General features: G+C 45.3%; 7 protein-coding genes across 7 annotated transcripts; 5 read left to right on the top strand and 2 right to left on the bottom strand.

The window, feature by feature from the left end:
* Window positions 1-8,881: 8,881 nt before the first annotated feature.
* ttc14 (tetratricopeptide repeat domain 14) lies at window positions 8,882-19,745 on the bottom strand. The gene is made up of 13 exons (XM_063013032.1): window positions 19,623-19,745; window positions 18,200-18,376; window positions 17,230-17,351; window positions 16,495-16,694; window positions 16,131-16,215; window positions 15,379-15,508; window positions 14,498-14,653; window positions 13,570-13,641; window positions 12,596-12,715; window positions 12,378-12,500; window positions 11,463-11,580; window positions 10,437-10,543; window positions 8,882-9,727 (listed from the first exon to the last, which is right to left on the bottom strand). Exons 2-13 carry the CDS (start codon window positions 18,331-18,333, stop codon window positions 9,058-9,060), a joined length of 2,037 nt encoding a protein of 678 aa, XP_062869102.1. The 5' UTR covers window positions 18,334-18,376; window positions 19,623-19,745; the 3' UTR covers window positions 8,882-9,057.
* Window positions 19,746-25,429: 5,684 nt separating this feature from the next.
* LOC134331828 (mucin-2-like) lies at window positions 25,430-27,357 on the top strand. The gene is made up of 3 exons (XM_063013363.1): window positions 25,430-26,452; window positions 26,710-26,966; window positions 27,102-27,357. The coding sequence occupies exons 1-3, from the start codon at window positions 25,499-25,501 to the stop codon at window positions 27,355-27,357; spliced, it is 1,467 nt and encodes a 488-aa protein (XP_062869433.1). The 5' UTR covers window positions 25,430-25,498.
* A 26-nt stretch (window positions 27,358-27,383) lies between these two features.
* On the top strand, window positions 27,384-30,975 carry LOC134331827 (mucin-2-like). The gene is made up of 2 exons (XM_063013362.1): window positions 27,384-30,840; window positions 30,903-30,975. Exons 1-2 carry the CDS (start codon window positions 27,467-27,469, stop codon window positions 30,973-30,975), a joined length of 3,447 nt encoding a protein of 1,148 aa, XP_062869432.1. The 5' UTR covers window positions 27,384-27,466.
* Window positions 30,819-45,953, top strand: LOC134331162 (uncharacterized). Its single transcript, XM_063012457.1, has 3 exons — window positions 30,819-43,709; window positions 43,817-43,902; window positions 44,798-45,953. The coding sequence occupies exons 1-3, from the start codon at window positions 30,983-30,985 to the stop codon at window positions 44,867-44,869; spliced, it is 12,885 nt and encodes a 4,294-aa protein (XP_062868527.1). The 5' UTR covers window positions 30,819-30,982; the 3' UTR covers window positions 44,870-45,953.
* A 4,957-nt stretch (window positions 45,954-50,910) lies between these two features.
* Window positions 50,911-54,916, top strand: LOC134331776 (uncharacterized). Its single transcript, XM_063013299.1, has 4 exons — window positions 50,911-51,422; window positions 52,830-53,109; window positions 54,404-54,514; window positions 54,594-54,916. The coding sequence occupies exons 1-4, from the start codon at window positions 51,000-51,002 to the stop codon at window positions 54,644-54,646; spliced, it is 867 nt and encodes a 288-aa protein (XP_062869369.1). The 5' UTR covers window positions 50,911-50,999; the 3' UTR covers window positions 54,647-54,916.
* Window positions 54,917-57,475: 2,559 nt separating this feature from the next.
* psmd1 (proteasome 26S subunit, non-ATPase 1) lies at window positions 57,476-105,413 on the top strand. The gene is made up of 25 exons (XM_063012487.1): window positions 57,476-57,613; window positions 58,929-58,972; window positions 59,966-60,039; window positions 60,130-60,299; window positions 60,717-60,925; window positions 63,161-63,304; window positions 63,400-63,626; window positions 64,006-64,066; window positions 64,161-64,289; window positions 65,467-65,555; window positions 65,682-65,760; window positions 65,900-66,073; window positions 66,939-67,050; window positions 69,016-69,212; window positions 69,465-69,560; window positions 70,861-70,925; window positions 92,643-92,757; window positions 96,021-96,137; window positions 98,275-98,377; window positions 100,027-100,196; window positions 101,005-101,097; window positions 101,196-101,288; window positions 102,509-102,718; window positions 104,873-105,034; window positions 105,250-105,413. Exons 1-24 carry the CDS (start codon window positions 57,598-57,600, stop codon window positions 105,017-105,019), a joined length of 2,934 nt encoding a protein of 977 aa, XP_062868557.1. The 5' UTR covers window positions 57,476-57,597; the 3' UTR covers window positions 105,020-105,034; window positions 105,250-105,413.
* On the bottom strand, window positions 75,977-83,189 carry htr2b (5-hydroxytryptamine (serotonin) receptor 2B, G protein-coupled). The gene is made up of 3 exons (XM_063012748.1): window positions 82,897-83,189; window positions 79,690-79,890; window positions 75,977-77,560 (listed from the first exon to the last, which is right to left on the bottom strand). Exons 1-3 carry the CDS (start codon window positions 83,114-83,116, stop codon window positions 76,680-76,682), a joined length of 1,302 nt encoding a protein of 433 aa, XP_062868818.1. The 5' UTR covers window positions 83,117-83,189; the 3' UTR covers window positions 75,977-76,679.
* Window positions 105,414-118,129: the final 12,716 nt, after the last annotated feature.

Here is a 118,129-nt window from a genome sequence, read left to right as displayed (position 1 = left end):
TACCAATTGCTTTTGAAATCGGATGTCCGACAAGCTCATGCTCAGGTGTCCAAATACTTTTGGTCGTATAGTGGTTGGCTCACCACGCATAATATCTATATTCATCTATTATTCATCTATTAGAACATGTTAAAGCGCAAGGGGGTTCATTACAGACGAAGCTCAGATCTGTCCGCTCATCTCCGTCTGAATCCGATTCATCTCAGACCTGACGCTGCATTTATGGCTCTAATTGAAAATTAGCCGTACGTCTCTTTTTTTCGGGCAGGAGGGATCATTTATCACGGTGCATTGTTCCGCCGTGACACTCTCGCCCCGCTTCTAACGAGGCCGAGCGAGCGGCGGGTCGAGCCAGCGCGCCCCATCCCGCTCCGCCGGTGCGTCCTCCAGCGCTTTGTTGCTAATTGTGGCCCCCTCGGCAGCGTGGAGCGCTGAGTGGAGCTGAAAGAGCCCCGGCGGCTCGGCCCGGGTCCCGCTCGGCCTATTATCAAACACACTCTTGATCTTTTCAATAGCAGGAAATAGATTTTTTTTATACGTACAAGAGGGGGGGGGGGGGGGGGGATGTAATTTGCGATGCGTCCATTAGTTCTTCATTAAAGCGAGATTAAATTGCACGGGAGAATCACATCTGCCTCGGCATGATTAAAGGGTGGCGTTTTTAGAGGCCAGAACTAATTACTAGTGGAAATGAATGAGACGGAGGAAAAACAGACATGTTTTTACATTAGATAGTCGCATGGTAATTAGACTCGACCTAATTCGGCCGTTTCGGCGTGTTCTGTTAATGAGAGCAGACGTTCTGGGCTCTGAGTGGACTCTCCGCCTCGATATAATTCTGATCATATTGGAGGAGTTTTGGATTAGTGACATTTCTGACATAACGAACCAGGAGCCACAATTCTGTCTGTCTGGTTCTAACGTCAGAATAAAGAGAGAAAACTGACGGTCGTAGCTCAAGTGTGAAAGAGTGGATTAAAGTTTCCTGCACGTATGTATTAATCATTTACGTTGTTTATGTTCAGGTTGTATTTATATGTGGATACGTTTGCTTTAAAATACAATTCCGATTGCGTTCTGGTGCTGACCCCCGCCCCGATCGAGGAGAGCGAACTGACACGCCCCCTCCGACACGTGAGCCCCTGGAGCTGAGAGGGTTAAGGGCCTTGCTGAAGGGCCCAACAGTGGCTGCATGGCAGAGCTGGGATTCGAACTCTCAGTCTTTTGATTGATACCTTAAAGCTCCACCCACTAGGCTTCCCATCAAGTGATTAGGAAAGTGGTAGGCAGTTGTAGCCTTGCAGTTAAGGCTCTGGACCTGTAATCAAAAGGTCATTGGTTCAAGCCCCACCTCTGCCAGGTTGTCACTGTTGGGCCCTTGAGCAAGGCCCTTAATCCTTAATTGCTTAGACAGTAAACTGTTGCAGTGTAAATGTAGGTACGTTAACCCACTACTGCTGAGATCTGGGGATCCAGGGTTCGAATCTCGGCGTCTGCATGGACGTGACTGGCTAACGTCTGGGGAGAAACAGCCTAGCTTTTTGGAGGTGCACTCGTCAGTGCTCTCAGTGCAGGTCCCAAGCCGGGATAGAAATATTAGGAGAGTGTTGGGTCAGGAAGGGCGTCCAGCAGAGATGTTCAGAAGTCTCAAAATACGAGTCCGAGTCAATATAATCTACACAAAACATATCTTGTAAATGTAGCGTAGAAATAAAGAAATAATCTGTAAGTTCAGATAAAAATAACAACAGATTAGCGAGTGTATTTAGCCGTTTTACTTCGTGTCTTTACTTTCCTCCTCATTGTGTAAATGAATGTAATTTCTGTAACGAGAAGGTTCCAGTTAAAAGCTTCAACTGATACGTTTTGTTTTCATTACAGAACAAAAGCGCTCGATAAATCACGGCACAGCGGCCAAAATCCCAAACACAGCAAAAACCATCATAACCGCTGCTTACCTTAGCTTCTGTTCTTCCAGATGCTATTACATTTATAAGCGTGCGTCCCATTAGGAACAGAATCCGTTATTTTGTAAATGTGCTTATAATTAAAAACCTCCAAACTTTTCCCGGTGGTGAAGTAAAACAGGAAGTGGTTAGAAAGCCGATCGAGCGTTTCATTACCACGTCATCTGTGTGACACAAACCGAATAAATGCAAATAACAGCATTTCTTACTAACAATTACAATCAGAAGCTCTGATTGGTTCAGAAAGCGTCTTTCAACCATCAGCACCGATTCTGTAGGAGCGTTCCATTCACCCCGGCTGTTCCTGTGAAGTGCACTACGTAGGGTATTCCACCATTTTAAGGAGGGAGTAGGGAGCGACGCTTCATCACTACGCCGGAAGCTGGTTGGAACATTTACACATTGTGTGTGTTGTGGGTTAAGACAGTCGGAGTGTTATTATTATTATTATTATTAGAGAGCAGAAAATGACACAATCAGAATATAATATATATATAATCATCACAGGTAAATAATGTTAACACGTGCTGACTGAGCAACTCTTGTTGTGCACGATGAATTTTTTGTGAGTCACGAGTCGAGTCCGAGTCATTTGAAACGAGTCCGAGTCGAGTCTGAAGTCGCTGTGTGTGCCACTTACGTACTCGAGTCCCCGTCTCTGGCGTCCGGTGTAAAAACGGTCCAGAGTTTGGTGAACTGCTGTGGCGACGCCTAAATAAATACAGGAGGAGTCGAAAAATCATGTATTATTTATTATAACACGCTTTATTTGGAGCGACGGAGCTGATCTGTTTACTTACGTAACATAAATTAGGATTAATAAACAACAATTTCATATTTTACAGATTTTATTCTTGATTTCACGTTGCTGAGCGTCCACATACTTATGAAGCATCACCGCTGGTACACGCGTGAAATTCTCCGCCCGCCCCCCTCTGGCAGAAATCTGCGTACACGTGCATAAACGTTAGCCTCCATTTCTGCTGAACTGGTTTTTCTCCCGTACCGCGGCGGCGGCCCGAGCTTATCCTAAGCGCGTTAGCGTCTGTGATAGTGCGGGTGTGATACGGCGGCGGCGGCTCCAGATCAGCAGAATGAACCGTGATGGTGCTCGGCGGAGGGAAATTGGTTAACGGGCTGCGAATGCGCCGCGCTGAATTTATTACGATAACAAACCATCAGAAACGCGGCTAATCTGCTTACAGCCGCCGGTCAGATTCATTCTGCATTAGTGCCTCACCTGTCCAATATTCAGCCCCCAAAACCCTCATGTACCAAATATTTATTTATTTATTAATGTATAAATCTGTATTTTTTATTTGATAATAATCTGCAACCGTCCCAAAACCTTCAATTACCTAAAAAACACATTCAAAAGTATTGGGACGCCCCTTCTAATGACTGTATTCATGTGTTTCAGCCACAACAGTTACTAACAGGAGTAATAAATCAGTTATATAAGGGACAGTACATGCTTCTAAGTGTAAAGCAACAGTTTAGGGAAGGTCCTTCAGAATGGCTATGCACATGTGGACAAAGCAAGGCCCTGAGCTCAGCCCCACTCACCAGCTCTGGGATGAACCGGAACATCGACTGATCGATCAGCACCCAGCCGTACAAATGCTCCCATCTTTTGCTTTTTGGTTGGCTGGACTCACCAAGCCTGATTTCCCTCACAGTCTAGTCATATCCAATTCCTGACCCCTCCGACGTGTGCAGCACTGACCGCTTCTTTTCACCTGCATCAGGCGGGTTCATACGGAGATCCGTATTGTGCACGAATCAAAAAGTCACACACTGATCTCTGTTATCCTCCGTCTATGTGCAGTACCATCCACCAGCCAGTAGAGGGCGTAACTGCAGCCGTTATGAGGAATCCCCTTGTCTTTATAGGTGCCCAGCCTGCCGGTAGCACAGCTGTGTTTCGAGAAAGGACTTTGATTGATCCTCGAAGGGTTAAACAATTGTTGTGTGTATTATTTTTTTATTTATTAGGATTTTAACGTCATCAACCCACAGAGACGTGGGGAGAACATGCAAACCTCCAGACAGAAAGGACCCTGACTGCTCCACCTGGGAATTGAACCCAGGACTTGCTTTAGCATATTGCTAAAATAAATGATATAGAACTATTTGCTGGCAAATTCCCACAGACACAGTAGAAAAACTTGTGGAAAGCCTTTCCAGAAGAGACGTAGGCGTGTTCAAGCTTACGATTTTGGAATGAGATGGTCTGGTGCTCACGTACCTTTGGTATACGGGGCGGCACGGTGGCTCGGTGGGTAGCACTGTCGCCTCACTGCAAGAAGGTCCTGGGTTCCATCCCCAGGTGGGCTGGTCCGGGTCCTTTCTGTGTGGAGTTTGCATGTTCTCCCCCTTGTCTGCGTGAGTTTCCTCCGACAGTCCAACAACATGCAGTCAGGTTAATTGGAGACACTAAATTAATCTTATAGGTGAATGTGCGTGTGTATGTGTGTATATGTGTGTGTGTGTGTGTGTGTGTGTGTGTATGTGTATGTGTGTGTGCCCTGCGATGGACTGGCGCTCCATCCAGGGTGTTACTGTGTGCCCTTCGCCCATTGAAAAGCTGGCATAGGCTCCAGCACAACAATTTAGTGTTCACCTCACTTGCACGTCTTTGGACTGTGGGAGGAAACCGGAAACCCACGCAGACACGGGGAGAACATGCAAACTCCACACAGAAAGAAACCGGACCGCCCCGCCTGGGGATCGAATCTAGGACCTTCTTGCTGGTATAAGCCTAGTGGTTAGGATACTGGACTAGTAATCAGAAGGTCGCTGGTTCAAGTCTCACAACTACCAGGTTGCTGCTGTTGGGCCCTTGAGCAAGGCACTTAACCCTCAGTTGCTCAGATTGTATACTATAACTGTACTGTAAGTCGCTTTGGATAAAGACGTCTGCTAAATGCTGAAAATGTAAATATAAATGTATGAGTGTAAACAAGAGCTTTATATACGTTGCAGGTTCATGTCTCTGGCAAACGCGAGCGTCCTAATACACACACGTATAAAACAGGTCGTCACTTCTAACGCTTCTAACCATTGAACCCGAATTTCATCAGATCAGATGTGTGAGACCCTAATGCCACTTACGCTGCTCTTTAATTCAGAGGGAATGAGTCGGGGCTGTAATAAGGATTCTCCGAATTAGGTCCCGTTGGCAGAAAATTGCAGAGCTGGGGCGCTTTTATCTGTGAATTTCACTCCCGCATAAGCAAAAAAAAAAAGAGCAAAAGCCCTCCTACGTTATTTGGTTACATTCCATCAGTACAAGGAATAACGCCGGCTAAATTCTATGCATGCTAATGATAAATAGAAATCCACCTACCAGCCTGCTGATAAAATGAGTTTAATTTTCGCCGGCTCGGCCCGCCGCGAATTACTTATGCACGGCTATTATGAAAATAGGGCCGAAAGCAAATTAGAAAGTCCTCGTATCTCTAGACTGGATTTAGCCCAGGCAGGCCGAGCCCACGGAGTCAGCATAACCCCCCACCACACACACACACACACACACACACACCGCCCCTCGCCCGTCACCCTTTCTACCGCTCTCCGAATTTCTCCCCGTTTCCACATCACCTCTTCTTCTCTTCTCACCGGGCCGGACGGCGTTCACCGAATGAACCCGAATCTTTTCAGCGTCCGTGTGCATTCGCGTGCGCTCGCTGCTGATTAGCCGTGACCTTTCACGCCGTGTTGCCGCGTCCTCCGCTCACCCGAGGACCACAATGAGGAGACGCGCCGCGGCATTGTGCATCGTTGATAACCGCTACCGCCACGAGAATAAGAAACGGGATGAATTCGAACTGCTTACTAAGCGCGTTCGGGACGAGGCCGAGCTCGGGGGTTCAGTCCTGCTCTCCTGGCTTTTAGAAAGAAAATTAGGACGGGCGGAGGAGGGTACGAGGGCCGATTCCACCTTAACTTCACTTTGACACACACTTAACTCCTCAGGATGTGTTTGGGTCGAATCTCAGGCACCTTCATTTAATTTCTACAAGGTTTCTAAGTGGAAGCTGAGCTGCGTATGAGTAACAGGACTGAAAGTTCTAATTTGAAACTAGAATTAGTAAATAGATGAAATACAGCAGCATGGAGAACATGCTAAAGCACCGGAACAGCGAGCACAGTCTAGTGATTTATCACACGATGTTCTTTTCTAAATAAACTAAATATCGGTAACAGGAATGAACATGTAGACGAATCTTCTCACTCAGTTACAATACGATCAAACATACAGGGGAAAAGGGAGAACCTACTAATGCTCTTCCTGTGAGCTTCAGTAGATACAGATAATGAACATTTCTGTTCTAAATGAGACCTGAGTAATGAGAATATTTGCACGTTTATGATCAGAAGGATGAGAATGTGTGACCATGCTACATGTTAAAGTGTTTACCCAGTAATACCAAAAACAGCCTGTAGATGGCAAACTAGAGTCGCCTTATTTACATTTACATTTTCGACATTAAGCAGACGCTTTTATCCAGAGCGACTTACAGTACTGTGACAGTATACTGTCTAAGCAATCGAGGGTTAAGGGCCTTGCTCAAGGGCCCAACAGTGGCAGCCTGGCAGTGATGGGGCTTGAACCAGCGACCTTTTGATTACTAGTCCAGTACCTTAACCACTAGGCTACACCTGCCCTGATACTGAATATGATAGTTATTTTAACAATGATATGGTGGCAGGGACGACTCGATTTTTCCCAGGAAGGGAATAACGCCCCCCTGCCCCCCCAAACTGGGACTTCCGCCCACCTCTGCACCACCCGGGCGCTTATTAGTTCCCTTAATAAAGAGAGAAAAAGATGAGTGTGATTTTAAAGCCACTGAACATGTTCTCCTGTACTGGAACCTTCAGGTTGTGGGTGCGTCAGTACCAGCCGTACGTGCTCCCCAGCTCAGACTCATTATCCTGCAGTAGAGCTGCTTAATCTGAAGCAAACACGCTTTCTGAGAGAAGCTCGACCTGGTCCTACAGAACAAAGTAAGAGGAGGAATAATTCCGCCGTAATAATCGCTGAAGAGCCGCTCAAGGACGCCGGAGGTCCTTCAGAGAGCCGCCGGCGCTGAAGGAGAAGAAAAGCTCTTCCGCACAAAAGGACTCGCTGAGGCTCTGCGGAAGAGCGGGAGCTAAAAGGGTCGACGCAGGAACGGAAATAAAGGGATTTGTGGATATATAAGTGACATACATGCAGGCGTGTGGAGAACACGATGCACACACACACCGTACACACACCGTACACACACACCGACGGGTGAAAATACATGGACACCTCTCAACTTATACCGAGGTCAGGACTTTCAGCCACAACAATATCAAAACCATCATATCCTCCAACTTCAGGGCCCCTGTGCTCAGAGAGTGGGGGTCTGTCCGAAAACCTACAGACACATTTCCCATCATCCTACACTCCCGAGAAGAGGGCGTGTCTAAATCCTTAGCTCCCTTAAGATGCTCCTACTGAGGCGCCTTAATTCTGAGTGATGATCTGACTGAATGACGAGGGAGCGCCCGACGCCTCCTCAGCGCTGAGGATCAATCCCAGCATTCAGTGCGGCACGACTTTACTCACCAAAAACTACAAACATGGCGGGCGAATGAAACACGGAGCAACCAACAGAGTTCCTTTCACATGTAAATAAATACTCATTGATGTGTAATCTGTATACAGGTGTAATTACACGAGAGTGGGTTTTTTTGTAAATTGGGGCGTCAGGGACAGTTTAAGCGTTTTCGGGACACGGAGGGAGACGTTAGCCGGCGTGCTAGCGGGTTTGAACGTCCTGATGCTAACTGTGTTAGCTTAGTAAGCTAAAACTGCAGTGATGTAAAAGTAGAGTGTCTAAATAATCTGATTATGAGTCCAGGTCTGATTAGAATCCTCTCTACTGAGGAGCTGATCGGGGAGGTAGAGGGGAGCAGGGCGGGTCGATAGGATTTCGGAAAGACTCGAGGTTCAGGTGTCCACATACTTTCTTGAGTCTGTCTACAGAAGTGATGAGAGATTAGAAGGTGAGGATCGTTCCACACTCGTACGTTCAGCACATAAGAAGATTAAATGTATTAAAGAATTTCAGACTGTGGTATACGTACTCACAAGACTTTGAAGGAGGTCTGTGGGAATTTGTGCCCATTCAGTCAAAAGATGTCAGCATTTCTATGGTTCTGGTTCATCCCAGAGCTGTTGAGTGGGGCTGAGGTCAGGACTCTGTGCAGGACACTTGAGTTTCTTGTTTTTTAATCCGACCTTTTCTTCATGTTTTTTCTGACCTCCTTTTATTTGATTAAAACCATCAAGTAAATAGAAGTTTATTTCCTATAGAAGGCATGTTAAGCACAATAAACATGGGGTGTACAAACTTTTGCACACGCCTGTATAAGCGCTCATGTGTGTATGGTCTCCGGGTGAGAAGTGATGTTGCACTGCCCTCTAGTGGAGGATCCGGTCCGATCAGCCATAACATTAAAACCACCTCCTTGTTTCTACACTCACTGTCCATTTTATCAGCTCCACTTACCATATAGAAGCACTTTGTAGTTCTACAATTACTGACTGTAGTCCATCTGTTTCTCTACATGCTTTGTTACCCCTTTTCACCCTGTTCTTCAATGGTCAGGACCCCCACAGAGCAGGTATTATTGTGCTGCCCATTCAAATCTATTGTCCACCTACACATGGACCACCTCACCAGTGCCTGTTTCGAACCGGTGGTGCTTGATTATCATGGGAAATGTGACCGCCACCCCGCCTGACCCTGACCAATCAGCTTCCAGGTCTGGGACGGCTTGTGGAATCATCACAGCCCGAGCCAGAGCGTGCAATCATCCGAAAATCAGTAATTAATATATAAATCATTCATATAATGAATCCTGAAAACAAGCAGTTCAGTTTCATTGATCTTTAATCAGGCAGGTTTTTCAGGTAAACATTCGACACATTCACACAGACAGCTGTTCACATGTTCCGTCCTCACACAGATCTCATTATCATGTTAATATTACATTTCTTTCTATCATTTCTCTTCACAGGATGCAGATTTAACACTGGAGCGGCTTCGGTTCATTTCTTCTGCTTCCTCTCCTTCTTAAACTCGGCGATCTGGTTGAAGATGTCTAACAGATTTGCAGATAAACTTTTCTTCTGGTTTCCGTCCGAGGCTTTCGTATCACCGCTGCTGCTCGATCTCCGCTCGCTCCCGTCGTTCCCCGCCCGGAACTTCCCGTGACTCCCGGATTTATTGGAGTCAGACTTGCGAGAGTCGTACGAGCTGGACTTCCTCGAGTCTGATCTCATGGAGACCCCAGAGTAAGCGGAGGAGGACGAATCCTTCCTGCAGGAGGTGCGCGAGGTACCGGAACTCTCCGGCCACGTGCCGGGATCGTCCTCGGATCTTCTCCGCTCTTTATCCCGGCCGTTCCGAGCGAAGGGATCATCATACCTACCTTCTCCGGTTCTTCCCTCCTCCAGCGCCCTAGCGAAGCTCCGTTTCTGGTCGATGAAGGAGGCCGAGGTGTCGGCGGGAACCGGGTAGTCCTCCTCCTCTTCTTCCTCCTCCTCGACGTCGCGGGACGAATTTCGGCGCTTGTGTTTTTTAGCGCCGTGTGAAGACCGTCGGCGTTTGCGCTTCCGCTTCTTGGACTTCTTGCGGCTGGAGGAGTCGTCGCTGGAGGAGCTGGAACTGGAGGACGAATCGGACGAGGACTCCGACCTCTTCCGCTTCTTCTTCATCCTGCGTGGGAGCGAATTTGGCAGGCAGATGAAACCTGAATATCTAACATTCCTCCTGGGATTGATGCATTATTATACAGAGACCAGATCATCAAAGCTTAGTTACGGTTCCTGAAGGAACGTACAGCATCAAAAACCATAATAGAGCAAAACATGTACAGTATGTATTATTTTGGTTTCAGCACTAAAATGCTTTAAATTCCTTTACCGAGAATCAACACTACATGACCAAAAGTATTTGGACACCTGAAATCCTGTTTCAGCTCAAACAGTATAATAATAGAGTAACCTCTTCTGAGAAGGCTTCTTACAAGACTTAAGTATGTCTGTGTATGGGAATTTGTGCCCATTTGTATGGCTGGGCACATGTCTGCACACTTGGAAGCATATCATTTCCTTTCCCAATGATTTATTACACCTGTTAGCAACTGCTGTGACTGAAATACTGTACATGAATTCAAAAATTAGAAGGGGTGTCCCAATACTTTCGTCCATGTAGTGTACGAGTGGCTTGGAAATCCAATAATTTATGGACACGATTTGCATTCACGTCGATGAATAATCGGTGTATAATGTTTATCCTAAGTTTAGGACAGTAGGCAGACCCGCTGTATTTCTAATCTTGGTCAAGAGTTTAAAGGACAGTAAATGTGTGTGTGTGAGTGTGTGTGAGTGTGTGTGTGAGTGTGTGTGTGTGAGTGTGTGTTTACCTTTTCTCTTCTTTTAAGATCTTACGTAATTTCTCGGCGCTCGTCTCGGGCGTGGGTTTTACCTCCTCCTCTTTAGCCGCCTCCTCGGCTTTCAGTTCCAGAGTTTTCTTTAAAGCGGTCGGTTAACACAGCCACATCCAAAAAAGCCCCCAGAGCAGATCAATCAGACCAATCAGACCCATCAGACCCATCAGACACGCCCAATTTGTGTGTTTTGCAATATAATACCAGGTCATTACCATATATCACCAAGGAAACAGGTACAATATAGAAGACAGACAGAGTTACCATGAAGCACCAGCAGCAGAATACAAACCGGTCAAGGTCCGTGTTCCAGAGATGGCGTTTGTGCCCAGGCGATGGGATTAGGGTTTAGCGTCCAGCAGCGATCAGGGTTCGACGTCCCAAATCGAAGAGACACAAAAACAACAAGGATGTTTCATCAGTAAAACACAGGGGTGTCACACGTCACATCTGTCACATTTGCCTTTTCCTCCCAACCTAGCTGTTCCCAATTCCACCCCTGCGCACACGCCCTTCCCGACACACGTTCACTCTCTACCGCTTCTTTTCACCGCTTTCGGACTGTGGCGGATTCTCACACACGGCGAATAATCCAACACTCATGCAGGTGCCTCGATCAGCCAGCAGAGGTCGCACTTCTGCCACGACTGTCTGGAGCTCGAGCAGTGGCGGGCTGGCGTGTTATACCGCCACGCCACCCGGACGTTCTACATTGGTCACGTTTTATCAAACGCACGAGCAGGCAGGTGGCAGCACTGAGGCGCGCATTCGGGTCTCCGATTCGGTGGGTACGCGTTTCTAACAACTTTTTCCATCCATATATCCAAAAAGCATCACCCTGCTCTTAAGGCCAGCACAGCCAGGATGCCTAACCCCAGGGTGAATGTAGGGTAACCCGTAGCTGATGCACTACTTCTTCATAACAAACTGTACCCATCACCCCTCTAACACCACCAACAGCCACAGGAAGTGAGGTTTCTTCTTGCAGATGTTCCAGCTCACCTGGATGCGCGTCTGCAGCTTCCTCAGCGCTTCCTTCGCTTCCTGAAACGTGTCGTCTAAAGTCACGGCTTTCTTATAAAGTCCCTCAGCCGTGACCAGCTTCTCCTCCTCCTCCAGCCTGACGAGAGGAACACAGAAGACATCGGACACTCGCTCACAGGTGCTACAAACACATGGTATCGCGTACTTTGCTAAGCTGCATGTGACCCCACCACCCCCCAGTAACACAGGGGCCCGGACCAGTCCCAGAGATCACATATCACAGCGGAAAGAGACAACGTACGACCTTCCATCCCTCAAACCCTAAACTCTGCACCACCAAGCACCCTAAAAAACCTTGGTTACTCAATGCTGCAGACGCCCACCCTTGCTGAGAAGTGTGCCCCCTCTGACATGCGTGCACTCGCCAACCGCTTCTTTTCACCTGCCAGAGAAGGAGTCTTACAGAGAGCAGCATACCTCCCTCCCTTAGACACAGCCAATCGTCCCTCTGTGGGCGTCCGGTCGGTCTACAGCACAGATCTCAGCTCTCATATTGAGGTGTCGACACAGCAGATGTGGGTCTTACCGAATGCCCTTCCTGACGCAACCCTCTTATTTATATCTGGACCTGTACTGAGAGCGCACCTTCCAATGGCTAAACTGTTTTGTCCTCCAATCCACCCCCTCCTTCCATCCATTGGACATTAGTCAATCAAGTACGTACAGATATTACGACAGCACCGTCGAGATTCCAAACCCTGGATCTTTACCACTGTGCCACCTGAGTGTCCGAACATCACTACCATTCTATATCCGATGGCGTGATGTGACGGCCCATTCGAAGGTCTGATGGTATAGACAGTGCCAATGATCCCATACAGGGTGACCATAATGACCCCCAAAATCTAAAACCTGATCAACCTTGTCACTCACTGGCCACCTCGTTCCACCAGCGTCTGGCACAGGTATTTCTTGGCATTCCTGTGAGTCGGGCAACTCTCCAGAGCCAGCTCAAAGTCATCGATAGCTTTTATCAGGCTGCCTTTGGTTGCGTACCTGTCAAAAACAGAAAGAAAATCAGAATGAAGAGTGATGGAGGCAGAAAGAGACACGGCGTACGGTCAAGTGCTTTATCAGGCGGTGAACCGTACAGAGCGCCGCGCGCTACCAGAGCCTCCACGTTGTTGGTATCGATCTCCAGCGCCTTGTTATACTCGTTCATGGCCTCTACGTGTCGCCCCGATTTGAAGTGGTTCACTCCGGATTTGACGCTGCAACAGAGGAAACCAAAAGAAACAGAAAATAAGGAGAGTGTTCTCTTCCAAACCTGTATGTTATACGAGACACCCACAGTCCATTCTATCAGCTCCACTTACCATATAGAAGCACTTTGTAGTTCTACAATTACTGACTGTAGTCCATCTGTTTCTCTGCATGCTTTGTTACCCCCTTTCATGCTGTTCTTCAATGGTCAGGACCCCCACAGGACCACCACAGAGCAGGTATTTTTTAGGTGGTGGATCATTCTCAGCACTGCAGTGACACTGACATGGTGGTGGTGTGTTAGTGTGTGTTGTGCTGGTATGAGTGGATCAGACACAGCAGCGCTGCTGGAGTTTTTAAACACCTCACTGTCACTGCTTGACTGAGAATCGTCCACCAACCAAAAATATCCAGCCGACAGCGCCCCGTGGGCAGCATCCTGTGCCCACTGATGAAGGTCTAGAAGATGAGCGACTCAAACAGCAGCAATAGATGAGCGATCGTCTCTGACTTTACATCTACAAGGTGGACCCACTAGGTAGGAGTGTCTAATAGAGTGGACAGTGAGTGGACACGGTGTTTAAACACTCCAGCAGCGCTGCTGTGTCTGATCCACTCATACCAGCACAACACACACTAACACACCAGCACCATGTCAGTGTCACTGAGAATCATCCAGCACCTAAATAATACCTGCTCTGTGGTGGTCCTGACCATGTAGAGAAACAGATGGACTACAGTCAGTAATTGTAGAACTACAAAGTGCTTCTATATGGTAAGTGGAGCTGATAAAATGGGCAGTGAGTGTAGAAACAAGGAGGTGGTTTTAATGTTATGGCTGATCAGTGTAAATGATCCGTACCATTTCAGCGCCCAGGATGCAGATTGTTTCTTCCTAATCGTTCTCGCGTAATCGTCCTCCAGGAAATGTTTACTGTGTATTAATCAAAACATAAATAAATAAAACATAACCAACAAACTTCACGTACAATATATGGCCTCAAGTATTCGGACGCCTGACCTGTATCAAAAATAAACAGTATTCAAACTGATTAAATTGGATTGTATGGTGGGCGCTGATCTTAAGCAAGCCAGGTTAAGATACTGGACTAGTAATCAGAAGCTTGCTGTTGTTGGGCCCTTCAGCAAGGCCCTTAAGCCTCAATAGCTCAGACTGTATACTGTCACAGTACTGTAAGTCACTTTGGATAAAAGCGTTCGCTGAATGCTGAAAGTGTAAATGCACAGAGCCGTATCCCCTACAATAAGCCATGCTATGCTCCATGTGACTCCACCCCCCCCCCCCCCAGTAACACAGGGGCCTTGACCAGTACCAGAGATCACATATAGCAGCGGGAAGAGACAATGTACGACCTTCCATACGAGTTGCTTTGGATAAAGGCGCCTGCTAAATGCCGAAAATGTTGATGTTCCGCTTCATGTCTTTACATTTTCGGCATTTAGCAGACGCTTTTATCCAAAGCGACTAACAGTATACAGTCTAAGCAATTGAGGGTTAAGGGTTAAGGGCCTTGCTCAAGGGCCCAACAGTGGCAACCTGGCAATGGTAGGGTTTGAACCGGCAACCTTCAGCTTAATAGTCCTGTACCTTAACCACTAGGCGACAACTGTCTTTATAGAGCTCGGTCATGCTGGAACAAGAATAGGCCTTCCCTAAACTGTTGAAGCATATTCCCTTTATATCTTTGATTCATTACACCTCTTAGTAACTGCTGTGGCTGAAACACATGAATTCAAGAACTAGAAGTGGTGTCCCAATACTTTTGTACCTCTGTAATCCTCTCATGAGCGAGTGAGACTCGGTGTCGCTGATGCCCAGCTTGTTCAGCAGATAATCCACGTTGGCCGGGTTGGAGAATCCGGTTGAACTCTGCAGTAAGAGCTCGTACGGTTCACCGCCGTCACTGCTCACCTGCTGACCGCGACTGAAACCAAGAACAAAACCTGGGTAAACCGACAGATCCATCATACTGACCGGCAGTGCGGACGGTTTATTCGCGTGCAGTTTGGTATGAGGGCGGCACGGTGGCCCTGTGGGTAGCACTGTCACCTTACAGGAAGAAGATCCTGGGTTCCATCCCCAGGCGGGGCGGTTTGGGTCCTTCCTGTGTGGAGTTTGCATGTTCTCCCCTTGTCTGCGTGTCTGTGTGGGTTTCCTCCGGGAGCTCCGGTTTCCTCCCACAGTACAAAACATGCAGTCAGGTTAATTGCAGACACTGAATTGCCCTATAGGTGAATGTGTGCGTGTGTGTGTGTATCTGCCCTGCGATGGAGTGGTGCCTTGCGCCCATTGAAAAGCTGGGACAGGCTCCAGCAAGCGGCCCCACGCTCGCCGGGAGCACTTCTATACTTTGAAGTATGTCTGTGGGAATTTGTGACAGATGGTGGGGCTGAGGCTGTGCGCTGGGGCCTTCCCCAAACTGTTGCTGCACATTCGGAAGCATATCCTTTCTTTCAAATGACTGATTTATTACACAGTCAGCGATTGTTGTTGCTAAACACATGACTATGACACAGACTAACATAGCACTTAGGTAGCACATCAGGATGAAATAAAAGCACCTGGTGCTAATCACACCCACACCATGTATGTCAGATTTATGAAGGGATGAGAGATGAGGATGGAACCCGGACAGAACACGGATCTTACGTGTAGTGGAGAGGTAAATCCTCCTTGCTTATTACACCCAGCTTGGTTCTCTCCAGATTGGGGGCCAGGGAGGAGTTGTGGAGCGACAGGGTCAGCTTCTCATGGTAACGGTCGATGTCCTTCACACCAGCTGCATTACAGAATATAAGAAATTAGAATCAGGTTTGTTCCCCCCCTTTCTCTCAGAAAGTTAGTCATTTCCATTTCCCGATTGTAAATCCGCTGTGGCTTGCACACAAGGACACAAGTGTTCCATCTGCGGCTGATTCTGATCACCTGCTGGGGTTCGGTTCCCACTAAGAGCCGTATCGCGTACGGAGAGCAACACTAAGCTCCGTGTGACCCCACCACCCACTCACACAGGCGCCCAGACCAATCGCAGGGGTAGAGGGACTGTATGGATGCCTGGCTAGGTCAGTGTTTCTACTGAGGTTCAACCTCCTAAGTTCAAATGCGTTAGACCACTGCGCCACCCAAATTCCCCACATGATTACTGTGTTGATTACTGGGTGGCACAGCGCTCTAGTCCAACACAGTTGAGTTCTCAAGCTTTTGAGAATCCTAAGTGGTGCTATAGACATCCAGGCTCGATCGGCCGCACCTTTGGGTCGACTGGGCTTTAACGTCAATGTACAAGTGCGACATCTGCTGGCTGGTAGGGGAACCTGCACTCGGAGTTCTCAGCTTGGCTCTCCGTGTGCGGTACGGCTCTCTGTGGGACTCCACTGCGGCCGGAGTGAGGTGATACGTACCTCTTATTACATCGCCAACTTGAAAATAAGACAAGGGATCGTCGTGGTTGCCGGTCGATGGCACATCTCTGATAGGACAGAGACCCTGATAAACAAAATGCAACAACAAAAAAATCAATTAGTTAAAGTCGTAATCGTAAACAAATCACATACATGATCAATAAAACATCCAACATCAAAGTATCTGCTAATGGTGTATCTATCCCTGTGCCCTAATAAAAGCCTTTACATCTGAAAAAGCCTGTTCACAATGTTTTGGAATGTCTCTGTGGGAATTTTTGCCCATTCAGTTACCACTAAGGTTCCAATTCATCCTACACACACAAGAAAGGACCCTCCCCAATCTGTAAATGATCAAATGTACCGTGATCTCCAGGTCCTCCACGTCCCTCTCCAGACCCCCAGCGGTGCAGAGAAGATTCACAAAGAAGCCGAAGTCTCGGATGGACGTGATTCTTCCGATGACGACGTCTCCTCGTTCCACGTCTCTGTAGAAGAGCTCTCTCCTCTCCTCATGTGAGACGTCCATGAACCGCTCCAGAGGAGGCATGAGGGCATACGGTTCTGCAAAATGAACATAAACCTCTAAATTCAGACTAAAGTACGGTAGCCCACTACCTCTAAGAGCTAGTTCTATCAGCCGTGTAGGGCGTTGGCGGTCTTTATGGGGCGTGCTACTGTACCGTGGCCCAGAGACCCACCAAGACACTGACCAGGATAAATATAGTGTCACCTGCACCAAGCAGGTTCGTATGGAGATCCATATCGTGCACGGAGAGTCTCCGTTATCGCCCATCTCTGTTTAGCCCCATCGATCAGCCAGCAGAGGGCGTAATTGCAGCAGTTATGAGAAATCCTAACAGCCCTCCCTCCCTCAGACAAGCCTACATTTTTTTGTTTATGTGCCCGGCCGGTTGGTAGCAGAGCTCGAGATGTCAGCACTGGTGGGCTAGCGAAGGCCACAAAGAGCCAATTTGGGTGTCAAAATTTTGGGTGAATCAGCCCTGAAAAGTCATGACTGCTGCACCTCATTATCAACAAATATTGATTTATAATTGATTTTATTTGTCACACAGGTAATAAAAGCTGAGTTTTAAACCTCTGGTGTCTTCCTGCCACTCATCATCCGTGGGCGTGGTGGTTTTCCAACATGAAGCGAACAGAAGATCTGCTTTCCTTGCAATGAACTGCTCCATGACGGGACTGTCATCATTTTCATCTCTGGTTAAATCAGATAGAAAAAGAAAAACAAACATGATTTTTATGTCTGTGGATGATCATGATGAAGTGATTTTACTGACTGTAGGGCCTTGTAGTTGTCAGGCCTGATAAACACCCAGCTCTGATGAACTAACACACCTTCAACTGACAGGTAGAGATGCAACACCTACTTTTCTTGGAAAATGTATGGTATGTATTATGTTTCAGTTTGTTTACAGTTACGGTTCTTTAGTAAATTAAATCTAAACTTACATGCAAGAAAACAAAGGGGTGCGGAAGTGGGACTAAGCCTAAAGTGCCAAACCAACAAGGTGATGGTCAGTAAATCAGCAAGAATGAACAAATACACTCCAGAGACTCAGGTCCCGCTACACCATTTGTTAATTCAGCTTTGCAACTGTGATTTGTTCAGGAAAAATGCTTACAAACGGACACAAACAAAAGTAAAAATCATATTAATTATTATAATGATATGAAATTATAAAAGTAATTCCTAGAAATAATGAATCTGGAAGCCCAAAGGCACATCATGCAGGGATTCGAGGACTGTAAGAGGAAATCAATTTAAGAGCAACAATTATCAGAAGCTTCTTACGGGGGTAGTTTGTATTTAAGCGGTCGTGTAGACAGCTTTTATTTCTTGCTGTTGATTTGATGTTAAAACCATTAAAAGCATCATATTTTGTCATTCTGAGCTTGATTCCATATTCCTGCTTACTGCTGAGAAGACCTACAATGTCAGAACGCTCTGTGATATCCCTCAATGTTTATTCTAAAGAGGATTGTTTTGGGGACAGGGTTGGTGAATGTAACTCTCTGATAATAATAATAGAAAATTAAACTAGTACCTCTGGTTCACTGATTTGGCGAGATAGTCGGTGACGTGTTTGAAGTCTGGATTTTCACTCTGCTCACATTTCAGCAGAGAAAACAAACCATGCCCATGAAAGGTCACGGACTGTCTGAGTAAATCTCTGTCCATGTTTAATTTCACACTGCCCTCGCTCTGGTACACACACACCAACCTAAAAATAACACATAATTATCATTTATTTTACTGGGTTCAAGTCAAAGGTGTACAAACACTTGGAAGGAACAAGAGATGTCATGGAAGTCTTGATGTTCCTCATGGCGGATCCTCTCAAGCCAAGTGATCGCCTGTTTTTCACCAAACATGGTGCTTGCTGCACTAAACAGTTACTGTCTAGTTACATTTTCATCTCAACAAAGCAAAGAATATTTTCCCTCATGTTGCCCTGTATATATATATATATATATATATATATATATATATATATATATATATATATATATATATATCTATCTATCTATCTATCTATCTATCTATCTATCTATCTATCTATCTATCTATCTATATCTATATCTATATATCTATCTATATATCTCTATATCTATCTATATCTATATCTATATCTATATCTATATATATATATATAGAGAGAGAGAGAGAGAGAGAGAGAGAGAGAGAGAGAGTTTAGCTAAACTTTTACTCAATTCTGGCTTCAGTCTTTCCATTCTGTCTGTCCAGCATTTCTACCCTCTCTGCACAGGATAAGGGTTCTTCCTGATGCCAAAATTGGCTGTACGAACAGCTCTAAGAAGGTTCAAGGTTCTTCCATTTCAAAGTAATTGATACCATTGTGTTCCTGGGACTCTCAAAGCCTTAGATGTTGTTTTATATTGTTGCCCTGATCAGGTCTTGTTCAAATTTGATCATGGAGATCCACAGACGGTTCCATGGACTTCATGGTTTGGTTTTTGTACTGAAAATGCAGTGTGAAATGTGGATCTTATAGACACAAGTGTGCCTTTCCAAACTACATCAAAAAATCAGTTGAGTTCTAGATTTATTTGTAAATAAGAGATTTCAGTGTTCAAAACTTCAAAAATCACAAATAAACACAAAAACAACACATTTTCATTGTGATTACCTGCAGATTAAAGGTACTATAGGCAATCATTTGTATGCACATCATTGTAATCAATAACACTTTATTAATAATAGAACTAGAAAATTATACTGAACTATAATTAAGCTGAGAGATGTTTGATTATAATTAAATACATTCTAATTTATTTATTCAGTTATTTTTAACTACAACCATCTAATTTGTGACTTCTTAATAGTTTACATAAAATAAACTGCAGCTACATTACTCAGAGTGCAGCACCCATTAGCTACCATGCTAACCAAAGCGCTACATGGAGGTTTACTTTTTAAACACGTCTAATTAAATCGTAAACATGTACCTTCATGAACTTCATTAGATTTCCACATTTCAGACGATGTTTAATAATAAACTTTTGCAGCTTTTAGAGCAGAATAATTGCAATCTACGCGTTCACACCAAAAACAAGAAACCGTGACAGAAAGCTAACATGCTAACTTAGGGAGCTTAATTTTCAAAATACAAGTCCTGGCTCCACTTTTCACTCGGACTTTTCTAAGCTCTCTGAGTCTGAGTATAATTCTATTTAATTTGTTTATTAATTTTTACAAGCAGTTTTATTCTGGTTGTGGTCGTGGTGGGTCCAAAGACGTGCATTCAGGCCAATTGAAGTGTCCTTAGTGTGTGTGTGTAAATAACTGCCTTGTGATGTACTGGCGATCTCTCCAGGGTGTTTCCTACCTTTCACCTAAAGATTTACACCCACCGCAACCCTGACCTGGTAAAAGACAATAAATGAATTAATGAATCAATTGCAGGTGACACAAGAATCCTAATTTGTGTTAATCATTTTATTCAAGACATGAAATGTAAGAAAATGTATTTAGCAAATATCAGCCCTGATCTGTAACACTGAATCCAGTGACATGTCTGTTTATATGTGAAACAAACAATCAATTTTTATGACCTATTTTCACAGTAACCTAATTATTTTACAGCATTGGAATCAAAGCACTGAATAAACCGGTTTAGGTTGCAATTTATAGACGATATAATCAACATTCCGGGTGTTTCTACTAGGAAACAGCTTCAGGAGCATAAACAAACACCAGAGAGACTCTGTTGAGACAAATAACAAATCTCAAAGCTCATTTAAGATAAATGTGGATTTCTGTATCACTGTGCCAGTCAGGACAAAAGAAACAATAAAAATTGTGCTTTTTCTGTGGCATTTTAATGTCATAGAATGATCTTCCATTTAAAGGGCCTTCCATCATCTACCTTCTAGCCACCCTTAACATTCAGGCACACTGGTCTACCATAACATCCATCTAGTGGTGCCATAAAATTCTGTGTGAATGTAAATCCATTCCTAGTCCTAGATCTTACCATCAAAATTTAATTTAGATCCAATATAGTTACATAATAGTAAGCATAACATAAAGATCTTTGTTATTCTGGAATGCCTTGAAGAGGGGAATCAGTTACATGGATCCAGTGATCGTGAGACGCTTCAGAAACACCAGCATGTAATACCAAAGTGAGAACCTGACTGAAATAAAAAGAAAAGAAAAATGAATAAATGTCTAATGCTCTGTGTTAATATCAAGTAATAAAAAAGAAATCTGTATATAAACATGAACGTAACTCTGACTTTATGATAACATTTGCAGGCAGTCGTTCTAATATCATATTTTTTTGTTGTAGTAATTCATTGTAGATGAGCTTGGGCCCAAAGGATTCCGCAGCATTTCTTCATCATTGAATTGGTGTGTAACACAGTTTCAGGTTGCATTTCATGATGCAGCGGAGGACTGTGTTCAGTGACAATGGTTTTCTGAAGTACTCCCGAGTCCATGTGGCTATATTTACAACCGTAGCATGATGATTTCTCATGCAGTGTATACTAAAGGCTTGTTTACATTCAACAGTGATCTTGCTCTACATGGACTCAAATGAAAAATGAAATAATCAAATGAAATAAATTCATTTCAGCACTGGTTTTACAGTTGACACTTTATGATGTCATAAATTAAGTACAGCATACAATATGCATCCTACAGCAAGTGTGTTTGGGTGTTGGTGGAGTCATGAAACGTTGATCCAAGAGCATATATGAAAAGTACAAATTAGCAAATTAAGTTATTTACTGCTTACTTTGTGCACATGGAGACCAAATAACACACGTAAATTATAAATAAATCACATTTTTACACTTTTGCTTGTAAATCGCATGCAAGACGTCTATTAAGCAAACACTTATTCTATCAGAATTATTTATTTATTCCTTTATCAAACACGAAACACAAAGGGAATACACCCTGGACAGGATGCCAATCCACCACAGGGCATCAATTAATTAGCACATATTAGAATCCTTGTTAATCCAGGTCGAATGTTTCTGATCCTTGATCCAAACTACCCTGATTTTGTTCAAGTAATTTGATGAGAACCTTGAGAGCTGTGCTGATTCTATAAGAATCAGTTCTTCCTCTGTCTGATGAGGGTGGAGTTTGAGGTCGGATCTTTATAGTCACTGTAAGTCTCCAGTTTCTCCAGTTTCAGATTTGTTTCAGCTCTATAGCAGCACATCCTGAACGCTGATCCAGCATCTGATGCTAAACCTTGAAACCTAATGAGTGATCAGCACCGAACAGCAAGATGCTTCACCTTCTGGTACTGATGGGATGTTTATTATTGATTGAAGGAAACACTACAGGTAGGATGGTTTTATTTATTCTACATACATGCAGTGTTGAGCAGAGTATTTAAATGTACCGATTAATTCAAAATAATATTTTTTAACTATCAGAGTGTGCCGTTCAAACTGCATTAGTCCAATATGGGTGAGCTTAAGACCTGAGATCTTAAGGGCGTCTCTGGGCATTGTTGATGTTTGCATTTCCGAAGTTTTATGGTGTTCATTAAGCATAGTAAAGATTTAACCTGCATTTGTGGGTGCAGTCATGAATAGCGTCTGTTAAAGTATTTCATTCTAGACGGATGCTGGTTCCCAGAGTCTCAGGAACACTTCTGGAGGAATCGTAGACCTATATAAAAAACTTAAATTAAAAATATAAGATACATATTCAGCATTCATTTATCAGAACCGTATTAAAACAGCAGGCTCTTGGTCTCTAAGTTTGTATTTGACATCACAAGCCTTAGTTGCACGATTTATTTTTATTTAATGAATTTTCCATTTTAAAACAAATTAAAAACATATATTTAAAGTGCCGCTGTTTTTTTTACTTTCCACATTTCATGTTTTATTCCGTGTTTTAAATTCAGCAAATAAACAATAATTCAGCATTAAGATCTCCGGACGTTGGTTCCCTGCAGACAATGTTTACACTCATTTTCATAATAAAACATGAGATTTGACCACTTTAGTCCAAACTGAAAGCAGGTTTACTTGGTGGTTTTCAAAGTCAAAGTAAGTTCCTGGAACAGGTTAAAATCATCCTTTATGAGAAGCCTTGATCACCAGAGTGATGCTGGTAGTATTTAATATATAAACACTCACTCCTACAGCGCGTCATGGTTTAAAAGCAGAAGCTGAGTCACAAATAAAACCTGCAGTATTACCTAGATTTACTTTCTTTTACCTGGAGCTTTCTCTTTATTAAAGGAAGAATCCTGAACAGACTATGAGATCCCAGGAAATAGTTTATTAGTTTATTAGGTTTATTATTTCAAGGTGATGGTTCCATTCATGACAGGTTAACAATAGTTACTGCTTACACCAGATTCAACAGTTCAAGTTTAATATCAAACACAGTCATGAACAATTCTGTATCTCTAATTCACCTCATTTGCACATTTTTGGACTGTGGGAGGAAACCGGAGCTCCACACAGACATGGTTTTTACGCCGGATGCCCTTCCTGACACGACCCTCCCTATTTATCCGGGCTTGGGTCCGGCACTACAATGCACTGGTTTATGCATCCTAGCAGCCAGGTACCTATAGGACAGTTCAGTGTCTTGGCTGCATGTTTTTGGACTGTGGGAGGAAACCGGAGCACCCGGAGGAAACCCACACAGACACGGGGAGAAATCAGCACAGAAAGGACCCGGACCGCCCTACCTGAGGATCGAACCCAGGACCTTCTTGCTGTGAGGCGACAGTGCTACCCACCGAGCCACCCCCACTGTATATCGGTTATACAAATAGACTTATTTTTATTAAAATGCTTAAATTAGCACTTCTTGCCACAAGAACAAAGTTTTTAAGTTACTGATTGATAGGAAGTGGTCATAATAATGTGACTTGACTGTGTATTTCCTTTACTGAGTCAATATAATACAATTTTCACTTATATTTTCCCCCTTCAGCTTTTTTAATCAAATTTATTTGACTTTAGTAGCTAAAAACAATAACTGCCGGTCAACTAATGCTAATAAAAATATTTAATCATATCTGTTACTAGTAGCTCTACAATCACAAGGTTTACCTCAATGTTACACTGTTCTTCCACCAGCTTTCACAGCCGTCTCAGGATCAACAGTCTCAGAAGCAGATAGCTCACGGCCTTCTGAATGTGCAGAAACTTCAGAAGAAGCCACAACGACGTCCTCATCCCCGACTCCTACAGCCCCACTCATAATTACAGTCACATTAGAAACAACCACAACAGCGACGTCCTCCTCCACACCTACTTCTTCAACAACGGGTACCAGCACTGCAGTGCCTTCAACAACAACCAGTACTATAGAACCTGCTATAACAACCGCTTGTGAACCGACAGCTACATCCACAACAGCTCCTAATGTCCTAACATCTACAGACGGACTCACAACAACGACTACAATACCAACCGCCCCTTCTACAACCACTTCTCTAACAACTGTAACTAGCATTACAGTGCTTCAAACAACCATCAGCGAAAGCCCTGTTCCAACAACTACCATAGTAACCGCCTCCCCATCCACAACCACTCCATCAGCAACTACAAGCAGCACTACCATCCCTACAACGTCTATTCCAACAACCCTCTATTCAGTAACATCTACAGACCTAATCACAACAATCTCCCCTCAAACAACAACCGTAATAACCACCTCACCTACCATAGCCACTTCATCAGCAACTACAAGCAGCACTACCATCCCTACAACGTCTATTCCAACAACCTTATCCTCAACAATCACCTCCATCTCAACACCCAGCTCTCCATCAAGTAGTACCAGCTCTACAGTGCCAAAGACCATCAGCACAAACCCTGTACAAACAACCCCACTAACAACTACCATAGTAACCACCTCCCCTTCCACAACTACTCCATCAGCAACTACAAGCAGCACTACCATCCCAACCTCTACTCCAACAACCATATCCTCAACAACAGCAAATACATCTCCTTCCTCCTTGATATATACAGCCCCACCTTCAACATCTCTACCAACAACTACCTTAACACCCAGCTCTCCATCAACTGGTACCAGCTCTACAGTGCCCCCAACAAACACCATCAGCACAAACCCTGTACAAACAACCCCATTAACGACTACTATAGTAACCACCTCCCCTTCTGCACCAACTTCTCAATCAACTAATACTAGCACTACTGTGCCTTCAACAACCAGCACTACAAACCCTGATCCAACAACCTCATCTGCAACAACAGCAATCACAACTTCCGTTTCAGTAACATCTACAGACCTAATCACAACAATCTCCCCTCAAACAACAACCGTAATAACCACTTCACCCTCCATAACCACATTCACAACTCCATCGACAACCACTTCTCCATCAACCCTCACTAGCACCACAATGCCTCTAACAACCGTTCCATCAACGACCACAATAATTATCTCCCCTTCCACCGACACTTCTTCATCAACTACAGCCAGCACTACCATTTCCTCAGGAACCATGACTACAAGTTCTGGTCCAACAACCACGTCTGCAAAAACAGCAATCACAACTTCCTCTACAGTAACATCTACAGTCCCAACCCCAACATCTATCTCTCCACAAACGACTCCCACATTAGCCACATCACCTTCCACAACCACATCTTCAGTAACTACAAGCAGCACCGCCATGGCTCCAACAACCATCTCTTCAACACCTGTTCCAACAACCTTCTCTACACCAACATCAACTGAAGCAACTTCCTTTTCCCAAACATTTACATCCCCACTCACAGCCAACACCTCCCCAACAACTACCACAGGAACCACAACTCTATTGACGACCACTTCTCCATCAACTCTCACTAGCACCACAATGCCTCCAACAACAATCAGCACAAACTCTGTTCCAACAACCGTTCCATCAACCACCACAATAATCATTTCCCCTTCCACATCTACTTCTTCAGCAACTACAGCCAGCACTACCATGTCCTCAGGAACCATCACTACAAGCTCTGTTCCAACAATCTCATCTGCAACAACAGAAACAACTACTTTGTCTTCTCTGACATCTACAGTCCCAACTACAACAATGACTATCACAGAAAGCACTGGGACTTCTACAACCACGTCTTCATCAACTACGACTAGCACTACAGTCCCTCCAACAACAACCATCACCACAAACACTGGTGTAACAAACTCTCCATCAACTACCCTAATAATCACCTCCCCTTCCACAGCCACTTCTCCAACGACTACAGCCAGCACTACCATGCCTTTAGCAACCATCACTACAAGCTCTGGTCCAACAACCGCATCTGCAAAAACAGTAATCACCACTTCCTCTTCAGTAACATCTACAGTCCCAACCACAACAATTATCTCACCACAAACAACAACCACAATAACCACCTCCCCTTCCACAACCACATCTTCAGTAACTACAAGCAGCACCACCATGCCTCCAACAACCATCTCTTCAACCGCCAACCCAACAACCTTATCTGCAACAACATCAACTGAAGCAACTTCCTCTTCCCAAACATTTACATCCCCACTCACAACAAACACCTCCCCAACAACTACCACTCAGTCGACAACCACTCCTCCATCAACTCTCACTAGCACCACAATGTCTCCAACAACAATCACAACAAACTCTGTTCCAACAACTGTTCCATCAATGGCCACAATAATCATTTCCCCTTCCACATCTACTTCTTCAGCAACTACAGCCAGCACTACCATTCCCTCAGCAACCATGACTACAAGCTCTGGTCCAACAACCTTGTCTGAGAAAACAGCAATCACAACTTCTTCTACAGTAACATCTACAGACCTAATCACAACAATCTCTCCACAAGCAACTACCACAGCAGCCACCTCACCTTCCACAACCACATCTTCAGTAACTACAAGCAGCGCCACCATTTCTCCAACAACATTATCTGCACCAACATCAACTGAAGCAAATTCCTCTTCCCAAACATTTACATCCCCACTCACAACAAACACCTCCCCAACAACTACCACAGGAACCAAAACTCTATTGACAACCACTTCTCCATCAACTCTCACTAGCACCACGATGCCTCCGACAACAATCAGCACAAACTCTGTTCCAACAACCGTTCCATCAACCACCACAATAATCATTTCCCCTTCCACATCTACTTCTTCAGCAACTACAGCCAGCACTACCATATCATCAAGAACGATCACTATCAGCTCTGTTCCAACAACCTCGTCTGCAACAACAGAAACATCTACTTCCTTTTCTCTGACGTCTACAGTCCCAACTACAACAATGACGTTACCAATAACAACTATCACAGAAAGCACTGAGTCTTCTACAACCACTTCTTCATCAACTATAAGTAGCACTACAGTCCCTCCAACAACAACCATCACCACAAACCCTGGTGTAACAAACTCTCCATCAACTACCCTAATAATCACCTCCCCTTCCACAGCCACTTCTCCAACGACTACAGCCAGCACTACCATGCCTTTAGCAACCATCACTACAAGCTCTGGTCCAACAACCGCATCTGCAAAAACAGTAATCACCACTTTCTTTACAGTAACATCTACAGTCCCAACCACAACAGATATCTCACCACAAACAACAACCACATCTTCAGTAACTACAATCAGCATCACCATGCCTCCAACAACCATCTCTACAACCCCAAATCCAACAACCTTATCTGCAACAACATCAACTGAAGCAACTTCCTCTTTCCAAACATTTACATCCCCACTTACAACAAACACCTCCCCAACAACTACCACTCAGTTGACAACCACTTCTCCATCAACTCTCACTAGCACCACAATGTCTCCAACAGTCACCACAAACCTTGTTCCAACAACCATTCCATCAACTACCACAATAACCATTTCCCCTTCCACATCTACCTTTTCAGCAACTACAGCCAGCACTACCATATCATCAGGAACCATGACTACAAGCTCTGTTCCAACAACCTTGTTTGAGAAAACAGCAATCACAACTTCCTCTACAGTAACATCTACAGACCTAATCACAACAGTTATCTCCCCACAAACAACCACTGCAATAACCACCTCCCCTTCCACAACCACTTCTCCATCAACTCTCACTAGCACCACAATGCCTCCAACAACAATCACCACAAACTCTGTTCCAACAACCATTCCATCAACCACCACAATATTCACCTTCCCTTCCACAGCTATTTCTTCAGCAACTACAGCCAGCACCACCATGTCCTCAGAAACCATGACTACAAGCTCTGGTCCAACAATCTCATCTGCAACAACAGAAACAACTACTTCGTCTTCTCTGACGTCTACAGTTCCAACTACAACAATGACTTTACCAACAACAACTATCACAGAAAGCACTGGGACTTCTACAACCATGTCTTTATCAACTATAAGTAGCACTACAGTCCCTCCAACAACAACCATCACCACAAACACTGGTGTAACAAACTCTCCATCAATTACCACAATAATAACCTCCCCTTCCACATCTACTTCTCCAACAACTACAGCCAGCACTACCATGCCTTTAGCAACCATCACTACAAGCTCTGGTCCAACAACCGCATCTGAGAAAACAGCAATCACAACTTCCTCTTCAGTGACATCTACAGAAGCAATCACAACAATCTCTCCACAAGCAAATACCACAGCAGCCACCTCACCTTCCACAACCACATCTTCAGTAACTACAAGCAGCACCACCATTTCTCCAACAACATTATCTGCACAAACATCAACCGTAGCAACTTCCTCTTCCCAAACATTTACATCCCCACTCACAACAAACACCTCCCCAACAACTACCACAGGAACCACAACTCTATTGACGACCACTTCTCCATCAACTCTCACTAGCACCACGATGCCTCCAACAACAATCATGACAAACTCTGTTTCACCAACCGTTCCATCAACTACCACAATAATCACCTTCCCTTTTACAGCCACTTCACCAGGAACAACAGCCAGCACTACCATGTCATCAGGAACCATGCCTACAGGCTCTGGTCCAACAACCTCGTCTGAGAAAACAGCAATCACAACCTCCTCTACAATAACATCTACATCCCCAACTACAACAATTATCTCTCCACAAACAACTACCACAATAACCACATCACCTTTCACAACCACATCTTTAGTAACTACAAGCAGCACCACCATGCCTCCAACAACCCCAAATCCAACAACCTTATCTGCATCAACAGCAACTGTACCAGTTTCCTCTTCCCAAACATTTACATCCCCACTCACAGCAAACACCTCCCCAACAACTACCACAGGAACCACAACTCTATTGACGACCACTCCTCCATCAACTCTCACTAGCACCACAATGTCTCCAACAACAGTCACCACAAACCCTGTTCAAACATCAACTACCCTTATAATCACCTCCCCTTCCCCAGGCACTTCTTCCCTGACTACAGCCAGCACTGCCATGCCTTTAGCAACCATCACTATCAGCTCTGTTCCAACAACCTCATCTGCAACAACAGCAATCACAACTTCCTCTTCAGTGAAATCTACAGCCCCAACCACAACAATTATCTCACCACAAACAACAACCACAATAACCACCTCCCCTTCCACAACCACATCTTCAGTAACTACAAGCAGCACCACCATGCCTCCAACAACCATCTCTTCAACCGCCAACCCAACAACCTTATCTGCAACAACATCAACTGAAGCAACTTCCTCTTCCCAAACATTTACATCCCCACTCACAACAAACACCTCCCCAACAACTACCACTCAGTCAACTCTCACTAGCACCACAATGCCTCCAATAGTCACCACAAACCTTGTTCCAACAACCATTCCATCAACTACCACAATAACCATTTCCCCTTCCACATCTACCTTTTCAGCAACTACAGCCAGCACTACCATATCATCAGGAACCATGACTACAAGCTCTGTTCCAACAACCTTGTCTGAGAAAACAGCAATCACAACTTCCTCTACAGTGACATATACAGTCCCAACTACAACAATCTCTCCACAAACAACTACCATACTAATCACATCACCTTCCACAACCACACCTTCAGTAACTACAAGCAGCACCACTATTTCTCCAACAACATTATCTGCACCAACATCAACCGTAGCAACTGTCTCTTCCCAAACATTTACATCCCCACTCACAACAAACACCTCCCCAACAACGACCACAGGAACCACAACTCTATTGACAACCACTTCTCCATCAACTCTCACTAGCACCACAATGACTCCGACAACAATCAGCACAAACTCTGTTCCAACAACCGTTCCATCAACTACCACAATAATCACCTCCCCTTTCACAGCTACTTCACCATCAACTACAGCCAGCACTACCATGTCCTCAGGAACCATCACTACAAGCTCTGTTCCAACAATCTCATCTGCAACAACAGAAACATCTACTTCCTTTTCTCTGACGTCTATAGTCCCAACTACAACAATGACGTTACCAATAACAACTATTACAGAAAGCACTGGGACTTCTACAACCACATCTTCATCAACTATAAGTAGCACTACAGTCCCTCCAACAACAACCATCACCACAAACACTGGTGTAACAAACTCTCCATCAATTACCCCAATAATCACCTCCCCTTCCACATCTACTTCTCCAACAACTACAGCCAGCACTACCATGCCTTTAGCAACCATCACTACAAGCTCTGGTCCAACAACCGCATCTGAGAAAACAGCAATCACAACTTCCTCTACAGTAACATCTACAGCCCCAACTACAACAATTATCTCCCCACAAACAACTACCACAATAACCACCTCCCCTTTCACAACCACATCTTCAGTAACTACAAGCAGCACCACCATGCCTCCAACAACCATCCCTACAACCCCAAATCCAACAACATTATCTGCACCGACATCAACTGAAGCAAATGCCTCTTCCCAAACATTTACATCCCCACTCACTACAAACACCTCCCCAACATCTACCACAGGAACCACAACTCTATTGACGACCACTTCTCCATCAACTCTCACTAGCACCACAATGTCTCCAACAGTCACCACAAACCTTGTTCCAACAACCATTCCATCAACTACCACAATAACCATTTCCCCTTCCACATCTACTTCTTCAGCAACTACAGCCAGCACTACCATATCATCAGGAACCATGACTACAAGCTCTGTTCCAACAACCTTGTTTGAGAAAACAGCAATCACAACTTCCTCTACAGTAACATCTACAGACCTAATCACAACAGTTATCTCCCCACAAACAACCACTGCAATAACCACCTCCCCTTCCACAACCACTTCTCCATCAACTCTCACTAGCACCACAATGCCTCCAACAACAATCACCACAAACTCTGTTCCAACAACCATTCCATCAACCACCACAATATTCACCTTCCCTTCCACAGCTATTTCTTCAGCAACTACAGCCAGCACCACCATGTCCTCAGAAACCATGACTACAAGCTCTGGTCCAACAATCTCATCTGCAACAACAGAAACAACTACTTCGTCTTCTCTGACGTCTACAGTTCCAACTACAACAATGACTTTACCAACAACAACTATCACAGAAAGCACTGGGACTTCTACAACCATGTCTTTATCAACTATAAGTAGCACTACAGTCCCTCCAACAACAACCATCACCACAAACACTGGTGTAACAAACTCTCCATCAATTACCACAATAATAACCTCCCCTTCCACATCTACTTCTCCAACAACTACAGCCAGCACTACCATGCCTTTAGCAACCATCACTACAAGCTCTGGTCCAACAATCGCATCTGAGAAAACAGCAATCACAACTTCCTCTTCAGTGACATCTACAGAAGCAATCACAACAATCTCTCCACAAGCAAATACCACAGCAGCCACCTCACCTTCCACAACCACATCTTCAGTAACTACAAGCAGCACCACCATTTCTCCAACAACATTATCTGCACAAACATCAACCGTAGCAACTTCCTCTTCCCAAACATTTACATCCCCACTCACAACAAACACCTCCCCAACAACTACCACAGGAACCACAACTCTATTGACGACCACTTCTCCATCAACTCTCACTAGCACCACAATGCCTCCAACAACAGTCACCACAAACCCTGTTCAAACATTAACTACCCTAATAATCACCTCCCCTTCCACAGCCACTTCTCCAACGACTACAGCCAGCACTACCATGCCTTTAGCAACCATCACTATCAGCTCTGTTCCAACAACCTCATCTGCAACAACAGCAATCACAACTTCCTCTACAGTGAAATCTACAGCCCCAACCACAACAATTATCTCACCACAAACAACTACCACAATAACCACCTCCCCTTCCACAACCACATCTTCAGTAACTACAATCAGCACCACCATGCCTCCAACAACCATCTCTTCAACCGCCAACCCAACAACCTTATCTGCAACAACATCAACTGAAGCAACTTCCTCTTCCCAAACATTTACATCCCCACTCACAACAAACACCTCCCCAACAACTACCACTCAGTCAACTCTCACTAGCACCACAATGCCTCCAATAGTCACCACAAACCTTGTTCCAACAACCATTCCATCAACTACCACAATAACCATTTCCCCTTCCACATCTACCTTTTCAGCAACTACAGCCAGCACTACCATATCATCAGGAACCATGACTACAAGCTCTGTTCCAACAACCTTGTCTGAGAAAACAGCAATCACAACTTCCTCTACAGTGACATATACAGTCCCAACTACAACAATCTCTCCACAAACAACTACCATACTAATCACATCACCTTCCACAACCACACCTTCAGTAACTACAAGCAGCACCACTATTTCTCCAACAACATTATCTGCACCAACGTCAACCGTAGCAACTGTCTCTTCCCAAACATTTACATCCCCACTCACAACAAACACCTCCCCAACAACGACCACAGGAACCACAACTCTATTGACAACCACTTCTCCATCAACTCTCACTAGCACCACAATGCCTCCGACAACAATCAGCACAAACTCTGTTCCAACAACCGTTCCATCAACTACCACAATAATCACCTCCCCTTTCACAGCTACTTCACCATCAACTACAGCCAGCACTACCATGTCCTCAGGAACCATCACTACAAGCTCTGTTCCAACAATCTCATCTGCAACAACAGAAACATCTACTTCCTTTTCTCTGACGTCTATAGTCCCAACTACAACAATGACGTTACCAATAACAACTATCACAGAAAGCACTGGGACTTCTACAACCACATCTTCATCAACTATAAGTAGCACTACAGTCCCTCCAACAACAACCATCACCACAAACACTGGTGTAACAAACTCTCCATCAATTACCCCAATAATCACCTCCCCTTCCACATCTACTTCTCCAACAACTACAGCCAGCACTACCATGCCTTTAGCAACCATCACTACAAGCTCTGGTCCAACAACCGCATCTGAGAAAACAGCAATCACAACTTCCTCTACAGTAACATCTACAGCCCCAACTACAACAATTATCTCCCCACAAACAACTACCACAATAACCACATCACCTTTCACAACCACATCTTCAGTAACTACAAGCAGCACCACCATGCCTCCAACAACCATCCCTACAACCCCAAATCCAACAACATTATCTGCACCGACATCAACTGAAGCAAATGCCTCTTCCCAAACATTTACATCCCCACTCACAACAAACACCTCCCCAACATCTACCACAGGAACCACAACTCTATTGACAACCACTCCTCCATCAACTCTCACTAGCACCACAATGCCTCCAACAACAATCAGCACAAACTCTGTTCCAACAACCATTCCATCAACGACCACAATAACCATTTCCCCTTCCACATCTACTTCTTCAACTACAGCCAGCACTACCATATCATCAGGAACCATGACTACAAGCTCTGTTCCAACAACCTTGTTTGAGAAAACAGCAATCACAACTTCCTCTACAGTAACATCTACAGACCTAATCACAACAGTTATCTCCCCACAAACAACCACTGCAATAACCACCTCCCCTTCCACAACCACTTCTCCATCAACTCTCACTAGCACCACAATGCCTCCAACAACAATCACCACAAACTCTGTTCCAACAACCATTCCATCAACCACCACAATATTCACCTTCCCTTCCACAGCTATTTCTTCAGCAACTACAGCCAGCACCACCATGTCCTCAGAAACCATGACTACAAGCTCTGGTCCAACAATCTCATCTGCAACAACAGAAACAACTACTTCGTCTTCTCTGACGTCTACAGTTCCAACTACAACAATGACTTTACCAACAACAACTATCACAGAAAGCACTGGGACTTCTACAACCATGTCTTTATCAACTATAAGTAGCACTACAGTCCCTCCAACAACAACCATCACCACAAACACTGGTGTAACAAACTCTCCATCAATTACCACAATAATAACCTCCCCTTCCACATCTACTTCTCCAACAACTACAGCCAGCACTACCATGCCTTTAGCAACCATCACTACAAGCTCTGGTCCAACAATCGCATCTGAGAAAACAGCAATCACAACTTCCTCTTCAGTGACATCTACAGAAGCAATCACAACAATCTCTCCACAAGCAAATACCACAGCAGCCACCTCACCTTCCACAACCACATCTTCAGTAACTACAAGCAGCACCACCATTTCTCCAACAACATTATCTGCACAAACATCAACCGTAGCAACTTCCTCTTCCCAAACATTTACATCCCCACTCACAACAAACACCTCCCCAACAACTACCACAGGAACCACAACTCTATTGACGACCACTTCTCCATCAACTCTCACTAGCACCACAATGCCTCCAACAACAGTCACCACAAACCCTGTTCAAACATTAACTACCCTAATAATCACCTCCCCTTCCACAGCCACTTCTCCAACGACTACAGCCAGCACTACCATGCCTTTAGCAACCATCACTATCAGCTCTGTTCCAACAACCTCATCTGCAACAACAGCAATCACAACTTCCTCTACAGTGAAATCTACAGCCCCAACCACAACAATTATCTCACCACAAACAACTACCACAATAACCACCTCCCCTTCCACAACCACATCTTCAGTAACTACAATCAGCACCACCATGCCTCCAACAACCATCTCTTCAACCGCCAACCCAACAACCTTATCTGCAACAACATCAACTGAAGCAACTTCCTCTTCCCAAACATTTACATCCCCACTCACAACAAACACCTCCCCAACAACTACCACTCAGTCAACTCTCACTAGCACCACAATGCCTCCAATAGTCACCACAAACCTTGTTCCAACAACCATTCCATCAACTACCACAATAACCATTTCCCCTTCCACATCTACCTTTTCAGCAACTACAGCCAGCACTACCATATCATCAGGAACCATGACTACAAGCTCTGTTCCAACAACCTTGTCTGAGAAAACAGCAATCACAACTTCCTCTACAGTGACATATACAGTCCCAACTACAACAATCTCTCCACAAACAACTACCATACTAATCACATCACCTTCCACAACCACACCTTCAGTAACTACAAGCAGCACCACTATTTCTCCAACAACATTATCTGCACCAACGTCAACCGTAGCAACTGTCTCTTCCCAAACATTTACATCCCCACTCACAACAAACACCTCCCCAACAACGACCACAGGAACCACAACTCTATTGACAACCACTTCTCCATCAACTCTCACTAGCACCACAATGCCTCCGACAACAATCAGCACAAACTCTGTTCCAACAACCGTTCCATCAACTACCACAATAATCACCTCCCCTTTCACAGCTACTTCACCATCAACTACAGCCAGCACTACCATGTCCTCAGGAACCATCACTACAAGCTCTGTTCCAACAATCTCATCTGCAACAACAGAAACATCTACTTCCTTTTCTCTGACGTCTATAGTCCCAACTACAACAATGACGTTACCAATAACAACTATCACAGAAAGCACTGGGACTTCTACAACCACATCTTCATCAACTATAAGTAGCACTACAGTCCCTCCAACAACAACCATCACCACAAACACTGGTGTAACAAACTCTCCATCAATTACCCCAATAATCACCTCCCCTTCCACATCTACTTCTCCAACAACTACAGCCAGCACTACCATGCCTTTAGCAACCATCACTACAAGCTCTGGTCCAACAACCGCATCTGAGAAAACAGCAATCACAACTTCCTCTACAGTAACATCTACAGCCCCAACTACAACAATTATCTCCCCACAAACAACTACCACAATAACCACATCACCTTTCACAACCACATCTTCAGTAACTACAAGCAGCACCACCATGCCTCCAACAACCATCCCTACAACCCCAAATCCAACAACATTATCTGCACCGACATCAACTGAAGCAAATGCCTCTTCCCAAACATTTACATCCCCACTCACAACAAACACCTCCCCAACATCTACCACAGGAACCACAACTCTATTGACAACCACTCCTCCATCAACTCTCACTAGCACCACAATGCCTCCAACAACAATCAGCACAAACTCTGTTCCAACAACCATTCCATCAACGACCACAATAACCATTTCCCCTTCCACATCTACTTCTTCAACTACAGCCAGCACTACCATATCATCAGGAACCATGACTACAAGCTCTGTTCCAACAACCTTGTTTGAGAAAACAGCAATCACAACTTCCTCTACAGTAACATCTACAGACCTAATCACAACAGTTATCTCCCCACAAACAACCACTGCAATAACCACCTCCCCTTCCACAACCACTTCTCCATCAACTCTCACTAGCACCACAATGCCTCCAACAACAATCACCACAAACTCTGTTCCAACAACCATTCCATCAACCACCACAATATTCACCTTCCCTTCCACAGCTATTTCTTCAGCAACTACAGCCAGCACCACCATGTCCTCAGAAACCATGACTACAAGCTCTGGTCCAACAATCTCATCTGCAACAACAGAAACAACTACTTCGTCTTCTCTGACGTCTACAGTTCCAACTACAACAATGACTTTACCAACAACAACTATCACAGAAAGCACTGGGACTTCTACAACCATGTCTTTATCAACTATAAGTAGCACTACAGTCCCTCCAACAACAACCATCACCACAAACACTGGTGTAACAAACTCTCCATCAATTACCACAATAATAACCTCCCCTTCCACATCTACTTCTCCAACAACTACAGCCAGCACTACCATGCCTTTAGCAACCATCACTACAAGCTCTGGTCCAACAATCGCATCTGAGAAAACAGCAATCACAACTTCCTCTTCAGTGACATCTACAGAAGCAATCACAACAATCTCTCCACAAGCAAATACCACAGCAGCCACCTCACCTTCCACAACCACATCTTCAGTAACTACAAGCAGCACCACCATTTCTCCAACAACATTATCTGCACAAACATCAACCGTAGCAACTTCCTCTTCCCAAACATTTACATCCCCACTCACAACAAACACCTCCCCAACAACTACCACAGGAACCACAACTCTATTGACGACCACTTCTCCATCAACTCTCACTAGCACCACAATGCCTCCAACAACAGTCACCACAAACCCTGTTCAAACATTAACTACCCTAATAATCACCTCCCCTTCCACAGCCACTTCTCCAACGACTACAGCCAGCACTACCATGCCTTTAGCAACCATCACTATCAGCTCTGTTCCAACAACCTCATCTGCAACAACAGCAATCACAACTTCCTCTACAGTGAAATCTACAGCCCCAACCACAACAATTATCTCACCACAAACAACTACCACAATAACCACCTCCCCTTCCACAACCACATCTTCAGTAACTACAATCAGCACCACCATGCCTCCAACAACCATCTCTTCAACCGCCAACCCAACAACCTTATCTGCAACAACATCAACTGAAGCAACTTCCTCTTCCCAAACATTTACATCCCCACTCACAACAAACACCTCCCCAACAACTACCACTCAGTCAACTCTCACTAGCACCACAATGCCTCCAATAGTCACCACAAACCTTGTTCCAACAACCATTCCATCAACTACCACAATAACCATTTCCCCTTCCACATCTACCTTTTCAGCAACTACAGCCAGCACTACCATATCATCAGGAACCATGACTACAAGCTCTGTTCCAACAACCTTGTCTGAGAAAACAGCAATCACAACTTCCTCTACAGTGACATATACAGTCCCAACTACAACAATCTCTCCACAAACAACTACCATACTAATCACATCACCTTCCACAACCACACCTTCAGTAACTACAAGCAGCACCACTATTTCTCCAACAACATTATCTGCACCAACGTCAACCGTAGCAACTGTCTCTTCCCAAACATTTACATCCCCACTCACAACAAACACCTCCCCAACAACGACCACAGGAACCACAACTCTATTGACAACCACTTCTCCATCAACTCTCACTAGCACCACAATGCCTCCGACAACAATCAGCACAAACTCTGTTCCAACAACCGTTCCATCAACTACCACAATAATCACCTCCCCTTTCACAGCTACTTCACCATCAACTACAGCCAGCACTACCATGTCCTCAGGAACCATCACTACAAGCTCTGTTCCAACAATCTCATCTGCAACAACAGAAACATCTACTTCCTTTTCTCTGACGTCTATAGTCCCAACTACAACAATGACGTTACCAATAACAACTATCACAGAAAGCACTGGGACTTCTACAACCACATCTTCATCAACTATAAGTAGCACTACAGTCCCTCCAACAACAACCATCACCACAAACACTGGTGTAACAAACTCTCCATCAATTACCCCAATAATCACCTCCCCTTCCACATCTACTTCTCCAACAACTACAGCCAGCACTACCATGCCTTTAGCAACCATCACTACAAGCTCTGGTCCAACAACCGCATCTGAGAAAACAGCAATCACAACTTCCTCTACAGTAACATCTACAGCCCCAACTACAACAATTATCTCCCCACAAACAACTACCACAATAACCACATCACCTTTCACAACCACATCTTCAGTAACTACAAGCAGCACCACCATGCCTCCAACAACCATCCCTACAACCCCAAATCCAACAACATTATCTGCACCGACATCAACTGAAGCAAATGCCTCTTCCCAAACATTTACATCCCCACTCACAACAAACACCTCCCCAACATCTACCACAGGAACCACAACTCTATTGACAACCACTCCTCCATCAACTCTCACTAGCACCACAATGCCTCCAACAACAATCAGCACAAACTCTGTTCCAACAACCATTCCATCAACGACCACAATAACCATTTCCCCTTCCACATCTACTTCTTCAACTACAGCCAGCACTACCATGTCCTCAGCAACCATGACTACAAGCTCTGTTCCAACAACTTTGTCTGAGAAAACAGCAATCACAACTTCCTCTACAGTAACATCTACAGACCTAATCACAACAATCTCTCCACAAACAACCCCTGCAATAACCACCTCCCCTTCCACAACCACTTCTCCATCAACTCTCACAAGTACCACAATGTCTCCAACAACAGTCACCACAAACCTTGTTCCAACAACCGTTCCATCAACCACCAAAATAACAATTTCCCCTTCCACCGCTACTTCTTCAGCAACTACAGCCAGCACTACCATGTCCTCAGGAACCATGCCTACAAGTTCTGGTCCAATAACCTTGTCTGCAAAAACAGAAACCACAACTTCCTCTACAGTAACAGCTACAGACCTAATCACAACAATCTCTCCACAAGCAACTACCACAATAACCACCTCCCCTTCCATAACCACACCTTCAGTAACTACAAGCAGCGCCGCCATTTCTCCAACAACATTATCTGCACCAACAGCAACCGTAGCAACTGCCTCTTCCCAAACATTTACATCTCCACTCACAACCAACACCTCCCAAACAACTACCACAGGAACCACAACTCTATTGACAACCACTTCTCCATCAACTCTCACTAGCACAACAATGTCTCCAACAACAATCAGCACAAACTCTGTTCCAACAACCGTTCCATCAACCACCACAATAATCATTTCCCCTTCCACATCTACTTCTTCAGCAACTACAGCCAGCACTACCATGTCCTCAGGAACCATCACTACAAGCTCTGTTCCAACAATCTCATCCGCAACAACAGAAACAACTACTTTGTCTTCTCTGACATCTACAGTCCCAACTACAACAATGATTATCACAGAAAGCACTGGGACTTCTACAACCACGCCTTTATCAACTACGACTAGCACTACAGTCCCTCCAACAACAACCATCAACACAAACCCTGGTGTAACAAACTCTCCATCAATTACCACAATAACCACCTCCCCTATCACACCATCTTTTGTATCAACTAGTACTAGCACTACCATGCCTCCAACAACTTTATCTGCACCAACATCAACTGAAGCAACTTTCTCTTCCCAAACATTTACATCCCCACTCACAGCCAACACCTCCCCAACAACTACCACAGGAACCACAACTCTATTGACGACCACTTCTCCATCAGCTCTCACTAGCACCACAATGCCTCCAACAACAGTCACCACAAACCCTGTTCAAACATCAACTACTCTAATAATCACCTCCCCTTCCTCAGGCACTTCTTCCCTGACTACAGCCAGCACTGCCATGCCCTTAGCAACCATCACTATCAGCTCTGTTCCAACAACCTCATCTGCAACAACAGCAATCACAACTTCCTCTTCAGTGACATCTACAGTCCCAACTACAACAATTATCTCTCCACAAACAACAACCACAGTAGCCACCTCCCCTTCCACAACCACATCTTCAGTAACTACAAGCAGCACTGCCATTTCTCCAACAACCATCTCTTCAACACCTTTTCCAACAAAATTATCTGCACCAACAGCAACCGTAGCAAATGCCTCTTCCCAAACATTTACAGCCCCACTCACAGCCAACACCTCCCCAACAACTACCTCAGGAACCACAACTCTATTGACAACCACTTCTCCATCAACTTTCCCTAGTACCACAATGTCTCCAACAACAGTCACCACAAACTCTGTTCCAACAACCGTTCCATCAACTACCACAATAATTATTTCCCCTTCCACAGCTATTTCTCCAACAACTACAGCCAGCACTACCATACCCTCAACAACCATCACTATCAGCTCTGTTCCAACAACCTCGTCTTCAACAACAGAAACATCTACTTCCTTTTCTCTGACGTCTATAGTCCCAACTACAACAATGACGTTACCAATAACAACTATCACAGAAAGCACTGGGACTTCTACAACCACATCTTCATCAACTATAAGTAGCACTACAGTCCCTCCAACAACAACCATCACCACAAACACTGGTGTAACAAACTCTCCATCAACTACAAACAAAACAACTACTGCAATAACCACCTCCCCTTCCACAACCACATCTTCAGTAACTACAAGCAGCACCACCATTTCTCCAACATTATCTGCACCAACATCAACTGAAGCAACTTCCTCTTCCCAAACATTTACATCCCCACTCACAGCCAACACCTCCCCAACAACTACCACAGGAACCACAACTCCATTGACAACCACTTCTCCATCAACTCTCACTAGCACCACGATGCCTCCAACAACAATCAGCACAAACTCTGTTCCAACAACCGTTCCATCAACTACCACAATAATCACCGCCCCTTCCACAGCTATTTCTTCTACAGCCAGCACTACCATTCCCTCAGCAACCATCACTATCAGCTCTGTTCCAACAATCTTATCTGCAACAACAGAAACAACTACTTTGTCTTCTCTGACATCTACAGCCCCACAAACAACAATGACGTTACTACCAACTACCACAACACCCATCTCTTCCACCACCTCTACAATGCCTCCAACAACAATCACCACAAACCCTGTTCAAACATCAACTACCCTAATAATCACCTCCCCTTCCTCAGGCACTTCTTCCCTGATTACAGCCAGCACTGCCATGCCCTTAGCAACCAGCACTATAGGCTCTGTTCCAACAACCTCATCTGCAACAACAAAAACCAGTACTTCCCCTTGTCTGACATCTACAGACCCAACTACAACAATGACATCACCAACAACACCCATCACAGAGAGCACTGGCACTTCTACAACCACGTCTTCATCAACTATAACCAGCACTACAGTCCCTCCAACAACAAGCATCACCACAAACCCTGGTGTAACAACTTCCACATCATTTACCACAATACCCACCTCCCCTTCTACAACCACTCCCTCAGCAACTACCACAGGCACTACCATGACACCAGCAACAACAGTTTATTTCACTCTGACATATACAGTCCCAGCTTCAGCAAAAACCTCTCCACCAACAACTACTACAATAACCACCTCACCTTCCTCAACCACATCTACAGTAACTACAAGCAGCACCACAATGTCTCCAACAACAATCATCACCACAAACCCTGTTCCAACATCCTCTTCATCAACTACCCTAATAATCACCTCCCCTTCATCGGCCACTTCCTCCCTGACTACAACCATCACTGTAGGCTCTGTTCCAACAATATCATCTGCAACAACAAAAACCACTACTTCCCCTTGTCTGACATCTACAGCCCCAACTACAACGTTACCACCAACAACTATCACAGACAACACTAGCACTTTTACAACCACGTCTTCATCAACTATGTCTAGCACTGCAGTCCCTCCAACAACAAGCATCACCACAAACCCTGGTGTATCAATTACTTCATCAGTTACCACAATACCCACCATGCCTCCATTAACCATGACCACCGCTCCTATCACAGCCACCTCGTCTGCAACACCAGTAACCACAGCAACTCCTTTCCTAACATCTACTCCTCCACCCCCAACAATTACCACCCCACCACCAACTACCACAATAATATCCCTCCATTCCACCAACAGTTCTCCAACAACCAACAGTAGCAACGGACTGCCTGTAATAGCAAACACTTCTCCAACAACAATTACTACAACCACCATTCCAGCAACAACCTCATCTGCAACAACAGCAACCACCACATCCACTCCTTTTATATTAACATCAACACCGCCAACAAACACTTCTGCACCAGCTACCACAAGCACTACAGTTCCACCAACACCAATCATTACTACGACCCCTATTTTAACAACCTCATCTGCAACAACACCCAATACCACTAACATTACACCAAATACCACTACCACTACACCCAATACCACTACACCAAGTACCACTAACACTCCACCAAATACCACTAACATTACACCAAATACCACTACCACTACACCCAATACCACTACACCAAGTACCACTAACACTCCACCAAATACCACTAACATTACACCAAATACCACTAACACTCCACCAAATACCACTAACACTACACCAAATACCACTACCACTACACCAAGTACCACTAACACTCCACCAAGTACCACTAACACTACACCCAATACCACTAACACTACACCAAATACCACTAACACTCCACCAAATACCACTAACACTACACCAAATACCACTAACACTACACCAAATACCACTAACACTCCACCAAATACCACAAATGCTACAATGCCTGTAACAACAACCACTTCCCAAACAGCAATTCCTACAACCCCAGTTTCAGCAAAGACAATCTTATCTGCAGCAGCCACGTCCCATTTAATATCAACCTCTACACTCTTACCTACCAAAAAATCCACCTCACCTTCACCAGCTTCCATTGTCACTACCATGTTTCAAACTGTAACTACATCTCCAACAACAACCACAACACAGTCTAAAACAACAGCATCCAACTTCCTTTCTCCACCAACTACCACAAGCACTATTATGGCAACACAAAAAAACACCACCACCGCAACAACGATCAGGACCGTCACAACTTTACCAGTTCCAAAAAATTCTACACCAACTTCAGTCACCAGCAAAACAACCTCTTTACCACGAACTCCTGCAAGAACTACCCCAGCCCAGTCACCTATAACTGGTCAACCATTACCGACTCCAGCACCAAGTATTGTTTGCTTGATTCTTACTCCCAACATAACATTCTTCATTCCAAACTATTAAGGACAGTTTATTTATTTAACTTTTTATTTCTGTGTTCCGTTTTGATTCTAGACTTAACCACATTCGCTCATGCAGTGGTTCAGATGCAGGCCTCAGCCGAACTGAGCGATGGCACAATCACCACCGACGTACAGAATGTAAGAGCACCATCCTAATACATGGATTTACACCGATCAGCCATAACATTAAAACCACCTCCTTGTTTCTACACTCACTGTCCATTTTATCAGCTCCACTTACCATATAGAAGCACTTTGTAGTTCTGCTGGACCGAGAATCATCCACCAACCAAAAATATCCAGCCAACAGCGCCCCGTGAGCAGCGTCCTGTGACCACTGATGAAGGTCTAGAAGATGAGCGACTCAAACAGCAGCAATAGATGAGCGATCGTCTCTGACTTTACATCTACAAGGTGGACCAACCAGGTAGGAGTGTCTAATAGAGTGGACAGTGAGTGGACACAGTGTTTAAAAACTCCAGCAGCGCTGCTGTGTCTGATACACTCATACCAGCACAACACACACTAACACACCACCACCATGTCAGTGTCACTGCAGTGCTGAGAATCATCCAGCACCTAAATAATAGCTGCTCTGTGGTGGTCATGTGGGGGTCCTGACCATTGAAGAACAGGGTGAAAGGGGGTAACAAAGCATGTAGAGAAACAGATGGACTACAGTCAGTAATTGTAGAACTACAAAGTGCTTCTATATGGTAAGTGGAGCTGATAAAATGGACAGTGAGTGTAGAAACAAGAAGGTGGTTTTAATGTTATGGCTGATCAGTGTATAGTGTAACTCTATACTAGTGTGGTGAACTATTGTCTTGAGGAACCTTTGGTCTGGTCCAACGATTCTTTGTGTATTTGCTCACCTAAATGGTTTTCTAATGAGAGTCATTTTTAAAACGTTTCTTCTTGAATGCAGATCAGTAATAAAAGTGAAGGACGTGATTGTGAAAATTCAAGCACTATGAAACTCTAAGACTGTGCTGGATCTCTGACTTTCATTAATATTTGCTTTCTTTTTCAGTTCGCCAGGTTTGTTCAGACGAAAGGAATCATTAAAGTTAAAGTGAAGAACATCAAAAAAGTGACGTCATGAGAAGCTCTTGATAAAAAATAACACAAATATTTAATTAATTTTTCTATCAACTGAGGAATGACTGATTGGTTTTAGGAAAATAATATTTACCAAGGTTATATTTTTAAATATAACCTCCAACAGGCTACCAACTATCACCAAAACCACCTTCTACCACCATAAACATCATCATCATCATTACTGACGGCATTGTCATCATCATCTGATCATCATTATAATCACAACCAACTCTAACAATAACAACCTTCCAACAACACCAGCACTACCATCATCATCATCATCATCATCATCATCATCATCATCATCATCATCATCTTCTTCTACTTTACAACCACTGCTCCAAAAATAGCCAAATCTGTCTACCAACTATTAAAAACCACCATCCTAATCCCTCACCTCCTAATCCTAATCTGCCCCGCCCCAATGTTTTAAATATGTTGCAGGCTTTAAATTATCATATACTTACTAAAATATATTATATATTAAGAGGTTAATAAGGTTTTAAAAAATAAATCTCTCTTTCTTTTTTTCATTAACAAAAAATCCCACACTATACACAAATAATGCATTTAAAAAAAATAGACTAATTACTTAATAAATAAAGACGCAATATGTATTATATGTAAAGGAGGTTAAAAAAATAATAATGATAAAAAATTGATGATATAGATCTGATACAGATCTATTTGATATTCAGGGATTTAATGTAGGGGTCCTCACTGTGTTTAGGTTTGCATGTTCTCCCTGTGTCCACTTGGGTTTACTCCCACAAGTCCAAAGACGTGCAGTCAGGCCAACTGGACCTACTAGAAATTGCCCTAGTGTATGTGTGTGTTTGTGTGTGTGTTAGTGTGTGTTTGTGTGTGTGTGTTAGTTTGTGTGTTTGTGTGTGTTAGTGTGTGTGTTTGTGTGTTTGTGTTAGTGTGTGTGTTTGTGTGTGTGTGTTAGTGTGTGTGTGTGTTAGTGTGTGTGTTTGTGTGTGTGTGTTAGTGTGTGTGTTTGTGTGTGTGTGTTAGTGTGTGTTAGTGTGTGTGTGTTTGTGTGTGTGTGTTAGTGTGTGTGTGTTAGTGTGTGTGTGTGTGTGTGTTAGTGTGTGTGTGGGTGTGGGTGGGTGGGTGTGTGTGTGTGTGTGTGGGTGGGTGTGGGTGTGGGGGTGGGTGGGTGGGTGTGTTAGTGTGTGTGTGTGTGTGGGTGGATGGGTGTGGGTGTGGGTGGGTGGGTGTGTTAGTGTGTGTGTGTGTGTGGGTGGATGGGTGTGTGTGTGGGTGTGTGTGTGTGGGTGTGGGTGGGTGGGTGTGTTAGTGTGTGTGTGTGGGTGTGTGTGTGTGTTTGTGTGTGTTTGTGTTAGTGTGTGGGTGTGTGTGTGTTTGTGTTAGTGTGTGTGGGTGTGGATGTGGGTGTGGGTGTGGGTGTATATCTGCCCTGTGATGGACTGGTGACCTGTCGGGGTGTTTCCTGCCTGGTGAAAAAACAGACAATGAATAAGTGAATGAATTAATGATTTAATAAATTAAAGCTGCACTTTTCCTAAAATTTGGAATGTGAAAAAGGGATTTTAATGTAGAAAAAGGTTTTTATGAAGAAGGTTTTGTGACTCTAATAATCTGATACAGCAGCTATGAAGTGTACAAATCATAACACACCTGATTCAGGTTCTAACATTCACCTGAACCAGGTCAGAACCAAACTGGTTTTCTTGTATTTAGTAAAGAAGCTCTTATTAAATGTTTTGTCTGATGTTTTATAGTAAAATCACAGATTTTCTTTTATTATTCTTTTATTTTTGGTATTAAATCCTTTTACATGAGTTGTATACTTAAACTTTAACACACGTAATGTAAAGAAGTACTTTATTTTTGTCTGTCTGTGGTAATAAAATAAAATAAAATGTCTATAATAATGTGGAACGTCTGTGATTTATTATAGTTCCTACATTTATTTTCATTTCAGCAGCAGCCATCATCTTGATGGTTAGAAATCTGATAGCACAAATAACCTCACAGCGTTTATTTGGTTCCATAAATGAGCAGAAGGAATCTGCAGTAGATAATCACAGCTGTTGTTTTAACCCGGGTGTTAAGTACCGTAACAGTGTGATTATTTATAACATTACAAAGAAAATGTGATGGAAATTCTCCAGCCCTGTAACTGTTTTGACAACAAATATAAGGGAGCTCAACAGGATCAGGAAACGTCTGTGATGCCTGACGATGTTTTCACAGATTTATTTAGACAGATACTTTATTGACCTTCCCTAAACTGTTGCCCAGTGCTTTTGTCCATACTTTGTACTACACACAGCACTGATTACAGAGGAAACCCTGCAGGATGCTGACGGGTCAGTAGTTAGGGTGCTGGACTAGTAATCAGAAGTTTGCTGGCTCAAGCCCCACTACAGTTAGATTACTGCTGTCGGACCCCTGAGTAAGGCCCGGTCACAACTGTAAGTCACTTAAGGTAAAAGGATCCATTTATTAAATAAAATGACAGAACGAAAGTATTTAGACACCAGATATAAAAACATTCATTCTCTGTTGTACGCAGAACTGAAAGGACAGCAGTAAAAAAAGGAACTGGCTTCTTGCAGCACTGTGGTTCCATTTTGATCTGTTCTTGCCAAACATCTCCAATTCCCCAAGGTTTCAGAGGGTCCCTCTGATGGACTCAGTTTTAAAATCCATAAATTTTTTATATGATGATTTTTAAACAACTATCACCACAACACGAGGCGGCGCAGCGGTCTAAAGCACTAGCACACCACTGCAGAGGCTTCGAACTCGTGAGCTCTTCTTTTGCTCTCACTGGGAGTGAAGGTCCAGCAAAGTTCACACCATGAGCACAGCATGCAATACTGAAGACGAGGGAAAAGAGCCTAGCAAAAGAGCTTAGAAATACTAAAAACCTTTGTATGTATGAAAACATTTTGGTAGCGTCTCGTCGTCACCTACAGTTTACTTTAAATGATGAAACAAGGAGCCTTTTGGAAACTTTGGAGAAGACCAGACCTCGATGTGGTGTGGAGTTGGGGTGGCAAGATCTGAAGAGATCTGTCCAGGGTGTTACTGCATTTCACCCAATGAATCGGACCCACTGCGACCCTGACCAGGATAAAGCGACAGACATTGAATGGATGTCTAAAAATTAAATCCAAGTCATTATGAAATTCCTAAATGTATTTAAATGTCTGCTTTAAGGCAGTGGTAGCTCAGTGGTTAAGATACTAAACTAGTAACCACAAGGTTGCAAGTTCTAACCTCTACTGTTGGGCCCCTGGGCAAGGTCCTAACTGTATTCAGTCATAATTGTAAGCTGCTTTGGATAAAATGCTGATAATGAAAATAAATAAATAATAAAACAGGGTTAGAAGGACCTTGTTCTGAATAAATCATTATCCTAATGTAAACATGTCCGGTTCAATGACCCCCAAACCTTTCTGTGGTCAGTGTGTTGGGAGCGGTTGGTCCTTTGGGTACCTCAATCCAGTCCACTGATAAAGCTGTTAATATTTAATATGAGAGGAGCAAAGATTTTATTTAGATGTTTCTTTCTTGTCCAAACGTCTGTAAAATCCTTCAAATTGGAGTACAAATTAAGTAAAATGTAAACATTTCTTCTGTCATTCATTTATTTTATTTAGCTTTTTCTTTTCATTGTCATTGATTTATTGAATTCAGAGATTACACGAGCTCGATCACATTTACTCATCCCTCCCAACTGTTTATTTACTTATTCATCCAGATTATGCAGACATCAGGTGGACAAAATAACAGAAACCTGTAACAAGTTTAAGCTGTCTTGAACTGTCCTTTTGAACCTGTAGAGGAGGTGGGAGAAAGGAGGATGATAGCCAAGCCGTCGTCCATCCTGGACAACACCTCACATCCACTACATGAGTCTGTGGGGGTCCTAACAAGCTCCTTCAGCACCAGACTCCTCCAACCCCTGTGTAAGAAAGAGCGCTACCACAGGTCCTTCATTCCAGCAGCCATCAGGGCTTACAATAATAAAATTTCATCTCTACACTTACATGTTCATGGTGTAATAAAAAATGCAATACATAATATATTCTTCATATTTCTAATGTACATACTATATATTTTATTTCGTTAATACAGTAGACCCTTGAGTTATGAACGGTTTACCATACAAACATTTCGGGTTACGAGTGATCTTTTTCAACTTAATGTACAAACAAATTTAGAATTACGAACCTAAATTCGCGAAACATGTGACGTCACGAACAAGTTGACTCCGACTGTGTTTCTCCCTCTGTATATATATATATATATTAGGGCTGTCAAACGATTAAAATTTTTAATCGCGATTAATCTCAGAATTTCATATAGTTAATCGCGATTAATCGCATTTAACTATATGAAAAAATATAAATTGAGGTCGCGTTAATGCGTTATTATCGCGTTAACTTCGACAGCCCTAATATATATATATATATATATATATATATATATAAAGTGAGTGAACATTCGGACAGCGGACGGTGTTTTTGTAAAATATTTTGTAAAATTCAGTATTAAAATGTCCCCAGAGAAGGTGTAAGGAAAGCGCAGTTTTTTGTTGTTGTATAATTAGTCCTGCCAGTAGGTGTCACTGTGTATCAGACAGAGGGGACAGTGAGTGAGAGAGAGTAAGGAATTCATAAAGTATTCTTTCTTTCTTTTCTAGTTATTGTTGTTTCTGGTAGATACATTTAATATAAAAAGAAGAAAATGTATTATGGTGTACTGTATGGTACAGCACACGTACTGTACTGAAATGTGATGTGTGTTCATGTACAGTACTATTGTGGAGTGTTGTTTATTATTGTTTATTACGGTCTATTCTACAATTTAAAATTTAAGGGAAAATATATTTATTGTATTTATAACAGAAAAGAGAATTTAAGACATTAGAGAGGTTAGGGGTAAGGGGGGGGGGGGGGGTTGGGAGGTCCAAAACAGATCAATTCTGTTTACATTATTTCTTATGGGAAAAATAGGTTTAACTAACGAACATTTTGACTTAAGAACAGAACAGCCCTTCAGAACCAATTACATTCGTAAGTCAAGGGTCCACTGTATATGTACATCACTTATTTTTAAAGGGGATTTTTTTTAGAGTAAATAACTACACACCCATGGCTGGATTACTGACCGGGCCAGTGGGGCCAGCGCCCAGGGGCCCTTGTGGTCAGGGGGCCCCGGGGGGGCCCTGGCCCAAAACATTTTGCGATGCCTATCAACATTTATGATACAATATATTTTTATTTCCGACCCTCCATTTTAAGGATCCTCTGACTTAGGGACTTTGACCCCAGGGCCTCTTGGGGGCCCTAGCCATGCTTTTGGGGCCCCTAGCCATGCTTTTGGTGGTTAAAGAGTTGCCCAGGGGCCCAGACTATCCTTAATCCATCCTTGTACACACCATGTGTGCATTTTTTTCATTTTGTTGTATTTCTTTCTGTTTTTTCCTGGCTTAACACTGCTGTAACAAGTTAATCTTTTATCTTATTTTATCTGATCTTATCTTAACAAAATACAACAAACACACGGTGATCTTTCTCCAATAGATCTTAGGTCCTTTCCTGTTCCAGCATGACTGCACCTCTGTGCATAAAGAAAACCTTCAGTGTCCTGCACAGAGTCCTGAGCTCAGCCCCACTCAACAGCTTTGGGATGAACCGGAACGTCAACAGATCAATCAGCGCCCAGCCGTACACATGCGGTCATATTTTGACTGAATGGGCACAAATTCCCACACACACTCTTCAAAGTCTTGTGAGAAGAGTCTGTTGTGCTTTTGTGTGTGTGTGTGTGTATTTGAGAGATAAAGCTGAAGTTGAACTTGTGCTTTCCTTTGCTTTAAGTCTATGTGGAAATTGATTCTGGCACCAGTATAGATGCCAACCGGCCAAATGCTGCCCTCTGGGTAAACTCATGCTTAGAGTGAGTGGGTGTCACGTGTTTCCGGGGCGTGGTTTAAATCCTGGGCCCCTCCCCTCCTGCAGGTGGGGGTTAGTGTGAGTACTACAGGCTGTGATTCACGGTTCGGTGGGGATCGAACCCGCTCGTGTGGAGCAGCACTAACACCACCACCATCATTCATTCAGTGATTGTTTACCTCAGGACCGAACATGGCCTCCGAGTGCAGCAACACCCACACCACGGAGAAAGAGGAGCAGCAGGAGCAGCAGGACGCCGGGGAGGAATTTGACCGGCTGTTGCAGCAGATCGGGGGCAGACAGAACGTGTACCTGGTCGGGGACGCGGAGGGCGAGAGCACCGGGGAGCTCTTCCAGGAGTTTATCGTGGACATGTTCGACACACGCGTGGAAATCAAGTTTCACAGCCACACGAGCTCGAGTAACGGGGACTCGAAGTCTGCAGGCACCCAGAGCTGCCCACGGTCCTGCCCCGACAGTGCCAACGTGGACAAACAAGCGGCGGAACTGAAGGTCACCACAGTCCGACAGAACGGGCACAGCGGGCACAGATCCCGCACCATCCACTGCTCCGTCATCATCTTCATCTTCAGACATTCATTCATTCATAACAAGGTACTGCGGGGGGTGGGGGGGTAATGGGAACTAACCCACGGGGTTTTGGGGGGCAGCAAGGGGGTGTTTTTGCGTGTTTTAGGGAACAATATTACACCGATCAGCCATAACATTAAAACCACCTCCTCGTTTCTACACTCACTGTCCATTTTATCAGCTCCACTTACCATATAGAAGCACTTTGTAGTTCTACAATTACTGACTGTAGTCCATCTGTTCCACTACATGCTTTGTTACCCCCCCTTTCATGCTGTTCTTCAATGGTCAGGACCCCCACAGGACCACCACAGAGCAGCTATTATTTAGGTGGTGGATGATTCTCAGCACTGCAGTGACACTGACATGGTGGTGGTGTGTTAGTGTGTGTTGTGCTGGTATGAGTGGAGTTTTTAAATACTGTGTCCACTCACTGTCCACTCTATTAGACGCTCCTACCTCGTCGGTCCACCTTGTAGATGTAAAGTCAGAAACGATCGCTCATCTATTGCTGCTGTTTGAGTCGGTCATCTTCTAGACCTTCATCAGTGGTCACAGGACGCTGCCCACGGGGCGCTGTTGGCTGGATATTTTTGGTTGGTGGACGATTCTCAGTCCAGCAGTGACAGTGAGGTGTTTAAAAACTCCAGCAGCGCTGCTGTGTCTGATCCACTCATACCAGCACAACACACACTAACACACCACCACCATGTCAGTGTCACTGCAGTACTGAGAATCATCCACCACCTAAATAATACCTGCTCTGTGGTGGTCCTGACCATTGAAGAAAAGGGTGAAAGCAGGCTAAAAAAGTATGCAGAGAAACAGATGGACTACAGTCAGTAATTGTAGAACTACAAAGTGCTTCTATATGGTAAGTGGAGCTGATAACATGGACAGTGAGTGTAGAAACAAGGAGGTGGTTTTAATGTTATGACTGATCAGTATATACAGTATATATACATATATATAGACATGATATCAACAGAAAAACACAACGCCGACTTTTTTATCTTCTTATTTCTTAATGCATCATGAAACTGATATCCAGTACAAACCCCATTCTCAGAAAAAGTTTGGACACTTTCTAATAATGCAATAAAAATGAAATTTGTTGAGGTGAAGATCTTAGATCAGAAGTGTTTGACACAATCAAACTATTGATCGTGCACGTGTAAACACAATTAAAAGAATTATGTGGACACCAGGTCATGAGCTTGTTAGACACTGTATTTTAAAAACATCGGCATTAAAATTGAGTTGCATCGATGGGTCTTTCATCCCAGAACAGGAAAGGACCCGTCCTAAGATTGTGCCTTAAACTTGGAAGCATGTCATTTATTTATTGTCCATATACTTTTGACCACATACCTCCTGAACACGTTCCTTTTATAACGTTCTATATGTTTGCCGTTTGACCTCTGTATCCAGGCTAAGCGAGTGTGTATGGAGGAGATCCTGAGGGACGTACAGGTTCGAATGAAGAAGGCCCGGGGGGTTCGGCAGGCCGTACTCGGTCTGGTTCGTGCCGATGCCGAGAACTCAGAGACCCGTGAATCCGTGGTGCTGCTGATGGAAACGCTCAGATCTGTGTTCATCAAGCGGTCACGAGACTCGGTGTGGGCCGGTCATTTCATTCCTAAAGCTCCGGAGAGCGTGAGGAACATCAAGAGGAACGTGTGCAGCGCCGTACAAGCCTCTCAGAACTCAGGTGAGGAGACCAACCACTGATCTGATGGTGTGTGTGGGTGAGGGATCTATTAGATGTGGATCTGATGGTGTGTGTGAGGGTGAGGGATCTATTAGATGTGGATCTGATGGTGTGTGTGAGGGTGAGGGATCTATTAGATGTGGATCTGATGGTGTGTGAGGGTGAGGGATCTATTAGATGTGGATCTGATGGTGTGTGTGAGGGTGAGGGATCTATTAGATGTGGATCTGATGGTGCGCGTGAGGGTGAGGGATCTATTAGATGTGGATCTGATGGTGTGTGAGGGTGAGGGATCTATTAGATGTGGATCTGATGGTGTGTGAGGGTGAGGGATCTATTAGATGTGGATCTGATGGTGTGTGTGAGGGTGAGGGATCTATTAGATGTGGATCTGATGGTGAGGGTGAGGGATCTATTAGATGTGGATCTGATGGTGTGTGTGAGGGTGAGGGATCTATTAGATGTGGATCTGATGGTGTGTGAGGGTGAGGGATCTATTAGATGTGGATCTGATGGTGTGTGTGAGGGTGAGGGATCTATTAGATGTGGATCTGATGGTGTGTGAGGGTGAGGGATCTATTAGATGTGGATCTGATGGTGTGTGTGAGGGTGAGGGATCTATTAGATGTGGATCTGATGGTGTGTGAGGGTGAGGGATCTATTAGATGTGGATCTGATGGTGTGTGTGAGGGTGAGGGATCTATTAGATGTGGATCTGATGGTGCGCGTGAGGGTGAGGGATCTATTAGATGTGGATCTGATGGTGTGTGTGAGGGTGAGGGATCTATTAGATGTGGATCTGATGGCGTGTGAGGGTGAGGGATCTATTAGATGTGGATCTGATGGTGAGGGTGAGGGATCTATTAGATGTGGATCTGATGGTGCGTGTGAGGGTGAGGGATCTATTAGATGTGGATCTGATGGTGCGTGTGAGGGTGAGGGATCTATTAGATGTGGATCTGATGGTGCGTGTGAGGGTGAGGGATCTATTAGATGTGGATCTGATGGTGTGTGAGGGTGAGGGATCTATTAGATGTGGATTTGATGGTGCGGGTGAGGGATCTATTAGATGTGGATCTGATGGTGAGGGTGAGGGATCTATTAGATGTGGATCTGATAGTGTTTAATGCAGCAGATCTGATCAGACAATGAATGAATGTCCGTGATGCTAAAAATAAAACGCTTTTTAGTCACATGTTCTGGTCAGCAGTCTGTGAGGAAACGTTCAGGTTCTAATCCCAGCGTCTGCTTTCATCTCTCGAACGATCAGCTCCTTGTTTCCTCTCGTCTGTAGACAATCACCCGAGCAGGAAGCGCCGTGTCCTCTGGCCTCCCCACCGCTGGTTTAGTCGAGGACGTCGAGACGGGCGACCCGGCACGGGCGCAAACTCACCGACACAGAAAGGTGAAAACAAAACACACTTCTAATATAAATAGAAATGAATCAAATCTCTCTCGTGTGCTGACTGGATGTTTAATTCCAGCCGGAACAGAAGAAGGAATTCCACTACAGAGCAGATCGGAGCCACAATCATGACGCCGGGTTTAATACGGGACAGTGTGAGCTGTGAAGTACGCTGGCGGAATACTGCCGGATCTGTTAACTGTATTTGAGAAGAACTGAAGGACCGTGAGGATATGAAGTCGCTGCTGCTGCTGCTACACTGTGATTAAACACTTCAGACTGAACGTCCACCACCTTTAGTGTTCCTCCAGACACCGTTCCTTCGGACCAAACCGTCATTCGGATGTTAATCACCAGTAATGCCTTGTTTTCAACCAGATTCTATTAAACTTTCATTTTGCATTCTGTCCTCATCTGTTTTTATTGTCCTAATTTAGTGGCATCCAATTTTTCCACGTCCTCGCTACTGCTGCCGACCTCCACTCCTGACCAATCAGGTTCAAACGGAGATCCGTATCGCGCATGGAGAGTCACGCACCAATCTCCATTATCCCCCCCCCCCCATTATCTGTGCAGCACCTTGATCAGCCAGCAGAGGTCATAACTGCAGCAGTTATAAGGAACCCTGGTCAGCAATTGTTCCGCATTTTACTTGTCTGTGTAGGCGCACACTGGCTGATAGCAGCGCTGATATGAGCCAGCGACTGTCCATTCCATGCGTCAATGAAAACCCTTGGTGTGGCTCTTCGCAGTAGAAGTACTGTATGATGGGAAAATAGAAATGAGTAAAATGCGCTAGCCCACCAGTGCAGCCAGTAATGAGTTCCAGTGTTCGGAGAGTCACGCTATGCTCCATGTGACTCCCCACCACCCGTTCCGACTTCACTCTTCTGGGCAGACAGCAAGATTCTGCAAGATTTAGAAGTGTACGTAAAGGGATTTGTGCTCATTCAGTCAAAAAAAGGATTTCTCAGATTAGGCAGTAATGTGGGATAAGAAGGCCTGGCTCACAGTGGATGTTCCAATTCGTACCGAAGGCTCTGTGCAGGTCGCACTGTACGCACAGGGTCACTGTCATGCTAGAAGTGACTGCGGTGGATAATAATAATAATAAATAATGAAAGCTGCAGCGTGTTGAACCAGGAGAGATGCAATACACAGATTAGGAGCTGAGACCAGTTTTTCACGTTCATGTTTTATTTTAAGAACGATTACTGAGATTACTGCCTCGTTAGATCTGACGTGTCGAAGGATCCTCACCGTGTCCCACAATCCTATATCATCCAGCCATACCTGCTGTATATTTTTACAAATGTACCGTACTCCCTGTTTTTATACACACTATAGTTTGTGTTTCAGCGCTGCTGTGATCCAGGCCGTGCTAATCCCCTGTAGCCTCTATTATCCGCTGCAGGAGGCACCAAAAACTTCACACAATGGGACTGGAATGTCAAGTAGTTCACAACAAGGACTAATGGGTTTCTGTGGGAACTCAAGATCTGTCTGAAACATCGCTTAAATAGGCTTTAATACAAATTAACCACCATCTACACTTATGTACATGCAGAATTAATATATGCATTTCATAAATATATCTGTTTAAATCGTATGTGCTTGCTGCTCAGTGTAAATTAAATTCAGATATTTAATCAAGTACGCTCAAGTGGAGCAGTGGTAAATTACGCTAGCCCACCATCCAGGGTTCAAATCCCCAGCAGTGCTATCGGCCAACTGTCTATGTATGGAGGTGGGGAGGAGAAGGGTGAATCCCTGTGATGGATTGCCATCCTGTCCCGGGTGTGTTACTGCATTGCCCCCAGTGATTCATGGGAACCCACTGTGACCCTAACCAGGATAAAGCGGTGATAAAAATGGTCTTTTGTTGTTGTAGCCCCTCCGCCTGTGTGTTGGGACGTGTTGTTCACCACTGTTGTACTATGGTCTTTCCGTAGCCATTTTGTCTATTAACCCTTTCTGATCATTTGTTTAAAGAAATTATGCTCACTGGATGTTTTTTATTTTCCCATCTGAGTAAACTCTAGAGACTTGTGTGTGTAAAAATCTTAGGAGATAACCAAGCTGAGAAATCCCCAAACCAGCCCTTCGGGAACCAACAATCAGGAGACTGTTATAGCTGCAAAAACGGTTTGTCAGATTGTCTGTCAAAATAAAATAAATGAATGTGTGATGGATCGGTGCCCCCTGTCATGTTTGTTTGTTCCTACTTTGTTTAATTTAACTTAATATTGTGCAGCTGAAGCAAACATATTAACGGTATACAATTGTTTTGATCTTAATTTCATTACTATCGTGAACCGACTCCAAAGCTTCAGAGTCGACTCTACATTCTCAACTATATAAATCAAAGAATCGACTCCGAAAGAATGACTCTCAGAATGCAATTCGGAATCACTTATGGAAAAAGACTCATTCCAGTGTGTATTAATGTCTTGAGTGGCCCCGAACCCACCGCGATCCTGAATAGAATAGAAAATGGTACAAAAAATGAATGAATAAATAAAAAAAACACATAAAACTATAAATAATTTCACTGTGGAAAATCACGACAAAGTGCCACTAGATGGCGCACGTTTTTAGACGCCGGTTTAAGTATCTAAAAACAAAAATCACGAAAATGATAACACAGCGAGACGTATTAAAACGTATTTATTTTATCTATATCTATAAGTATATACCAGTGCTTAAAAATAAAAAGTGTGTTATGTCTAGTCTGTATGTAGCAGGCAAAACAATGGGCCAACAATGTGCTTTGACGGTCCTACACATAGGGCTCTGATAAGCTGTATCCTAAATTACTCCATATCCCCTAGTCTATTGCACTACGTAATGTATAACGTAACCGCCTATGCACCCTTCCTAGTGCACTAGATTACTGACACGATGCTATTTGTAATTCGGCGCTTGTTAAGTGCCGCTTCCCCAGCAGTTGAAGTAGATCTCCCTTGTTAGAGCAGTGTGGAGGGTTCTGACGTAAACATTTTATATCTATATTTTCTGTATTTATAAACATTTGAGTGATTTTTCACTCCTCGGATAGACATCGTACATCTGGGAGTCACACAATGATCACTTCAGCAGGTAAGAAATGATTCAAATGGTGTGAGATGTGCATTGATTTAGCTGAGTCACATTAGCCAAACAGCTAACTAAGCTAACCCAGTGTTCACCTCTCCTCTCAAACGTTTTGGACTTTATAGCAGGAAAAATGTTTCATTAAGTGTTTTTATCTGGTGTTTTTGTTTTTATTCTGTCTAAAATACACGTATAAAGCTTTCTTAAAACAGTGAGTAATGTAAGACCGGTTTCTGTAGCACTAAACAGACAGTTCTGGGTTTGACATGAAGTTTGGACACTTCTGGTCAAATTCAGTGTTTTTATTTGTATTTTTTAAAATGCCAGTGAATTAACACATCATTTTAAGAAAACAAGCTATATTATTGTACATTATTTGCAAAAATACTACATTAATGTTCAAATGTGCATTATTGTTGTTTATTATCACTTAAAACACAGGGGTTCTTATACTTATACTTTTTGTATCCAAGGACCACATTCATGTGCAAAATAGATGTTTATTTTGTATGTAAATACATGAACTAAAACAGTTTGACTTGTTTTGATGTGAAGCATGGTAAATCCTGCTTTGTAATCATCGTTAGCAGGTAGAAGTTTCCCCACTAGAGGGCGCTTATAGCACAACATTGTGCACTGCATTTAAAATTCATTGCGTACTAATGTCAGACCTCTTGCACCCAAATGACCAGTCAAATAGAAATATGTTAATGTTATAAATAAAGAAATAGGTGTACAAAGTTCCTGTGTGTGTCGGCATCAGCCCAACATCTTATAATATTAATTATAATAATACAATTTTATTTAAAAAAACGCCTTTCAAGACACACATGGGCACTGTACAGTTAAAGTAAAGGTAAAATCAAAGTAAAAATAAGAATAAACATTTACAGACATGGAAACACAATACACTTAGATCCCTCACCCTTACATCCTAGGCGTCCTAATGTTCGGGTCTGTTATCGCTCTGTAGCACAGTATTGATAGGCAAGTGTTTTTCAGTAGAGATTTTCCTTTAACATCAGAGTATAAATAACGTCTGGCCACGACGTTCCTATTGATGCTTCTCGTATCACATATCGCTCGTTTGTTATTTACAAGCCATTACGGCACAATCTGCGATCGCGTCCAGTCCTTTTTTTTGCTGATCCATCACTGCCCAGTCATGAACTAAACCTCAGGTACTTAATGTTCAGTTCAGTTACTTTATTGAATTATCGGTTGTATTTCTGTTCTGTTCATCTGTGATTTGAACTAAACTGATGGCGTCCAAATAGTTCTGATTAATGTCGACTCGATCCTAAACCGTTTGTTTCCGCAGCTGGAATCATTTCCCTCCTGGACGAGGACGAGCCTCAGCTGAAGGTAACGTTGAGAAGAACCTCATCACATATTCTTTTTTGAAGCCACAGAACAGAGCTGAGCTTCTGGATGTGTTTTAGTCTTTAAGCCCACCCAGGGGGTTTCAACCTTTTTGGACACGTGCCTTCTTTCATGTGCCGACCTTGAGCTTACCCCTCACCCAGAAACCATTGCAAAAGCACTAGACAAGCTAAACTAATATCATTAATGTTGTGCACATCATACATACGATCTAATAATTTTACTGTTTTGAATATTTACTTCAAAAAGATAATACAATATTTAATAATACTTTATTAAACGCGACGGCTGAGCCGAAATTGAGTTTTGTGGTTCAGTGTCAGTCACAGCTAGTCGTAAATTGTCCTCCACTGTCAATAATTGTGAGCGGTTCTTGATTTTGATGTAGATGAGAGCAGAAAACTCTGCTTCACAGATCCAAGTAGAGGCAAAAGTACATCAATTGCGAGGTTCGCCAGTTCAGGATACTCTGCTTTGACCCTACGGCGTCGGCATCTACGGTATCGGGAATGAATGGCCTCACTAGTGGAGTCCCCGTCCGAAATGACGCGGTCTTTGTTTTTGGCGCAGATTTATCTTCACTGAAGTTTTGCAAGGCACCGGTGCATTTTTAAAAACAAACTGTATTAAACAGCGACCTCTGTGATCTTTTCAGCTTCCTACAAGACTTTGAGGCATGTCTGTGGGAATTTGTGCCTGTTCAGTCCAAAGATTAGAGCATTTCTATGCTGTCAAGGGTCTGTGAAGGATACTGGAGTTTCTTGTCTTGTCTTTAGAGTTTGCTGGCACAGGAATGGGCCTTCCCTAAACTGTTGCTGCACATTTGGAAGCTTTATTTCACCTGTCAGAACTGTCCATATCAGTTATTGTTTCTTATTCGTGCATTGTGTTGCTCTCTTTATTTTTTCACATTATAAATGAATTACTTTCATTATTATTATTATTATTATTATTTATTTATTTATTTATTTATAGGAGTTTGCTCTCCAAAAGCTGAACTCCATCGTCAACGACTTCTGGGCCGAGATCTCCGAGTCCGTGGATAAGATGTGAGTACGTGTTCGTGTGTGTACTGTCTCCCAGTAGCCGCATCGGAAACCCCGACCGAGCAGCTTCTCTTTCTTCTCTTCTCTCCTCAGCGAGGTGCTCTATGAAGACGAGACGTTCCGCAGCAGGGCGTTCGCCGCCCTGGTGGCCTCCAAGGTTTTCTACCACCTGGGCGCCTTCGAGGAGTCGCTGAACTACGCTCTGGGCGCCGGCGACCTGTTCAACGTGGCCGACGACTCCGAATACGTGGAGACCATCATCGGTAAAGAGAACGTTCGCAACCGCCACACACGGAGATCAGTCAGGGGGTCTCTCTCCCAATTTAGTCATACCCCATTAGGAGGGCTGTGACTAACACACGCCCCCTCTGACACGTGTGCAGTTTCTTCTGTTCACCTGCACCAGGCGGGTTCATATGGAGATCCGTATCGTGCACAGAGAGTCACGCACTGATCCCTATTATCCCCGGTCTCTGTGCAGCACTTTGATTAGCCAGCAGAGGGAGTAATTGCAGCAGTTATGAGGAACCCCTATGACCCTCCATCCCCCAGTTACAATTACCAATGAATCCAATTCGGCCCCATTTAAAAACACCATGTGGTCAGTGGGGTAGTGTTTGAGACCCTTGATCTTTGTTTGTTATTAATCCAGCTTGGTTTTTCTCGCTCTCCCCCGACAGCTAAATGCATCGATCACTACACCAAGCTGCGCGTGGGAAACGCAGAGCTGCCCGAGGGCGAGGAGAAGAAGAGCGTCGACCCGCGTCTGGAGGGCATCGTCAACAAGATGTTCCAGAGATGCCTGGACGACCACAAGTACAAGCAGGCGATCGGAATCGCTCTGGAGACCAGACGCCTGGACGTGTTCGAGAAGACCGTCCTGGAGTCGGTACGCAGCTCCGTCAGCGTCTGTCTTCGTCATGAGCCACGTCACTCCAGTTCCCCGTTCTCCACGAGCTCCGTGCAGGAGAACACGGGCAGACGAGCTGGCAGCGTTTGTTCTGTCTACTGTAGATCAAATCAGTTTGATTAGATAGGCGGAGGAACGGCGCGGGCCGTGCTGTCCATTATTTTATATCAATCCTAAGGCCGCATTACGTGTGTTCTCATCATTCTGACCGATTAGGGTTCGACACGCCAAATTAAAGTTCCATTGGAGTTATCACATACATGATTTGAGTTTTCACTTGTGGGATTAGAATGACTGTGGAGTTCCCACACTTTGGACTGGAGTTCCATTAGAGTTCCACACATAGAATTAGAATGTCTTTAACATTCCCTTATGTGGGATTAGTATTTCTTTAGCGTTCCCACTAGTGATCGACCGATATGGGTTTTTTAATGGCCGATGCCGATACCGATGTTTAGACGAAAGAAGTGGCCGATGGCCGATATATAAAGCCGATAATACCATTTTTTTTTTACAACTAAAAAATACAATAATAATAATAATAATACAACAAAACAGAATTAATGATCTTAAATAAACATTTATTTATCACTGTATATTCTTGTTTGCTCTTTTGGCCGTTCAAAAAATTTAATAAAAAAAAAAAAAAACTTTAAATAAAATACAAATTATTTCAAAGGTTTCAGTGCACTGAACATACACAAGCAGATAGCAGTATCTTTTTGTTTTTAAGAATGAACAAACATGCTTAGTGAAGACAGTTGCACATAGAAGAACTTCTTTTAAGGAGCCATTATTTAAGCACCAAACTGTGTGTGCATTGTGTTTGAGCATTTAGATAAGTAATCAAAATATAAATAAAATATTAACAAAAATATTTGTGAATAAAAAATAATGAAGTTAAAGTGAAATATTTGGAAAAAAAAAAAGGTTGTAAACCCTGTCCAAGTCAAGAGCAGCAAATCCTTGTTCTTGTGCATTCACTGATGTCTGCCTGCAGAGTGGCAAAATGGACACACGGGGCGCTCTAACAACAGCCAGACCAATGACTGTATACAGTCACTGAGCTGACGGAGGCAATGTTTAAATATCGGCCTTGTGCGCACATATATCGGCCCATGCCGATTATCTAAAAAATGCCAAAAATCGGCCCGATTAATCGGTCGATCACTAGTTCCCACATTTTGGATTGGAGTTCCATTTGAGTTCCTGCATGCGGGATTAGAATTTACAATTAATTAGAACATTACAGTAATTCTAATCCCACGTCTGGGAACTCTACATTAATTCTAGAGATCCCATATGTGGTATTAGAGTTCCTTTTAGAGTTTTCACTTGTGGGATTAGTGTTCCTGTAGAGTTCCACACTTAGTTTCAACACATAAAATTAGAGTTCCCATATGTGGGATTAGTATTTTACTAGCGTTCCCACGGTTTGGATTGGAGTTCCATTTGAGTTCCTGCATTCGAGATTAGAATTCCACGTGTGAATTAAAATTTCTTTAGAGTTTTCACGTGTGGGATTCACATTGGAATTAATGTGAAGTTCCCAAGCGTGGGATTAGAATTTATTTAGTGTTCTCACGCGTGGGATTCCAATTTCTTTTTAGAGTTTTCATTTGTGGGATTAGAGTTCCTTTAGAGTTCCTTTAGAGTTCCACACGTGGGATTAGAATTTTACAGTTATGAGTTCCCACACTTTGGATTGGAGTTCCATTGAAGTGTGGGAACTCTAAAGAAACTCTAATCCCACATGTGGGAACTCTAATCCAGAGTTTACATAAGATTAGAATTATTAGACTTTAGAGTTCCCACATGTGGGATTAGAGTTTCCTCAGAGGGCCTACATTTAAGCTTGGAGTTCCTGCGTGTGGGATTAGAGTTCCACACACACAGTTTTAGGGTTCCACACTTGCGATTAGAGTTCCACAGCAGAGAACCATCAAATTAAAACAAAATTAAATGATAAAATAATAATCTGGATTAGGGATACAAATATTGGCTATTTATCTTAACCAATAACCGACAAGGTTTATAGTTCGTTAATACAACTAGCAGAACGGAGAATGTAGAAACGACGTAGAACAGTCAGAGGAACATAAACGAACAAAACGAGGGGTGTCCCAATACTTTTGTCTGTATAGTGTATAAGAAAGACGTTGTGTGCTGTACCGTTCCTCGGTTCCTGCTCTGACCCGTTTCTTCTCCCTGCAGAGCGACGTCAGTGGTCTGCTGGCCTACAGTCTGAAGATCTGCATGTCCCTGATGCAGAACAAGAAGTTCCGTAACGAGGTGCTCAGAGTTCTGGTGAAGCTCTACATGAACCTGGAGAAGCCCGACTTCATCAGCGTGTGCCAGGTGAGCCCCGCCCCGCCCCGACCTGGTTGCCTTTCCTAACGTCAATTAAAACACACAATTACTCTAACAATCCTACGTTGTGTGTTGTGGTGCAGTGTCTGATCTTCCTGGACGACCCTCAAGCTGTCAGTGATATCCTGGAGAAGCTGGTGAAAGAGGACAACCTCCTGATGGCCTATCAGATCTGCTTCGACTTGTATGAGAGCGCCAGCCAGCAGTTCCTCTCCTCCGTCATCCAGAACCTTCGCACCGTGGGAACTCCCATCCCCGCCGTTCCAGGCTCCACCAACACCGGCACCGTGCCAACACAGGACAAAGACAGGTGCCTGGTCCACCACTTAATAACGTCTGACCAGCAAAGGTCCTGTCAGGGTCTCCATTTTGTGGAAATAAAAGTGCCTTTTTAAGCATTTTACCCGTTCTGGCCACAATTCTGTCGGAACTTGTGACGCAAACGGTAAAAGGGTGGAAGGAAGGATGGAAGGTGGTCCAAGTATCACCGTGGTAACGTTGTTTACCCGCCTCTCCATCAATCACAACTGAAGACTCAAACAGTAGACAGGACAGTCTGGAGAAACACTATGAATAATGAGGTTCTTAACTGTTGATAGTCGGTTGGTGCATCCCTAGTGTGTTTGCTAACACACAGTCATTCCAGATCGCACTTGGTGTTTCTGACTGATCTTCCTGTGTCGTTTCAGTGATGCGATGGAGACGGATGAGAAGCCTGGAAGTTCTCCTGCCGGGAAAGCTGCAGACGCGGTAAATCCGTCTCTCTCGCTCTTCATGAAAGCCTGGCGCCCTTCCCAGGCCGAAGTGTAGAATTAACATTTGAATTCTATGTGTGGTTTAAAAGGAGGACGAGCCGAAGGACCAGAACTCTAAAATGATCAAGATCCTGAGCGGTGAGATGGCCATCGAGCTCCATCTGCAGTTCCTCATTCGGAACAACAACACAGACCTGATGATCCTCAAAAACACAAAGGTGAACATCTCATCTCTTTCTTTATTTAACAGATTCACATGCACTGACCGACTGACCGACTTCATACTGACTCACTGACTGACCGATTTCATACTACTGACACACCGACTGACTTCATACTGATTCACCGGCTGACCGACTTCATACTGACTGACCGACTTCAGACTGACTTCAGACTGACTGACCGACTTCAGACTGACTGACCGACTTCAGACTGACTGACCGACTTCAGACTGACTGACCGACTTCAGACTGACTTCAGACTGACTGACCGACTTCAGACTGACTGACCGACTTCAGACTGACTGACCGACTGACCGACTTCATACTGACTGACCGACTTCAGACTGACTGACCGACTTCATACTGACTGACCGACTTCAGACTGACTTCAGACTGACTGACCGACTTCAGACTGACTGACCGACTTCAGACTGACTGACCGACTGACCGACTTCATACTGACTGACCGACTTCATACTGACTGACCGACTTTATACTGACTGACCGACTGACCGACTTCATACTGACTGACCGACTTCATACCGACTGACCGACTTCATACTGACTGACCGACTTTATACTGACTGACCGACTGACCGACTTCATACTGACTGACCGACTTCATACTGACTGACCGACTTCATACTGACTGACTGACTTACTGACTTCAGACTGACTTACCGACTGACCGACTTCATACTGACTGACCGACTTCATACTGACTGACCGACTTCATACTGACTTACCGACTGACCCCCTTCTAACCAACACACCGACTGACCGACTTCATACTGACTGACCGACTTCATACTGACTGACCGACTTCATACTGACTGACCGACTTCATACTGACTTACCGACTGACCCCCTTCTAACCAACACACCGACTGACCGACTTCATACTGACTGACCGACTTCATACTGACTGACCGACTTCATACTGACTGACCGACTTCATACTGACTTACCGACTGACCCCCTTCTAACCAACACACCGACTGACCGACTTCATACTGACTGACCGGCTTTTTACTGACTCACCGACTGACTGACTTCAGTGTTTATGGTTTAATTAATTGAAGTGATAAATTGTATAATGATCTTGTATCGTGGTATTGATCAATCGTTGCTGTTCCTAACTGAAATGACATGCAGCTGCTTGAATCTGTTTCAGGATGCAGTGCGGAATTCGGTTTGCCACACGGCGACGGTCATAGCCAACTCGTTCATGCACACGGGAACCACGAGTGACCAGTTCCTCAGGTAAACTGGTTCCTCTTCTACGTTTCATCATCCAGAACCGGCGTAACGGGGCTTTTAATGATGGTTTTTTTTTATATTCGGGTTCCAGGATTACATACCTCACACACTTGTTTTATTTACTTACAGAGAAAATCTGGAATGGCTCGCGAGAGCTACAAACTGGGCGAAGTTCACAGCCACGGCGAGTCTCGGCGTCATTCACAGGGTAAACCTTCTGCCCCGCCATGTTTTTAGGATTTATTGAGGAGCCAAAGCATTAGGACCACCCGCTTAATACACTGTCTGGTACCAGATAGGCTTCACGTTTTCCTAATGTTTTGGCTAACGTCTGATTTTCATTTCAGGGCCATGAAAAAGAAGCCCTGCAGCTAATGGCCACGTACCTGCCCAAAGACACCTCACCTGGCTCGGCCTATCAGGAGGGGGGCGGCCTGTACGCGCTCGGACTCATCCACGCCAACCACGGAGGAGACATCATCGATTACCTCCTGAGTCAGCTGAAGAACGCCAGTAACGATGTAAGTAACGGCATGATGACACTCTGTAGCACGATTACACACAGACCCCCCCATGTTCGTTACCTCGGAGGCACACCCAAGTCATCTCTCATACGTCCACACTAGCTTTACACTCCTGGATTGAGGCAGTTTATCCTGTTTGTCATGGTAGATCTTCTCAGGCTTGGTTGTCTTCACCCCTAGTGGCTATACATGAGGTTTCTGCCCTTTTTGGCTGTATTTATATGTCAATCCGTTCTTACCAGTCTGCCTGTCCCTGCAGCTATAAAGCATCTTTATATCATGATGCTACCACCACCGTATTTCACAGTAGTGAGCCAAGTGATCTGCATGTTCTTGCTTTTTTTGGTTTTTTTTTCCACCATGCTGAATTGATTGACAGGATTGCTACCCGTGCATGAACTCCAGAGCTTGAAGCCTCACGTATGTACAAAATACGACCAAAAGTATTTGGACGCCTGATCATGAGCTTGTCTGACGTCCTGTTTCAAAACCAAATCATTTTAAAGCAGACTTGACCCTCCGTGTGATCTTCTCGGCTGGGACGACAGCCGCTCTTCTGAGGAGTTCACGACAGTCTGAAGTCTGTCTGTGGGAATTTGTAGCATTTTTATGGCTGGGCACTGATGCTGGTCAAGAAAGCTTCAGTTGATGTTCCGGGGGGGCTGAGGTCAGGGCTCTGTGCAGACCATATGTAGATGCCCCACCGGTCGATAGCGCTACTGGGAAATCTCTAGTCTAGTGGCCCAGAGTAATTAACATGTTATAATTACTAACAGCACTCGAACACTCATGTACAGTTCATGTATGTGACGACGTGATGCTGTGAGATGATTTTGGATCGGTTTTGTTCGGTTTTGTACAGATCGTACGTCACGGTGGCGCCCTGGGTCTCGGGTTAGCAGCTCTTGGCACCGCCCGGCAGGACGTGTACGAGCTGCTCAAATCGAACCTCTACCAAGATGACGCAGTTACAGGTGAGTGAGAATCTGCTGTACGTTGGTAGTCGTACTACTTCTAGGATTGTAATATACTATTCTGCTATACTAGAGGCCTCAATATGGATTTATGTCCTGTCCTAAAATACAACGAACATCAAAATCCCATCAACCGACTTAAAAGCATCAATAAATCTCTACATCAAAAGAAAATGGCGAAATGAATGGAACACCCAGCTCACCAGTAAACGATATGAAATGCACCCAAACGTTAAAGCCAAGCCAAGAATTCACCAGGGACGACGCATAGACCAGGTCATGTACACGAGGTGCCGAATCGGCCACTCCAGAATAACCCACCAACACCTGATAAAAGGAGAAAACCCCCCAACTTGTGAAACCTGCCAAACACCTGTATCAATAAAACACATCTGGATAGAGTGCCCAAAATACACTAAAGAAAGAGAACAAGCACACATGCCAGAAACTATCAAAGAGACTCTCACACACGACAACACAAGAAGACTTTTAACCTACCTTGCAACCATAAAAATAAAAATTAACATATATTTAAGCAATAGAACACGAGAGGTCGTGTGTTATCAGGAATAACATCACGGCTGTGATTCGGTCGCAGTAGTTAATCACAGCCGTGATGTTATTCGTAATAACACACGACCTCGAGTGTTCTATTGCTTTTATACAACAGTTTTCACAAAATAAAGAAAGAAAATAAATCAAAGAAGCCCTAAATTTAATAATAAATATGCTTTAATATTGACAATACCTTCCGCCAAAAAGTAGTTCCACAACCAATATAAAGTTTAACACTACAAAGCAAACATCCCAAGTTGCAAAAACTCATTTCAGGGAGGTAAGATGAACAACAAGAAAAAGTCAAGAACCTCCGAAGGGAAAAAAAGAAATAAAAAAACCTCTCACACACACCAAAGGATTATGGGTGATAACAGAACTCTTAGAAGCTGCTAACTGGGCTATTATGCTAACTGTTCGCGTTACAAACACATTAAAGTTCCCTACATAGTGCACTAGATTGTGAATTAGACAATTGGTTATGTTCCCTATACAGTGCGATAGATTGTACATCAGATCACGGATTTAAAACGTGATCGGGAGCCGTGTCGCCTGCGTGCACGTTTGTGTGTGAAGTATTATTGGAAAGAAATACAGGAGATAAACTGTTCAGTAGAGCTTTGTTTTATTGCATCCTTAAACTGAACCCACGCATGCGTATACGGCATTAAGCGTAACTCCGTATTCTGTGTTAACCCTTTAACGTCTTAAAGGCATATCACAACAGCGTGCATGCAGCTTGTCGTTACTGGCAACGCGTCAGCGGAGTAATACCGTTGTGGTGTGAAAAGGCCGTGCTGTTGTCACCAGTATCAGCACGGTTAGAACCCTTCTCAACCAATCAGATTGTACGGTCGGAACTACCTGTTGTATAATATGGAACAAAATATGAAGACGCATACATAATACCTATTACTGCCATTAAATGACACCAGTGTGTTAAACATGGCGTTAAAACTTAAATAAATAAATAAGTTATGTCCTGTCCTAATGATGCGTTACTCCATTGTGTCCAGTGATTCCAGGGATATTGGACCTACATAAAGTCCTACATTTTTACGATTAGAAATTAAGATCCTATTAAAAAACCTAGATGTAAAAGTGTTATATAAGTGTAGATATTTACACGTGTGCTCGGAATCAGATTTGAATGGAAGCAAACACAGGAATTTGCCTCTGTGCCAGTATTCGACATGAGTGTGGATGTGAAACTGAAGTGGAAAGGTGAACCCAGCGATTGTTAAATATCTGGCACAGCTTTACGATCACCGGGTGTAACGTAAGTGGTAATTGAAAAGTCACTGGTTCAGGCCTCAGCGCTGCTAGGTTGGCACTGTTGGACCCTTGAGCAAGGCTCTTAACCATCCACCTTTGGATAAAAATTAATCTTATTTGTGTGTGTGTGTGTAGGAGAGGCTGCAGGTCTGGCTTTAGGACTGGTCATGCTGGGATCCAAGTCAGCCCAGGCTATAGAGGACATGGTGGGATACGCCCAGGAGACGCAGCACGAGAAGATCCTGCGTGGGCTGGCGGTGGGCATCGCCATGGTGATGTACGGCAGGATGGAGGAGGCCGACACGCTGATCGAGAGCCTGTGCAGGGACAAAGTGAGTACGGACGTTTATCAGAGTACCCGGCTCGTCACAGTGCTCTTCTTTTAATTCTGCTTTTATTTACTGCCCGTTTACTCTGCTGCTTTGTGTTTATTTGGACCACAAGGTCTGATTAGCTTTAAAACCGTCGCCGCGATGCGTACACGATCTGTTTCTCTCGCCCGTGTGTGTTTGGACGGATGAGATGGTAATAAAAATGCTCTCGTCTTGTGCCTGGCACCGATCTGACGCTCTGTTCTGTTTCAGGACCCCATCCTGCGACGCTCAGGAATGTACACGGTGGGCATGGCGTACTGCGGCTCAGGAAACAACAAGGCCATCCGGCGCCTGCTGCATGTGGCGGTGAGTCTCTCACACACTCTCATTTCTGAAGCAGGTACAAGTGGGTGGACCGTACCTGTCCAAAAATAAATAAATAAAAAAAAGGAAAATGTGGATAGGAATATGTAGATACACGCATCAATCAGCCCCAAAACATTAAAACCACCCCCAAAATGTGCATGGTGCCTATTCTATAGCACATGGCATGATCGACACTTGTACGTTCGGGTGGACGGCATGAAACTGAAGTGAAAAGAGGAACGTTTGAAGGCCCCCCGATGGTTAAATCTCCGGCACAGCTTTACAATCACAGCGTGTCATGTTAGCCGGCGCGGTTGCACCTTTTGTGTCCGTGTAATCACCGAGAAATTGGGATTGTTGGACTGTAATAATAATTGGAAAGTCTCTGGGTTAGGCCTCACCACTGCCTTGATCAGGGCCCCTAACCATCTAACTTTGCAGTAAACCACGCTAGCCCACCGCTGCTGGGATCTCAAGGTCTTCAGTTGGAATCTCAGCTCTGCTATCGGTGATCCACAAAGCACAGAAATCTCAGTGCACATAAACCTGGCCTGACTGGCTGGAGTGAGACGCGTGTCTTCCTGCAGGGGGCGCCATCGTGTGTGTGTGTAAAAAAAAAAATAATAATCGTCACGGTTTGATCTGTTCTGGTCTGCACTGTGTGACCTAGAGAGGGTGCTGGCCGAAATTTTGGGTTGTTTCTGGTTCCCAGTTGTGTCGTACAATCCTCCTCTTCAAACACTTAAACGATGTGGGCGAAAGTTTTGGGACACCCCTTGTAATTCTTTGTTTTTGAAACGGTTTGTCCAGCGCGCTGGTGTCCAAGTGCACATGTCCAAATACTTTTGGCTATCTAGTCTATTTCAAATCGAATCAACGTTTATTTGGCACATACTCATGTCATATCATACACGGTACAACTGGCAGTGAAACGCTTTCCTAACTGATCAGGCACGTTAGTGATTAGTACAAATCTGGACAACATGTATACGTATTTATATTAAAAATAAAAATAGAAATGTTTTAATATGTAAAACTTTCAGAAAATAAAACTTAAGATATAATTAAGAAATAATAGAAGCAATTTAAAGTAAACCAGTTGTGCATAATATAACATAATGTTGAACATAATAATGTGCAACGTAACGTGTGTGTGTGTGTGTGTATAAGTATATAAATACTCACATGTCCTCAATTCAGTGACTAAGCTGCTTTATAATGCAGATCTGCAGAATGTGAATGAATAAGATGGATAGATAATCTTTTCTGTGTGTGTGTGTGTGTGTGTGTGTTATTATAGGTGAGCGACGTGAACGACGACGTGCGCAGAGCCGCTGTGGAATCCATCGGGTTCATCATGTTCAGGTAGGATCTGATGGGATTTCTCTCTGCCTTTACCTCAGAACTGAATCTCCTCAGCGTCAGACCTTTGGGTCGTTCGATTGACCCTGGGTTTGTCCTGGGGGGGGGTGTGTGGGGCGGTGTGGGGGGGGGGGGCTTGTAGTGGTGCTCCACAGTTTGAACCTGCTTGCTTTTGGAACCCGGGCCTTTAGCATAGTGGGTTAGAACGCGGTGGTGTGGAAGCTAGGGCTGGGCGATTTTCACGATTAATTGGGTTAATTCGCATGAACGTTTTCACCCGATGTTAGAAATGTGACAATCTGGATTGTTTACATACTTTATCTTTTAATTAAAATACCAACATGTCACGAGGCAGAAACTGAGCAGACGCTCGCGGAATATAAATCAGGGAAAGTTTCATATCAAAAGGGCAAAAACGGTGTACAAAACCAGGTAGAGTCCAAAACCAGAGGATAAACTAAAACAGTAAACAGAAAACAACAAGGATTATACACGGTAACGGTTAGATTCAGGAATAAGGAGCGCAAACACCATCGGCAAAATGAGACACATAAACAGAGTTCTAATAAGAGTCACTGAATCAAACACAGCCGAACTGAATAAAAAACAGCCGAACTGAATCAGACACAGCCGAACTGAATCGAACACAGCCGAACTGAATCGAACACAGCCGAACTGAATCGAACACAGCCGAACTGATGAATCGAACACAGCCGAACTGAATCGAACACAGCCGAACTGAATCCTGATGAATCGAACACAGCCGAACTGATGAATCGAACACAGCCGAACTGAATCGAACACAGCCGAACTGATGAATCGAACACAGCCGAACTGAATCAAACACAGCCGAACTGACACAGCCGAACTGAATCACAACTCCGGGGCCGATGAGCGCGATCAGGATTGGCTGACCGGGGACGTGTGCTTTTAAGAAACCTGTAAAGAACTTTTTGTAGTTTTGCACTTTTCCTAATGTGAGGAGGTTCTGCTGCACAATATTTAAAGTAAGGATTGTGTGTGAGCTATTCTTATAAAGGATATAGCTAATTAAGATTTCTATTTTGTTTTAATTTTTGTTATATCGTTATCGTTATAAAGTTTGAGTCTCTTGAAATGATAATTGTAGTCTTCACTTCTGCAGTCTTAAATTAAAATGCAAAAAAAGAAGAAATTTGAGTCTTTCTTTAATTGCATTATACAAGAACAAAAAAATCGTAATCGACAATCGCTAATAATATTAAAATAATCTAGTTTTTTTTTTTTCTTGCAAAATCGCCCAGCCCTAGTGGAAAGTACTTACAGTACTGTGACTGTATACAGTCTAAACAATTGAGGGTTAAGGGCCTTGCTCAGGGACCCAACAGTGGCAACCTGGCAGTGGTGGGGCATGAACCAGCGACCTTCTGGATGCTGCGACATATAAACTACTCAGGAAACGTTAGCTAACTTTAGCCACTGGGAAAGGCTGATGTGCGAGCGTGATGAGACCCACGCTTGGTGTTAATGCGCCGCACGTGTTAGCAGATGTGCACGCTTCAGCATCTGGATATCAGCTGCATCCAGTCTCCACTCCTACAAGTTTAGCACAATCTGCTGTTTAGTGTTGTTGGGAGGAGGCTCGAGAGCGGGCGTGTCGATTAGCATATTAATCTGTAATTAAATAATCACTTTAGATGCTAAGCTAGTTGTGGTTTTGATTTTCATGGTCATGTGACTGTTCTACTATAAACAAACAGTGCTGAATGCAGTGGGCTAACTGTGTTGGACTTGGTTTGTGTGCTGGTCTGTGAACCATGTCGTTTACCATGGGCTGCAGATGGTGGTCCATCCAACAGGTTCCTCAATCTATGTACAGAACCTCTCGAGCTCTTTTAAAGTGACCGTTGGGTTCTTACTGTCCACCCTGACCAGGGACCATCTTTGCTGGATGCCCGATCTGACCCCACAGCAACTCTAGGAAGGTTCAAGGTTGTTCCAAGGGTCTTACGTTTCTCAATAGTGATGCCACTGTGGGTCTGAGACACTCTGATGTTTAGATGTTTATCAGGTCTCGGTGCATTTTGGTGATGGAGTTTAGCTTTTATGGTTTGGTTTTGGTCCTGATGATGCGGCGTAAATTGTGACCCGTGAAGACTCAAATTTGGCTTCCAACGAATTTGATGTCCGGTGGAGTCTGATTGAGACCTAGATTCGTCTTAAGGGTGTGAATACTTTTGTGAATAATTGATTTTAGGTTTTGTTGCTGCATTTGTGATCAGTGTGATCAGGGTTCGAATCTCGGTGGTGCTATCAGCCTGTCGGGCGTCTGCATGGACATGGGGGGGGGGGGGCTGAACAGCCTCGTCAGTCCCGGTCATGCTGCGGCGACGCCTAAATACGGGAACGGTGGGGGTGTGAATACTTTCTGTGTCCGGTGTCTCGTCCTCGTGTGAATGTTTACTGGTTCACGAAACCGTTTTGAACTGGTCATTCATCCCACCAGTTCTGCTTTCTTTCACTGGTTGGTCAGCAGCCAGACTTTCTCTCGGAGGTTTAAGTCTTTAAAGTGGAACCTACTGACCCTCTCATCCCAGAACCCCCCCCCTCCCTCCCTCCCTCCCTCCCTCCAGTTCCTGCTGCTTTAATGGCTCCATTTATACAAACCTCGTTACGTTCGGCTCGTTTAGGCTCCTGATCAATCTCCCGCCGCACGGGTACGTACACAGCGGCTGGATTCCTCCCGTTCTTCTGGAATATCTCCCTAACGTACGCCGAGCTGCTTTCTCAGATGGACGTAACTGCAGCTCAGTCCGTCCCTCCACTCAGATCTTCTGCTTCTGCTGGAGCCGGTGTTTCTGTGTTTCCGGGCCTGGAGGTGGAGGGTGTACATTTCAGCTTGTCCACAGTATTGGTGGGCAGGTCGGTAGCGGCCTTCAACACCGATGGATCTAGGGCTGCCGCGATTGGTCGACCTAGTCGATGACCATTTGAAGTCGATGCGTTGTTTTTAAAACCATGTTTATAAAAGATCCTTTTTAATTTCTACAAACTAAAAGCTGGTTTGTTCACTGTGTAAAGCTTTGATGGTACCACAGCAGCACCGGCGCCGTGCTGCACGTCTGTATCGTTTCATTACGCTTCTTAATCACGGAGATCTTGTAATACTGCATTTCTAAGCGAGTTCAGTTAGACCAAATTTCTGCTTCAGGTCCACCTTGAAAACGGAGACTTTAAGACCTTCGCGCATCCATGATAAGGGAGGGGCGGGAGTTGTAGGCGATTGGAGCTCACTGATTGGTTGTGGAGGTGCTCACTGTTTGAGGTGATAACACCAAAGTTAGGGAGCTGGGTGTGTTCAAACACCAAGTGAGCTGCCTTGCTGTCTTACTGCCTTACTGCCTACACAGGCAGCTGCCTCAGTAGAGGATTTTAATAAGGCAGGTTATTCGAACGTGCTACTTAGACGGCGATTCCATCGGGTTTTGCTTGCTAAGCTAACAGTTAATTAGGGCTGCACGATATTTCGTTTCAGCATCGACATCGCGACGTGTGCATGCGCGATAGTCACATGGCGGGACGTGCGATGTCACTTAATGCAAATTAAATCAAATACGTCACGCTAAAACTTTTTTGCTGCTCGACACAAAACGAAAATTCACACCGTTCTCATTTTCCATGACGCATCTACACCAGTGTGTTCAACAACCCAGTGAGCCGCCTCGCTGTCTTACTACCTACATAGGCAGCTGCCACAGTAGAGAGGATCCTAATGAGTCAATGACTTAGAAGGCAGGTTATTGGAACGCGCCCGATTCCATCGGGTTTCGCACTTAGCATCTTGCCATTAAAACCAATGGAATGAGGTGGGACGGCGCTAACATGTCAATATAACATCTCGATTCGTGTACAGAAAACTGTTACATTTGCAACGAGAAAAACACTCGTTAAAAATTAATAATTATTTATTTACGTTTGAGAGAAGAGATGCCGCAGTGTATTCTGGGATTGCCTTCTTCACTAAGGACGCTTTCGACGCTCAGCATTGTGCTTAGTAACTAAGAAATCTGGGATTTGGAACAGGTGTACAGCTGCTCTTTTGTTTGTATAGTTTTTTTAAAATAATGTTACTACTTGAAGAGGTTTTGATTGTGAAATAAAATATTAAATGACCAATTTTGTCAATCCTGTTAATAATTCCCTCATGTGATATTGAAGCTTTCTTAGTTTAATGCTCAGTTTCAACCCAGTACAAAGATGCAGCTGGTCATAATCTTTTGTATCCCTTGTAGGCACCACGCTTTTTCACAGATGAGCCCCTTATTTAGAGTAAGATACTGTACATGCATTATTAATATTATTAATAATGTGGTGAAAATTCCTGCATTTTTTTAATATCGCAATATAATCGCAGGGAAATAAAATATCGCAATGTCAGTTTTTTCCAATATCGTGCAGCCCTACAGTTAATATCTTGCCATTCACAACGCGCTGGCATGTCACTATAACATCTCCGTGTACCGAATACGGTTACATTCACTGACGAGCCCGAACTTGCAAAAAAACACACTTGTGCAAGTTTATACAATATAATATTATCTCTCTGTGTGTGTGTGTGTGTGTGTCTAAGCCGATACCGATCAGTTAAAAAATGCCTTGATCGGCCCCGATTCCGATCTTTGAGATCGGATCGGGACATCCCTACCATTTAGTGTGGCAACCCTGCAGTGGTGTGGCTCGAACAGCAACCTTTTCCTTTTCCTACTAAATTCATGGGGAAATGTTCTGAATTTCACGGACCTCAGGGATTTTTAAAGAAAAGTGTCACATTTCATGTCGGTCATTAAATTACACTCGTACGACACACAGCACGGCTACATTAATAGTTGAACGTAAACCTAGAACATCCAGCGACGGTGCGAGGCTTCATGTTCCGCCTACCAAAATACTTGTCTGTGTTTTGTCTGTGAATTAGGTAGGTCATGTCTGATACTTCCTGTGTGTGTGTGTGTGTGTAAAATAAATCACACACTTGCGCACCAGCAATCTGAGAAGTTTTATTGAAAAACGTAAAAGATGTCCATCCTGTCACGAGTCCAGAAGGTGAAGAAGACTGAAGCAGAAACGTTCCTCTGTAGATCCTCCGAGTTCTGATACACCACGGGAACAAAAGTATTCGGACGTATCGCAGCAGTCACGACGAGCCGACCGTCGCCGGTACGGCTCCCGGCCGGCCGTAAGCAGGGCCGAGACCCGCTGTGGCCCGACCAGAGCAGTGCGTTTGATTAAAAACTTGTTTTATGGTACAGTGGAGCAACTTTTGTTCCTTATGAGGATGAAGTGATGCAGAATTCACCCCGTCGGGTCCTCCCGTGAGGTCCCGTCCGAACTATAAAGGTGCGTCTTTAACAAAATGTACACGGGAGAGAAGATATGGCCAGAACGGAAAATAAATAATTCCGATTTTATTCAGATGGGACACGTTTTCTCCACAAAGGTTAAGTTCATCGACACTTTCATTAGATTTTTTGGCTTGTACACCTGCTAAACATCAAAAACCACAAAATAAAACCATGATAATCCATTTTTGTTGGTCATTTATTAATCCCAGATGGATTATTTTAGCGTGATTGATTTGGGATAAGGCTAACGGTGATTCGGAGCGCAGCAGGAGAACCGTGAGCCTGTAGAACATCCACACGACCCTCGGGTCTGCACTAAATGTTATTCCAGTATCGAACAGCATCTGAGGTCCGAGTACCGGTCACCGCTCACCGGTTAAAGGCGGGTGAAGCCCTGGTCGGGTCCGCAGTCCTCGTTCTCGGTCAGGAGCAGCGTCTCCAGCAGGACGCCGCCGGACGGCTGAGCGTCGGCGGGTCGCCTCCGCAGGGGGCTCTGGTACCCCACGGCGCCGATCCCGTTCATCACCCCGTGCTTCATGAACAGTTTGGAGTTTTCCGCCACGCTGGACTGAAAGGAGATCCGGGTCAGGTTCCGGCACTGCGTCCCGGGCGACCTCCTGGCGCCGAAGTCGCACGTGATGTAGCGCGTGAAGGCCTCGCGGAACGTCTTGTTGAAGAGCGTGTAGACCAGAGGGTTGACGCCCGAGGACACGTACCCCACCCAGACGAAGATGTCCATGAGCCTCCCGACCAGCGCGGCGTCGCAGGCGGCGCACAGCACCGAGGTGACGTTGGTGATGAAGAACGGGCACCACATGACCACGAAGAGCAGGAAGACGATCCCCAGGACCTTGGAGGCGCGCTGCTCGTTGCTCAGGTTCTGCATGGAGCGCTTCCCCACCGCCGACATCCTGCGCACCGGGATCTCGTCCCCCGTCACCGGGTTGGTCTGGGTGCCGTCCGGCGGCGACGGAGCGGCCGGCTCCCTCTGGAATACGGTGCACACCGAGGGTCTGTTGTAGCGCTGCGACGTCCTGGAGCGGAGCAGGTACACCTTCTTGCGCAGGACGCGGATGGTCAGCAGGTAGATGATCATCATGATCATGAGCGGGACGAAGAACGCCGCCAGAGAGCCGAACAGCTTGAAGTCGCCGAAGCTCTCCAGCGTCAGCAGGCAGGTGTGGTTGCCGTTGAAGGTCACGTTGTTGGGATGGTCCGCGGCCCTCAGTCCTCTGATGGGGATCGGGATGGCGATACCTGCCGGGAGACAAACGGCGGATGAGCGTTCGCGATGGCTAGCTTGGTTTGGCGTCCCGCTCTGAATAACCGCTCGGCTACAATACATGGAGCGTTTGTTATCGATTTATCGATCACGAGCTCGTGAGTTCGAATCTCAGCTCTGCTGTCGGGCAGTATTCGGATTGTCCGAGGGTGGCTGCTGCAGTGGCGGCCTCTCCTGGCCGGTCATGGTGCTGCACAGAGATGCTGAATAACGGAGAGCAGTGCGTGGCTCTCGGTGCGCGATACGGATCTCCATTTGAACCCGTTTCATGCAATAACTAGAAGCGAACGTGTCGGCCCTTTACAGTCAGCACTAGAGGTGAAATGCGATCGGGGAATTGGATACGACTAAATACTGATTTATTATTGGCGGGCCGCTAGTGGCCGGTGTCTGCGGTGACATCGCGAGTTCGAATCGGCCGTTCGAAGACGGCGGATGAGCGTTCGAGATAGCTAGCTTGGTTTGGCGTCCCGCTCTGAATAACCCTTCGAAGCGAACCGCTCGGCTAAAATAAACGGAGCGTTTGTCTCCGCCGTGACAGCCGCCGTAGATCTGGCTATAACATACCGTTCCGTAACGCCAGCTACCGTCGTCTGCTTTTGCTCACGGACGCTCTGTCAGGCCGTAAGCACGTGCGATCCGGGGCCCGAGGTCGTCGTTACTGGAACCAGAGGTCTGCCTTTCATGGATCTGAAACGCGGCTTGGGTTTCTGTCATAGCGCTAAGCGCTCGCTGTTCTAAACAACGCCGTCAAAATAATCGCTAGCCGTCTCGTCTCGTTCCAGGCAAAAACCGCGTCCCAGTCGTTAGCGGGTAATTGTTTTTTTTTCTTTTTATTTTGATGTCCTGAGCTCACAAACTACACCAATGATTAATAATTAGCAAAAAATAATATTAAATAAATAAAAATGATCGGCTGGCTGCTTGTGGCCGGTTTTTGCAGTAACATCTCAAGCTCGTGCTGTGCTATCGGCCTGCTGGGCGACTCGGGGCATAGCTGCTGCAGTAGCGGCCTCTGCTGGCCGGTCTTGGCACTGCACTGAGATGCTGAATAACGGAGAGCAGTGCGTGGCTCTCGGTGCGCGATACGGATCTCCATATGAACCCGTTTCCTGCAGGTAACTTTGGATTGGATAAAATTGGATTCGACTAAATATCAATTTATTATCGTCTGGCCGCTAGTGGCCGGTTTCTGTGGTGACATCACAAGCTTGTGCTGTGCTATTGGCCTGCTGGACGACTATACGGACAGTAATCGGATTGTCCGAGGGTGGCTGCTGCAGTGGCGGCCTCTGCTGGCCGGTCGTGGCGCTGCACTGAGATTCTGAATAACGGAGAGCGGTGCGTGGCTCTCGGTGCGCGATACGGATCTCCATATAAACCTGTTACATGCATGTAAATAGAAGCAAACGTGTCGACCCTGCTCGGTCAGCACTAGAGGTGAAATGCGATCAGGGAATTGGACACGACTAAATATCGATTTATTATCTGCTGGCCGCTAGTGGCCGGTTTCTGTGGTGACATCACGAGCTCGAATCTCAGCTCTGCTATCGGACAGTAATCGGATTGTCCAGCAGTGGCGGCCTCTCCTGGCCGGTCGTGGCGCTGCACCGAGATGCTGAATAACAGAGAGCGGTGCGTGGCTCTCTGTGCACGATACGGATCTCCATATGAACCCGGTTGGTGCAGGTGAACAGGAGCGATCCGTATTAGATGTGAACCGCGATCTGGGAATGGGATATGACTAGATTATAAGGAAATGCTTACATTAAGCAAATAGAAAACAGTGTAGGGAAGGATAATGAGCTTTTATTTAGTAGGAAATAATAAAGCAGGTCGAGGTTCTGTGGTACTTAGGTGAGGATTAATGGCGGGTGGAAGAGTGTCGGAGGTTCCTTGGCACCGGTACGGTTCCTACAGCGACAGCATAAACAGCGCCGCGTACGCCGCCACTAGCTGCCACTTCTAAGCAGACGTCCTGCGCAGGAGTGTTTTACGAGCGCCCGCGGGATCAGCGCCGCTCGGTTCTCGTTTCCGCCGCGCCGTGTGGTGCCGTGCCACCCGGCGGCGGACAATACAGCCGCCCGGACGTTTAGGAGCTTACCGATGGAGATCAGCCAGACGAGGGTGATCTTGGCGAGGGCCTTGGCGCGGGAGTTGTACTGGCTGTGCTGGATGGGCTTCTTGATGGCGACGTAGCGGTCCAGAGAGATGGCGCACAGGTGCATGATGGACGCCGTGGAGAACAGAACGTCCAGGAAGAGCCAGATGGGGCACAGGAACTCGGGGAGGGGCCATCCCGAATCTGAAACCAGAGGAACCGTGAGGGATCAAAGATGCCAAAAGTATTCGGACGCCCGACTGTGAGCTAGTATTAAAACGGCCTCTCACAAGACTTTGGAAGTACGTCTGTGGGGATTTGTGCCCGTTCAGTCAAAATCTGACAGCGTTTGTATGTGTACGGCTGGGCACTGATTGATCAGTCGGTGTTCCGATTCATCCCAGAGCTGTTAACAAAATGGGCCTTCCCTAAACTTGCTGCAAAGTCAGAAGCATGTAATTACCTTGATATAAATGATTTATTACACCTGTTAGTAACAGATAAATTCAGTTATTAGAAGAGGCGTCCCAATAAGCAGTGGTTTTCCTACTGGTACTCCAGTTTACTTCCAGTTTTCAGGCTTCTATTTTATTTCTGCATTTTCTCCCAGTTGATTGCAGTCATTGCACTCCGACCCGAGCAGCCCTTAGCCGAACCCTTCTTTTACACCCATGCTTACAGGCACCTCTCCATCTACCAGTCAGGGTCCTTACACAGCGTTTGAAGACCCCACCCACATGGTCCGGTCATCCCGCCCTAGTAGACACGGTCTGCCAACTATGCCCGCTAGATGGCGCCCAGCCGACCGGTGGCAACGCCGAGTTTCGAACCGAGGTGTTCAGAGTCTCGGCGCTTGTGTGCTATAGAGGAATATATATTTTGGAAACTGGTTTGCATCGAGCTACACCGGTATCCCAGTCGCATCTAACCGGCATTATATTTGACATCTGTAGTCGCCTTTGTGCGCTAGCTTTGCTCCAGACACACACGGCGAGGATCGAACCCATGCCCTTAAGGGATCAGGTCGCCCGCTCTACCCACCGTGGTGCCGCCTGTGAGGAATGTAAACCCTCCCGCCAGGTGTCCGAACGACTCCACCTCTCGCATAAATATTTATGTTACTCCTTGATGAATAGATTTCACTTTTACGTTCTCGGTGAAGGTGCGAGCGAGCCGAGTCTCGCCCCGGCGCGGAACCCTCGGATTCCTCACGGCGTCCGCCTGTGAAACAGATGTGCGGTCGGACGCCCCGCGCACCGGGCCGCTCACGCTTTACGCTCGGATGTTCGTGCAGGAGCGGATTGGATGTGAACGGCGATGGTTATGACGCCGCAGCAGGAGAACGTGTGAAATGACCTGGCAGACGTGTGTGTATAAATAGAGGCGAATTCATCGAGCACTAATGACACCCACTGCTTTATTTAGAGTAGAGCGTCTAAATAATCTGATTATGAGTTCAGGTCTGATTAGAATCCTCTCTACTGAGTGGGGGAGCAGGGCGGGTCACTAGGTTTTCACACAGACCCCATAAAACACATCCCGAATGAACGTACAATGTACAACAACGATAGACAAAGAATACACACGCCCCAAATCCTTACTCAAGATAATTCAGAGATAATCCTTAATTTCTTAATGATATAAGACTGAAAGCCCACATACAATAAAACGAGCACAAGATCTGCCGTGAATATCACAAATATAAAAACCTCCTTACAAAAACTAACAAATAAACAGAAATTAATCTCGCTTGTTCTCTAGATATTACATTTTTGTGGAGGGGAAGATACACAAACACAATAAGAGGTTGGTGCTTGGTCTCGAACCGGGAACAGGTTCTTCTCATCTTGTCAGCAGGACGTCGTTTTCATGCGTGTGATCCTCAGAATCACAAAATCCAGATTAGATTAGATAAATTAGATTTATTTTTGAAGACACATTTGCTTCTCAGAAGAGCACCTGTTGTTCCAGCTGATAATATCATTTAGAGGTCACTCTGTTTTAATAGCATTTGTTTTTGAAACAGGGCGTCCGAACACTTTTGGACACGTAGGATAGGATGCCTTTATTTGTCACTACAACGAAATTCTTTTTTCGCGTATCCCAGCTTGTTTGGAAGCCGGGGTCAGAGCGCAGGGTCAGATATCGTGCGGCGCCCCTGGAGCAGACAGGGTTAAGGGCCTTGCTCAGGGGCCCAACAGTGGCAGAGCTGGAATTCAAACTCTCAACCTTTCAGTTGATAGCCCAGAGCTCCACCCGCTAGGCTACGAATTTCCCGTATATAGTGTATCTAGCTGAATTTTATAAAATAGCCCAAATTATAAAGACGAGATAAAATAAACAAACGAAATATTAATCTTACCATAAAATGTGTGTGTGTTAAACATGGCATTGAAGTCCAAATAATTTACTCTGTTATTTAAATTAAACTTCTCTGCTACTGTTTTATTTATTTATTTATATATATATATATATTTTTTTGGATCTGAGGGAACGGGGCCTAGTAAATGTGGAACGCCGCTGATCCCCGATGGTTAAGATGGTCTTAAAGGACCAAAACATTAGGACCAACCCCAGGGTGAGGGATGAGAACTCGTATCTCTGTAGCGTCTTCCAGAAGCTGCTCAGCATGACCGCTTCTATGAGTTTCGTTCTCTACGTGGTGATTCCAGTCGGGTACTTTTGTGTTTTTGGCATCGTTCTGGCACGCCTGGTGCCCAAAATCACAGAAAATCAGAGCACAGCCTCTTCTGTACTACTGAACGGGCACAAATCCCCACAGATGTACTGTACTTCAAAGTCCTGTGGGAAGCTCACGGTCAGGCGTCCGAATACTTTCGGCCCTAAATGATCGGCCGTTTTTGTTGAGACGCGTTCTTTCTGATCCACTGATCTGAAATCTCATGAAGTTTGGAACACGGTGGTTGCTTGTACTGATTGATCCTTTGGTGGATCCTCCTGACAGCAATTCACCTGCTTATTATGGGATGTTTACTCAAATTCTATAACTATTTCACTAAGTTTAATGAGTTAATTAGAGGAAACGCTGGAAATCTTTTCCAATTCGTGTCCAAATATTTACTGATCTGTGATTAGGATGCTGACTGGTTCAGTCAGAACAAACCCACCTACTGCACTTCTAATCCAGCGCTGTTATAACAACATAAACCTCAGCGGCGTCGATGAGAACGCGGGACCCCGCCCACTTACTGTAGAGGACGGTGACCAGGGCGATGGGCATCACCAGCAGCCCCACCAGCAGGTCGGCCACGGCCAGTGACATGAGGAAGTAGTTGGTGGCGTTCTGCAGCCGGCGCTCCAGCGACACGGCCAGGATGACCAGGATGTTCCCTCCGATGGTGGGCAGGATGACCACGAGGATGAGCAGCGACACCCAGTGCAGCTCGTCTCCGGGGGGAGGGAAGGACATGCTGCTCCGGGTTTCATGGACCGACGACGACGTGGTGCTGGGGCTTTATCCTGGGACTCGGCCAGCATCGTCCCGCACCGGCTGATCCGAGAGAGAGAGCGAGAGAGAGAGCGAGAGAGAGAGCGAGAGAGAGAGAGAGCGGGTCAGTCCGGGGGGTCCAAATATGTACCATCATACCTACTGCATCAGGGCAAACGTTCAACTCCACGTCCACCGAAGGACCGACGGTCGACATCATCTTACAGTTCCCATCTTAGAACTTTCAGTGACTTACAGTACTGTGTCAGTAGATTACACTGGATCACAGAAAACATTTTTTTGTCTGCTACTTGGAGTGTTTCATGTGTCCTATACTAAATCGAGTGTGCAGAGTTTAAATCTGTAGACGAATTTTGCCTATGACGTCGGGTTCTGAAGTTATACTCTGTATCATTGGTTATTCAAACAGACGCGAGAAACTGTTTTTGTATCTGTTATACAGCCACTGTGCATAACTAAATTGTGGTTCAAAACTGCTAGAGATTACAAAAACTGCTTCACATTAACAAACGTGTAACTGAAAAGTTCTCGTGAGTCTTTATGCAATGCACAATTGCACATACAGTGTTCAAAAGTGCTTCAGGCACGTGCTTTTGCGCTTGTGAGTGTCTGTTGTTGACCGCTGCAGAAACCAGCAGTAGTCGCCCATCATGTTGGGGTTGAAGTGACTTTGATATCTTTTTTCCATGGTGGCAATATCCTGGTGGAATCGTTCCCCGTGTTCATCACTCACATCACCCAAATTTGAAGGGAAAAAATCCATATGAGAATGTAAGAAATGAATTTTGAGTGACATTCGGCAGCCGAGTTGCTGATACGCTGCTAACATGTTGCTCACAAGTTCAGCATGGTTGTCAGCCCGATGGTTGCCAAGAAAGTTTTGCACAACTAGCACAAATGCATCCCAAGCGGCGAGTTCAAGCGTGTTCAGTTTGGATCTGAATGTGTCATTATAAACACAAATTCCTGCTTTTAGTTTCATTCCCGCAGCATAAGCAATAGGAACAGAAGGCTTTTCATTGCCATTGTGCAGCAATACAGCTTTCAGGCTAGCTTTGCCAGAAGCAAGTGAGGCTTACCATGTTCAGATTCTGGATCATAACATGCGTCAGGAGCAACATCATCCTCATGATCTCCATCAGAACTGTCATTTTCAGAAGCACAAGATGCAGGTGGAATTGGCACTGTATTCTCAGCGTCATGTGGCACTGGCTTCAGAGCAGACTCACAATCAGGATAAACAATTTTTGACTTGTTCTTCTTTGAAAATCCAGCAACATTAGTCATGCAAAAATAGCAGTCCGAGTGATGATCTTTCGGTTCCCGCCAAATCATAGGCACAGCAAACTGCATTGCCTTTCTCTTGCCATTGAGCCACTGTGTGAGACCAGCGTAGCACACAGTGCAGCAGATGTGAGGTGCCCAGCTTTTGTCTTGATCTCCAAATTTACACCCGAAATATTACTTGTAAGCGATCATCACTCTCTTCGTCAGGTTTTTGCGCTGATCGTATAGGGTGTATTTACCACAAATGTAGCAAAAATTGTCTGGATGGTTAACACAGCTCCTCCTACTCATCTTTAGGCTTAAGCAGACATACTAGCAATATAAGAAAACAATATTGTCAACTAGCTATGGTGCAGCAATTACAATGTTGCCAAGCTGCAGAACATGGACAAATCTACCAAGCTGTCACCAAACTGCATTTGGCCTGTAACTTAAAATCTCGACGTCCTGCGCGAATTTTGACTTCATATTCGGAATCAGCACACTCGATTTCATGTAAATAGCATGTTTTATTCCAAGTAGCAAAATCTTTGTTATCCTGTGTTATCTAAGCAATTAAAGGTTAAGGGCCTCGTTTAAGGGCCCAGCAGTGGCAACCGGGCAGTGGTGGGACTTAACTCAGCGACCTTCTGATTACTAGTCCAGTACCTTAATCAATGAGCTACATTTACATGTTCAGCATTTATCAGCGTCTTTATCTAAAGAGACTTACAGCACTGTCAGTACACTGTTTAAGCCATTGAGGGTTAAGGGCCTTGCTCAAGGGCCCAAGTGGCAACCTGGAATTGGTGGAGTGGGGCTTGAACCAGCGACCTTTCGATTACTAGCCCAGTACAATAGATTTATTACACCTGTTATCAACTGCTGTGGCTGAAACACACAAATTCAGTAATTAGAAGGGGTGTCCCGATACTTTTGACCGTATAGTGGGTAGAATTCCTGAGGTGCTGTCGCGCTCGGCGTTCTTCGTTAATTCCTCGTATCTCGATCGTTTACGTTTACGTTCCTGCTCCGTTCGTCCTGCGTCTCCTCTGGACCCGGAGCGAGCGGAACCCCGAGCACCGTGACCGCCCCGCCGGTGGTTCTGAATCCCCGCGCAGTCGTCAGTTCTGGGCCGGCGGGGAGTAATCGAGTAAGGAAGCGCTGATCTGCTCGATCTGCTGCGATCGCCGCTCGGTCCTGACCCGCTCGTGTTCCGTCTAATAATCAGATTTAATCCATTAGGACGGATGTTGTGTTTCTGCGCCCGGACGATGAATCAGACTCATCACGCCGGAGCTGCAGTCACGAACGCTCGCTTTCTTTTCTTTTATTAATGGAATAAAGTGTTAAATCTGTCAGAAGGGAAGAACGATGATGAGATGTGACTCCAAAAAGAGACGTAAACAATCTTATTTTTTAATAATTATATAATAAACTACATGTACAGTCGGGCTTCCCATTAAAATGATTTATTTAGAGCAGAATTGACGCGTCTTTGTTTTCTGCAGCTGAAGCGTCGCTGCTCTTCCATAATCGAGTATTTATTTATTTATTTATTTATTTATTCAATTCTTTTTCAGTCTGGTCTGATTAGATTCAGAACCTCGAGCAGATCTCTTTAGGGAGAATTTTAGTGAATCTTTTCAGGGAATCTTGTCATGTTAGGGAATCTTATGTTAGGGAATCTTGTTTGTTAAGGAATCTTACGTCAGGGAATCTTATGGGCTGTTGTTAGGGAATCTTATGTTAGGATCTTAACATAAGATTCCCTAACAGCCCATAAGATTCCTTAACAAACAAGATTCCCTAACATAAGATTCTCTAACATGACAAGGTTCCCTAACATAAGATTCCTTATGTTAGGGAATCTTGTTTGTTAAGGAATCTTGTCATGTTAGGATCTTATGTTAGGGAATCTTGTTTGTTATGGAATCTAATTATGTTAGGGACTTTTGTTATGAACTGTTGGTAAGAGATCTCGTTATGGAATCTTGTTAGGGGATCGTTTCAATCTGACCCTTAATTCCTTATTCCTACCTTCAGCCACGGCTCCGCGTCGCTCCGTTCCTCCTCACGTGGTGCCACATGCCTCCTTCATCCGACTCCCCGCTGGTGTCCGGTCGTGTAGAACCTCACAATCCACGACCCCTCACCCGTACCCCTCACCCGTACCCCTCGCCTCCTTCTGCTACGTTTTATAAGAGGCGCTTAAAAAGAGGAGCAGGACGGCGTTCCGACTCGCCTCCTGACGGCTGGAGGGAACCCAGACCGCTCTCTCTCACTCCTGCACCGGCTGTTGAAATATTTATCTGCTGCTTCACACGGCGTCCCTCAGCCCTCGCCGACCTCCAGCTCCTCTCCTCACAGTCCTGTTCCTCACTCGTCCCCTCGCTCGCTCGCTCTGTACGGCGAGTAAAACCCGGCGGCGTTCCTGCGCTGGATCAGAGCCGACAGTTCTGGGAGGTAATTTCCTTCAACACGACTGTTTGTTTATCGGTCCTGATCCTCGCCTCCTTCACTCGGGGGAAAAAAAGATCTGCCGAGCGCCGACGGATCCTCCTGCTCTTCCTCCAACTTCTCTCTCTCTCTCTCACACTCTCTCTCCCTCTCTCTCTCTCGTCTCTGTGTCTGTTATTCCTTCCCCGTTTCTCCAGATTATGAAGAACCTAAATATTTTTCTCTGCACGCTTCCTGCTGCACCGAACCAAACCCGTCCTTCATGTTTCAGCCTGAAATCTGCAGTTTATTGTAGTAAATTAACAAATAAAAGTCGTATTTCCAACCTGCTGAAGTTCAGGAAGCCACCGGAGCGTCTGGAATCACTCAGACTGAGTCTGTATTAGCAGGAATCTCTGAAGAACGTCTGAGGAACCTTCAGAGCTTCACATTTTCACGTTCTGAGCTTCGTCTGCTGATCAAACATCAAACTCAACCACTTTTTCCTTTGTTTGAATGAATTAGATTCAGAATTTTTTTGGATCTAAGCAGCTCACCCCCTTCTCCTCTTAATTTAGTCATATCCAGCTCCCTAAGTGTAACTTTTCTTCTCTGTCGTGCACCACTACCCACTGCTCGTCTTCACCTTGGTGCAGGCGCGTTGACCAGCCAGCAGAGGTCGCAATTCAAGCACTATTTCGGAATCTGTTCTAATATAGGTCAGTTGTAGCCTAGTGGTTAGGGTACTGGACTAGTAATCAGAAGGTCGCTGGTTCAAACCCACCACTGTTGGGCCCTTGAGCAAGGCCCTTAACCCTCAATTGCTTAGACAGTGTTCTGTCACAGTCCTGTAAGTCTCTTTGGATAAAATCGTCCGCTAAAAGTCGAAAATGTAAACATTCCTCAGACACAGCCCGGCCGGGCGATAGCACAGCTGAGATTCGAGCTCAAGCCCTGCAGATCTCACTGCTTGTTTTTAAGGTCATTTAAAATTAAAATAACACAACAAATTAAGCCTGAAAGAAACCACTCCCCTTATTTTATACCAGCACACGGATCAAAAAGTCATGCACCGATCTCCGCTATCCCCAGTCTCTGTGTAGAACCGTCGATCGACCAGTAGAGGTCGTAACTGCAGCAGTTATTAGGAATCCTCTTGTATATATTAATTTACTTATCAGTTTGAATCATAAGTACTCGTTTGTGTATCGATCATGTGCCGTTCCTGATCCTCCAGGTTTCTTTTCCTCTCGATTTAAATCGATTGAAAGACGTCTGGATTTATTTAAAGATGTCTTTCTGCTAGACTAAACACTTAGGAGTTTTTAGGAGACGAAGCGTCGCGCTGACTCGGCCTTTCATCGGTTCAGAAGCGCCTCTGATCTGATGGTTAATTTTACGTAGGAGGTAATTACGCCTGATTATAACGGGACCCGTCCTGCGTTTGGAACACGGCGTGTGTTCTGCTTCTGTCTCCACATCTGCCGTCCACGTTGCCAACATAAAGCTCGGCGCTGCTCCGGATTCCGATCAGATTCCTTTTTTTTTTTTTTCATAATTCCTTATAGTTTGGGTTTTTTTTCTGATTGATTGATTGACTCTGGTCTGAGTGTCCGGGTTTATCTGGCAGCAGGATGAAGATCCTTCACAGGTCAAGGTGCCCCCCCCCCCATGTTATTATCTGTGTTTCTGAAGTGCAGGAATAACTCAGGAGGTCGGGAACTTCCTTTTGTTTGTGCGCCGTACCCCCGCGTGGCGCAGCGCCTGGGTAACGTGGCTCTTCTCGCTCCTGCACTCTGTCAGTCTTTTGTTTATGAACGTCCACGAGCGAGCGAAGGAGGGGGGGAGAGGAAAAACCCCAAAGCAGACGAAAACACCAAGCGAAGTACGAAGCTTTTTCTGAGAGCTGAAGGCCAGATAGGTGCTCTGATCGCTGAGTAACCCGACGCCCCCCGTTCTGACCAGATCATGTCCAGATTATTTCTGGGTGCACCTCCGAATCAGCACAGGTTCAGGGTTTAGACAAGTTAATCTCTGTGTTTAAACTTCCTCCCTCAACTAAGTGCACCGACTCACGTTGGCGCTCCCTTCACATGGTCACGATCGGGACTTGGGGTGGGGGCGTGGTGGGCTGCACGGTACCACCAATACTGAGGTTCCAAAAGACTCCAAACTGGAATTTAACCAGTATCAGAACCCCTCTTATTAGCTGTGATCTTTCACCTCTTTTGAGAGGCTTCTCACAAGCATTTTCAAGTGTGTGTGTGGGAATGTCAGTAGTACAAGAGCTGACAGCATTTGTACGGCTGGGCACTAAGTCTCCGCTGATGTTCCAGTTCATCCCAGAGCTTTTCTTTACGTCTTTATAGCTCTCGCTCAAGCTGGAACAGGAAAGGACCTTCCCTAAACTGTTGTTGTGAAGTTGGATGTCATTTTTTTTTCCTAATTTGTTACTTAGTTAGGGGCGTCCAGATACTTCTATGTATGTGTGTGTATATATATATATAGATGAGGAATATGGATACACACACAAGCTATGGCCAAAAGTACTTGGACACACGACCATAAGCTTGTTGGTGGACAGTGCTGAATGGAGCTGAAGTGTGTCTGTGGGAATTTGTGCCCATACAGTCAAAACAGCTGTTTCCTCATGTCTTTATAGAGGACCTTCCCTAAACTGTTGCTGCACAGTCAGAAGCAGGTCGTTTCCTTTATATGACTGATTTATTAAACCTGTTAGGAACCGTTCTGACTGAAACACGTGATGTCAGTAATTAGATGTGGCGTCCTAATACTTATTATTGTTTAGTAATAAATGTGCGCTGTCCGATTATTAACGGTGTTTTATGATTCAGTAGTTTGTTACCGGATCGTTTCGTTCTCCACACCGCAGACGTCTGGCCCGAGCGCCTGGGTGCAGCACGTGTCTGGAGTTGCTTCAGGAAACTTTCCTCCGCTCGATTCCTTTGTGTTTGGGGACGTCGGAGTAATGAAAGGCGTCTCTGCGCCCCTGACCCGCCGCTCGTGTATTGGAGCGTGTGGTAGCGTGGTGGTAGCTCCGCACGTGAGGTGGGAATGTTTACACTCGTCCACAAACTTCTGCCACCAGGAGGTGTAAACTGTTAGAGACCAGGAACCGTCAGCGCCCGGGTTATAAACTCAGAACTACTGTAGCATTCAGCACCAGGGTTCCTACACTAGATCCTACACTAGGGTTCCTGCTCCAGGGTTCCTGCTCCAGGGTTCCTACACTAGATCCTACACTAGGGTTCCTGCTCCAGGGTTCCTGCTCCAGGGTTCCTACACTAGATCCTACACTAGGGTTCCTACACCAGGGTTCCTGCTCCAGGGTTCCTACCCCAGGGTTCCTACACTAGATCCTAAACCAGGGTTCCTACACTAGGGTTCCTGCTCCAGGGTTTCTACACCAGGGTTCCTGCTCCAGGGTTCCTACACTAGATCCTAAACCAGGGTTCCTACACTAGGGTTCCTGCTCCAGGGTTCCTGCTCCAGGGTTTCTACACCAGGGTTCCTGCACCAGGGTTCCTACACTAGATCCTAAACCAGGGTTCCTGCTCCAGGGTTTCTACACCAGGGTTCCTGCTCCAGGGTTCCTACCCCAGGGTTCCTACACTAGATCCTAAACCAGGGTTCCTACACTAGGGTTCCTGCTCCAGGGTTCCTGCTCCAGGGTTCCTACCCCAGGGTTCCTACACTAGATCCTAAACCAGGGTTCCTACACTAGATCCTAAACTAGGGTTCCTACACTAGGGTTCCTGCCCCAGGGTTCCTACACTAGATCCTAAACCAGGGTTCCTAAACCAGGGTTCCTACACTAGATCCTAAACTAGGGTTCCTACACTAGGGTTCCTGCCCCAGGGTTCCTACACTAGATCCTAAACCAGGGTTCCTACACTAGGGTTCCTGCTTCAGGGTTCCTGCTCCAGGGTTCCTACCCCAGGGTTCCTACACTAGATCCTAAACCAGGGTTCCTACACTAGGGTTCCTGCCCCAGGGTTCCTACCCCAGGGTTCCTACACTAGATCCTAAACCAGGGTTCCTAAACCAGGGTTCCTACACTAGATCCTAAACTAGGGTTCCTACACTAGGGTTCCTACCCCAGGGTTCCTACTCTAGATCCTAAACCAGGGTTCCTACACTAGGGTTCCTGCTTCAGGGTTCCTGCTTCAGGGTTCCTGCTCCAGGGTTCCTACCCCAGGGTTCCTACACTAGATCCTAAACCAGGGTTCCTACACTAGGGTTCCTGCTCCAGGGTTCCTACCCCAGGGTTCCTACCCCAGGGTTCCTACCCCAGGGTTCCTACACTAGATCCTAAACCAGGGTTCCTACACTAGGGTTCCTACACCAGGATTCCTACACCAGGGATCCTACACTAGATCCTACAATAGGGTTCCTGCTCCAGGGTTCCTGCTCCAGGGTTCCTACACCAGATACTACACTAGGGATCCTACACCAGGGATCCTACACTCGATCCTACAATAGGGATCCTACACTAGGGTTCCTGCTCCAGGGTTTCTACACCAGGGTTTCTACACCAGGGATCCTACCCCAGGGTTCCTACCCCAGGGTTCCTACACCAGGGTTCCTACACCAGGGTTCCTACACCAGATACTACCCCAGGGAACCTACACTAGGGTTCCTGCTCCAGGGTTTCTACACCAGGGATCCTACACCAGGGTCCATCATAAGAACCTGCACCTACCACTGATGCACTGTGTGGATATACAATTACTAACTATATTCTGTAATCGCTTGCTCTGTGTACACCCAGACCTGGATCATGATGTTTGGGTGGTGGATGGGTGGTCGGCAGTGTAGCCTAGTGGTTAAGGTACTGGTCCAGTATTCAGAAGGTTGCCGGTTCAAGCCTCACCACTACCAGGTTGCCATTGTTGGGCCCTTGAGCACGGCCCTTAACCCTCAATTGCTTAGACTGTATACTGTCACAACTGTAAGTTGCTTTGGATAAAAGCGTCCGCTAAATCCTGAAAATTTAAATGTAAAATGGATGGAGAATATGAAAACACAGTTTATCTTCATGAGATGTTTCTCAGGAACTATCAGATCTTCAGATCTCCAGGGATCCATCCTGCTCTCGGTCATCATGTCACGCTTAGATGTAATTAGGGATAAAGTTGTTTACACAAACACACCTGCCACGCCCCTCTCCATCTGCAGGGTCCCAAATAAGCGTGATTTTATCGGAAGATTTATAGGCGGGCATTAAAGATTTATACATACACACCATGTTCAAAAGTATTGGGACGCCCCTTCTGATTACAAAATTCATGTGCTTCAGCACAGCAAGTACTAACAGGTGTAATAAATCAGTGATATGAAGAACACATGCTTCCAACTTTGCACCAACAGTTTAGGGAAGGTCATAAACTTCAGCATGAAGAAAAGCCCTGAGCTCAGCCCCACTCGGCAGCTCTGGGATGAACCGGAACATCAACAGATCAATGCCCGGCCGTACAAATGCTGTCATCTTTTGACTGAACGGGCACAAATCCCCACACACAGACTTGCGAGACACAGAGACAGATTTTAATTCCATTTGTTTTTGAAATGGGACGTCCGACAAGCTAATTGACTAGTGTCCAAATACTTTTGGCCATGTAGTGTATGTTACTAGTATTTGGGCCACGCCTCGACGTGTCAGCCTGGTTGCAGATTGAGAATCCGGTCCAATGTCCTGAAGTATTCTAATGTCTGGTGTGTGTGTGTGTGTGTGTGTGTGTGTGTGTGTGTGTGTGTGTAGGACTCCAGAACAGTGTCCCAGCGTGGTGTCCCTCCTGTCCGAGAGCTACAACCCTCACGTCCGCTGTGGAGCCGCCATGGCGCTGGGCATCTGCTGCGCTGGCACAGGGTACAAGGTGAGAGAGTCTGTTAATGCATCGATCGCTCTCAACACTTCTCCAGCAGTCTGTTGAAATGAAGTACAGCAGAGACATCAAGATGTGGGCGTGGCTGCCGATCAGGACGGTTTCTGGTGCTGTTTTGGCGGGGAGTGGACGGCCTCGCCCCCGTCCTTGCCCATCACGGGGCCAGATTTTTAACTCCGACGGGATTAGTCCGGAGAATCTCTGTGTTAACCTCTGTTCACTACGGCACATCTGGTCCTCATACCAGACCTGGCACAGCTTTTACGCCTATTATATATTATATAACGCTTAGGCTTTAGGGATATGACGTCCAACAGGATCGCAGCCAGGTGTCCACATACTTTTGGCCATGAAGTGTATATCAAATAAACTTGAGCCCAATCGAACTAGTTTTATTTGGTCTCGCTGAACCAGTTGTGGCGCTGCAGGTCGTGACCCTTGAGACGAGTTTTAGATGTTGCTATGACATCATGCTGGAGATCCACAGACGGTTCCCTGAGTCCAACTGACGTGAGCCAGGCCGCTGTCTGTGGATCTCCATCATCATATCGTACCGTGACCTGATCAGGGCGACCATATAAAACAACATCTAAGAAAGCTTGTAGTCCCTCAAAACCACACTGGCATCATTATGAGATGGAAGAACCTTCCAGAGTTTCTGTCTGGTCCAATTAGGCGTCTGTGCAAGAAGGTCGTTGTACAGAGATGGAGGAACATGTTGGATGGACAACCGTCTCTGCAGCCTCTATAAATCAGGTCTACACAAGATCCTACACCAGGGTTCCTACACCAGGGTTCCTACACCAGGGTTCCTACACCAGATCCTACACCAGGGTTCCTACACCAGGGTTCCTACACCAGGGTTCCTACACCAGATCCTACACCAGGGTTCCTACACCAGGGTTCCTACACCAGATCCTACACCAGATCCTACACCAGGGATCCTACACCAGATCCTACACCAGGGATCCTACACCAGATCCTACACCAGGGTTCCTACACCAGATCCTACACCAGGGATCCTACACCAGGGTTCCTACACCAGATCCTACACCAGGGTTCCTACACCAGGGTTCCTACACCAGATCCTACACCAGGGTTCCTACACTAGGGTTCCTACATCAGGGTTCCTACACCAGGGTTCCTACACCAGATCCTACACCAGGGTTCCTACACCAGGGTTCCTACACCAGGGTTCCTACACCAGGGTTCCTACACCAGATCCTACACCAGGGTTCCTACACCAGGGTTCCTACACCAGATCCTACACCAGATCCTACACCAGGGTTCCTACACCAGATCCTACACCAGGGTTCCTACACCAGATCCTACACCAGGGTTCCTACACCAGATCCTACACCAGGGTTCCTACATCAGGGTTCCTACACCAGGGTTCCTACACCAGATCCTACACCAGATCCTACACCAGGGTTCCTACACCAGGGTTCCTACACCAGATCCTACACCAGGGTTCCCACACCAGGGTTCCCACACCAGGGTTCCTACACCAGATCCTACCCCAGTGTTCCTACCCCAGGGATCCTAAACCAGGGTTCCTAAACCAGGGTTCCTACACCAGGGTTCCTACACCAGATCCTACACTAGGGTTCCTACACCAGGGTTCCTACACCAGGGTTCCTACACCAGATCCTACACCAGGGTTCCTACACCAGGGTTTCTACACCATGGTTCCTAAACCAGATCCTAAACCAGGGTTCCTACACCAGGGTTCCTACACCAGATCCTACACCAGGGTTCCTACACCAGGGTTCCTACACCAGATCCTAAACCAGATCCTAAACCAGGGTTCCTACACCAGGGTTCCTACACCAGATCCTACACCAGGGTTCCTACACCAGGGTTCCTACACCAGATCCTAAACCAGATCCTAAACCAGGGTTCCTACACCAGGGTTCCTACACCAGGGTTCCTACACCAGGGTTCCTACACCAGATCCTAAACCAGATCCTACACCAGGGTTCCTACACCAGATCCTACACCAGGGTTCCTACACCAGGGTTCCTACACCAGGGTTCCTACACCAGGGTCTACACCAGGGTTCCTACACCAGATCCTACACCAGGGTTCCTACACCAGATCCTAAACCAGGGTTCCTACACCAGGGTTCCTACACCAGGGTTCCTACACCAGGGTTCCTACACCAGATCCTAAACCAGGGTTCCTACACCAGATCCTACACCAGGGTTCCTACACCAGGGTTCCTACACCAGATCCTACACCAGGGTTCCTACACCAGATGTCCTACACCAGGGTTCCTACACCAGGGTTCCTACACCAGATCCTACACCAGGGTTCCTACACCAGATCCTACACCAGGGTTCCTACACCAGGGTTTCTACATTAGCTCCTACACTAGATCCTACCCCAGTGTTCCTACCCCAGGGATCCTACACCAGATCCTACACCAGGGTTCCTACACCAGGGTTCCTACACCAGATCCTACACCAGGGTTCCTACACCAGATCCTACACCAGGGTTCCTACACCAGATCCTACACCAGGGTTCCTACACCAGATCCTACACCAGATCCTACACCAGGGTTCCTACACCAGGGTTCCTACACCAGGGTTCCTACACCAGATCCTACACCAGATCCTACACCAGGGTTCCTACACCAGTGTTCCTACCCCAGGGATCCTACACCAGGGATCCTACACCAGATCCTAAACCAGGGTTCCTACCCCAGTGTTCCTACATCAGGGTCCATCATAAGAACCTGCACCTCCTCTGATGCACACTAGGCGAGTGCAATGCGGATCAGTCTTGTGTATGGAGAGACACACCCTGATCCGCACTCTCTCCCCCGCCTCTGTGCAGGCGGCATCAATCAGCCAGCAGAGGTTGCTTGCAGAGACCCTATCCGGCTTAATATCCCACCTCTATATGAACAACGGGCCAATCGGCGTTCATGTGGCCGCTCGGCCCAGCCGGATGGCAAAGCTGAGACTCGATACGATTATAGCGTGTGTTCCTACTGCTGCGCCACCCGAGCGACCATCATTATGGGTGATTGAGCGGAACTCGATGGTACACATGGTCATTTCATCCATTCAGAATCAAATCTACAACACAGACTGCAAAAATAAAGTCACGAGGTCCGATGACTTTCTGTCTCTCGGGTCGTTTTAATGAATAAAAAGGCCGAAATGTGAACGGATTATAATCATAATGAAGTTTCTCTGTTCGTTTTTCATCGTAAAACGTCTAAAATTCTTGTGAATGTGTGTCAACAGGAAGCCATAAACCTGCTGGAGCCCATGACCAACGACCCTGTGAACTACGTGAGGCAGGGGGCGCTCATCGCCTCGGCCCTCATCATGGTCCAGCAGACCGAGGTCACCTGCCCCAAGGTGAGAACACCACCACGCTCACCAATATGAACGATACACACCGTTCAAACCAGTCTGTACTCTGATACACACACCGTATGGGCTGGCATTCTTCCAGCTTTGCTGCAACAGTTTAGGGAAGGCCCTAAACTTCCCTGCACTCAGACCTCAGCCGCACTCAACAGCTCTGGGATGAACCGGAACATCAACTGATCAATCGGTTCCCAGCCCAGCCATACAAATGACCGAACGGGGACAAATTCCCACACACAGACTCCTTTAACACTGTTCGTTTTTAAATGGGCAGCTGTAGCCTAGTAGTTAAGGTGCTGGTCCAGTAATCAGAAGGTTGCCGGTTCAAGCCCCACTACTGCCAGGTTGCCACTGTTGGGCCCTTCAGCAAGACCCTTAATCCTCAATAGCTTAGATTGTATGCTGTAAGGCGCTTTGGATAAAATGGACCAAATACTTTTGGCCATGTAGTGGAGATCATGGAGCTCATTGGGATGAACCGAGATTAATAGGGACCATTTCCTTACTGCACAAAGTTCTGGAACTTTTGGTACCAAATAAATAGAAGTGAGGCCCCAACCTTGGCCGATGAAAAGAAGCGACTCTCCTCGATCGGGGTGGGCGTGGCAGCAGCTATTAGACATGAGCTCCAGCCACCAAGTGACCTTTGGAACGTAGCACTGGAATTAGACGAAGTCTGACCTCGTTAGTCGCGTTAATTTTGACATTATCGTGCTCCAGGGTCCAATTTTTCCAGCGGTGATAAACGATCACAGTGGCATTAAATCCACGGCTGGAAATTGATGGAGCGTTAAATACGTTTAAAAGGATCCAATCCGCCGTGATTTGTGCCGACCGGTCGTTCGGAGCAGCTGGAGCCAAGTTTCCAGGAGCTGCTGGAAGTTTGTGGACACCTAATATAACCTAACCCAGCGTTTTATGGAACCCACAGTATTTCGGAATGTTTCTGTGTGATGGAATTTGTGCCCGTCTGTATCTCAGGAGACCTCACGTAGGGGCGGAACTTCAAGCTCGAGGAGCTCTGATGTCAACTGTGCTGGAGCTTTTATTTACATTTATATTTGGTGGACGCTTTTATCCAAAGCGACTTACAGTACTGTGACAGTGTACGGTCCAAGCTGTTGGAGGTTAAGGGCCTTGCTCAAGGGCCCAACAGTGGTGGGGCTTGAACCAGTGACCGTTCAGCTGCCCTACAACATCTCATTCTAAAGCCAGTGTTCCTCCATGTATGCTTTTTATTTATCCACAACTATGACTGATTTGAGCAATTGAGGGTTAAGGGCCTTGCTCAGGGGCCCAACAGTGGCAACCTGGCAATATCGGGGCTTGAACCAGCGACCTTTCGATTACTAGTCCAGTACCTTAACCACTGCCCAAAACACTTGTGAGGTCAGGCACCCATACACTTTGAGTGATTGAGGGTTAAGGGCCTTGTTCAGGGGCCCAATAGTGGCAACTTGGAGGTGGTGGGGCTTGAACCGCTGTTGGGCCCTTAAACAAGGCCCTCAAATTATGTTCAGTCATAATTTTTGACAAATAAAAAGCATAAATAAAGGGACACTGGCTTTAGAATGAGACGTTATAGGGAAGTCAGAGCCTAGTGGTTAAGATACTGGACTAGTAATGGAAAGGTCGCTGGTTCAAGTCTCACCACTGCCAGATTGCCACTGTTGGGCCCCTGAGCAAGGCCCTTAACCCCCAATCACTCAATTTCTGTTCAGTCACAGTTGATTGTTAAATGCATGGGTGCCTGACCTCAAGTGTTTTAGGGCAGTGGTTAAGGTACTGGACTAGTAATCAGAAGGTTTCCAGTTCAAACCCCACCACTGCCAAGTTGCCACTGTTGGGCCCCTGAGCAAGGCCCTTAAAACTCTTGCTCAAATCATGTTCAGTTCATAATTTTGGATAAATAAAAAGCATAAATAAAGGGACACTGGCTTTAGAATTAGACGTCAGAGCCTAGTGGTTAAGGTACTGGACTAGTAATGGAAAGGTCGCTGGTTCAAGTCCCACCACTGCTAGATTGCCAGTGACTTTTCAATTACTAGTCCAGTACCTTAACCACTAGGCTTCCACTGTTTACTGGAATTGCTGGGATTAACTGGTGTTTCTGTCGGTGTTGTAGGTGAACCAGTTCAGGCAGCTGTACGCCAAAGTCATCAACGATAAGCACGATGACGTCATGGCCAAATTCGGTGCCATCCTGGCTCAGGGCATCCTGGATGCAGGTCAGTATCCACAGCCTCGTGTCCTCCTCTCCTCGGAGAAGATCACGGACCAGACCTCTCCGATCTGTGGTCTGAACTTTCGCTCCGTGCGACGAACAATTGTTCTCCACGAGGACGCTCGTAAATCAGCACGTCCTAACCTTCAATTGTTCCACACAGGAAACCTAAAGGATCCACAGCCACCAGTCGGACCCGCACTATTGTCTCGTCCGCTTTGATTTCTGACGGGCGACCTCAAACCTTCCGACGTTTTGTTTTTTTTATCTTTCTGAACGAAACGAAACGTTCCGACCGCGGTGATTCTTCATAATCAGGATCGAACGTGGATCCACGCCTCTTTCCTTCCCTCGTGTCCTCCTTCGTTTTTGAGGTCCTCAGATAAGGAAAGTACGTCTCTCTCTTATCTCCACCCTGAGACTCGACCTCGGTCTTCGTATCCAGCCTCATTAAGGGTAAAACTCGGTATCCAGGCGCACGCAGGAAACGTCCCGCCCCTCTCCGCCCTGATAGCGCCGCTTTATTGTTCTAATAAAGTCCTGAAGTATTTACAGCCACCGACCCATCAGCAGGAGTGCTTTTGTTCGGGTCACGCTTTGATCCCGAGCGGCCATAAAATCTTACATTTCCTGCTGGTTAATTAGGATTAAAGATCCAACTGGGAATTTTAGGATCACTCGTCCAATTTTATTTCTGCATTCTCTCCCAATTTAGCGTACTCGGTCTGTCCTCCGCTGCTGGACGATCCCTGATTGCGGTTGAGGTGGATATATTGCTTATATCCTATAGCGGAACCCTTTTCCCCCATGCGTTCTGCACAGGTGTCTCTATCCGCCAATCAGGGTCCTTACACAGCGTTTGAAGACCCCAGCTACATAGTCCGGTCATCCCGCCCTAGCAGAAACTTGAGTTTTAAAGACGTTGAGTTTCGAGGTATTTTTCCCATAAGGATGTTTGGGGAACCTGTTAATGCGTCCATGGTCCCGTGGAGCTGCAGATATTTTAGTCTCATGTAAAATAATGAGGTTGTTTTTGACACTTAAACACTGAAAATAACACAAATATAATATAAACACACTGAAATACAATTACTAACAGTTACACATCAATAAAAATACAATAAAAGCTGCACTTTAGTTTTACTTCTTTATTGTTTCCTGACGCTTCTTAATGCTGGAGATGCTCGATGTTGGAATACCGTATTCCCTTCAGCACCGGCGCATTCACATGAGAAGTGACACAAAACTCAGTGTGACTTATTGTAGTAAAACAGCGAGTGAGGAATGTGATTAGTGGAGGAACTTATGAGCAGTAATAATGAAGAGAAGTTTAGTGCTCCTGTCTCCTTCTTTTACTACATTAAACCACGTTAAGCTTTATTTTCAACCAGAAGCGTTTTAGACTCTGGGAGAAGCTGATTCTGATTCTCACCATTTCTCAGAAGCTGGAGCTGTAACACAAGTTTAAAAGTGAAACAGGGAGGAGAATCCAGATAAACACAGATACACGTGGAGCTGTAACCCTGGATCTGCACCTTATTCCACACTGATGCAGATTCAGAGTTTAAGGGTTGAGTTTAGGGGACGTTGAGTTACAAGGTACTGCTGTATATTAAATAATTGTACTTGTCTCTCATCTCCGTGTCTCCGTAGGTGGACGTAACGTCTCCATCTCCCTGCAGTCCCGGACCGGACACACGCACATGCCGTCCATCGTGGGTCTGCTGGTCTTCACCCAGTTCTGGTTCTGGTTCCCGCTCTCTCACTTCCTGTCCCTGGCCTTCACGCCCACGGCCATCATCGGCCTCAACAAGGACCTGAAGGTGAACGTCTGAGCCCGTGTCCCTGGGTGTCGTGTCTGCCGCCCCCGCAGGAGCAGGCGTGTAAATCCTGCTCAGCTTGTTTATACCTGGAATATTTACATTCATAGCTCCAGTGAAGTATGGATGCTCCGCCCGAGGCTCAGAAATAAATCACGTGTTTATGTAGAGCTTCGTATCTGGAGAGCTCGAGGTCTCGCAGGGTCGCCGGGGAAACTCTTACATCTCAAGATCACCACGTTTTTATTTAATATTATTAATATTTTAGTATGAGAATATGACAGTATAAGAACTCAGATCTGTGTAAATCAAACCCTTCAGCCGCGTCCACATATTTACGTCTTTCTGTCCAGTTTGTTTCTCCCTGGATTTCCTTCCCTTTATCTCCCGATTTAGTCATTTCCGAATCCCTGATTGTGAATCTGCTGCCACTTGCACAAGCCTCGATCTGATCCGAGAGCGCATCACCACACGCCCCTCTCCACTTAGCGGATGCTTTTATCCAGTACTGTGACAGCATACCGTCCAAGCAATTGAGGGTTAAGGGCCTTGCTCAAGGGCCCAACAGTGGCAACCTGGGAGTGGTGAGGCTTGAACCAGCGACCTTCTGATTACTAGTCCAGTACCTTAACAGCTAGGCTACACCTGACCCTTTAATTAGACCACACGACCGAATCAGTAACAGCGTGTTATTACAATTGTGCCTCATGCTTACTGTTAGGAGCCATGCTCAAGGGCCCGACTGTGACAATAATGGGGCTGGAACTTGATTCATCATGAGCAACCAGATTCTTCTCTTCTGTTTCCCCAGATGCCCAAGGTTCAGTACAGGTCCAACTGTAAACCCTCCACCTTTGCGTACCCTCCAGCTCTGGAGGTGCCCAAGGAGAAAGAGAAGGAGAAGGTACGTCGCTTATGAACCCCATCAGCTCCGGTTCTACTGATCTCTGATAGTTCAGCTTTTATCATTCGTTCCACTTCTTTATTTACTCGCCCCGCCAGGTTTCCACTGCTGTTCTCTCCATCACTGCCAAAGCTAAGAAGAAGGAGAAGGAGAAGGAGAAGAAGGAGAAGGAGGAGGAGAAGATGGAAGTGGTGGGTATTCAGCTTCTGCTCTAAGTCCTCTGGTAGCGTTTTTGGGAACGCTGATCAGAAAGAAATACACCGATCAGCCATAACATTAAAACCACCTCCTTGTTTCTACACTCACTGTCTATTTTATCAGCTCCACTTACCATATAGAAGCACTTTGTAGTTCTACAATTACTGACTGTAGTCCATCCGTTCCTCTGCGTACTTTTATTAAGCCTGGTTTCACCCTGTTCTTCAATGGTCAGGACCCCCACCGAGCAGGTATTATTTAGGAGGTGTGTTAGTGTGTGTTGTGCTGGTATGAGTGGATCAGACACAGCAGCGCTGCTGGAGATTTTAAACACCGTGTCCACTCACTGTCCACTCTATTAGACGCTCCTACCTAGTCGGTCCACCTTGTAGATGTAAAGTCAGAGACGATCGCTCATCTATTGCTGCTGTTTGAGTCGCTCATCTTCTAGCCCTTCATCAGTGGTCACAGGACGCTGCCCACGGGGCGCTGTCGGCTGAATTTTTGGGTTGGCGGACTATTCTCAGTCCAGCAGTGACAGTGAGGTGTTATAAAACTCCAGCAGCGCCGCTGTGTCTGATCCACTCATACCAGCACAACACACACTAACACACCACCACCATGTCAGTGTCACTGCAGTGCTGAGAATCATCCACCACCTAAATAATACCTGCTCTGTGGGGGTCCTGTGGGGGTCCTGACCATTGAAGAACAGCATGAAAGGGGGCTAACAAAGCATGTAGAGAAACAGATGGACTACAGTCAGTAATTGTAGAACTACAAAGTGCGTCTATCATCTTTTATAGGGCTTAAATCATTTTGTTTGGGTCGTATCTGCTGATTGGTTGATTGGTGTGTTAGACTCAAAAGTATTGCTAGATGATACTGTAGTTTTAAGAAATGCCAACTAGAAGCTAGTGATCATCTCAGCTGTTTGTTAGAGGCTCATTTAAACAATACTGTGTGCACTAGTAAACAAATATTCATTGTTTATTGTTGGTTTAGTCCCAAGAAACTAAGAAATGCAAATAAATCATTTTTAAACATTATTTTCTTGGTAAAACCATTAAAAGCTTAAGTCCTGGCCTGAGATCAGGGCTCTGTGCAGCACTGGAAAGCTCCACCACACCAGAACTGTCAGACCGTGTCTAAAATCGTGGGTTTTGCTTGCGTTTGTGGTCAGCTTTGTTCTCTGCTGGTCTGTTCGATCCAGGAGACGCAGGAGGCCGAGAAGGAAAAGAAGGAGGAGGAGAAGGAGAAGGAGAAAGAAAAGGAGAAAGAAAAGGAGAAAGAAAAGGAGAAGGAGAAGAAGAAGGAGCAGGAACCCAACTTCCAGATGTTGGAGAATCCAGCCCGGGTGATGCCAGCTCAGCTCCGGGTGCTCAACATGCCCGAGAACTGCCGCTATCAGCCGTTCAAACCAGTGAGTGTTCAAACACACACACACACACACACACACACACACACACACACACACACACACACACACACACACACACACTGAAGCATCAGTGACTCTCAGCAGAGCTGCTGGCTGAACCTTGGACTCGCGCCTGTTGTAAATATTTGATCGTTTTCCACCGTAAATAAAGAGATCCGCTCGCTCCAGATCTTCTCAACAGAACGACACCGCGCTAATGGCTCCAAATAAACACGCCAGAGATTTAGCCCGCTCGCGTCGCTCCGCGCCGACGTTCCCGAACCTTCTGATCTCTGATTGTTTTCACAGATAATGTCTGGCTGGAGGAATGCGTGTTAGTGTATATAACGTTATTAAGTAGTGACACTAGAGGAGTTCATCACCGTGCTGCACCCCTCACCCCCGCCGAGAGCCGTGTCTCTCCCTCGTGTGGAGGACGAGGAGGGAGGAGAGACCCTGTCTGACCTCGGTCACGGCCGGCGGTGTCGGCCGAGCGCCCCGCCGATCTGATTCTTCATTTCAGAAGCTCTCTTCAGTGGTGGTCTAGCGTTTGAAATCCCATCAGTTAGTTTACTGTTTAATCGCCGCTCTGTTTCTCTCTGTGCCGACCGGTGTGAATCCATCAGCCGGATCTTCACCACCACTGTGCCAGCCCTCCCTCAGGCATGATGCCTGTTCAGACCTCTGACCAGGATTGGAACTCGAGAGCTTGTGATCTCAGTGCTGATAGGCTAGTGCTTTACACCGCTGCTCCATCCGAGCGCCCGACTGATAAACCCTGCCTCCACTTCAGTTCCATTTTATTTTCCAAAAGGACTCGACATATGGAATTGGCTATGTCTAAACGCTCGATCAGTGAGTCACTCGGCCAGTAATTCAGTGATTCAATCAGTGAGTCATTCAGTCAGTAAATCATTAATTCGGTCAGTGAGTCACTCAGTCAATGAGTCGTTCAGTCAGTAGATCAGTGAGTCACTTAATCACTGAGTAATTCAGTCAGCAAATCATTGATTTAGTCAGTGGGTCAGTGATTCAGACAGTGAGTCAGTGATTCAGTCAATGAGTCACTCAATCAGTGAGTCATTCAGTCAGTAAATCATCGATTTAGTCAGTGGGTCAGTGATTCGGTCAGTGAGTCAGTAGTTGAGACAGTGAGTCAGTGATTCAGTTAGTGAGTCACTTAATCAGTAAGTCTTTCAGTCAGTAAATCATTAATTCAGTCAGTGGGTCAGTGATTTGGTCAGTGAGTCACTCGGTCAATGAGTCGTTCAGTCAGTAGATCAGTGAGTCACTTAATCAGTGAGTAATTCAGTCAGCAAATCATTGATTTAGTCAGTGGGTCAGTGATTCAGTCAGTGAGTCACTCAGTCAATGAGTCGTTCAGTCAGTAGATCAGTGAGTCACTTAATCAGTGAGTAATTCAGTCAGCAAATCATCGATTTAGTCAGTGGGTCAGTGATTCAGTCAGTGAGTCTGTCAGTAAATCAGTGATTCAGTCAAGGAGTCACTCAATCAGTGAGTCATTCAGTCAGTAAATCATTAATTCGGTCAGTGAGTCACTCAGTCAATGAGTCGTTCAGTCAGTAGATTAGTGAGTCAATCAGTGAGTCATTCAGTCAGTAAATCATCGATTTAGTCAGTGGGTCAGTGATTCGGTCAGTGAGTCAGTAGTTGAGACAGTGAGTCAGTGATTCAGTTAGTGAGTCACTTAATCAGTAAGTCTTTCAGTCAGTAAATCATCGATTTAGTCAGTGGGTCAGTGATTCGGTCAGTGGGTCAGTGATTCAGACAGTGAGTCAGTAATTCAGTCATTGAGTCAGTCAGTAAATCAGTGATTCAGTCAATAAGTGACTCAGTGATTCAGTAAGTGACTCAGTGAATCAGTGAGTGATTCAGTTGGAGAGTCTGAGATGCAGCAGGACGGCGGCGGGTATTATACACGGCGTAATGGGACGTGAGGAGCCGGATCCATTAGGTGTCGAGAGCTTCATTTCTCTTTGATGACACGTCTGAGGATGGCAGAGCTGGTTCAGCGGAGGGTGGAGGTGGAGGTGGGGTGAGGATACGATGAGGCCGGTTCTTCTCTCAGATCAGCGCGGGGGTCTCGGGGTTTAGATCTCGGCTCTCTGTACACTGATACCATCTCGCCCTCTTCAGCTCCACACGGGTGGCATCATCATCCTGAAGGACACCAGCGAGGAGGAGGAGGAGCTGGTGGAGCCGGTGTCGGCACACGGACCCAAAATAGAAGAGGAGGAGCAGGAACCCGAGCCCCCCGAGCCCTTCGAGTACATCGATGAGTGAAGATCGTCCCTGAAGGTAAAATACTCTGGTGTTTTTTATATCGCCGAGGAACCGCTACGATCAGACGCCGCGAGCGTTCGGAGAAGCTGACTGGCTAACGGCGCGAGCGGAGTGAATATAAAATGTAAACACGTAGTTCTCCTCTCCAGAACCAGCCTGATATCTGAGAGTCTCTCAGTCGTCCTGAAGTTCTACATGACATATGAACTGACTTCTCTTTCTTTCCACAGGTGGGAACTCCATTATATCCCAGCATGCACCTCTCCCGAGTCCTCTCCTCCGCCTGATCTGCTTTATTTTATACGCTCCTCCACCTCATGACCCCGGAGTCCAACGGTGAATGTTTTACACCACTGTTCTGTCATTCTAATAAAAGAGTTCTGTCGGACCTGAACCTGGTGTGGATGATTCTTTATGTGGAGTCACATTATAGTCTCGCTTACATAGTATGGCCAAAAGTATGTGGACACCTGATCATAAGCTTCAGTCAGTGAGTCACATAATCAGTGAGCCACTTAATCAGTGAATCATTCAGTTAGTGGGTCACTCAATCAGTTTATAGTCACACATCATAGTCTCGCTTACACTATATGGCCAAAAATATGTGGACACCTGATCATAAGCTTCAGTCAGTAAATCATTGATTCAATTGGTGAGTCACTTAGTGAGTCATGCAGTCAGTAAATCATTGATTCAGTCAGTGAGTCACTCAGTAAATAATTGATTCAGTCAGTGAGTCACTCAGTAAATCATTGATTCAATCGGTGAGTCACTTAGTGAGTCATGCAGTCAGTAAATCATTGATTCAGTCAGTGGGTCACTTGATCAGTTTATAGTCACACATCATAATCTTGCTTATACTATATGGCCAAAAATATGTGGACCATAAGCTTCAGTGAGTAATTCAGTCAGTCACCCAGTCAGTGAATCATTGATTCAGTCAGTGAGTCATGTAATCAGTGAATCATTCAGTGAGTCAATCAGCAGATCATTCAGTGAGTCAATTAATCAGTGAATCATTCAGTTAGTGGGTCACTCAATCATTTTATAGTCATACATCATAATCTCGCTTACACTATATGGCCAAAAATATGTGGACACCTGATCATAAGCCTGTTGTACATCCCATTCCAAAACCACGAGTACTGATACCACCCTCATCCTTCACCAAGGTCACACACTGATGCTGGATCAGAAGACCTGGCCACCAAGGTTTTCCAGCACGGTTGAACTTGAACACAACCACCACACTTCTTGCTTCTCCACTCGTAACACTGCTGGGCCCTTGAGTGAGGCCCCTCAACCCTGTCTATTCCTGACCCCAAAGAATTTTGTTGTACTGTACGTGTGTGTGTGTAAATATGACAGATATTCAATTCTGAAAATATACTAGAATAAATGCAGTTTTATATTCATTGCCGTGACCTGTCGGCTATTATTTGAAGCCGGGTCCCCCAGTAACCTGTACATTCGTGGCTGTATAGATGGAAAAACCAGTTTGACACCCCTGCTGTAACTGGAAATGAACCTGGCCCATTGGTTCTTTAGCACCGAGACCCAAATAAAAGCAGGTTCTAGTGTGTTTACATCAGATCCTGAGTCCTCAAAACAGATCCACATGATTTTCATATGATCCATCTTGAGGGAACGTTGGAGGACGCGTCCCCGTGTCACACAAACATTTAACCTTCACCGCTCCGTACGGCTTCCCATAAAAGGAAGCGACCGATGGTGCAGCACCGATTTCCCGCATGTCTTTGCACTCTGGGTGGGTCCCTGCGATTCCTCTGCCTGTGGAAAACGGGTGTAAATTCTCAACCTCACTTCCCCTTTTGATTCTTTACGACTTCCTCGCGTTGGAACGCTCGGCGAACGGTTCTGACATTTAAAGCTTTTCTCTTTATCCGAGCGCGACGCCGTAAACCACTCGGCTTCTTTTTCTTTCCGAGGAAATTTTCCAAGGTATTATTATCGAGTCTGCACGTCCAAACCGGTGCAGTGTGAGCGTCCGGTCATTAAAGAACAGCATGTCTGAGACTGATGGTTCATTTCTGAAAGGGTGCAATATGGCATCCCACAGGGTTCAGTTCTTGGTCCATAAACATAGTGTTGATTTCTACTTTTTTTTCTGATGATGCAGATCAGCTCAGCCAGTTTCAGGAGCTCATTTGCATCAAATAAAAACCAAAATTAATTAAGAGTAAAGAATTTAAAGGTCATAACACACCTCACTGTCACTGCTGGACTGAGAATCGTCCACCAACCAAAAATACCCAGCCAACAGCGCCCCGTGGGCAGCGTCCTGTGACCACTGATGAAGGTCTAGAAGATGACCGACTCAAACAGCAGCAATAGATGAGCGATCGTCTCTGACTTTACATCTACAAGGTGGACCGACTACGTAGGAGCGTCTAATAGAGTGGACAGTGAGTGGACACGGTGTTTAAACACTCATACCAGCACAACACACACTAACACACCACCACCATGGGGTCCTGACCATTGAAGAACAGGGTGAAAGGGGGTAACAAAGCATGCAGAGAAACATGGACTACAGTCAGTAATTGTAGAACTACAAAGTGCTTCTATATGGTAAGTGGAGCTGATAACATGGACAGTGAGTGTAGAAACAAGGAGGTGGTTTTAATGTTATGGCTGATCGGTGTACATGGATCTGCAGAACCCATCCACACCATCTCAGATCTCCTCTTGTAAAGCTGTGAGCTCGTTCATATCAGGTTTGCGTTTGTTGTTGTCCGAGAGCTCAGGAACGATAAGAACACACGTGCTGTGATGTAATGCGTGGAGATAAGACCATAGATGGCTGCGGTGGTTCTGCCACGTCGACCCCAGCGAACACATACCTACTTCTCCTTCTCCCATAGAGTCACAGTCTGCTGCAGCTCCACTCACAAACCTGCGATGACAGAAGCTCAGGAACGAGTCTTTGTGAGGATGAAGCAATGTGGAAACACGCTCAGAGGAGGCACAGGGAGGGCGACCCGGGCATCGTGGGGCTGTTAGTTGTACTTTTAAAGCGTGATGATGGACTCCTGAGAAGCCGCACTGTTTATTACCCTTACAGGACTGAACTGATGGGATGCTTGTGGAATTTGGCTGAGAATTGTAGGTGAATCATAAATATTGGGATGTGATCATGGATTATATGAGCATGAGTATTGGTGGTGTCATGGAACATCTTACACCGATCAGCCATAACATTAAAACCGCCTCCTTGTTTCTACACTCAGTGTCCATGTTATCAGCTCCACTTTCCACATAGAAGCACTTTGTAGTTCTACAATGACTGACTGTAGTCCATCTGTTTCTCTACATGCTTTGTCAGGACCCCCACAGAGCAGGTATTATTCAGGTGGTGGATGATTCTCAGCACTGCAGTGACACTGACATGGTGGTGGTCTGTTAGTGTGTGTTGTGCTGGTATAAGTGTTTAAACACCGTGTCCACTCACTGTCCACTCTATTAGACACTCCTACCTAGTCGGTCCACCTTGTAGATGTAAAGTCAGAGACAATCACTCATCTATTGCTGCTGTTTGAGTTGGTTATCTTCTAGACCTTCATCAGTGGGCACCGGACGCTGCCCACGGGGCGCTGTTGGCTGGATATTTTTGGTTGGTGGACTAATCTCAGTCCAGCAGTGACAGTGAGGTGTTTAAAAACTCCAGCAGCGCTGCTGTGTCTAATCCACTCATACCAGCACAACACACACTAACACACCACCACCATGTCAGTGTCACTGCAGTGCTGAGAATCATCCACCACCTAAATAATAGCTGCTCTGTGGGGGTCCTGTGGGGGTCCTGACCATTGAAGAACAGGGTGAAAGGGGGTAACAAAGCATGTAGAGAAACAGATGGACTACAGTCAGTCATTGTAGAACTACAAAGTGCTTCTATATGGTAAGTGGAGCTGATAAAATGGACAGTGAGTGTAGAAACAAGGAGGTGGTTTCAATGTTATGGCTGATCTGTGTATCTGGTACCAGGATGTTACCTGCAGGTCCTTCAGCTTTTGTATTGTGTAAGGTGGACATCATCTTGAAGAAAACAGGATTTATTGGACCATTTGATCTATTGTATGTGCTACTAGCCTTGCCCGGCTCTCTACAGACATTGGGTGTATCTGGGGAGGGAAAAGACTCATTGCAACTGCAACACTGACACCTACTGTCTGATCCAGGATACCCACTGGCCAAACTTTTTGGGCATTAGGCATAGATCGATGATGCACGAAGGGGACATTTGGCAGTAAGATGGTTTGACCACAGACTGACCCTCTGTGTGATCTTTCAGCTAGAACAGCCGCTCTTCTGAGAAGGCTTCTCACAAGACTTTGAAGTATATCTGTAGGAATTTGTGCCCATTCTGTTAAAAAAACGTTTGTATGACTGGACACTGATGTTGGTCATGAAAGCCTCAGTTGATGTTCCGGTTCATTCCAGAGCTGTCGAGTGGGGCTGAGGTCAGAGCTCTGTGCAGGACACTGGAGTTTCTTTAAATCAAGCTTTTTCATGTCTTCCAAGTTTGAAGTACAGTTTAGGGAAGGCCCTGTCCTGTTCCAGCATGGTTGTACCCCTGTGCACAAATACAGCTCTATAATTTACTTTCTATGATTGATTTATTACACCTGTTGGCAATAGTTGTGGCTGAAATGCATGAATTACAAGTGATGTCCAGATACTTTTGTCCACTGCTCTCTTCATACTGTCTGGAGAACCTTTTGTTTGTAATGGATCTTCACTTTCTCTCCCGACCTCCTATCATCACTGATTTTTTAAGCACCCTGACGTAAAAGACATTCGGGTCATTAATTTTAAGGCCGCGCTTTTTGAAGCTCAAGCTGCATTTCATGGCCGGTTATTTTATTAACCGCATGGCTCTTGATGGTATCGTTTGAATGTTTCGGTGGCTGATGAGGTAAAGACCGGGGTGCTGATCTTCAGCGCGAGCGTGAAGGGACGAGGACGAGTTTATCTGATGGATCAGGCGTGTTGATGGAACTCTCAGTACTTGCTTTGTTTTCACAGCTGCATCAGATCAGTTCAGATAAGAAAAGCTATAAACATCACCGCTGCACCACAGGTCATTTGTTCTACCCTCATTTTGCATCGTCTAGGTTTGGATATTCTCAATTCCCATCCAAACTCTCGCTGACTGACGAGGGCAACGGGCTCGGGCTTTCCACCGTCCAGCAGCGGAGAGTCACTGACGACCATACTACTCCAAACTACCTGGTGACTGAAAGTATTCGCTCGTCTGCCTTCACACACATATGAACTTGAGTGACTCCCATTCTTAATCCACAGGGTTTAATATGATAACAGCTTGAACTCTTCTGGGAAGGCTTTCCACAAGGTTTAGGAGTGTGTTTATGGGAATTTTTGACCGTTCTTCCAGAAGCGCATTTGTGAGATCAGGCGCTGATGTTGGACGAGAAGGCCTGGCTCACGGTCTCCGCTCTAATTCATCCCAAAGGTGTTCTATCGGTCAAGTTCTAGTTGAGTTCTTCCACACCGAACTGGCTCATCCACGTCTTTATGGAGCTTGTGCTTTGTGCACTGGTGCGCAGTCATGTTGGAACAGGAAGGGGCCATCCCCAAACTGTTCCCACAAAGTTGTGAGCATGAAATTGTCCTGATGAAGCATTAAGAGTTCCTTTCACTGGAACTAAGGGGCCGAGCCCAACTCCTGAAAAACACCCCCACACCAAAATCCCCCCTCCACCACACTTTACACTCGGCACAATACAGTCAGACAGGTACCGTTCTCCTGGAAACCGCCAAACCCAGACCTGGAGAAGCGTGATTCTTCACTCCAGAGAACACGTCTCCACCGCTCTAGTCCAGTGGCGGCGTGCTTTACTCCACTGCATCCGGTGATGTGAGGCTTGTATGCAGCTGCTCGGACATGGAAACACGTTCCATGAAGCTCTACACACTGTTCCTGTGCTAATCTGAAGGACACATGAAGTTTGGAGGTCTGTAGTGATGGACTCTGCAGAAAGTTGGTGACCTCTGCGCACTATGTTCCTCAGCATCCGCTGACCCGCCCTGTCATTTTACGTGGTAACACGTCAAATCGCTTCCACTTTGTTATAACAGCACTGACAGTCGACTGTGGAATATTTAGTAGTGAGGAAATTTCACCACTGGACTTGTTGCACAGGTGGCATCACGGTACCACGCTGGAATTCACTGAGCTCCTGAGAGCGACCCGTTCTTTCACTAATGTGTGTAGAAGCAGTCTGCATGCCGAGGTGCTCGGTTTTATACACCTGTGGCCATGGAAGTGATCGGAACACCTGAATTCAATGACCTCTTAAAACAGGCCTCTTAAATGAAAAGCTGTTGGAACATGCGTGACAATGTTTACAGTCAAGCGAGCTTTACATCAGCGTAGGCTTAGAGGCTGCAAGGTAAGAAAACAGCCGCTGCTACAGACCCTAAAAGTTCAGAACATCTACACTGTGGTAATCCATTCCTAAATCTTGACCTGGACATGGTGGGATGAAGGGAACAGGATGTGTATCCCTCAGTACTGGCCATGTGTTCCTCTCACAGCTGGACTCCAGACTCGCCATCATGTGTACGATATATTTTCCAGCCGCAGATCTTCGGATGTGCAGAAGACGAGTTAAAACGTGTCTAGAGACACGAGACACGGAAGCCAAGGCATTCTGGGAAGCAGCTAGAGAAATAAACAGTGGACATGGTTTAGGGACGGAGTACAGGGGAAGAAAGAGACGACTGGTGCGGTGGGTCGGTGGGTGAGTGGGTTTATGGAGATGCATGGTTTGGATGTCTTTCATTTACAAATAATAAATGTTTGTAAATCTGAAGCAGAACGTTGATGTTCTACTGATTTACACCACACGTCAGTCAAAACTGACCACATAGGACCACCACTGAGCCGGGAGGTCTGGGGTCCGAGCATGGCAGTGACAATGACAGCCAGTCACATGGTCTGTGAGGTTCTACGGACAGAATGGGGCTGTTTGTGCATTTAGTAAGGACAACGACCTGCACGGTGATGTTTTATACAGTCACCAAAATTATTGGGACACACAAAACGTGCAACAGGAACTTCAACACAGTGGTACTCTAACTCTATGTGTGGTACTGATAGAAATCCCTCTTACTTACCCTATTAATATTAGCCATTTTTGTCGTGTGAGGTAAATCTTTGGGCGCTTGGGTGGTGCAGCGTTCTAACACACTAGCACACCACTGCGGAGTGTTGGAACTGGCGAATTGGAATCTCAGTAGAGCCACTGACCTGACTGGGCGTCCAGACAAACACATTTGTCCATGTTCAAGGGAGGAAAGGTCGGACGGCGTCTCTTCCCGCTGCCACTGCGATATGGAATCTCTGGTACTGGTCTGGGCGCCCATGTGAGCAGGTATGCGATATGATTTTGTGTCGGAACCCAATACTGTCAGGTGATAAGAAGCGGCGGCAGATTAGAAACACATCAAAGGAGGTTTGTGTGGTGATCTGGCTGTGCTTGACCAGTTAAACAAGTGGCAGCGGATTTACAATTGGGATTTGAAAAAGTAAGAGATAAAGAGGAAAATTGGGGCCACCATGCTCTCAGTCCCATAATGTTCTTAGTTAGATTTTCTATGACTAGACAGCTTCACATGATCTGACACTGGAATAGAACTCATGGCACAACGGAGTGGAAGTACAGATTTAAGGACTATAAGAGCAGGATACCATTAACTGAATATCATTAACTGAGGGAAGATTTTGGAGGAGCTCAGCACCTTGGTGGACGAGGGTGTTTTCTCCCACATGTTCCTGAGCAGGACTGACTGTAGTCTGGCTGTAGCTGAGCGTGTTTGGCTCGTGCAGGTCAGTGAAGGAGTTTAATGGAGCTCAAAAGTCCTCTGAACGTTTCTCTTTTATGAAGGGGAAAAAGTCCAGCAGCGACTCTCGAGCTCACAGTGGGAATCTGACCACACGCACTTCAACCGCACGGCCGACAGGACTGAGTAAACTCCGACACATGACCGCGGCGATGAGAGAGAGCGAGGAGACTAGAACAGGAACGCTTCGGAGAGACGGGTGATGTAATTCTAGCTCGGAATAATCAGTGGTTTTATATTTATATCAGTTCCTCTACAAATCAGCCATCAGATTAAACAATCCTCACAATATTTGCAGTGTTTCCGTGCTAAACGTGTAATTCTTTCACGCTCATTCTAAGAACGTCACTGAGCTGTGGGTGAACCAGTTCAAGAAGTTACTCAACACATGCTTCAAAATATTCCTTGTCCTGAATGTTGTGTAGAGAAAACAAGGTTCATCATGAGGAAAACATGGAAAATGTGAGATTTTTAAAATGCATTTACTCTCCAGTTCTCCTCCTAATCTAGTCGTGTCCAATTATTTGATCGCATTTCGCCTCAGTTGCTGCAGATTCTCATTCCTGACCCCTATGACACGTTTGTAGTATCTGACTGCTTCTTTTTTACATAAGGAGGGTTGGTATGGAGATCCGTATCGTACACGGAGAGTCATGCACGATCTCCGCTATCCCCTGTCTCTGTGCAGCACCATCGATCAGCCAGCAGAGGTCGTAACTGCAGCAGTTATGAGGAATTCCTTCAGCCCTTTCTCTCCTGGACGAGCCAATCGTTGTCCGTGTCGGCGTCCAGCCGTTCGATAGCAGAACTGAGAATCAAGCTCGCCAGTTTGAAATGTCAGCACTGGTGGGCTAGCGTGTTTTACTGCTGCATTTACATTTACGGCATTTAGCAGACCAAAGTGACTTACAGTACTGTGACAGTATATTGTCTAAGCGGTTGAGAGTTAAGGGTCTTGCTCGAGGGTCCAACAGGAGTAACCTGGCAGTGAACATATAAGATGTTTATAATTTTTTCCAATCTAATTTGGATCCAATCTTAATTTCTAGCAATCTAAGAAAAGCTGCACCATCATCTTAGATCTTTTAAGGATTTTAGACCTTAATGCTGATGTGCACAACACTGATTCTAAAATGTCCATATTATTTTATCCCAATTATTGGATGTACAACAAAAGTCAGAAGTTTACATACGCTCATAGGAGGCGACTTCTCTGTGCCCAAATAAATAGGGCTAGTCTGATTGCACACATTAGAAAGTGTGTGGAACAGTGGTGTTTTGTCAAGGTTGATTCCTCCCCCCTCCTTCCCCTTAGTTACCCCGTATTCTGAGAGTAACTTGTCTGACTGTCTGATCGAGTGATTTGGATCAGGAGCTTCTTTCTTGCACAGCAGCCCATGATGATGTAAAGCCTGTCTGACTGGGGACAGTGTCCAATCATTCAGTCATTATCTCTTAAAAATGTTGGTTATCCCAGCAGGCTGACGTGTACAATAATGTTTACATAGAAATATTAAAATCTATTAAATGCAACAACTGGTTCTGTAGAAATGTTAAAACGGTAAATAAAGACAAAGACAAAATTGCAACAGAATAAATGTTTTATAAATTTATATACAAATGACAGTTTCAGCATTTACACTGGATTACAAACTCTCATTATACACTGATGAGCCAAAACATTATAACCACCCCTTTCCTTTTCAAACATGTGCATGATGACTACTACAACCCCTGGCAAAAATTATGGAATCACCACTCTTGGAAGATGTTCTGTCAATTGTTTAATTTTGTAGAAAAAAAATAAATCACAGACATGCCACAAAACTATCATTTTTCAAAATGTCAACCTTCTGGCATTAAGAAACAATAAAAAAAAAGAAACAAATATAATAGTTGTGGTCAGTCACAATTGCTTTTTTTTTAGATCAAGTAGAGGAAAAAAATATGGAATCACTCAAATCTGAGGAAAAAATTATGGAATCACTCTGTAATTTGCAGTTTAAAAACAAAACATCTGCAGCAGATTAGATTTGCTAATTATTCTTCAGTTTAAAAAGAGTGCTCACACCTCGGAGAGCTGTTGCACAAAGCAGATTGTCATGAATCATGGTTCCAACACAAGATATGTCAGTTGAAACAAATGAGAGGATTATAAAACTCCTTCAAGAAGATAAATCATTGTGGAATGTCGCAAAAGATGTTGGTTGTTCCCAGTAAGCTGTGTTTAAAATCTGGACCAAGTACAAACAAAATGGGAAGGTTGTAAAAGGGAAGCATACTGGTAGACCAAGTAAGACATCAAAGCATCAACATAGAAAACTTAAAGCAATATGTCTTGAAAACAGAAAATGCACAACAAAACAAATGAGAAACAAGTGGCCGGAAAGTGGAGTCAATGTCTGTGACTGAACTGTAAGAAATCACCTAAAAGAAATGGGATTTACATACAGAAAAGCCAAACAAAAGCCACCATTAACACCTAAAAAGAAAAGAACAAGGTTAAAGTAGGCTAAAGAAAAGCAATCGTGGACTGTGGGTGACTGGATAAAAGTGATCTTCAGTGATGAATCGTGAATCTGCATTGGGCAAGGTGATGATGCTGGAACTTTTGTTTGGTGTCTGTCCAATGAAATTTATGAAGATAACTGCCTAAAGAAAACATGATAATTTCCACAGTTGTTGATGATATGGGCCTGCATGTCGGGTAAAGGCACAGGGGAGATGATCTTCAATAAATGCCAAAGTCCACATTGAAATTTTGGACGCTTTTCTTATTCCATCAGTTGAAAGGATGTTTGGTGATGATGACTTCATTTTTCAAGATGATAATGCATCTTGCCATAGGGCAAAGGACGTGAAAACTTTCCTTCAAGAAAACATATAATGTCAATGGCATGGCCTGCAAATAGTCCGGATCTCAATCCATTTAAAAATCTCTGGTGGAAATTGAAGAAAATGGTCAATGACAAGGTTCCAACCTGCAAAGCTGATCTGGCAACAGCAATAAGAGACAGTTGAAGGCAGATTGATGAAGAATACTGTTTGTCATTAGTTAACTCCATGCCTCAGAGAGTTTAAACCATTATAAAAGCCAGAGGTGGTGCAACAAAGTAATAATGGTGCACTGTTTTCTAATGATTCCATCATTTTTTCCTCAGATTTGAGTGATTCCATATTTTTTTCCTCTACTTGATCTAAAAAAAAAAGCAATTGTGACTGACCACAACTATTATATTTGTTTCTTTTTTTATTGTTTCTTAATGCCAGAGGGTTGACAGTTTGAGAAATGATAGTTTTGTGGCATGTCTGTGATTTATTTTTTTTCTACAAAATTAAACAATTGAAAGAACATCTTCCAAGAGTGGTGATTCCATAATTTTTGCCAGGGGTTGTATAAAGACCCGAGGAACTGTGGTCAGGACCAGATCGTTATGACCCACAGCGGTCCGAGGAGGGACGAGCCAGGGGACGTGAGGATGATTTTAATCCTGGTGCCACACAGAGCATCGACCCCTGCCCATGCATCTCCTGTCCATCGTCCCAAACACCTACAATGTGCACCACGGTATCAGAACTGAACACTAGTCCAACGAGAACACTAGTCCTACAAGATCATGTGGACGGCGGGGCATTTTAAGAAGTCGGTCATAATCTTATGGCTCATCAGTGATCACATGATTACATGTTTAATAAAATGACTTACAAACAAACCCTTTAAGGTACCAGCATGTAGGTGTTCCATGTACAAATGTACACAATCTACAGAGAAATGAGGAGCATGATGGACGTCTGAAGCTCATACGGGGGTCACGGGTAACAAACCGCTTCAGTAAAGTCTAAAAACGATCTACATACCCCATGAAGGGGTCATTAAAATTACACTGTATGGACAAAAGTATCTGGACACCTGACCAGAATGACCGTCTGTGTGATCTTTTCAGCTAGAACAGAACAGCCTGTGAACTTCTGTGTCTGTGGGAATTTGTGCCCATTCAGTCAAAAGATGACAGTGTTTGTACGGCTGGGCGCTGATCGATCAGTTGGTGTTCCGGTTCAACCCAGAGCTGTCGAGTGGAGCTTTTCTTCATGCCGCTCATGCTGGGACCAGAGAGGGCCTTCCCTAAACTGTTGCTGCAAAGTTGGAAGCATATAATAGAAGGGGCGTCCCAATACTTTTGTCCATATAGCGTACGAACAGCGAGGTCGCAGTTAAACCCGGTGTTTATGTATTCGGCGTTCCTGTGGGTCTGTACAGAGGGTCGGCCGGCTGTGTTCCAATTCGTTCCTCCTGCGTGAGGAGGGTGCACTTCGGTGACACCGCTGGACATTTCGGACACACGCGTGTCGTCACGCCGCTTAGAAGGACGAGAGTTTAAAAAATGACATAAAAAATCCAAATAAAAACTTTTCAGAATAAAAAAAATGCACTAAAATCATTAAACAATAAAAAAGATCAAACGTTCCATTAAATCATGAATACACAACAGAAGTCAAAAGTTTACACGCGCCTGTAGGAGGCGACTTCTCTGTGCCCAAATAAATAGGGCTAGTTTGATTGCATACATTAGAAAGTGCGTGGAACAGTGGTGTTTTGTCAAGGTTGACTCAGAGACCGGAACACAAGAGGGAAGCTCCTGCACCCATGTGATCAGCAACAACCTTCAGATGAGCTTCAAGGTGCTGCATTTGAAGGAGCTTTTTCTTGGGCGCAGGAGCTCACGGTGATGTGAAGCCTGTCTGACTGTGAACAGTGTCCAATCATTCAGTTATAGTGAGTGTGTAAGAACTCCCAAATATGGAAAAAGGTGCTGAGTCACTACAAATCTACACAAATCTGTACAATCATCTACACTAAACAATAATTACAAAGGTTCATCCATCCATCCATTCATCATCCATTCATCAACCTAATCATCCATCCATCCAACCATCCATCCATCCATTCATCATCCATCCAACCATCTATTCATCATCCATTCATCAACCTAATCATCCATCCATCCATCCATCCATCATCCATCCATTCATCATCCATCCAACCATCTATTCATCATCCATTCATCAACCTAATCATCCATCCATCATCCATCCATCCATCCATCCATCCATCCAACCATCCATCATCCATCCATCCATCCAACCATCCATCCAACCATCCATCATCCATCCATCCATCATCCATCCATCCATCCATCCAACCATCCATCCAACCATCCA

The sequence above is a fragment of the Trichomycterus rosablanca genome, chromosome 17 (assembly GCF_030014385.1).
Source record: "Trichomycterus rosablanca isolate fTriRos1 chromosome 17, fTriRos1.hap1, whole genome shotgun sequence".
NCBI lineage: Eukaryota > Metazoa > Chordata > Actinopteri > Siluriformes > Trichomycteridae > Trichomycterus > Trichomycterus rosablanca.
Note: the sequence above shows the minus strand (reverse complement) of the source record. Positions and strands in the feature narration are given on the sequence as shown.

Coding starts and splice junctions, on each gene's coding strand:
- htr2b (XM_063012748.1), bottom strand. CDS start 83,116: ATGTCCTTCCCTCCCCCCGGAGACGAGCTGCACTGGGTGTCGCTGCTC. Junction 79,891..82,896: donor CCTGGTCACCGTCCTCTACA/GTAAGTGGGCGG, acceptor CTCTGGTTTCAG/ATTCGGGATGGCCCCTCCCC. Junction 77,561..79,689: donor CGTCTGGCTGATCTCCATCG/GTAAGCTCCTAA, acceptor GTCTCCCGGCAG/GTATCGCCATCCCGATCCCC.
- LOC134331776 (XM_063013299.1), top strand. CDS start 51,000: ATGGCCTCCGAGTGCAGCAACACCCACACCACGGAGAAAGAGGAGCAG. Junction 51,423..52,829: donor ATTCATTCATTCATAACAAG/GTACTGCGGGGG, acceptor CTCTGTATCCAG/GCTAAGCGAGTGTGTATGGA. Junction 54,515..54,593: donor AAACTCACCGACACAGAAAG/GTGAAAACAAAA, acceptor GTTTAATTCCAG/CCGGAACAGAAGAAGGAATT.
- psmd1 (XM_063012487.1), top strand. Junction 58,973..59,965: donor AGGACGAGCCTCAGCTGAAG/GTAACGTTGAGA, acceptor ATTTATTTATAG/GAGTTTGCTCTCCAAAAGCT. Junction 60,926..63,160: donor AGAAGACCGTCCTGGAGTCG/GTACGCAGCTCC, acceptor TTCTCCCTGCAG/AGCGACGTCAGTGGTCTGCT.
- LOC134331827 (XM_063013362.1), top strand. CDS start 27,467: ATGTCTCCAACAGTCACCACAAACCTTGTTCCAACAACCATTCCATCA. Junction 30,841..30,902: donor AGCTCTGTTCCAACAACCTT/GTTTGAGAAAAC, acceptor TAATCACAACAG/TTATCTCCCCACAAACAACC.
- LOC134331828 (XM_063013363.1), top strand. CDS start 25,499: ATGCCTCCAACAACAATCAGCACAAACTCTGTTCCAACAACCGTTCCA. Junction 26,453..26,709: donor CAATCACAACTTCTTCTACA/GTAACATCTACA, acceptor AACTCTCACTAG/CACCACGATGCCTCCGACAA. Junction 26,967..27,101: donor AATAACAACTATCACAGAAA/GCACTGAGTCTT, acceptor CCCCTTCCACAG/CCACTTCTCCAACGACTACA.
- LOC134331162 (XM_063012457.1), top strand. CDS start 30,983: ATGCCTCCAACAACAATCACCACAAACTCTGTTCCAACAACCATTCCA. Junction 43,710..43,816: donor ATTACCGACTCCAGCACCAA/GTATTGTTTGCT, acceptor TTTTGATTCTAG/ACTTAACCACATTCGCTCAT. Junction 43,903..44,797: donor TCACCACCGACGTACAGAAT/GTAAGAGCACCA, acceptor TTTCTTTTTCAG/TTCGCCAGGTTTGTTCAGAC.
- ttc14 (XM_063013032.1), bottom strand. CDS start 18,333: ATGGACAGAGATTTACTCAGACAGTCCGTGACCTTTCATGGGCATGGT. Junction 17,352..18,199: donor GCCAAATCAGTGAACCAGAG/GTACTAGTTTAA, acceptor TGATTTAACCAG/AGATGAAAATGATGACAGTC. Junction 16,216..16,494: donor TGGAGGACCTGGAGATCACG/GTACATTTGATC, acceptor TTTGTTTATCAG/GGTCTCTGTCCTATCAGAGA.